This window comes from Hippocampus zosterae, chromosome 3, assembly GCF_025434085.1.
Source record: "Hippocampus zosterae strain Florida chromosome 3, ASM2543408v3, whole genome shotgun sequence".
NCBI lineage: Eukaryota > Metazoa > Chordata > Actinopteri > Syngnathiformes > Syngnathidae > Hippocampus > Hippocampus zosterae.
The window spans coordinates 26,824,952-26,967,352 of record NC_067453.1 but is presented as its reverse complement, the minus strand read 5'-3'; the positions used below and the strand labels follow the sequence as shown (position 1 = coordinate 26,967,352).

The 142,401-nt window shown below is 44.9% G+C and overlaps 5 protein-coding genes and 4 long non-coding RNA genes across 24 annotated transcripts; 7 read left to right on the top strand and 2 right to left on the bottom strand.

The window, feature by feature from the left end:
- Window positions 1-2,415: 2,415 nt before the first annotated feature.
- Window positions 2,416-7,645, bottom strand: LOC127598389 (uncharacterized). The gene is made up of 2 exons (XR_007961906.1): window positions 7,386-7,645; window positions 2,416-2,775 (listed from the first exon to the last, which is right to left on the bottom strand). It is a non-coding gene; the product is annotated as an uncharacterized LOC127598389 (long non-coding RNA).
- A 23,069-nt stretch (window positions 7,646-30,714) lies between these two features.
- Window positions 30,715-38,474, top strand: hmg20a (high mobility group 20A). 7 transcript variants are annotated; one of them, XM_052062187.1, is made up of 9 exons: window positions 30,715-30,820; window positions 32,744-32,820; window positions 32,934-33,143; window positions 33,841-33,973; window positions 34,977-35,014; window positions 35,510-35,585; window positions 36,429-36,644; window positions 37,499-37,631; window positions 38,121-38,474. In XM_052062187.1, exons 2-9 carry the CDS (start codon window positions 32,755-32,757, stop codon window positions 38,122-38,124), a joined length of 876 nt encoding a protein of 291 aa, XP_051918147.1. In that variant the 5' UTR covers window positions 30,715-30,820; window positions 32,744-32,754; the 3' UTR covers window positions 38,125-38,474. The 7 variants fall into 7 exon arrangements, with proteins under 7 accessions (XP_051918147.1, XP_051918146.1, XP_051918143.1 ...); XM_052062186.1 differs by having other exon boundaries at window positions 32,900-33,143; window positions 35,513-35,585; XM_052062183.1 differs by having other exon boundaries at window positions 32,900-33,143.
- A 5,517-nt stretch (window positions 38,475-43,991) lies between these two features.
- Window positions 43,992-45,799, bottom strand: LOC127598385 (uncharacterized). 4 transcript variants are annotated; one of them, XR_007961897.1, is made up of 5 exons: window positions 45,525-45,799; window positions 44,899-45,085; window positions 44,578-44,799; window positions 44,325-44,497; window positions 43,992-44,192 (listed from the first exon to the last, which is right to left on the bottom strand). It is a non-coding gene; the product is annotated as an uncharacterized LOC127598385 (long non-coding RNA). The 4 variants fall into 4 exon arrangements; XR_007961894.1 differs by having other exon boundaries at window positions 44,325-44,799; XR_007961896.1 differs by having other exon boundaries at window positions 43,992-44,084; window positions 44,325-44,799.
- Window positions 45,085-45,716, top strand: LOC127598392 (uncharacterized). Its single transcript, XR_007961910.1, has 2 exons — window positions 45,085-45,436; window positions 45,471-45,716. It is a non-coding gene; the product is annotated as an uncharacterized LOC127598392 (long non-coding RNA).
- A 453-nt stretch (window positions 45,800-46,252) lies between the features above and the next one.
- Window positions 46,253-100,834, top strand: peak1 (pseudopodium-enriched atypical kinase 1). Of its 3 annotated transcripts, XM_052061976.1 has the most exons (7): window positions 46,254-46,518; window positions 63,279-63,352; window positions 75,563-75,639; window positions 84,173-87,612; window positions 90,620-90,858; window positions 95,639-96,420; window positions 97,430-100,834. In XM_052061976.1, exons 4-7 carry the CDS (start codon window positions 84,302-84,304, stop codon window positions 98,789-98,791), a joined length of 5,694 nt encoding a protein of 1,897 aa, XP_051917936.1. In that variant the 5' UTR covers window positions 46,254-46,518; window positions 63,279-63,352; window positions 75,563-75,639; window positions 84,173-84,301; the 3' UTR covers window positions 98,792-100,834. The 3 variants fall into 3 exon arrangements, with proteins under 3 accessions (XP_051917937.1, XP_051917936.1, XP_051917938.1); XM_052061977.1 differs by lacking the exon at window positions 75,563-75,639 and having other exon boundaries at window positions 46,253-46,518; XM_052061978.1 differs by lacking the exons at window positions 46,254-46,518; window positions 63,279-63,352; window positions 75,563-75,639 and adding an exon at window positions 83,712-84,061.
- Window positions 100,835-102,365: 1,531 nt separating this feature from the next.
- syt12 (synaptotagmin XII) lies at window positions 102,366-121,100 on the top strand. Of its 5 annotated transcripts, none has more exons than XM_052062055.1 (9): window positions 102,366-103,522; window positions 103,642-103,887; window positions 109,063-109,123; window positions 110,329-110,522; window positions 111,560-111,958; window positions 116,333-116,548; window positions 118,093-118,213; window positions 118,399-118,532; window positions 118,640-121,100. In XM_052062055.1, the coding sequence occupies exons 3-9, from the start codon at window positions 109,078-109,080 to the stop codon at window positions 118,811-118,813; spliced, it is 1,284 nt and encodes a 427-aa protein (XP_051918015.1). In that variant the 5' UTR covers window positions 102,366-103,522; window positions 103,642-103,887; window positions 109,063-109,077; the 3' UTR covers window positions 118,814-121,100. The 5 variants fall into 5 exon arrangements, with proteins under 5 accessions (XP_051918015.1, XP_051918014.1, XP_051918013.1 ...); XM_052062054.1 differs by having other exon boundaries at window positions 102,366-103,548; XM_052062053.1 differs by having other exon boundaries at window positions 102,366-103,887.
- An 815-nt stretch (window positions 121,101-121,915) lies between these two features.
- cat (catalase) lies at window positions 121,916-129,652 on the top strand. Its single transcript, XM_052062107.1, has 13 exons — window positions 121,916-122,090; window positions 123,384-123,555; window positions 124,022-124,132; window positions 125,099-125,229; window positions 125,445-125,549; window positions 126,060-126,185; window positions 126,383-126,574; window positions 126,749-126,901; window positions 127,216-127,354; window positions 127,439-127,569; window positions 127,731-127,838; window positions 128,079-128,162; window positions 128,322-129,652. The coding sequence occupies exons 1-13, from the start codon at window positions 122,025-122,027 to the stop codon at window positions 128,382-128,384; spliced, it is 1,581 nt and encodes a 526-aa protein (XP_051918067.1). The 5' UTR covers window positions 121,916-122,024; the 3' UTR covers window positions 128,385-129,652.
- A 2,767-nt stretch (window positions 129,653-132,419) lies between these two features.
- Window positions 132,420-133,526, top strand: LOC127598378 (interferon-induced transmembrane protein 2-like). Its single transcript, XM_052062220.1, has 2 exons — window positions 132,420-132,696; window positions 133,296-133,526. Exons 1-2 carry the CDS (start codon window positions 132,487-132,489, stop codon window positions 133,452-133,454), a joined length of 369 nt encoding a protein of 122 aa, XP_051918180.1. The 5' UTR covers window positions 132,420-132,486; the 3' UTR covers window positions 133,455-133,526.
- A 6,274-nt stretch (window positions 133,527-139,800) lies between these two features.
- LOC127598386 (uncharacterized) lies at window positions 139,801-140,454 on the top strand. The gene is made up of 2 exons (XR_007961898.1): window positions 139,801-139,978; window positions 140,388-140,454. It is a non-coding gene; the product is annotated as an uncharacterized LOC127598386 (long non-coding RNA).
- The last annotated feature ends 1,947 nt before the right edge of the window (window positions 140,455-142,401 follow it).

Below are 142,401 nucleotides of genomic sequence, written 5' to 3'. Positions count from 1 at the left end.
AACAGCATTGTTGCCTTGCTTGTTGGTAAGATCCCACGGCGATGTGTGGTGATGTGTTGTTCGCAATCGACAGAAAGGTTGTGCCAGTGGCCGAAGGATAGCAGGGCACTTAAATGGACATATTTTATTCGCACGAAGCGAATGAATTTCACGCCATCATCGACGAGTGTTCTCTGCCATCTCCACTTCAAAGATGACTGCTTTCTCAACCGGTCTGCTTATGATCTTAGATTGCGGAATGTCCTGCCATACTTATTATGTCTTATCATGTATTGGTTTTTGATGATACTAATGCAGCGTGTTATACCGGCGACAAATTCCTTGTGTCTTCTACATACTTGGCCAACAAAGACGATTCTGATTCTATACCCATCAATCAATAATTCTGTTGTTTATGAAAACGTTTGATTCAAAATATACAAGTATATGGATGGAATACTGAACAAATTTTAAAAAAGTCATTCCAAAAATGTCTCTTGTACAAGTCAAAAAATGATTTGCTAAAAAGAATGCTCAAGTACCGAGTAGGCTAACTGCTTGAACATGAAGTCTGATTATTTTTTTAAACAATGTCATCAGATAGACAAAAACATAAAATTATGTACACATGCCTGCATCTTAAAATCATAAAAATAATACCAGCCTATATCTTACCAATCTTGATGGCTTGTCTGCATTCCATGTCAGGTCGTCTGGGCACATCTCGTTTGCTTCCTGATTAGCTTCTGGCTCGTACATGTAAGGTCCAACATGTAAAATTCCAACCTCCTCTTCTTCATCCAACTCTTCAAAAACTTGGATATCCTCACTTGCGCTCGATCGATCGCTTGTATCGCTGTTTGAATCGTCGTTTGAAATGCTTTGCATGTGGCCGTATGGAGACTTGCCATCATCGTCCTCCGTGTGACGTATCACTTCCGGGTTCCGCCCCTTTGAGGCTGGAACTTCGGAAAATCGATAATTTTGTCAAATATACAACATATAAATGATTTTTTCATGCTTTATTTGGTGGACAATGTTTAAGTCCTTTCGTTGTGACCCTATTTGGCATTTCATTAAATTATTTCACACTTGGCCTTTAAAATTATACCATACTCTGCTATAAATAATAAAATAATTGGAAAAGCATGCAAAGCCAGTTTCCCTGATAAACCTGGCACTTGCTGGGCATTTCTGTCATGGGGAGACTCGCCAAAAAGCCTCTCCAAGCAATGCCAAAAAAGACACCGGAAGAGCGCCATTTGAAGTTTAAGAGGCCGGGTCGGGTTATTTTGGTGGACGTCTACATTTAGTTGTATCTGCTGATTTATTTTGAAAATTCAGCCCACTAAATTGTTTCTAACTGGTAAATATGGGGCTGCTTCAGTCCAATTTACAATATGCTTGTAAGACCATTAACCATGTTGAAATAAGTTAAACCAGGTGTCACCAACATTTTTGAGGGTGAGAGCAACTTCATGTGTACCGATTGTGTGAAGGGCTACCAAATTGATACACTTCTGAAATAACATATTTGTCCAAAATACCTTCAATAATATGAGGATGTGTTATTTTTAATACTTGATGATTTAAATTGTCAGACTTTGATCGTGTTTCGAAATGTCTCACAGTACTGCCAATGTTTGCATTTTTAAATCATAATTTCTACTAGCAAATCACAATGTCCAGGCACTGGCGGGCTACTCAAGTGGTCTTCACGGGCTACCTGGTGCCCGCGGGCACCATGTTGGTGACCACTGAGTTAAACTATCGCCTATGCACTTAATAACGTTTTTATGTTGAGTCGAAACATTGACATGACATTTTAACAACAACAACAAAAAATGGAAAATTGTTTCACAAATGAGGACGAGCACTACCAAAAACGACCGGATGAAAATGATCTTGAAGATACAGTCCACATTGGACTGCGTTTCATTGCTTTCCAATTTAAAAAAATAATTCATCATTCCAATCCAAAAGGGTTGTGAGTTCTTTTTTTTTTTTAATCACAAAAAACTGATAGAATTACGCATTAACAGAATTTGGGGAGGAACGTTTTGTGTGTGTGTGTGGGGGGGGGGGGGGGGGGGTGAGCTGTTTCTCTGTTCCAGACCATCAAAATCATGTACCGGTAATTGCCACTAAATGTGATTGATTGACACACTCCAGCAGCACTTTTCTTTTTTACCTGATTTGCACGAGAACTCTCCAGAAAGCAGCAACAATACAAAAAGTGCACATAAAAAAAAATTATCCACATGCACCCTTGACTCTCATCTCAACTTTGGTTTTTACATATTTAATATTGTTTTTCACTCTGAGGAGCATGTTTATTCCCTACAGCATCTTGCACTGCTCTTGCGTAACCTTACAACCTTTTTTTTTTTTTGTTCTTCAAAGTAGTAGTTATTCGATCAATATAGCAACTAAACATTCAATTGTAGTTGATTTATTTGATTGAGGGAGACGCGTTTGAGTGTGGTAATCAGGAAAAAGGGCAACATACCTTGTACAGCGGGCTGTCCAAGCATTGATAACAATCAAGGGAGCATATTGGTTTCCGCAAATCGCTCGCTTCTTTTCAGTGTAACTGGTTTACCTTCGGGCAAAGTCAACACCAGATACGACATCTCTTTGGAGACGTACAGTATCGTATACACGTACATAATGCAATTGCTTGTTTGGCCTTGGCGAAGGTGTCTGGTCTCTTGTTGGGAATGCTGTACGAACACATGTTCTTGTATTTTATGCTCAGGTACAAGGTAGTCAGGTTGTCATCTGCGCAATAGTTGGCTGTGAGTAAAGAAGGAACAGAAGAAAGTCAATGCATTGAGGCAAACGGTACGCCGCCAACGTTTGACACAACAGCATCGGGACAATCGACAAAGGTTATTTGTCATTCGATGAGGAGGCTTTCATGAGGAGTTCATTAACTTTGATCTTTTCACTGTGGTTGGCGATATATATATTTATACCGGTTATATTTAAAAATTATATATATATATATATATATACATTCATTCATTCATCTTCCGAGCCGCTTGTTCCTCACTAGGGTCGCGGGGGGTGCTGGAGCCTATCCCAGCCGTCTTCGGGCAGTAGGCGGGGGACACCCTGAATCGGTTGCCAGCCAATCGCAGGGCACACAGAAACGAACAACCATTCGCACTCACACTCACACCTAGGGACAATTTAGAGTGTTCAATCAGCCTGCCACCCATGTTTTTGGAATGTGGGAGGAAACCGGAGCACCCGGAGAAAACCCACGCAGGCCCGGGGAGAACATGCAAACTCCACACAGGGAGGCCGGAGCTGGAATCGAACCCGCTACCTCTGCACTGTGAAGCCGACGTGCTAACCACTGGACTACCGGGCCGCCCTATATATATATAGTATATATATATATATATATATATATATATATATATATATATATATATATATATATATATATATATATATAATTTTTAAATATACCCGGTATATAAAAAAAATTAAGGGAACACTTTACATTGTGCTGTTTGAGTATTCCCTTTATTTTTTGGAGCAGCACATATCGCTATCCACGGCGCTAGTGAACCAATGAAATGGAACCTCGTTTGCTGCTTCATTGATCAAAACTGGCGTGAGATCCCAAACGAGCAGGCTGGCCAGGCTTTCGCATGCCTCCGCACACGCTTTGCGATGTGATGCAAAGGTAAACAGAGTCGATCCTCCCGTTGATTTTTTTTTTTTGAGGACAGAAACTGCACGTGAACAAGGCAAGAACAGGAGGGGGACTTTTTAAAGCGACCCGAGCCAAAATTGTCAAACGCAAAGTTATGACAGCCAGTAGAGTTGGGCAGATTGATATTGAAATAGGAGTAAGATACTGGCGTCCATTCCCACAGCAAAGCTGAAAATACTATTTTGTCGAAAAACAGTAATTTTTAATTTTGGATTACTGTATTTTAACAGCAGCGGTGTCTTCCATTAGCATTATTTTTGTTTTACTGTTTGCTGATTGGGACCTGAATATAACACAGTAGTTCCTGCTTCATGTGTTTCATCCATCCATTCATTATCGAAACCGCTTTATCCTCACGATGGTCGTGGGCGGGCTGAAGCTGTCTTTAGGCAGTAGGCGGGATGCACTATGAACCGGTTGCCAGTCAATCGCACACATAGGCACACATAGACGAACAACCACAATCACCCCTCGGGGCAATTTAGAGTGTTCAATCAGCCTGCCGTGCATGTTTTTGGAATGTGGGAGGAAACCGGAATGCCGGGAGAAAACCCACGCAGGCCCAGGGAGAACATGCAAACTCCACACAGGGTGGCCGGGGCCCGGAATCAAACCCGTGACCTCTGCACCCGATGCTGGCGTATTGATACTGTTCCGCATGGGGCTCGTGGTTTGATGTTTAGCTGGTTTGATCCCCTCGAAAGGGTGTGCTTACAAACACCTTTGCATGTTTTGTGTGAGTGTGTGTGTGTGTGTGTGTGTGTGTCTGCTCCCCCAGGAGGGAAGATATCGAGGAGACACGGCTAATAAATATCCACAGCACACTCTAGCTCTGCTGTGTGAATTGTTCTAGAACAGGCGTGTCCAAAGTCCGGCCCGCGGGCCAAATCCGGCCCGCGGTCGAATTTCATCCGGCCCTCGGCCCCCGTCATAAAATCAGTGCCGTCTGGCCCGCAGGTTGGGCGCAATGGAACACGTGTTGCATTGACTGAGGTCTCGTAGACTGGTGAGTGATGTTTCATAGAGTACTGCTTCCCTCTACTGGCTAAGTGAGTAATAGCATTCACTAAATGAGTAATAGCATTTAGACACTAGAGGGCATCACTCACGAGTTAACAAGACATCACTCCGTGTTTATATTGACTGATATGTCATATTTCAAATCATCCTTGCAGTTGTGGATATGTGTATTGCTTGTTCATTTCCCTGTTGTTCGAGTCAAAGGTTTTGTGACTATTGAAAAGTCATTTTATGTTTCAAATCAATCAATTTGCACTCAGGAGACTTCCGTTTAAGAAAAAGTCAAGTGAATAAGCAGTTGCATGTGATATACCTGTTTCAAATGAACCAAAAGAAATTCTTAAGATTGTTGAAATTAAAATAAAAATGGAAATGTGAAACAGACTGGCTTACTAAAATTTGCTGAACAATATTGTTGTTCAATGTAAAGAATGTCAGCCAAGGTCGGCCCCCCGACATTTTACCACATAAAATCTGGCCCCCTTGGCAAAAAGTTTGGACACCCCTGTTCTAGAATCTAGATGCAACCTGTACGTTGTGTGCGTGAGTGCGTGTCTGCACGCGTGCATGTGTGCGGTGTGTGCGTGCGTGCGTGCGTGTGAGTGCGTCCGCGCGTGCGTGCGCGTGAGTGTGTCCGCGCGTGCGTGTGTGCGTCCGCGCGCGCGTGTGTGTGTGCGTGTGTGTGCATGTGTGCGTGCGTGTGTTCAGTTTGATCAAGCTCCAAGTTGCCAGCACATTTATCATGATTTAAAACACTGATGGTGACCTGAAAAACGGCCAAAATTAAAGACCATGGCCTGAAAGAAAGTTTTACCAACTTTTACCAATACTAACGACCATGAATTTAAAATAAAAGCATCTATCTATCTATCTATCTATCTATCTATCTATCTATCTATCTATCTATCTATCTATCTATCTATCTATCTATCTATCTATCTATCTAGCTAGCTAGCTGGCTAGCTAGAAATTAACTAGCTAACTATTAAGCTAGCCAGCTTTGTAGCTAGCCAGCTTTCTGTCTGTCTGTCTGCTTCTCTCACCCTCCTTCAGAACTAATCTGAGTCTCGACTAATCTAATTATCTATCTGGAGCTAACTAGTTATCAGACTATTAAGATAGCTAGCTAGCTAGCTAGCTTTCTGTCTGTCTGTCTGTCTCTCTGTCTGTTTGTCTGCCTCTCTCAGCCTCCTTCAGAACTAATCTGAGTCTCTGCTAATCGATGAAGAGTTTGTCACAACACTTTTATCTAAACAATACAAAAAAAAAACATGACACCACAAACAAACCCCGAAGGAAATTCTGTTCCAATTTGACAAGAACAAATGGGTACAGCTGTGCACACATTTGGTCTAAATAACCCGAACGTAACAAATACTGAACATCTTGACAAGGTTGAACCCCGAGAGCGCATTCAGTAATATGCCATTAAAATATTTTGTCAATTTCACTGCGGTTTTAAAAAGTCCAGCGTGGCTGCCGTTTCTTGAAAAAGGGCTGCCTTTTATAAAGACGTCATCTGTGTTAACTACTTGCACCACAACTTGGCATGTGGATGTGTGGGGCAGTTGAAATGTCGAAAGTTCAGATAGCACTGTGTGCAATGTGTTGAAAAGGAAGAATTCATTAACTTCGGTGAAAGAAATGTTTTTCACCATGACACCGAGAACTGCAGAGGCTTGCGTCTGACTCTGACCCCAATGTGCTCGATCGCTAAAAGAGGCTCATTCCACAAGGCGGACCGGATGTCAGATTTATCCCAAGCGCAGCCGCATTTTGAACCCAATCATGCAGAATTGATGGAAGTGAAGCAACGGCAGTGTAAGCGGTACAGCGAAGACACATACCGGTATTTGCATCTTTTTCTTTTGGATCGAGAGTACTTTCAGTTATTTGCAAAAAATAATTCATTCATTCATCTTCGAACCGCTTGATCCTCACTAGGGTCGCGGGGGGTGCTGGAGCCTATCCCAGCTGTCTTCGGGCAGTAGGTGGGGGACACTCCGAATTGGTTGCCAGCCAATAGCAGGGCACACAGAGATGAACAACCATCCACGATCACACTCACACCTAGGGACAATTTAGAGTGTTCAATCAGCCTGTCATGCATGTTTTTGGAATGTGGGTGGAAACCGGAGCACCCGTAGAAAACCCACGCAGGCCCGGGGAGAAAATGCAAACTCCACACAGGGAGGCCGGAGCTGGAATCGAACCCGGTACCTCTGCACTGTGAAGCCGACGTGCTAACCACTGGACTATCGGGCCGCCCGCAAAAAATAATAATAATAATTATTATTATTATATGTTTTTGTGCTCTGGTCTACAGCAAATCTTGTTGGTGGGTTTTATTTTTTTCCATCTGCGTTTGAGATATTCCGTTTTGTCCTAAAGTGGAAGTTGTCCAGATGATTTTTTTTGTTGTTGTTGTTGATGTATTTATTTTGCTTTGGCATTTCTGTTACTGGTCACAGGTCACGGGCCATAATGTTCACTTTTTAAAACTCGATTGTTTCGTCTCGCTGTGAGCGTGAATATTAATATCAAGGAACAAGATGGCGGCTGCTTCGCGGCGGCAGATGGCGCGCTTTGCTTCAGTCCAAGTCTCAGCTGCTGTCTCACAATTCGCAGTTGTCAGATGAGGAGGAAAAGAACACACCTTCTGTCTCTCACTCTCGCCGCATTGTGACTTTCTTTGCGGATTCGTCGCCTTCTTCTTCTTCTTCTTCTCCTCCTCCACGTGGCAGCTGGCAGTCACATGGCGAAAGACCCCAGCGTCCTTTTTTGTCGGTTTTCCAGCCGTCCTTTTCCAAAGCTAAGAAGCCTAACCCAGCCGACTCGGGAAGAGCCGTCGGTCAATCGCTGGGCGGATGAGTTTAAGAGGCTCGAGTATGCATCCAAAAAGAAGCGCGTCTTGAGCGTGATGTCATTAAAGCGGCATTGGCAATCTATCATTGGCTGATGGTTGCTATAGAAACGCATTCCCTCAGTCGCTGTGGCTGCTGACAGCATCTTACATTTAGTCGCCGCCGTGCACAATATCGCAAGATATTGATATTGATATGTTATTTTCACGGGCGGCCCGGTAGTCCCGTGGTTAGCACGTTGGCTTCACAGTGCAGAGGTACCGGGTTCGATTCCAGCTCCGGCCTCCCTGTGTGGAGTTTGCATGTTCTCCCCGGACCTGCGTGGGTTTTCTCCGGGTGCTCCGGTTTCCTCCCACATTCCAAAAATATGCGTGGCAGGCTGATTGGACGCTCTAAATTGTCCCTAGGTGTGAGTGTGAGCGTAGAGGGTTGTTCGTCTCTGTGTGCCCTGCGATTGGTTGGCAACCGATTCAGGGTGTCCTCTGCCTCCTGTTCGAAGACAGCTGGGATAGGCTCCAGCACCCCCCGTGACCCTAGTGAGGATCAAGCGGTTAGGAAGATGAATGAATGTTATTTTCACAATTAATTTGGTGCATCTTGAAATCGCTAAACTATCAATACATCGTCCGGACTTTTTTGTGCCTTTTTTCACATTTACTCTACTTTTGTCACTGAAACTCAAAGGGACGCAACAACTCCTGTGGACAGGATTATTTTACTCAATAAAAAGCAACGATATCGATTGGTCGATCTTTCAAACGAGATACGCTTGCAAAATAACCCGAGCGCGGCGACCGCCGACTTCATCTGCGGTCCCGTCGACGCCATGGGAACGGCTAATCAAGTTTTGGCGAGAGATTGTCTCGGAACGGCGGCTGGCTGCCTGGTAATTGGGAATGAGCGAGTGCCTGTCGCATGCGGGATCTCGCTCAGGTGAGGCAGCGGAGACAGAAGATGAGAGAGGCATGCTAGACAGCTTTGTGTGTGCGAGTGCATGCGCGTGCATCAGTCCAGTCAACTTGTCAAGGGCGGGGGCTGCTCCCCGGGAGACGTTTCCACCCCCAGAGAGCTATCCTGTATCGATGGCGATCGGTGTCTGCGTGTCTCCAGAGACATCTGCTCCTGGCACCTCTTGTCAAGCAAAGCACACCCGCACATCATCACACCCACACGCTGCACACTGATTGAATTCTGAAGATTTCGTCAAACTGCACCTGCTATTATAATTGTTTTTTTAATTGCTTGAACACAAAGCCTGAGGTCAGCCCACCGACATCACGTAAAAAAAAAAAAAACTGTGATTTTTGCCACATACACACAGTGTAGTGTATAAACTGCATCCATGAGTGCAAATAATAATTATTTTGTCTTTAATGGCTCTCCTTTTTTTTTGTTTTATTAAATTGTTTGTGGGCGGCCCGGTAGTCCAGTGGTTAGCACGTCGGCTTCACAGTGCAGAGGTACCGGGTTCGATTCCAGCTCCGGCCTCCCTGTGTGGAGTTTGCATGTTCTCCCCGGGCCTGCGTGGGTTTTCTCCGGGTGCTCCGGTTTCCTCCCACATTCCAAAAACATGCGTGGCAGGCTGATTGGACGCTCTAAATTGTCCCTAGGTGAGAGTGTGAATGGTTGTTCGTCTATGTGTGCCCTGCGATTGGCTGGCAACCGATTCAGGGTGTCCCCCGCCTACTGCCCGAAGACAGCTGGGATAGGCTCCAGCACCCCCCGCTACCCTAGTGAGGATCAAGCGGTACGGAAGATGAATGAATAAATTGTTTGTTTGTTTGTTTTACTGCTGATGACACAGCGGCAAACTTGGTTGTGGTGGAGGCTGGGGGGTGGGCGTGGGGGGTCCAGGAAAAGATGAGCGCCAACATCCGGACACTCTCGCCGCTTCCTTTTCTGGCACAGCAGCTGACCGGTCTTTAGTGCGGAACAAAAAGATCTTGATCTGATGGGACTGAGGGTCCTTTGACATTTCGCATCCTCTTATCCCGCTCCACTTTGTGTGTGTGTGCATGTGGGTGAATGACAAACAGTGTCTCAAAATACTGGACTGATGTGTCACCGAGTCGGGTAACCATGGCAACAGCATCCTAATCAAACCAGGTTTCATCGGCCTCCCTTCTTTTTGGTCCTGAATTTGAAACTCTGACATTATTTTTGGGGCAGATTACTTCCTAAATGTAGGATTAGTAGTTGGTGTGCGTTTGTGGTCTTTTTCTTTCTTTTTAATTTTTTTTTAATAGTTCTCTTACATTGTTACTGACCGAGTTGTATTGTGTCGCACAGAGATGGGCATTACCTCCAAAGGACGGAACGGTCCATCCGTCTGTCCCAGATGGATGGCCATTTTTGGGACGGAGCACCAAAGATTGATTTTTTTTTTTTTTTTTTAATTTAAAGGACAGACTAAGCAAGAACAGAAGCGGGTTTTTATAGCAACACTGCCACTTGGCGGACAGTCAGAACATAAAGTACCTACAGACACTCATTTCACGATCAATCCAGCCAGTTAAGAAAGCCGGCTGCGTTGTACGGTCCCTAAAATCCCAAATACGTGGGTGATCATTCTAATATTTTCAGAGATTGATGTGAACACAAAGTTAAGATGTCGACATGAAATTCCGGTGATCATCGATGGCAGATTTGGCACATTGGGCGACGTTTAGATTCCTATGTTACGAGTTTAGACTGTTGCATCGCCGTACGGCAAGTGAGAAAGGACGTGTTGGATTCGTGTCGGCAACTCAAAAGGTGTGCGCTCGGCGGGTGGGCAGTGGCGGGGGCTCCACCGAATGACAGAAGCATCTCTTTACCTCTCCATCCCACTCGACTCTCACTCCAGTCCTCCTCCAGAGGTCACTTCTGCCGGCCGGCGTCATCGAACGGGCCTTCCGTTTTTTAATCGACTCGCTGCGACACACAGTCGAGACGGAGGGAGCGGTCCACTTTCGGGCCGGTCGATACGCACCCGCGCGGAGCCTTTCCAATACCGACTGGCCTCGGCAGATTCAACAATGAGCGGCCGGCAGGTGGGTCGAGTAAACAAATGGCTTTGCTGGGGGGTAAAAATGATCCTCTCCATATTTTCTGCTCAGCCCCGTGGAGATTCATGACTTCATTATAAATAGAAAAAAAAATAGGCCACACTTTGCTTGAGGTCATCCAGAGGTGATTTGACAAGATTTACATTGTTGAGTTCACGACGGGGCAGCACCCAGTTGTTGGCACATCCACCTTGGCAGTTGTCGGATTCAAATCTTTGCCGCTGAGTGAGGCAAGGGCGATCATCGTTTCGGATTTTTTTCACATCACGGTTAGATTGCATTTCCTTTTGCCTTTTTGTTTTTTTAAACCACACTTAGATTGAACTCGTTTTTACGACCGGTTTGTTGGTTCTTATTAGTTTTTAATTTTTTGAGAATGCCTCATTTCAATTTAGTTTTTATTAGTTTTAGTGTTAGTTTTAGTTTTTTTTAAAATATGGAGTATGGAGTATCGAGTGCAAGACAGAAGTACTTTTTTTTTATGTCACCAAGTATTGTGTCATACAGAAAAGCTAATTCTAATTCTCATACATGTAAAATAAAATCAGAGAGGATGGACATTTCCGTGACAATTACAGCTGCTTTTAATCCATCCATCCATTTTCTGATCTGCTTTATCCCAGCCCTCTTCGGGCAGTCGGCAGGGGACACCCTGAACTGGTTGCCAGCCAATCGCAGGGCACACAGAGACGGTTGCTTTTAATTATTTTTATAAATATAAGACGTCATTTCAGTTCAGTTCGAAAAGCAGTTTTGTTTTCATTTGATTTCCTTGACAAAAATGTTGATTCACGCAGACAAGAAAATCCAAAGTCGGGAATCCAACGTCCGCATTGAGTTCTAATTTCATTTTTTAAAGTCTCATCCAAAGATTGCAAACACATCTTCCTTTTTTTATTTTTCTTTTTTGGTATCTTGTTCCCCCTGAGCTGACAGCTGCTCCCTTTTGACATATTTGAATGACGTTAACCTGCGCAAAGACACCCAGGAGACAGGACATGTCAGGTCAAGACCTGAAATGCATCCAGAACATTGGCGTGAGGATGCAGCCACAGGTTAATGGGATTTGAAAATGTACTCTCTTAGCAGCGTGTGTTCGTTTTTTTCAGTTTTTTTTTCCACAAGGGTAAACACAGGAGTGAGTCATGCACATTTGTGATGCAGATTTCATTTGGAGGCTTTCTAGCGGAAAGCCGCAATAACCTCAACATGCCGCACGTGATAAATAATGCACACACCCACTTGGGCACACACACACACACACACACGAGGTACTCATACGTTGAATGTGTTGCAAGCAAACATCAGTCTTCCTGAGATGAAGACAAAAAAAAGGGATGATGATGATGAGGACGATGATGTATCAATAAGAAGCATCGACTGTGAGATTGTTATTTGGAAAAACTCTTGGGCTACAACAATCCTGAAGATGCCTGTTAGATTGAAAAATCATGTTGATGCTGTCCTACATCAGTCCAGTAGGTGATGATATCATACATTTTTCAAGCCAACTGCCACATACCAAAGAGTTTGTATACCCACTACTGGACTTGGTGGGTCACTGCCGTACATTCGACCGTATTTGCGAGTACGTTTTAACATGCTCACCGAAAATCCCCCAACAAATTGGCACTTGCATATTCAGTAACGATAGTTAGCTTAACAAGCTTCTCTTTTTTTTCCACCCCAGTGCCATCTGTTGCACTTGGTGGGCCACGGACCACCACTTGGCTCCAAATGCAAAATACCTCATCACAGGCAACGTGCATATTAACTTATTAAAACAAACACACCCACTGATTAGCTTCCCTTACAAACTGCGCAGAGTGTTGACTGGGAAATGACATATTTTCTGTGAAGACATCACGTCGAAAAGCAAATTGTCCTCCTAAAAGGCACTTTGCGTCAAAGAAGCAGTCAAGCCCGCAGCAATTTTGACTGGGAGGTGAAAGATGAGCAAGTGTGACGTTTCCCCCCCAGCCCCCCTCACTGAACCCACAGCAGGTGCGTTGGCACAAATGGATTTCCGGATGAAATGGCGTTTATGAAAAAAAAAAATAGCAGGCTATTATGGAGGTAAGCAAGCCTTTGGCCTCGGCTGCGGGGTTCCGGTCTGTGTTTGACGGCACAAATAATGCATTACTGATGGAAAAACATCAGGTGGTCATCCAGAGTCTCTTTCTAAGTTGACAACATTCAGAGAGGAAAGCCATTTGCTGGTGTTGCCTTTTTTTGGGGGGTCAGGGGGGTCGGTTTTTTTTAATACAGTACCATACTGTTTTAACGACTGAAATTTACATCAACGCATAGTTTAATAAAATTAAATTACTACAGTTTAAATCACTACTCTTATTGCTAAATGACTGATTGAACTGTCAACATAAATCCTGTTGATACATATTTAACAGTGTTTTACAATTGTTGTGTAAGAGACGGTAAGGTGCTGTTGTAAATTCACTGTACATGTACAGAAAGGCGTTACGGTGTTCAGTTAAAAGTTGAAAGCTAAATGTTCCGCCCTCGCCACGTTCCCATTGCGGCTAGACAGACGGATAACTCCTTCCCACGGCCGTTGATGTGTCTTAATAATAATAATAATACATCACATTTGTAAGCGCCTTTCACAACACTCAAGGACACTGTACAGCCAAGACCAATAGTAAAACACAGATAAAATAATAAATAAAGAAAGAAAGATTTAAGGCGGGTAGGCAAGTCTGAATAGGTGGGTTTTGAGCTGGGTTTTGAATAAGGAAAGAGAGTCAATATTACGAATGTTGGGAGGAAGTGAGTTCCAGAGTTTGGGGGCAGAGCGACTGAAGGCTCTGCACCCCATTGAACTGAGACGGGCAGAGGGTAGAAAAAGGTGGAGGGAGGATGAGGACCTGAGTGAGCGAGAGGGAATGGAGATTTGAAGAAGATCTGACAGATAGGGGGGCGCAAGGTTATGGATGGCTTTGAATGTATAGAGAAGTATTTTGAAGTTGATTCTAAGTTTGACAGGAAGCCAGTGGAGCTGTCGGAGGATGGGGGTGATATGATGGAAGGAGGGGGTTCTCGTGATGATCCGGGCTGCTGAATTCTGAACAAGTTGAAGTTTATGGAGGAATTTTTGATGGACACCGAAGAGGAGTGAGTTGCAGTAGTCAATACGGGAGGTGACGAGACTGTGAACAAGGATAGCGGTGGTGTGCGGAGTGAGTGAGGGACGGAGGCGGTTTATATTGCGAAGGTGGAAATGAGCGGACCGGGTAATGTTATTGATGTGGGAGTGAAAGGATAGTGAACTGTCAAGGATGACACCCAGACTCTTCACCTGGGGGGAAGGAGATATAGTGGCATTATCAATTGTGAGGGAGAAACTGTCGGCTTTGTTTAGAGTGGATTTGGTACCGACGAGTAGGAGTTCAGTTTTATTGCTGTTTAGCTTGAGAAAATTGTGGGTGAACCAAGATTTGATTTCTGAGAGACAGTGAGAGAGGGATGAGGGTGGGAGAGAAGCGTCGGGTTTGCTGGAGAGATAGAGCTGGGTGTCATCCGCAAAGCAGTGAAAGTGTAAGCCAAATTTGCGGAAAATGTTTCCGAGTGGAAGGAGGTAGACAATGAAGAGGAGCGGACCGAGGACAGAACCCTGGGGAACACCAGAAGAAACGGGGAGGGATTGTGAAGTAAAAGAATCAACTTGAATGAACTGAGAGCGGCCAGTGAGATATGAGTGGAACCAATGTAGAGGGGTGTTGGTGATGCCTATGGTAGAGAGTCGATTGAGGAGGATGGGGTGAGAGATTGTGTCGAAGGCTGCACTCAGGTCAAGGAGGATGAGGATGGAGATAAGGCCAGAGTCTGCTGCCATGAGAAGATCGTTTGTGATTTTTATGAGGGCTGTTTCAGTACTGTGACGGGGACGGAAGCCGGACTGGAATTGTTCATAAAGACTATTGTCGGTAAGGTGGGAGTGGATCTGAGAGGCGACAGTTTTCTCCAGAATTTTCGAGATGAAGGGAAGATGGGAAATGGGGCGTAGGTTATTGAAGTCATTGGGATCTGAACCAGTTTTTTTCAGGATTGGTGTGACAGCTGCAGTTTTGAAGAGCACAGGAACAATTCCAGTCGACAGAGAGGAATGGATAATGGCTGAGATGAAGGGAAGCAGAGAGGGTAGGCAGGATTTGACCAGAACTGTAGGGAGGGGATCGAGCTGACAGGAGGAAGTCTTGGATTTAATGATGAGGTCTGAAATTAATGAGAGATGGGGGAGTTCAAAAGAAGAGAACAGTTTGCAAGGGGTGAGAGGTTCAGATGAGGGGAAAGGTACAGAGGAGCCCAGATGTTGGTGGATTCTGTTGATTTTTTCATTGAAAAAGAGGAGAAGTGCATTGCAGGTGTCACGAGAATAAAAGTGAGGTGGTAGGGAGTCAGGAGGTTGAGTGATTCTGTTCCAAAGGGAAAAGAGAGTCTTAGTATTTCCAGCATTGGAGCAGATGAGTCCGGAGTAGTAATGTGATTTTGCTTGAGAGATGGAGTCCTTGTAGAGGGATAGCTGAGCTGCATAGATGTCCTTGTGAGCAGTGAGGCCGGTTTTCCTATAAAGTCTCTCAAGCTGCCGGGTTTGGGATTTCAAGGAACGTAGATGAGGGGTGAACCAAGGGGCAGACCGAGTAAAAAGGACAGAGCGGGACTTGACAGGGGCGAGAGTATTGAGGATGCTGGTGAGACCAGAGTTGTATTGGAAAACCAAATCATCAGGAGTGGAGTCAATGTCCGGAGTCAGGGTGGTCAGCCATGCAGTGAGAGAGTCAATGTTAATGTCTTTAATATTACGGTAAACAATGGTCCGGGGTGATTTGGCAGTTGAGAGCTGGAGTGTAATGTTGAATGAGATAAGGAAGTGGTCCGTTATTGGAAGTTCGTCAGCAGTACAGTTGGAGGGGGAAATACCAGAGCAGCAGATCAGATCCAGGGTGTGACCTTTGATGTGTGTGGGAAAATCTACAAATTGATCAAAACCAAGACTGTTAATTGAAGAAGTGAAGTCAATGGTGAGAGGAAGAGCAGTGTTGTCCATATGTATATTAAAATCTCCCAGGATTATTACATTTGGTGACAGAGAGGAGAGATGGGTGAGGACAGTAGACACTTCATTTAAAAAGTCGCGGTGGGGTTTGGGGGAGCGGTACACTGTGGCAATAATCGTGGGGATAGGTCCGGATATTTGACAGGCAAGGCATTCAAAGGAGGAAAGTGGCGGGAGAGAAACCGAAAGTACTTTCCACTTCTCGCGGTATACTATCGCGAGACCTCCTCCGCGACCAGAATCGCGGGGCTTGGAAATGTAAACAAATCCCGGGGGAGTGGAATCGTTCAACTGTGAGAAGTCCCCGGGAGTTTGCCAGGTTTCATTCAAGCAGAGAATGTCAAGCTTACGGTCCGTGAGGATATCTTGAATGAGATTACCCTTCCCAGTAAGCGAACGGATGTTAAGTAGCCCGAAGTTGACGGCGGCAGTCTCGCTGCTGCGGGGGCCGTTAGCCGACCTAGCCAAGCCGGCTAACGCACGATGGTCGATGGATCGGCCGGCGTTTCTGGATGGCCGACGGGAGGAAGACCAGAAGGAGACGATGGTGTTGGATCGGTTGAGGCAGAAGCCCCGACGAGACCCACGATGAATATATTTCCGGGAAGGAAAGCGAACGATGTCCGGGAGCCGGTGTAGAGCAGGAGGAGGGCCCAGCCATTGGAAGCGGAGCCGAAGGAGCTCGGCCAACGAGTACTGGAGCAGACCCTTGACAGGTCGATGGAGGAGCGACAGGTTGACAGGTAGGACGCTGAGACGCCGGGACGAAACAGTCGAAGATAGTTGAGAGTGCGAGACAGGCCTGAATGGGGGCTGGGTGGAATGACTGTGAGATGATGATCGTGATTCCATGCGAAACAGTAAAACAATCGAGCGTAAAAACACCGTAAAACACAAAAGTTTGTGGGAGAGCAGCGGCAGCCAAAAACGCGCCAGCGTTCACTCTACCCGGAAGTCCCAGAATGCAACTCAGGATGAAACTACTATTTATTTCTTGCTATTTATTCAATGTTGAGGCGATTTAAGAAAGTGTAAAACCGTAACAAACACACATAAAAACACTTACACGCTGGAAGATAAAACGTGGCAAGACAATGCGCCCCACTGGTCTGATGCGTGACGAACGCGTGGCTATGCTAGTGTATCTAACGTTAACGACCAAATGCGCTAATCGCTGTTCGTAAATGCTAACCGTAAACAATTGGAACGAAGTTGCAGTCCAACACAAAGTTACATGAAACAGGAAGTGTCTGACGCAACAACGTCCGGTGTGCCCTTCACAATAAAAATTAACCTTTCAAGATAAAGCAGCTCTGTAGCTATAGAAATAGAAAACAATTGTTAAATGGATCTTCAGGAGCCAGAATACAAATTATAGCTCAATGTAAGTTGAAGCAATGATTCTAACTGACAAAAAAATCTCTGAAAATTCGTCCGCATGGACAAGTTATCCCCCAAATTTACTTACGCGAGTGTAACAGAGTAAATGTGGCGTGTTACTCGACTACCCAACAAAGTGTTCGTGCTGCGACTCGGGTTTTGTGACGTTACTTGCTGATTCCGAGAGCCACGTGCCGTGATATTGGGACACGGTATTCTCATGCCGCTTGAGAGGATTTATGACGATAACAAATAAACATCAACATTTTGCATTTGTGTGTGTGTCTTTTTGTGTAAGCGTGCGTGCTGCGTCTTTAGTGAGATTAATTAACTCGGCTTCAGTCATTAGCCTCCTTTTTGAAGCTCCATATATCATCGCATCCCCCCGCAGACTCGTCTTATGGAGCGACTCAACTAAGAGAATTTCTAATGAGATGATCAAATTGTGTGTGTTTGCTGCTCACTCGTCTGTGCGTGCGCATGTGGCTGTGCGTGTGTGTGTGTGTGCGTGTGTGAGATGGAGAAAAATATTTTCATCAAAGAAAAGATTAACGCTGGTTTAATGATGTCGTTTAAATGGACAAAGTACACACGCCGTAGGACACTTCATTAGGTACACCTGCGAGATTCAATATGAGAACTCTATGGCGAATTCTGCTTTTTACAAACACGAAGGTGCCGCAAAGTCAAATGGAAAATGTCATTGCATGTCTGCTTAGCTTTGTGGCTTTGACAGGCAAGCCGAGCCGTCACGCCCACAAGGGCCGAGTGCAGTAAGAATTAAGCTTAGTAAGCGGCAATAATATTAGGTGTCGAAAATGTGACGGTGTTACATTGTCTGTTTACATGTGTTGCTGCACTTTTATGTTCATATATTTCTTGACGGCTTGTAACGCGGCAACATTGATGCTATTCGCTATCCATTTTTTGAGGAGATGGGGGAGCATTTTGCGTTGTGTTATGTGGTTGTTTTAAATTCACAACGTCTTTGTTCAGTTCAACAGTAAACTTGAATCAGGAGTAGCAATAAACCGCTTGGAGCCTCTCCTTTTTTTCTTAAACGATTGTTTTGCAGCAGCAAAATTGCTGCTTGCTGTGAGTCGAATGGAGTTGACTGCCTCCATTCGACAGCTGTGTATCCATTTTTTGCTTGAAAGGCAAAGACAATCATGGGCCAACTCTTTTTTGTATCTCGAAAAACTCACAAATCAGGTCACTCTTTTCTCAAGGCGCCTAACAAGATTTGCTTGGTTGTTAAGTTTGGGTGGGCACTCCAGAGACATGACTATATGTATAAAAACATTTAAAAAGTGCAGAAGCAGTCCCTTTCAAAAAATGCTTAGGATGCTTGTCTGATGGTGTCAGTTGGACCCTCAACCTACGGCCAACACAATAATCAGGCTACACAATATGAATAACTCATCCCCCTACTGAATTGGGCATTTTATCCCTCTATTCAAATGAGACATTATCTCTTCAAATAAATTTCTTGTGATGTCAAGAATATGACTAAGCCTTTGATAGAGTTACAAGAACATTGCATTTTAAATTTGGCACAGGGTGAGTTGAAGGGAAAAAATGCTGCAATCAAACTTGAATGTCAGGTCCAAGGGTAACCTGGAAAAATCCCATCCAAACATCCAGCTAGGAGCGGCACGTGAATGCCAGACACACAGGGAGGCCCGTTGGTTTCCCTGGCAACCGCAGGAGATGGTCTCCCGAGGTAAGGAATGTTTAATTGAGTAATAATGACTAAGCCGTTCTGAGCTCTGAGACCTTCAGCTAATATCAGGTGTGACATTCACATGTACTTGCCTTTTTTTTCTCCACCACTCTTTGATGGCATTGCGTTTTTAATAGCTTTATTGTCTTGCAAAGCCAATTACGTGGATCATCTCCAGACCATGCGATAGTTGAAACCCTCCAAAAAAGAGCGACCACATAAAATAAGTTTCGCCCCATATTTGAAGAGAATGAGCAGCTACTTTGATTGGTTGTGATTGATGTAGGTTGTGTTCACACCCACAACGGCGTAAATGGCCCTAAAAAAAAGATTATGCAAGTTGGTCAAAAGAAGTATGTTGAAGTAATAAACAGTCAGAGAGCCAAGGTTTGTATGGGGGTGGGGGGGGGGGGTGCAGCCAAATTTAGCTTGGGTTGTTACAGAGAATTTTAACATACACAATGATGACATAAAAGTGATATTAAACTGTTTGTGAGACATTTGTGAGTTGGTGAGGTATTTACCGGTTAACCTATTCATACAGAATAGGCAATTATTAACTTCTGGGGGGGGGGGGTTGTTTTTTCTCATCATCACACCAATCATGGCAGAACTGAATAATAATACAATTTAAGTGAGTAAATAAAAAGTATACTGAAGCCTCACAGGATGTCTGAAGTCTTGCTTACCGCTTTTGTTCAACATTTGAGACATGCTTTACGAGAAAACATTTCCGTTGCAGGTTTCACTGTGTTCTTTTGTTTACCGGGCTTTACTGTGTGCATATAGGAAGAAAAACAAGGTCGGCATCAAATATTAATAAATCCCCTCATCATGTTTCGTGTGGAATAGCTGCATGGCTAGCGAGAACGGCATGTAACAGTCTATCAAACATACATAAGTAGCTATGCCTTGGGGCTGACATGATAGCGGTGTCGGATGGAGGTTTGGCCAGGTTCCCTGGATGCAGCGTGCCTCTCATCTACATATGAATCAGAGCGTCGGGCGCGCAACGTGCTTTTGCCAGCGGCCATGCCCACAGATGAGGTGTAACATTACCACACCGGGCAGTCGGAGTGGTTGCAAAATGAGCGCTAAGATAAACTTGGGGTCCCACAGTTGCCTTTAAGTGGTGTGAGGTACACCTGGATCAGACTGGACACAAATGGAAGCATACTATTTTTTTTTCCAGAACGATTACCATGTAACATATCCTAATGACCCCCCTTGAGTTATGCATTTTATTATTCATTCATCTTCCGAGCCGCTTGATCCTCACTAGGGTCGCGGGGGGGTGCTGGAGCCTATCCCAGCTGTCTTCGGGCAGTAGGCGGGGGACACCCTGAATCGGTTGCCAGCCAATTGCAGGGCACACAGAAACGAACAACCATTCGCACTCACACTCACACCTTTATTATTATTATTTTTAAATGATTATTATTATTCCTTAGTCACTTATCAACCCAGTAGGGCTGCGAGGCTTGAAAACTCCGGCTGAAACAAACATGGTGAAGCGGCATTTACAGTAGTTGTTATGCTGCAAAAAAAAAAAATAATAAGTTGCTTTTTTCACACTCCTTTGATTACAAATCAATTTTACAAGGCGGTCTTTGGGTAATTTCGATGGAAACGTACGTTGTAGTCATTTTGGTATGGAAATGTGCCATATGAATAAAGTTGTTTTGCCATACCTTAATTTAGTTGTACACAGACGTAACCTATAAATCCCATAAATCGCTAATCATATGCAGTTTGTGATTTCCACCCCTACTTTGCACTTGACAGTGTTTCAATTTCTGGCACTGAACCGTCATTTTCGTGCAAGTCAGTTGTATTTATCGTAATGTCTTTGGTGCAAGGTCATACTCCAGCATTAGCTTCCACTCATCATCTTCTTCCCTAGCGTGTGGAGATGATGCATAGGCGGAAAAAGACACACATCAGGTATTAACGAGAACCGTTAAAGACGACTTACATGGACACATGAGCATGTTTGGGCAGATTTAAGTGTCGCTTCTCAGCTGGGATCTCTTTCTTTTTCTGTTTGTTGAGTTTAGGCGGTGCGAGAGAGCGAACAAATTCTTGTGCCACATTTACCGTCGCCTCTGTGCTTCACCTGGATGACCTCTGGGGCCACTTATAGCGCAGGCTAATGCTCCGGCTGACATATCCATTTGTATGGACGAGAGGACTTTTATTTTTCCGTTTGCTGACACTGACGATCACACCCCTATTATCATCACAATGGTCGTGTATGCAAGCTTATGTAAATGCTTCTGTCAGGCTGGCCGCATGTGAGCTTTGTATTTGTCAAGAACGGCAATGAGAAGAGAATGGGGTCCGCTTGCTTATCGCCGCTCCAGCCTCGGAAGCCCCTCAAGGACAGCACAGCCCCGACCCACCACCCCCAAAGCTGGAAAATAGTATTTAATTCATCCATTCAGGCTGAAAAGTAATTTGCTTTTCAGAAGATAATAATGCTCATTCTTAATTCACAGCGCCAGGGACTTAATAATGTTTAGCATTGTGTTGGTACAGTGATGTTGCATCATCTTGAATCGGCGACGGTATATATATATATATATATATATATATATATATATATATATATATATATATATATATATTTTATATAAAATGGGGGCAAAAAAAAGAGACCAACCTGGCCGTATATATATATATATATATATATATATATATATATATATATATATATATATATCCATCCATCCATCCATCCATCCGTCGCCGATTCAAGATGATGCAACATCACTGTACCATCAAAATGCTAAACATTATTAAGTCTAATATATTAATATAAGTCTAAGTCTAATATATATATATATATATATATATATATATATATATATACACACACACACACACACACACACACACACACACACCCTGAATCGGTTGCCAGCCAATCGCAGGGCACACGCAGGCCCGGGAAGAACATGCAAACAACACACAGGTTATATATACTATAATAATAATAATAATAATACATTTTATTTGTGGGCGCCTTTCTAGAAACTCAAGGACACCTTACAACAAGCAGTTAAAATCACGAGTACAATGTTAAAAACTACATCAAATAAGATAAGAAAAAATACAACCAAAATAAATAAATAAAAGAATGGCTTTATACTGTACATATAAATATATATGCACACAAAACGTCAGAAGTGCAAACTTGCGTTGGGCTTTGTCTATAGCAGAGGAAACGGCATGTTATGTAGCTGTCCCAGACGGACATAAAATGGGGGCAAAAAAAAAGAGACCAACCTGGCCGCATATCAGGCTATGCATATATTGCGGCTGCTTTCGGAGACTCCCCCTGGAGGAATGGTCCTTAATTAGGCCCCCACTTCGCATTGGTCCGTGCCAGCGCCTGAAGAAAAGGCGGGGAAGAAAAGTCTCCTGCGGGGGTTGGCGAAGGCGCTGGCAAAGATGTTATCTGCCGGAGCGCCGTGGGAATCCATTTGTGTTGGCTGACGCATGGCTCATTGTGTCTGTGGAAAGAGAGCACTTTGTGATCAGACCCTAATTAAATGAAAGTACGCTGAAGGACTGGATAGCTAGATTTGATAGAAATAGGTGTTTCGGCCGCTCTCAAACCCGTTAGCTTGTTGAATAACCTTCGACATACTGATGATAGGACCACACTCCTCGCATGACAGCACCTCCTCTAGCAACTGTTTACTGTCTGTTGAATGTAAATATAACCCACTCGCGGGCAGGCTACGAGAAAACGACCGCCTGGCTTTCTAATTGGATGACCCGCAGTGCTCACATTTTTTTTTTACCCCCAAGAACAGCACTCGGTGTCTTCGTTTCAAATGTGCCATTTCTGCAAGCCTTATTAGAGCACAAACACACACAATGAGAGTCTGTAGAAGCCACGGGGGGCACAATCATAAGCAGAGGATGGCTCGGACTACAGTCAACTTAAATTGCTAATTTTATCACTTGCAATTTGCCTGGCATAAAATTATTAAAGACTTGACTCGACTGTGACTCGGCATTCACGAGACTCGACTTTGACATCATCTCCTTTCCTTAACAAGTCATTTTGTTTACATTTGTAAATCATTTTTAAAAATCTGGTGTGAATACGTTCATTTGTATGTGCTTTAAGGAATATCGTTTTGATGAAATCGGGGAAAAAGAAAGAGGCTGATATTCAAGGTTTGAAACTAAAAAAGAGACACAACATCTACACCGTTTATTTCCACTTATCAGGTGGCGGTTAAGCTAGCTGTGTGAACTGTGAAGCTAAGCTAGCTGTTTTAACTCATCCATTTAGCTCACCAGTCGCTGGTCAAATATTCACTAAACTTGATGTAGGTTACGGGTGTAATTCAGAAGACAATGAAACAACAGATTAGACACCAGGGGAGTGTCATCTTGAAATGTTACCACTTTAAAAAAGTAATCGGTTTTTCAACCCTAACACAGCATATATACACACAGGCCCCACTTTGAGTACTTTTCCGGTCGGGAGCGTGTCCTCCATATTTGATGTAGCCATGCCCCCGTAAACTGTTGCATGTCAGCTTCACTGAACTTCATAAAGTGACGACCTGACCAATAAACACAAGCACCTTGCTTACAGCAGCAGCAGCAGCACGCACGGCAGTATTTACAAGGTCTTCTAACTAACGTGGCTGCTGCTTCTGCACCAATAAACAGGAGCTGCCTCGTGATCGCGGGCGTACAATTGTTTACGTTTACTTTGAGCAAGGCGCGCGGAAATTTTGGTGATGAACTACATGCTGCTTTACTAAGTCTGTTGTAAAGCCATTATGATCTTCTTCCATGTTCAACTACAATTCCTGACAGATTGGAGATTTGAATGAATGCACACAAAGGGTATCTTTGGGTGTCTGTCTCTAGGGTCCTCATGGAACCACCTTAATCCGAGTGTAGGAGTCGAGCTGATACCTTTCATTCTGTCAAATGGTGGCAGAAGCCTCTCTTTATAAAAGACACCCTGCAACGTGACATTATTGAAAAGGTCACCTGCTTTCCTTTCATTGGCTGTCACTGTTTCCCGTGGTGATAACTGAAGGCCCCTGTCCTAGTTTGGAGATGGGCTAATTTGCCATCAATGTATCATTTTGTCATCAGACCTCAACATTCCTTGGCCCTGAGTGGCAGGGGTGGCCTCCATTGTCAGCCGCTGACCTCTCCTGCCCCAATGAGGCACTACAAGTCTGTACCTGCAGATGCTCTGCCATGAAAAAAAAAAAGGAGTCTCAATGTAACAGTCGATTGAGCCGTAATAGTTTGTCTTTTCCACAGTGAGAACCATCCCGTCAACCTTTCTTCAGCTAAAGTGTGCGCCCTGATGGACAAGCCGCACTGCAACATGCTACATCATGCAATCATGTGGAAATTCTCGATGGGTCAATTGGCTCGTGCGTCACTCTGAAACCTTCTCATCCTCAATGCCGCAGCCCTCTTTCTCTTCGCATCAGCTCTGGAAGAGTACAAGGTTCTTTTAATAAGAAAGTATGAATAATACAGTGTGCAGATGGCGCACCTCATGCTCCCGTGTTTTGTGTCACCACCTCCCTAAAATTGCTCTGGTTTCCGAAAATAGACGCAGCATCCAATTGGGATTTGGCGGCTGTCAGTGAAATGGTGGATGCTGCAGCAGGGGGGAAAAAAAATCTGTATTGGACATTTACAGATGGACAAAAGCATCAAGACTTAATCAATCAACAGTGGGTTGGACTAGGCCCATTAGTTGCCAATGAAGCTCAATTTTGCTTCTTAGCGAGACATTTTGAAGAATTAACCATTAACCCGGTGGTGACAGTTCTAGCATGGAGCTATAAAGCCATAATAGAATGCCTGGAGGACTTTGGGTGTGAAGATCATCAAACACCGTTCTGATGAATTACAGCATTGAAGGCGCTGCAAACTCTTCCCAAAAGTGTTGCCGGAATAGGATAGTTCATAGATTCGTACACTTCCAAAATGTTTCATGGATTTGTAGTTTACCTTCTTTATAAACCACTCGGGCTCTTAGTATTTTAAAGTAATTCCCTGACGTTTCAATAAACTCTACACTGGACTCAAAACAGTTGAAGAAAAGTCCATCAACAAGAGATGGAATCTAATATTTGGCAAATAGTTAACTATCAAATGAATCAACAACAACTTAACATTCAGTAGTTTGGCGATGGCACAACTTCCCATTCCATGGTGCACCCCTAGGTTTGCTACTTGGTCCCCTTTCGTTCATCGCCTTCACCTGGCATTCCAAATAAAACTTCTAGAAGCGACTGCCGTGATTGCCGCTCATTTCCAGAACCTACCTGCCTTGATGCTGTACCAATTATTTCAATACCTGTGTCCAATTAGTGCTCGAAATGTGGTTGATGCACATACAATGCAGGCGAGAGAATTACTTTGGTCTCTGTGATGAAATAACAACTTTTGCCATCCTTTAATTGAGTGCTACTAATAAGAACAGGAAGCCGAGATAAAGACCTCTCCCTTATGGGGCAGCCACAGCCGTAATGAGGCCTGGCTTCTGATGGATTAACCACACTTATTTTTGCAAAGGCTGTCTCATTTTCCAGTCACCCTCTGCCGTGCTTACTCCTCCATGTCGGCAAAACAAAGGCCAGTTATTTTTATTTATTTATAGCCTTTCATTGCTCCACATTTACTTGAGTCTGCGGGTCATTAATCGTTACCATTTGACACAATTTCCTCGAGGCTAGCCAAGAACGTGTACGTGCACTTTTGTGTCAAAGCTTGACGAAGCTTGAAGGTTTTCATCCACCACAGATGATCATCAGGCAGTAGAGGACAAAGTCAGCTTAAATTTTTTTTTTCCCCCGATGCTCACTCTCGTAACAAAGTGGAATGATGATTAGTGTCACTCATTTCTCAATGTTTGAACTGAACCTACTTCTTAGACCCGAACACAGACAAGACCTTTGGGGATATGAATTATAATGTCATGGTTAAACTTAAGTAGTCTGAAGATGAAGCTGGTTTCTCTGATTTGAAGGCCAAAGCAGCATCAAGGAGGGGTTACCACTGAAACGATCATGGGAAATATATTGCTCACTGTGACCCGAAACACTTTGATATAAATTCTTACTCATCTTAAAAGAGTTATATTCTAAATGAATGCCTTACAGATTATTTGGACTCAAACCATGCACCTCCCCACTGTGTGGCGAACGTGCTAACCAGTCGCCCACCGTGCTGCCCTCCTCGCTTAGACTAAAGACTAAACAGATTCGTCTTCTCTGATCACCATAGAAAAAAAAACACCAAGGACGGGGCCAGTTTTGTCCTCGGGCTACTTTTGAAACAGTGCCCATTTTGTATATTTATGCACAAACAAACAGGATGACCTCCATGTGTGTGTTTATGGGCTATTGAAGTCCACGTTGTGTGCTTTCGAATCCTTTGTGGACCTTGCCCAAATATCAAATCTGTAAGAGGAGATAAAACGACATGTAGCTGGTCAGAGAAGGGGTTATGGATAGTAGTTCTTCAGAGACGGATACTCACAACTTTATTTACAACCATTTGGAGGAATAGTGACACAGTTTGGCATGTACTAAGAGATAGGCTTTCTGATCTCAGGATGCAAAGAAGTCATATTTCATCATATCAAGTCATATTTATTTCTATAGCCCATCATCATAAATAGTCTCAAAGGATTTCTCATGCCCACGGTTGACAAATATTAACGACAAAGGAGGGCAAGGAAAATATAAAAAAAAAAAAAAATGGGGGAAAAATGAGAAACCTTGAGAAGGAGCCACAGATGGGGGAATCCCCCTTCCAGGATGAGCGGGCTGCAATGGAGGTCGAGTGGGCGACATTTGACCACACTACTGTACTATACAATGTGAGTTAAAATGTCATAAAAAATCAATTTAACAGAGGTTAATTCATAAAATTGAACTTATTTGTTTTCCAAACTCATTATTATAGTCATTTGACCGCTTCTTCATGACAGCATTGTGTCAGCTACGACTCTCTGCAACAATTTACATTAATACATGTACCAAAAATGTGATTTAATTATTACATTTGTACTGTTAATTGACTGCGATTGGCTGGCAACCGGTTCAGGGTGTCCCCCGCCTACTGCCCGAAGACGGCTGGGATTAGGCTCCAACACCCCCCGCAACCCTAGTGAGGATTAAGCGGTTCGTAAAATGGATGGATGGATACTGTTGATAGAATGAAAAGTTTATTTTGAGGGGTGAGGGGGGGAGTAGTAGATGCAATGTCATGTTTCAGACACAATATGACAATCATGACTGCCAGTGACTGTCACAACAAACACTGAGCAGATTGTTTGTATGTTTGTATGTACATTACACATTTGCAAATCCAAGAAGGGTTGTTTTTTTTTCTCCACGGCTGTCCGTGTGAGATTGTGCTCGTATAATTAAGCTGATATATAATTGTCAAGTGTGTCAGAGTGGATGTGTTTACCTTACTGTGAAATTCACAAATGAGCTACTTGCATGTTTTTTGGACGGATTTGTGTGCTTTGTATGCCACACTATGGATTAACACCAGAGTGGCACATGGCGTCACGTTTATTTATTTTTTTTAGGGCCAAACACTGAACAGAAAGAATTATGTCAACAGTTATGGTTGCAAGATTGTTTGAGTGAAAACAGAAGATAGAACCAAGTTATTGATGCGAATCATTGTTCAGGGCTAAACACTTTCAGTCCTCACATTGCGTGCAATTTTATTGCAGCACTTTGCACTCGTTCCATGATACAACGGTGAGTGTATATTCAAAAGGAAGCGTTCATTATCATTGTGCAATGTGCGCGCACCAGTGCACACGTGAATTGTATTCCTCTGTACGCCGCTCGTGTATTCTCGTCATGCAATGTTAAGCAAATGCAATATAAGGCAAGTAAAAGAGGATGCCTTCTCTCACAAAGTCAATCTGGCACGCATGTGAGAATATGAAGAATTCATCAGGGCCGACCCATGATTCGGTGCGATTTTCTAACTTATTGATTTCCTTTTGTCCATTATCTGCCAGGCGGCGCGGGCAGAATGATAAAAGCCACGCGACGGCGTATGAATTTAGATAAGACGTTTAAGGCTCAGTGCAGCACAGTCGTACATCAAGTTATTATCCATTGTCAGCTCCCTTCACCTCTTTATCCCCTCACAAAGGGCAGGCGCAATCGAAGGTGTACCTTCAAATCTGCCTTGTCCCCTGTTAAAGGTCTTAACAGGACCATTCCAAGACACTCCTCGTATAAGGACACCCCCCCCCCCACCCAAAAAAAACCCTCAAGCACAACATAGAGACATCATTGGAAGGAGGTATGTATGACTGTTGTGTGTTATGTGAATTCTGATTCTAAAGGGCTCAATAGTTTGTCCCCCCCCGCATCCCAAAAAAAGGTTAGTAGAATTGTGTGATGTTAAAGAGAGACTAAAAACTTTTTTTTTGTTGAATAAAAATGCCTCAGAGAGGCACAGGGATACTACCAAAAAACATGAACAAGAGGCTATCGGGGTTCAATATTATGGCTCTGAAATGATTAGCCTTCCGTGCTACGCAATGCTACACAAAATAATATGCAGTACTACATTCTTACGTTATACTACACTACATTAAACTACACTACGCTTTACTGAACTGTCCTTCACTGTTCTGTGCTATGCTTTACTATACTACTTTACACTGTGCTACGCCATGTTGTGCGATGCTAGGTTACTGACGACGCAGTGCTACACAAGGCTATGAGATGCTCCACTAAACTTTATGCTATGCTACATAACGCTACGCTTTGTTATTGTATCCTACGCTAAAGCAAATCTGCGGCGGGGTTGTCACTTTCTGGACTTGGATTACTATTACAGTATCTGATCTTTGGATTGAGATGTGTTGCAGCAGAGAGAAACAAGCCGTTACAGCCACAAAATGGACGACCCTCAAAACACATCAAATCCCCTATTCGTTTGATTCTACACACTTTTTTTTCTCACACTTTGTATATTAAATCGGATCCCTTTTTATTTGATATCACTGTTATGTTGTTTTTGCTTCTTTGTTTTTATTTGCCTTTGTAAGTCGCCTATAAATAAAATGTATCATTATTACGTCTCACTTGTGTCGCGCTATGCTGCACGATTCCACTTTATGCTCTGCTTTTCTGTGCTATGATATGCCGAGATTAACTGCGTTAAATGACGCTCGTGAAAACTGGGCTGCAGGAAATATTCCACTTGAAGTGAGCCAGGCGCCCAAGTGTTACAATCCAAATATAAACATATATAAAATAAGCCCATCGCCTGGTGTATACAGCTCTACACAATCCTTTCTGTGACACTGGCTGCCTTCTCAATTGTACTAAGCCTTCACAGGCAATGAGTGTACAGAGTGACACTGCCATCTAGCGGCCAGTATTGATATTTCTGCAATTACCAAATCCCTTTGTCGGCGTTGAGTTAATTGTGGCGCTCATATTGACCTGAGCAGCCAGTCACACTGTCAGTTCCGCTTCTGTTATCGTCGCACTTTTCATTGTGGGACCGGAGGGCCTTGAAGAAGCTGCATGAATGCGAATGTCTCAGGGTGCCGCGTCCAACTGTTTACCCAATTCTTATTTACATACCTTGAACCTCGATGATTCATGAGGCTGTCGCAACCGACGACTTGCTCCATAATTTGTTTGCATGGCAACAAGGTGATGCAACCCCACCCCACCGCCTCCCCATCACCCTTAGATATACACTATGCTGATTTCTTTGCTATGGTGCAAGGTTGCACAGATGTGTTTTGTTATGCACATGTATTCTGGACGTCTCCTTGCAGCACTGAACTCCGCATTACACTGAACCGAGTGAGCAGCTATTCACAGATGCTCATAAGCAAAGGCAGTCAATGCATTAATGTTGACACCCTCGTTTCCAAACATCTCACAATGGTATTCCTATGCATGAGCAGCCGTATCCGGGCGCGTGCAGAAAAAAATGTGGTTACTGAACGCCGAAGCTGCAAGGGTTTCCATGTGAAAACGATGGCGGTGCAAAGAATCAGAAGCCTAAATGATCATCTTAAATAAAATCACCAACCAACAGTAATCTAGTTGATTACTGTTCGTTGCCGTTTTTCAGACATTTGTTTTTTTGGTTGCTGTTATGTTATTTAACTGTAATACCATTGTGCAATGTGTATTGATACATTTTAGTATTTTGAAATATGTGTGCCATTTTAGGCAGACTATTGTACTATTGATGGTCATGATGATGTTGAAAAAATATCGAGTGAGGAAAAATAGAACTATACTCATTCATTCATTCATTCATTCATCTTCCTAACCGCTTGATCCTCACTAGGGCCGCGGGGGGTGCTGGAGCCTATCCCAGCTGTCTCCGGGCAGTAGGCGGGGGACACCCTGAATCGGTTACCGATTCAGGGATTCAGAACTATACTCAATTTCTACATTTTATTTTATTGATTGGTGTTTTTTATTGCAATAGAATTTGAAGTTATGCAAACATTTAGCATATTTAGATTTGTTTTCATATTTTTAATGACTTTCACTGCCACCAGATCCAGGCCAACTTTGTGATCATCACAATGTTCTATATATCACATATATATCACAATCTATCTATCTATCTATCTATCTATCTATCTATCTATCTATCTATCTATCTATCTATCTATCTATCTATCTATCTATCTATCTATCTATCTATCTATCTATCTATCTATCTATCTATCTATCTATCTATCTATCTATCTATCTATCTATCTATCTATCTATCTATCTATCTATCTATCTATCTATCTATCTATCTATCTATCTATCTATCTATCCTGCATTGAACAAGTGTAATACATAAAATGGCCGTTAGATGGTAGCAACATCTTGGCTGCAGTACTCAGTTGGTTCAAACTTCAACGAAGAAGAGGTGCCAGCAGAGCGTGTCGCGAAATTCCCATCTAGAGCAAATATTCTACTTTTGGTAAATATTTGGTTTTGAGTTATACTGTAATTCTCAACCCTAATAGGAACAAATGTATAGTGTATTTTAATCATCGCAGTGAAATATTAATAATATGGCCAGATGTAAACTAATAACGTGGGTCGGGTTTACATCGGGGAGACGCTTACCGACCTACATGCGTGCTTCGATGACAGTCACTCTTGTATTGTTTTGGTAGCGGGAGAAAGGCGTCACATTTGCTCACTTTCGGCTTCCGTTCACGCTTTGTAAGGTTAGTTTTATGATTTTTGCCTGTGTGTTGGATATTGTTCCACGAGACGCAGCGTTGGGTGCACGATAGCAAAAACGTAATGTTCCACGGTCGGCACCTTGCTAAAACAACGCTAACGGCACCGCTAGCTTGTTGGCTCGCAGCTCGATGCTAACCGAACGGTGCTTGTTGTCTTATTCATGTAATTAAACAAGTACCGTTAAAGTTTTGCGTCTGTCAAAACCATCGCGTACATTTTTGGGGGACGGGCGCGACGCTGTTACGTGTTCGTCTTTCGTCAAAGATGACCAAGGTTAATAGCAGCTGTCACGTCATCAACCAACTAATTGAATGTTTAAGTTTGTCACTGGTTAAAGACTTTGAGCGTTGCATGCTGTGAAAATAAACACACAGTGACGTACGTTTCATCTCCACTCATGAAACCTTATATTTGAGAAATTGATCTCTTTTCTCGTGCTCTTCCGAGCTCCATTGACTATTACTTGAGTAGGCAGTTGACGTGAATTCCTAAACCGATAAAATAATAATGTTCAGGTTTACCGTTTACTGTCAACCCGTACTAATATTGACATAGTGACGTCAAATGAAACAATGATTAAATCCACCGCATAACTACCTATAGACTTTGGGTGGTGCATCACGGGCTCCAACCAGAAGAGGGCAGTGCGGAATAAAATACAGCAAACCCCATCCCAGGTGTGTCAGGAAAGTTTTAGTACTGGGTCATAAGTAGTTCAAACCCAAACTACTAGTTTCTCCTTTCTGAGTGGTCCACACCATCAACCAGAACTTCTGAAACGGGATCCTGCAGTGTTTGTTTTGTTCAGCGCGCAAGAAATAACGAGATTCCGGCAGGACAACGAAGGACAACACACCTGCTCACAATGACATGAGCATCTAATATTTCATGCCAAGAAGAACATTGGTGTGCAGAGAAATGCCCCAACTCACCCAATTTGGCTCTGATGATGACCCCGAACCCCCCACCCCCCCCTGCCCGTTTACCCAGCTCAACTGGGTCTTTATGGGGATCCCCAAAACATTCAGAAAATACTAGGATGCAAGGAGCCACTCTGACATTCTTTATCAAACATATATAATAAATACAGAAAGCCTGAATAATTCATTCACAACTCTGAGAAAAGTGAGGGTAGGAAATTGCAAAAAAATGTCGGGTCAAGAACCCTTATTGGACTTCCCCCACCCAAAAGTAATATTTGGAGTAGATTTTCTCATTGCTCATCTTGACTTTATCTCCCACAGTGTTTAATGGCTCGAGGCAAGAATGCCGTCCAGGATGTTGACACTCACTTCCTGTGCGGTGACGTGGCCGGGTTCAAAGTTTCAAAGGATGTCGCATTGTTGAGTTCTGCAGAGTTTAGTCCGTGCCCACGCATATTTGTACTTTCCAATCCAGCAGTTGATTAATATTTTGTTTTCTGTCAACAAAGAAAATGAGGCCGGCTTGAAGGAGTTTGCTTGTAATCGCCCTTTTATCAGGATGGAAAATAAATGTCAAAGTTTGGCTTATCTGGCTCCCCCAGATGGCTCGGGCTTTACTGTGACAAACGTTTCCAGATGGTACACTCAGCTCCTATTGTCAGATGGGGGTTGGGGGGTGCATCATAACTGGTCACTCTTGTAGAAATTCTATTCTTCCTCGTCTGCAGGATTCAAAGTCATGGATGAACAGCAGTCGTCTCCCACGGCCAATACGGAAAATGCCAGCCAGAGAAACGGAGATGAGGTACGAGTTGAACCAGAACAATAGAAAGCATGCATGCGATTTTTATTTTATTTTTATTTTTTTTGTCTTGAAATGCAAGCAAAGAATTACAGAATTGTGGCTTATCATCTCAGAAGACACGACGTGCCAACTGGACCAAGGGCAGGAAGAGGAAGAAGCCCATGAAGGACAGGAATGCGCCCAAAGCGCCTCTGACGGGCTACGTTCGCTTCATGAACGACAGGCGCGAGCAGCTGAGGGCCGAGCGTCCGGACGTGCCCTTCCCGGAGATCACCAGGATGCTGGGCAACGAGTGGAGCAAGCTGCCGCCTGAGGAAAAACAGGTAGGAAGCCAACACCAAAAAAAAAAGAGAACGCCGACATCGGGATTGAGACCTCAAGAGTCGAGCGAGTCCAGCCGGAACCTCTGTTCCAGCCGAGTTGCAGCAGAAGGCGGGGCACACCCCTGACTGGTCGCCAGCCACAGGGCACATAGAGACAACCCTTCCCACGTAAGGATGGGAGCAGATAAAAAATGTTACCATTTCGATTATTATTATTATAGATGCTGCTTATGCATTCTATTCCTTATGGATTTTCATTGGTTGAGGGAATCAAATACTACATCGGCTTTGTTTCATTTAATTCTTCGTATCTTCTACTTTGGACTAAAGATACAGCATATTCAGTATGCACTCATAATCTGTCATACATATAAGATAAGATAAGATATCCTTTATTCGTCCCACACTGGGGAAATTTACAGCCTCCAGCAGCAAGAATGTATGTAGAAAGAAGAAAGGAGGAAGAGAAAAAAAAACAACAAACATCTTTCAATTAAATACAATATGAACACAAATGGATAAATCGCAGTACTATTTACAATTTTCCTTCACATTATATATTTCATATACCGTTTATTTAAAAAAAAATCACTGGAAAATATTGGACTTTCCGGCTAATATGTGGGAATATTTGCGGTGCTCCTTTTGAATTTGCCTCCAGCCAAAACTAATAATTTAAAAAATTTGACGTACGCAGCGATATCTGGACGAAGCGGACCGCGACAAGGAGCGCTACATGCGGGAGCTGGAGAAATACCAGAAGACGGAGGCGTACAAGCATTTCACCAGGAAGGTCCAAGAGAAGCAGAAGGGCAAGCGACAGAGAGGCGGTGAGTGAGGGCTCGACTTCATTTGCCGCCGGCTCCTGATTTGAACAGCGGGGGAAGTCACAAGTCAAGTACTAAATAAATGCTGGTACTAAATCACAGAAGATGCTTAAATGGCCTTGTGACTAGCTTGTCCGCCCAGTCTATTTTTGAAATGGATTTATTTGACTTTTCTTACGCACACAAATTGCACCCAAAACTTTGAAAGCTCTGGCCAGGGGAAAGACTTCCTAACACTTTTTTAGCATACTACGCATGTAGACAGGAAAACCATCGTTTGTTTTTTCTTCTTTTTTTTTTTTCTTACCGCTTGCTTTTTTTCTTCAGAGTTCAGTGAGTCCGACTTTTTTAAAAATACAATGTTACGTGAACAAAAATCGAAGATTCTGTTTTTCTGCGTTCATCACAAAATTCACGACCCGAGGCAATGCAACCTGCAAATTTATTCTGAACGATGTCAATACACGACATGTAATTCTCTTTGTTTGAGGTTTAGTTTGACGGTAAACTTCAAAAGGGAGTGGCAATAACGAGCTTGAATTGAATTTATTTATTTAAGAATTGCTGTTCAATGAGTTGTAGCACTTGTGTACCAAATATTTGCCAAACAAAAATTCTCTCTCTAAAATTTCGATTTTGGGTCACTCTTACCTCACGGCGCCACTGCACATGAAAAATAATTGAAAGTGATTTCATTTGTCACATTATTAACAAAATGTCAAAATCAGGCAAGTTCTGGCGTACATTTGAACTTTTGTTTCACTGCTAAGGGAAAAAAAAAGAATACTTTAAAAAATTGACGTGATGAGTCACCCCCACACCCCCCAAAAATATGACTGTCAAATCAAAGTTTGGGCTGTCAGAGCAGTGGATGGAGTGTTCTGGATGACATTTGCTCCCCTGGGTCAAGAGTGAAAGCTGGCTCCCAGTGACGGAAACATGACTCATCTGTTGTCCTCTTTCTTCATTGCTGTATTTTTTTTTTCTTCTTTTCCTTCCTCACCAGATGTCGGGAACCCGGCGGCCAATGAGTCTCTGCACGAGGTCAGTGCCTCTTTCCTGGCCCGTCAAGGCATCAATATTGCATGGAGTTGATCGGAATGACACTTTGGGGTTCGGCTCTTGCGGGCTACTACTCGGTAGCCGGGATACGTTGTAGTTAGAATAACATTTCAAGTTATAAAAATGTAATTTGTCTTGTGTCAACGATTGGTGCGTGCTCCCTCCAGAGTGATAAGTAAAGGACGGATTTGAAGTTGAAACCGAACAGAATTTTAAAGTCGCTTCAACTTGTTTTGTTTTTCTCCAGTACGTTGCATTTGCATTTGAATGACAGTTCAGTTGTATTTAACTTTTTAAGTGCGCGTCGCGTTAAATCTCTGTTTGCAAACATAAATAAAAAATTTTGGGACCGTTTTTATTGTGCTCAATGCACTTTGATGGACATTTTTCAGTCCAGAAATAAACGACCTTCCCTTCAAATGCTTTGACCGTATCCCATCAACTGTTTTCACAATTTGTGTTTCTGTTGATCACCAGAAGGAATCCGAGGGCAAGGACCGAACAGTGTTTGACATCCCCATTTTCACAGAGGAGTTCCTCAACCACAGCAAAGGTGAGCAATATACTTATTTGGGCTCAGCTACTTCGCCGGTATCTTTTTGAAGCAGCTCGTTTATAGACTTGCGCAGTATACTTTATGGCATGCCTTTTGTATGTGGGAAAGACGAGCTCTAGTCACCGCACTTCAGACGTTTATTAAGGAACACTCCGAGAACAGTTAAAGAATAAAATGAACACAATCAAACAGTAGCTTTTGTCGGAGAAAGCTTACAGCCAGACACAAACTCAAGCCCCGCCTCCTAAAGACACACAGAACCATAGATTTGCACTATTTTTTTGGGATGTGAACCAAATCTTTGTTTGCTTCAAGGTTTTTGTTGTCAGACCTAAGCTGTAAAAAGTATCTTGTAGGAACTTTGTGTTGCTCTTCGGTTTCAATTGGTGACGGTGTCTTTTGCCTGTTTTGTGGGCCTCGACTGCGCCTCATACACAGTCAAAGTATGCTCTTCTTCTCTCCTGAGGCCGTGTGTGTAAATTTGTCAGTTTGCGTTGAATAATTGAACTACTGAGGACAACTGTTGATGTGTCATGGGCTCAAGATTGATCGATGCCTGCTGTTAGTGCAGCAGTATATTTGTTGAATTCATGGAAAGTGGAGTGTACTGCCTGCATTCCAGTCACCAGCCACTAGGTGGACCATATCTATTAAAATTTTCCCCCTTTACGTTTTTTAACAGATCCTAGTAATTAGTCGAAACGAATTTTCAAAGGGATAAAACTATTTCTAAACTCTCGTCCCAGGAGACTTCCCTGAACCACAAATAGAAGCCAGCGGAAGGAGTCTGCTGCCCTGTCTGTCACACTCTTCGTCTCATACATTCACGTTTTTCTGTAGCTCGTGAGGCCGAGATGCGACAGCTGCGCAAGACCAACATGGAGTACGAGGAGCGCAACGCCGCGCTCCAGAAGCACGTGGAGAGCATGCGCGGCGCCGTGGAGCGTCTGGAGGGAGACGTGATGCAAGAGAGGGGGCGCAACGGTCTGCTCCACCAGCACCTGGACACCCTGCGACAGGCGCTCGCCGCCAGCTTTTCCTCTGTGCCTCTGCCAGGTAACAACCGTGCTGACACTTTGCCTTTTTCGACGGGTGATCACGCTTGGTGTCTTTTGACTTTTGGGGGGGGCGGATACAGCCCCACTGGTCTAAACACGGCATTCTGATTAATAATGCATTAGGGAGATATGAGATCAGCACTCAAATACACCCGCTTTTGTCCATCTCTGAAGGCGGCCATTTTGATGGCTAAAAGCGGGTGCATTTTGCTGCTGAACTCATATTCCACAAATGCAATAAGAATCAGAATGCCGTGATCAAACGAGTGCAGAGGCGTGGAACATACATACAAAAAGAACATTTTTTGTCTTCTTGCACAGCGACACATAACAATGGATCACATGTAACATCATGTGTCATCAACACATGTATCAGTCAAGCGCAACTTGGCACAGAGTTCATCAGGGGAGTGTTTTACAGCCGATAGTTGTTTTTTTTTCTCTCTAAAGGTTAAACCCCTCCTCGTCCTCCACCAGTTTCCTACACTGCTCCCACAGCAGTTGGCACCGTTTCCCATGGGCGTGGAGGCGAAAGATTGATTGGGCTATCCGCTGAACAAAATGGTGTTCTATTGAAGGCAGCATTAGGTGTTTACTTGCACATTTCCCTTTTTAAATATATTTTTCATGTTGTTGAGCAAACCCCTCTGTGCCAAAGATGACGTCAGTAAACAAGTTGAGGCAACGCTTGACGTTGCTCAGAACAAGAGCTTCTGCATCCTGCGGCCTTGGTGTTTCTACACGCGTTTATTTTTTAATCTCCTTCGTCTCCTTCGCTGGCCTGGTTTAAATCGATAACATCTGTGTAAAAGTCTCCCGCCACATAAATTGTGACCGTCATCACCTCTACAGGCAGCGGAGAGATGCCCACACTGGACTCCATCGACTCGTACATGAAGAAGCTGCACAGCATCATCATGAGCAACCCGCAGGAACACGACAGCCTCATTAACACCGTGAGAGACCTGGTCAACCGTTTGGACAGGTAGGACTTCATGTTTGTGACAACCCTGGCCAAGTTAAGTCACTTCTGCAGAAGACGCAGAAATAACAACGATAAATGGATGAAAACCCTGACGGTAAAGTTAATATTGTAAATAGGAAAGGTCTCCCTGTATTTGTTAATAACCGGGCTACATCCTGTTTCACAATGGATCTCATTTTGTCTGTGGTGCACATCCTCTTGTGTTCCATTCATGATGTAGTGAATCAAATGCAACAAAGTTTTATCTGGATCTGCACCACAACTGAATTGCAAAGGAAGCGAAAAGTAGCAAAATACCTCCCCAAAAAAACTTTTTTTTTCACTTTTATTAATTAAAATTACAAACTAAACACCAAACATTGTTTATGTAAGGCCAAAATATAGTGAACAAATCCCTGTTCATATGACTTTTTTTGGGGGGCGGGGGGGGCTTCAGGTGTTATATGTGAACATTTTAAAAAATGCCAATGGGCTTGTGTTTCATCCCAGATAATTGCTGCATGTTCAAGTGGGAAGTTGGAGAGAACCACATTGATCGGCACATTTATCTCTCCGCCAAAGTGATGAAGATGATGTAGCTCCTCATATTTATTTCTCCTTTTTATTTTATTTTTTTAATGTGTCACTTTATGGATCTGGCCTCAGTTCTGTCAGTGAAACACTTCAATGTTGTGAACCGGTAATGTGTTGCCAGAAGAGAAAGTGTGCATGTTTGTATTCTGACAAAAAAATAAATATTACTTTGTGCTTCATATTTTGTAATGCTCTGTTGTGCCATTTATTTTCTGTGCGTCTGTGTTTGTACAAAAAAACGGTTGTGTTTTCAATAAACATTTTTAAAAAGCGGAAATGTACTCTTTTTTTTAATTTTTAGTTCAATATGGTCCTAAATTTATGCATGACTCAACAAAGAACTACCAGCAAAACCACTTGGAAAAAAAGGAAGAACTTCACTTGTAGTGTATTACTGTGTTTGTTTTTGACTGAACATTATGTGGCTTCCTGTTTTCATTCAACGCTGCCCCCCCCCCCCCCAATCCACACTGCCAGCTGAAACTTCCCGTCTGCGAAGGCCACACGTGTCACAACTCTTGTACACGACGACGACTCGAACACATGCCCTGGCCAGCCCGTCGGCTGCCGTTTGTCCGTTACAACAACTAAAGTGGCTTCTTGTAAAACAAAGCACGGCTAATACAACTTAACGTATGTCCGTTAAATGCTAAATCAATACGATTGTCGACGCCTCTCTTTGTAAAATTTATCGACCGAGATATCACCGTCATTTTTATTAGTTATTTTTTGCTCTTCTGATAGCAACCCTGCCGCACATGCGCAGTAAGCCGGCACCCAAACAAGTCGAATCAGGAACTTTAACGAGCTTTGCTGGAGCCCGAACTCGAACCGCAGCATGTCAAAAAAATAACGTTAATTAAAAAAAAGAAAAACGTTTTAAATAATATTTAGTGACGCAATAGCACACGTTGGATTCCACAGCAGTGAATTTAAGCGAATCACTCGGTGACAAACGTTCATTTTGTGGCATGTGCCCGGGAGGCGCGTCTCTTTCACGTTTTAAGACAAAATGCCACGGCAGTTTGCATTGCATTCTTTTCATCGCCTTTCCCATTATGTACTTTCTGGCTATACAAGCCTTTCACCTCCACGCCAACTCTCATAAGTGGCAGAATGCTCGAGTGACGACGTCTCATCTATCCCAGTCGCCCGTTTCTGTCCGCCCACAAATGAACGGCATCCTTCCTCCCGCTGCATCCTTGGCAGCCTTCCTTGACGTTTGGGGTGGAGGCCCGCCATGACAGCACTAGGTCGCCCCTTCAGCCAGAGAATTTTACACTCGCGCTGCAAGAACGAGAGATACCGCCGCTCGTTCCTACTGACAGCTGTCAGGCTGCTGAAAATAATAATATTCATTCATTCATTCATCTTCCTAACCGCTTGATCCTCACTAGGGTCGCGGGGGTTGCTGGAGCCTATCCCAGCTGTCTTCGGGCAGTAGGCGGGGGACACCCTGAATCGGTTGCCAACCAATCGCAGGGCACACAGAGACGAACAACCATTCGCACTCACACCTAGGGACAATTTAGAGTGTTCAATCAGCCTGCCATGCATATTTTTGGAATGTGGGAGGAAACCGGAGCACCCGGAGAAAACCCACGCAGGCCCGGGGAGAACATGCAAACTCCACACGGGGAGGCCGGAGCTGGAATCGAACCCGGTACCTCTGCACTGTGAAATAATAATTATTAAATGATGTGAAAACAGTTGTAAATAGCACTGCGACTTATCCATATTCGTATTTACTGTATATTGCACATAATTGAACGCTGTTTGTTTTTTTCTTCTTTCTACCCACAATCTTGCTGCGGTAGACTGTATATTTCCCCAGTGTGGGACAAATAAAGGATATCTTAATCTTAACTGAGTTGCCTGGTGTATGAAATGTGCATTTGAAATAAAACTACCTTGCCTTGCCTTATAGCAAAATGTTTTATGATTTGAATACATCTTTCCATGAAATTAAATTTTACAATTGTCTATAATTTCCAGAAACAACATTTAACAGAAATGTATATAAGTCATCTTGCTAGCTAAAATGACAATTCAATGTCAACGTTTGGAATGACTTAAAACACAACCATATCTTTTTTACTCATTGCAGTGACATTTTATTTTTCGTACATACAAATTTTTCCTCTTATTGGTTTCTACATCCCTACTTGACAGCCGATCAAACTGGAACAAAGATGGGTCTGGCGTCAAGTCTTTGAGCTAGTTCCAGTTTTGCCTACATCATTAGGCCCGCTGTCTATTTCCGCCGAGAGGTACTCGAGAGTTTATCATTACACAGCTGACTTCCTGCCAAAACTGACTCATGCTGCCAGACATCTCACATCTTTTGGAGTGGCCCGCACCTGCATTGTGTATTTGTATTTGGCTGCGACTGCACATTCTGTTGATTAGAAGGACATTTCACATGCATGCCCTGCTTTGTTTTCAGCCTTCTTGGCTGTGCTGTCACTAGCATTCCTCTGAGGCGCTGTTCAGAGCAACCCGAAAAGAGTTTTTAGCCTGCTAAAAATATTTGGTCCATGTTGGACTTCGCCATTTATGACATAGCTTTGCCTTATCAAAATCTGTGTGGCCTAATTCTGACAAACACCGCTTAAGGCTAATGAGCGGGATCGGAGTCACAGTGTTGATTAACCATTGAACAGATATTTGTGTTAAAATGATTTGCGGTCCAAATTTTTTGGATTACAAGCTTGCTCACAGAACAAATAAAATCCCATGTCATGGCACCACTGTATACTGTATGTATAAATTAATAATAATAATAATTTAAAAATACAGATTTTCTTTCTACAAATTTAGAACCAAAAAAAATTCGCAGATGTGTCCATTAAAATCAGTAATTAATTTTTTTCTCAAAATCTCCATCTTAAAATTTGTGTTTTTATCTAAATCTGACAATTAATGTAGATGACATTTTTTAATAATCTTCTGTGATATAATAATCTATAAATCTATAAATATAAATAATCTCAGTTTTATGTTAATTTACATTTACCCAACGGCTGCGCATAATTTGCACATTGTGTGAAAAGGAGTACTAGGGCCGAAAATATAATTAAGAAAATCCTAGTTAAAAGAAAAATGTTATTAAATGACAACAAAATCAGAATATTCGCAGAAGTTTCTAGAAAAATCATCCACACATGGAGTTGACAGATTCATCAACCTGTTGTTATTTTAACATTTGTCTAACTTTTATTGTGCTCAGTGAAAGAGTAAAATGTGAGTCGGGGTCATTAAATATTGTTTGACCCATCCGGCCTGAGAAAGTCATCGACCGGTGGAGTGCGAGAGGAGAAGAGCAGAGAGGAGGAGGAAACAATGTTTGGAATTTGCTTACAAAAAAAAAAGAAAACTTGAGTCATTCCCACATGTCACGCTCTGGCTGGAGGTTCCGCCCCCTTTTGCTCTTCCAAGTGTGCTGCCTTCACATTCACCATGTTTTTTTCAACATCCACCAAAGAAGTACGTTTCTCTAAAATGTTTTATTATTCACTCCAAAACACAACAAAAGGATAACGACTGGGAATGAACGAGATGGACATTCACCACTATTTTCCTGTCTCTTCCCCCCACAGCATGAAAGGGGATTTCCCCACCAGTGATAATCGTCTCTTTAAGGCACAAGGTCTGAATTTCAATGAATGAGCAAGCTGCATTCTCCTTTGGATAATGCCTTTGCCTAATAAGGAAATATAGAAATGTGAGTTAACATATAATTGGGTGTCTCTCAAATGCCTGCTCACCCACAAACTGTGAAATTAAATGGTCGAGTAAATATTTAGTTACTTGCTTATTTCTGAAAATGTGGCTTTTTTGTTTGGTGACTATGTGAATGACTAATCTTAAAGGCCAAGTGTGAAGTAATTTTATGAAATGCCAAATAGGGTCACAACGAAATTACTTAAACATTGTCCACCAAATAAAGCATGAAAAAAATCATTTGTATGTTGTATATTTGACAAAATTATCGATTTTCCGAAGTTCCAGCCTGAAAGGGGCGGAACCCGGAAGTAAACGTCACATGGAGGACGATGATGGCAAGTCTCCATAAGGCCACATGCAAAGCAATTCAAACGACGATTCAAACAGCGATACAAGCGATCGATCGAGCGCAAGTGAGGATATCCAAGTTTTTGAAGAGTTGGATGAAGAAGAGGAGGTTGGAATTTTACATGTTGGACCTTACATGTACGAGCCAGACGCTAATCAGGATGCAAACAATGTGCCCAGACGACCTGACATGGAATGCAGACAAGCCATCAAGATTGGTAAGATATAGGCTGGTATTATTTTTATGATTTGAAGATGCAGGCATGTGTACATAATTTTATATTTTTGTCTATCTGATGACATTGTTTAAAAAAATAATCAGACTTCATGTTCAAGCAATTAGCCTACTCGGTACTTGAGCATTCTTTTTAGCAAATCATTTTTTGACTTGTACATGAGAGATTTTTGGAATTACTTTATAAAATTTGTACAGCATTCCATCCATATCTATATATATATTGCGCGTCGTCCCGCACGCGGTCTGTCCTTCCGTCTGTCCCTTTTCAAAACGTACCTACTTCACCGCGCCGCTGCGCGCCGCCACTGCGCGCCGCCACTGCGCGCCGCTCAGGCAGTGGCTCACTACGATCGCGCGGGCATCTTGGCGAAAAAATGTTGTCTACCCACAAGCATTGCAATGAAATTGTTAGTTATTTAGTAGAGCTAAACATCTCTTTATTTTCGCGATAAGCAATGAAGATAAACAAAAAGTTGAACCAAGCAACAACACTTTTGTGGGCCGAAGGCCCACCTTACCAGCCTTCCGCAGGAACTAGCTGATGAGCCGCCCGGAGGGCGGCGAACCACCACCTTACCAGCCTTCCGCAGGAACTAGCTGATGAGCCGCCCGGAGGGCGGCGAACCACCACCTTACCAGCCTTCCGCAGGAACTAGCTGATGAGCCGCCCGGAGGGCGGCGAACCAGCTAGTACTTGTATATTTTGATTCAAATGTTTTCATAAAAAACAGAATTATTGATTGATGGGTATAGAATCAGAATCGTCTTTGTTGGCCAAGTATGTAGAAGACACAAGAAATTTGTCTCCGGTATAACACGCTGCATTAGTATCATCATAAACAAGTACATGACAAATAACTATGGCAGGACATTCCGTAATGTAAGTGAACCGTAGTGCGGTGCTCCCACACAGTGACAACTGTGAGCAATACACTTGTTCAATAAAATTTATGCTCATGGTGTCATCGCTCAGTATTTTACCTTTGTAATTTTTTTTTAATTTCAGGTGTACTTGTGGTAAATGCCAGCAATTGCCTACAGCATTCGAATATGTTTGCTGCCATGAAATTCAAGGAGGAGTGACTGTACGTCGACAAGGACAGGAACACTTCAATCAGGTGCTGGACTGCATCACCGACCATCCTGGACTCAATGCTGTGTGCCGAGACCCATATGGATTACAGGTGGCATGGATGACCTACAAGCAGCAGTACAAAGGCAAGACATTTGATGGGCCACAGGATGCGATGATGCTGGAAGTTTCTTGGTCAGGACAACCGTGTTGTGCTCCCAGGATGCGCCGTGTCTTGTATCAGGGCACATTTTCCACCATCAGGACAAAAGTCAGGGTTTCGTGTTTCACAGAAAAATGTTCCAGAACTGTGATTTGGACTGGTTTTAGAGTGGTTAATGTGGACATGTTGTCTACCTCAACAAAATACTGGAATAAAAATAAACAAATGAGGACAACTGAATACAGGGAATGTAATTTTTTTTATTTCCTGAGGAATCTAGTCTGGTGCTCGGCAATAACGGTTGACTTGTCCGGTCTGGTCTGTTCAGTGCTGCTGTCAGAAATTGCGGGTCGACACACACATCTCCAGTTCTGTACTTATTTTGTCACTTTCTGTGGTCTGCCAACATTTTTATTATAATGCATAGCAGCATGAATTATTCTGGAATAGAACAAAAAATGCCTTATCCTATTTTTTTAAAAATGTCAAATTTTGATGAAATAACTTTATATCTCAAAGTTCTACATTTCACTATAGTCTACATTTCATGCATATCAGTTTTCTTTAACACACCTGCTTTTCATTCCTTTGTACGAGAAGTGGTACATCTTTGGGGCAAAGTGATTCACCACACTGTGAAAAGCTTCCACGCCGCTGTTCTGTCCGAGGTGAGACATCTTCATGACATCGTTGACAAACATGGTCTTTGGTCAGGAGTTCCACCACTGCGACATTGACTTCAGTACCTTTAAATGAATTTACAAGGTACGACAATATTTCTATTTTTTTAGGGTTGACTAGCAGGCAACATCTAACCAAAAAAAACTTGGTAATAGCCACGCTTTTTCTCTAGTAATTGGAGGATGTAAACAACTATCGTACACGTTGTGCTGGTGGTCCACACATGCCAGCCACTTCTGCTTCTTTTCCTCCGGTGTCTGGGAGGAAAGTGCACACCCTTACTAATGGCACTTCAAACTTCGTACCCAATCCTTCAGGATCGACATGCTCTTCTTTTTGGCCAAGGAGTCCAGTTTCTTGCACATACCTGTATATTTAATATGATGTGAAAACTCGTGAAGTAACGTGCGTGATATAGGACATAATCCCAAAATTAGCGTATCTATAAACATTGAAACACAATAACCTTTAGCAATGTGCCAACAATCATAATAAAGGATGGCTTGGGTCCAATTCTCCCTGATCCATTTCCCCACCTGGCGCTGGCGATGCCTGTCAGTGATGACAACTTTTGCATTGAAGCCTTCCAACTCCGAACGGCATCTTTTCAGGTCCTCCAGTTCCATTCCATAGCTTCCCTCAGTCTCGTTACTCTAAAGGATAAGTTTAATACTCGTCATGAGACGACAATAATTGGCATGTAATTATGCCACATATAATCTACAAAGCAGTTCAATGCCTATGGGCTAGTCGCACAGTTTGCCAAGAGGACGTGTCATGTTCATTCGTCAACAAAACAGCGCTGCCAACCTATTGAAATGTACTTCCAGAACAATTTGTCTGACTGACATTATTACTCATCGCTGATATGAATAGCATGGATCGGGGTTTGCCTCAAGCCGAAAACTAACGTCACTATCGCTAGCTTCTCCTGTTCAACGTTGCTAGTTTCTCGAGTTAGCTTTCGGCTAACGTCGCTACCTTCTACTGTTCATTCCACAAGAGTTGGCAGCTATGCTACTTTTCATTCCATAAGAGTTGGCAGCTATGCTTTGACAAAATCATAATCCTATATCCAAAAATCACACTTACTTTTTTGCAAGTCCTTGATCATAAGCAGACCGGTTGAGAAAGCAGTCATCTTTGAAGTGGAGATGGCAGAGAACACTCGTCGATGATGGCGTGAAATTCATTCGCTTCGTGCGAATAAAAGATGTCCATTTAAGTGCCCTGCTATCCTTCGGCCACTGGCACAACCTTTCTGTCGATTGCGAACAACACATCGCCACACACCGCCGTGGGATCTTACCAACAAGCAATGTAACAATGCTGTTCAATGGAAGGACTTTCCTCGAATCTCTCCGTGTGACGTCATTTCCGAAGATTGCGAAGAAAAGCATTTTCGTTGTCAAGGGCGTTGCTACGGATTAAACAAAGAATCTGGAAGGGTTGCGTTAAAAAAATAATGGAAATATGCTTATAATTGTTCAGCCATTGATATTACTCAAAAACATGGTTGGCCAACTTTACTTCACACTTGGCCTTTAAATGTCACATTATAGTTACACTATATTGTTAAAAAGTTAATCACGCGAGATTGTAGATGTCAGCCATGTTGATTTTGGAAGTGGTCGAAGTAGTTTCTCAGTGTTGTTTTTTTTTTTTGTGTGTGTGCATTATCGCTTTTAGTAACTCATCTTTTATACTTTTGAAACGCTTATATAAAAATGTTCTCATTTGAAAAAAATGCTTGGGATCCGGGTGTGCAAGCGCCACAGCTTGAAATAGTGTTTCGTGATTGCGCGTTCACGCGGCTCTCGATGCCCTGCCCCGGATCCGGGTGCGCGCGCTCCCGCCTCAGCCTGGTGGAGAGTGGGGAAAACATGCAGCGGCAGTTGTCTGAGCCACGCAGAAGAGCGAGCAAGTGAGCAAGAAGGAGAGAAGCCAGGGATCCGTGGACGAAAAAGCCCACTCGCGTTGGTGGCACCGGTCGATCTCTTCGCAGTCGGAAATTCGGTGACAAAAGCCGCTGTTCCAAGCGGCTTTATTTTGCGTGACGAGAGCAGTTCAACGTCGAGGAGGAGAGGTAAGAGAAAGTTCGCTTTCAAAAATAATTAAAAAAAAGAAAAAAAGCTACAAGTCGCCTCGCCCGCCTCTTCTCCGGCTTCCAACTTCCAGTTTCAGGAGGGGGCCGTGCGATCAAATGTCCACATTCCTGGCTTGGATAAGTTTGTAAGTGGTTGTTGTGGAGAGAGGGTGCAGGCGACGTGACGTTTCCACTCCACTGTCACGCCGCGTTGAGAGAGTGCCAATATTCACAGCGCCTTCGGGACTACGTCGTATTTGGGCTTTTATCGTTGATGAGGGTGGACCTTATAAGTTGTACAAATGCTTAACATGAGCGCAAGTTGAGTGCTAAACCTTGGAACACGCCAATAGTGGCCAAGCAGAGGTCCTGGGGACACTAAGGGCTCTTTGAAAGGGCACCCAGAGGGGGTCCTTGGCTGTCAACATAACCTTTGTTGTAGTATTTTTTTCCAACAATGCCAGCCATCTGAACCAGTTCGGAGTTCGAAGAAGGAATTAGCAGGAGCATTTAGTTTGTACTTCATGGTAGCCGGACATGTTAGAACAACAAAAAAATCTGATAAAATGAGTTATGACAGATACGGTACACGTGTAGATGTCTGTCCACATCAATATTAAATATGGAAAAATATCAATCGGATTTGTGCGTTATTACAGGTTTGTGCCATTTGCCGGTTGTTTTCACTTTTATGAACATATGAACCATTTACAGCAGCTGTATACGTTGGTGTCATTATTTATTTCACACAATTTTAGATTAGACAAACTCTTATATCTATATCTATATCTATATATATCTATCTATATATATATCTATCTATATATATATAATTATTGGGAAGGTTATTACATGGACTTGTCATTCAAAACAAAGTCAATCTTAATTTTTTACAAGCAATAATTTGTTGAGACATGCAACTTTTGCAAGTGGGCGGGACGGCACTATTTTACACGCAACCTAAAGCCTCGGTTTATGTAAAAAAACAACTGCAAAATAAAGATAAATGTGTTGAATATGACACACAATCTGCTTACTACTTTTTACACAAATCAAATATGACCAATATGAACATCCAGATCACTAAATTAATTATCACATTTTTTTGGGCTCTGTTTAGTTGTAGTTTTGTATGTTTATTTTTAGTTCATTTTACTGTGTTCTGTACAAAATATGTATCCTATGAACAAATGGAAGAACGTTAATTAAAAATTGCATGGAATTTTAAAGAAGACTGCAATATTGGGATATGTAGGGGACCAAAAAGAGTCGTGTCATTTTTATTACAATTTTTTTACAACTTAATTGAAAAACAAAAGGTAGAGAAAGTAAATTTAAACATGCGTGGACACCTTCTTGCTAACTGGGACGATGGTCTACCCGCATCGAGAGTCTCTGATTGAATTTCTTTTTTTCTTTTTTGGCTTTCTAGCAAAAGTCTGAAGGTTTTCTGCTGACTGTTGCTGACACTGGCTGGTATTTGGTGCTTTTCGTAATTGCCTCCACCTTGACTCAGGCCCCAGAACATTGATGCTTCAATATGGATGTGCTGAACTCGTATTGATGAGTTGTGTTGTTTGCTCCAAGCATACCTTCTGGAGTTCTAGCCAGAAAGTTTGAATCTCCCAAATGCCTGAGGGGGAAAAAAGTGTTTTATGGTCTGATGAAAACAAGATTCAACTTTTGGGTCATAATTACAAAAGGGTTATTTGGCCCATCATTCTAAAAAAGCAAGCACCAGACTTACAGTGAAGGATGGTGGTCTCAGCATCGTGCGTCGGGGTTGTTTTTCTTCAGCGAGAACTAGGATCTTTGTCAAGGCGAAACAAATTACAAAGTAAGAAGAGTTCCGAATAGCAGTTGGTGCTAGCACAAAACTATCAAGCAAACAAAAAAAAGTATCACGAAAGGCACACAAAATCTTGGGGTATGAACAGGGGTGTGTAGACTTTTGCTTTAGGTATTTAAAGAGATGATATACCGAGATTGTTGGAACATGGGCGGCCCGGTGGGCGAGTGATTAGTGCGTCGACCTCACAGTGCAGAGGTCACGGGTTTGATCCCGGGCCCCGGCCACCCTGTGTGGAGTTTGCATGTTCTCCCTGGGCCTGTGTGGGTTTTCTCCGGGTACTCCGGTTTCCTCCCACATTCCTAAAACATGCACGGCAGGCTGATTGAACACTCGAAATTGTTACTAGATGTGAGTGTGAGCGTGGATGGTTGTTCGTCTGTGTGTGCCTTGCGATTGGCTGGCAACCGGTCCCCTCCCCCCCCACTGCTGCTCCAAGACAGCTGGGATAGCCCCCCATCGCGACCCCTGTGAGGATTATGCGGATCAGAAATGTAAATTACAGAAATTCTGTAAATTTTGCGTTCGCAAAATATGGGAAGAAATTTCATTTGTGCTGTATGTTATACATACAGTACATTTGATAATAAAGTTTATCCAATCCAAATCCAATTGTTTCTGTTTCCGCAAGATTCAATATTTGAATGAGATCTGGTTGGACTTAAAACCTTCATGTGCGACAAACAGATCAGATTCAATTTGGCAGAACTACCATGTCAAATTTGAAATAAATTTACCTCAGCATGGCGGTTCCTGGCCCAGAACATTCCATCGAATCGGACCTCGACAGCTTCTGACGCTGCCGACGCACGGCCAGTTTCATTTCAACCAAACAAGGACTGATCATGAGCAAATCAACAGGCACAAGAAAACTGGAACATTTCCCAAGCAAGTTTGGATCGCCTCCAGATGTAACGTACTTTCATATTTGAAAAAAACAAAAAACGATGCGTTTGTGTAGACAGGAGCTCAGCGCACAATATGTTTGGGGAAGTGAAACATTTGTCATCGTCGCGTAACCTTAGTACATTTCTAAATTTCTGTTGAATGGAAACAGGCGGCGACCTCATGATATACGACATGTTTTTGCATTCACACGAGGCCGCAGTTGTTCGTTTTTTTTGGGGGGGGGGGTAGCTTCCACTCCAAGCTGACAATGTCAACAAAGACACAGGCGTCTGGCGTTGTTTCCTCGCCTCACCTACGGAAAAGAGGACCACGAGGCGGACGTGTCGTTGACGTTTCAAACCCTCGCCCGCAAATGAAGGTGAACGCTTGTTGGATCGCTTTGCTGGATTGTCGCAACGTGGACGGGCCCGACATTCCTCGCGGCGAGCCGTTGCCAGATTGTGCTCTGCGGCGATCTTTGAGTTTTATGTGATTCGTGGCATCTTTTGAGTGACAGCTGCGCTTTTGCAGGCCTGCGCTTTGTGTCCAAGTGGTTTTGGCGGTTTTTTTGGGGGGCGGAGGGGCTGGGGCATGATAACGGGCTTGGCTCAGCTCTGCTACATGTTTGCTGCTCCGCACCTTCTTGTTTGCCCGCCGTCGACCCTCAGCCGCACAATCGACGCATTCTGTTGCAATCGTTAGATAAGGAGACATCAAACAAGACATTTATGACCTTCTCAGTTACCGTACGGGCTGATTGTGCCCTAAATGAGAGCTGCAGATGACTGCTTGATGGACACCAGACAGTGTCGACATCATTCAATCGAAATAAACTGTTATTGTCCCACGTTGTATTAATTCGAGCTGCTACCTGCCGTGGCCACCAGGGGCAGTATGAGGAAAAACAGATGCCCATACAGAGCACGGACGTCTGTACAACGTGGACGTCTCGGCTCGTTTCAGCTCCTCTCAGAGGATTAGTAATATATGACTCAAAGGAGTGTGATCTTGAACGTCCAGATGTGGTGCTGCACCGTTTGTGTTCACATATCACTTACCTCACCGGCTACGCGTCACTGGCGGTTTCAGACTGGTCACGCAGAGTTGATGCATGGCTCCCAAGCGTCGTGGCAGTTTGAGGTAATGTTCCTCCATGGGAGAAATGCGGTCGATGGAGTAGATCACAGCGGCGCTTCCGTCTCATCAAGCCCGCCGACTGCCGTTGCTGTCTTTTTAATACGAGACGAGGAGACGCCTCGTCATCCGCCCTGTTTTTTGTTTGTTTTTTGGTCACAAGTGTGTATTAGACTTGGAGTCCGACGAGTGCATCATTAAGTATGACAAATTTTTCTTGCTCATGGTTTAACCCGCCCACTTTGTCCCGCGCAAGTTGAAAGAATGCGATTTGGATTGTCGTCTACGTGGTCTTTGATTTCAAGATGCTATGCTCATTAATCTCGTTGGGTTTTTTTTTTCTCTTCTAAATCTTGGCTGGATGATCATCCCGAAACGCCTCGGCGCTGGGATTGACAAACCGAGTTTTTGTTGTTGTTATTTTTAAAGGCAAGGGAGAGGCTCTCGCTGAAGTGGTGAATTCTTCCAGAACTGTAGCACCAGGAGGAGTTAGCATAGGTTAGCTAGCGTCATGTGGTCTTTCGACATTTCATTTCACACGATTAGTTACGCCCGTCCTTGAAAATGTCCCAAAGATTGCTCACGTACACATTTGATGATTATTTGTTTTTTTTTGTTTTGTTTTTGAGACTCATGGCCAATTGCTTTGTCTCTGATCAAAATTACAAAAGGCCAGTTCAATTTCCAGGCCAAAAATGGGCGGCAGAAGGAGAAGTCTCGGTAGTTTAAAGAGGGCGTGGCTTGAATAACTTGTGACGAAAAATAAATGTAAACAAGAAATAAAGCAATCTGAGTCACATATTCATTTTACTTAGTGTTTAACGTGTCACATTTCATTTTGGAGGTTTTCTCCCAAAAGCAAAAGCACAACATTGAGCTTTTGCCCTCAAGATTCTGAACTCAAATTAAAAATTCCTCTTCTCTAAATTCGTCATCGTCATCTTGCCTCGAGAACACTGTAGCCTTGCTTCTCTCTTGAGTCCCCAGCGCATCATTTTCCATCGGCTGTGTTGCTAAGCTGCGCTGTCAGGGCAATTAGCTCCGACGGGGGCCTTCACGATTTGACTTGAATTAAAAAGCGACGGCGCCGCTCCTCTGTCCCTCGTCCAACGTGTCCTTTCATCAAAGCGTGTCATTTAAAAGTGTGTCCTGCTCGTAGAGGGCATTCTGAGTTCAGCCATTCAGCGAAACGAAAGCTGCCGGGCTTCTTTCTCGCGAGGAGCGCGACGGACGGCGTTGGTCGGACACAGCGCGGCCGACGTCATCGTTGCCCTTTGGGATCTATAAAACAAAAGTGGATCCTCTGCCAGAGGTGACGTCAAGAAGGCCTTTTTGGATAACTTGTGTTTCACACCACTCACTTGTCTCGACAAGTGCTCGTAAAAACGTAATGTCACGTTGTGCTAGCGCCTCTTCGAGAGAGGATTGTTGGGACTCGTGCTAGACATTACTTGGGCTCGTATGGCAAACACGACAAAGTCGAAATGGTGAGAAAATGGCAATAAGACGATTGAATCGGCGACTGTATCTGAGTTGTGAATGAGCCAACAGCAGAGCCCCACCTAGCAGGGGACCGTGTCGTCTCCAGTGATGTGGAGCCCGGTTCTATATTTTTGTTGGGGTGAGTTTGTGCCCTCGTGGTTGTTATTGCGCCACCTTGTTGACTACGCAGTCCTTCATTTGGAGGGTTCTTGAAGGATTTTATCCCAAAGACATTTTGCTAACTCCTGAGTTTCATTTTAGCAGTAACCAATCACGTGACTGAGAAGCGCGCCTTGACCTGCGTCACTATAGACTGATGTGACAGGGAATTCGGTAATTTTTCAGATTCCAAAGTAAATAAAACGGAAGCCATTCATTCTTTCTGTGCGGACCGGGGCCAAATAACCCAAGGCCCTGTACCGGTCCGCGACCCGGGGGTTGGGGACCCCTGTTCTAGAGCTCTTTAAAACAACCACCGCCGTAGACAAAGTGGTGTACGTGGAGCAAAAATAATTCATACACCATTCATTCATTCATTCATTCATTCATCTTCCGAGCCGCTTGATCCTCACTAGGGTCGCGGGGGATACTGGAGCCTATCCCAGCTGTCTTCGGGCAGTAGGCGGGGGACACCCTGAATCGGTTGCCAGCCAATCGCAGGGCACACAGAAACGAACAACCATTCGCACTCACACTCACACCTAGGGACAATTTAGAGTGTTCAATCAGCCTGCCACGCATGTTTTTGGAATGTGGGAGGAAACCGGAGCACCCGGAGAAAACCCATGCAGGCCCGTGGAGAACATGCAAACTCCACACAGGGAGGCCGGAGCTGGAATCGAACCCGGTACCTCTGCACTGTGAAGCCCACGTGCTAACCACTGGACTACCGGGCCGCCAATTCATACACCAACAAACCATAAATGCATGAATAACATATAGCTCGAGTGAAGCATGAGAAGCGGCGAAAGACCAAAACAATGCGTGTCAGGAGAGCAAAAACCTTGTATGAGCTTGGTGTCCAGTTTCATTCCGAAAGAGCCTTTCGGCTCCGTGCCGCAGTGCCGCCATGTGAGTGTGGACACATAATGGGAGGAAGCAAAACGCAATCAAATGCAAATAAATTGACTGTGGTTCTGGCGAAATCGAATGGCATACATTCACATCCGTCTGCTGGGTCGATCAAAGCCTGCACTTGTACTTAACTGCTTACTTGCATTTCCACTACACATTGACGGCAGCATAAGTCACGACTCTTGAATGACTCTTGCTCTTGAACTCCAATTCACCTTAGAATTTTCATGACACAAGAAGAAGCTACAACCCGAGCAAAAAATTGGAATGAGATGAGACAAACACGGCACTCTCGAGATCCAAAAGGTCGTCAAACCGCCTAGCTTTGAACAGGGGCGTCAAACTCCTTTTTGTCGCGGGCCGCTTTGGAGTTACGTCTTTCCTCAGAGGAGCGAATAAATGTTGAATCATCACATAGTATTATTAATTGCACACAACAAATTGATGGATTGCTCGTTTTGAAATCAGTCAACCGCTTGTTTGTTCACTCGTTGGGAGTGTAAACGGAGAAAAATAATTGCAAAATGTCAACGTTATTTATGACACGTGACAATTTGACATACAGATTTTAGAAAGGATCGTGGAAGTTGCCACACATGATCTGCTTTCGCGGGCCACATAAAATGACAAGGCGGGCCAGATCTGGCCCCCGGGCCGTGAGTTTTAAACCCCTAACGTAGAATATGACTTCAAAGTCAAGGTTCATTTCGTTTTTTTGCCTTTTGCATATATTCCACTCTGCATGTACGTATACATTTAAAAACTCTTGAGCGTTGTCGTCTTTACAAAACGGGCCAAGCCGCGGCATTGTGCTTGCTTTTGTTGAAAAGGAGTCTGAAGGAGCCATGCGCTTCTTCATTTGCATTTTGATGGAATACAGAAGCGGAAGATTCGAGATGCGATAGATGTCGTCGGCGACCGAGGCGCTTCTCTGGAAATCTGCAAAGGGGTTCTTGCCGTCGCCGAAATGCATGAAAGTCTTCTTGCCGTGTTTCCTGATTTTAAACTAGGTCATGAAGACTCGCCCATTTGGCGTCGAAAAATATGAAATCAGGAAAGCTCTGTGGCGCATTATTGCTCAATCCAGTTAAGACCCTTTGTTTTTTCTGTTTTCTGTTTTTGTGACGGTCTTTAATCTTCTAATTGTGTCACAAACCGCTCACCCCGCCAATCAACGCGTGACACGCCGAAGCGAACGAAATATAGATGGCTTCTGTCAAACGGAGCAATTCTTTTCCTCGCCAATTTTAGGGCTCGACTGGCAAAACGCAATCACAGTTCAACTCGACATTAGTTATACTGTTGGCCAATGGCGGTACTATGAATATGAATAATTTATTCAGACTCAAAGACTCCGGAATCATTTGGATGAGGATAATGCGGTTGTTCAACCCCCCCCCCCCCCCAAATGGTATAATTGTGAGATTATTTAGTATTTGGTAATCATTAATGGTTCGTGTAAGCCAAAATCACCTTGATGGTGCAATGAAACTACAGGAGTACAGCTAGCTTGATGGCTAACTTAGCCACCCGGTTTTGAGCCGCACACGCCCGTCCAGCTTGATTCAGTAAATATGTATTTTCCGTTGCACTTATTTGTTTTTTTCTGTCATTAAAGTAAACCAACAGCGATGGACTCCCAATTTACAGTCGCGGGTCTTGGATGTCTTTGTTCAGTGTAAAGTGAAGGGGGCGTGGCCTGCAAGCGGACATATTTCTTTGGAAGGAACAATCTTGCGGCAAATAGATAAGACGGAGGTGACATGACATAAAAGTGGCCCGACGTGAAAGTTTTTCAGGGTGAGAGTCGCCGTGTGGCCTATGAGGCAGAATTTGAGATCCGCCCAGAGTTACAAACGTCACAGAACTTGGCCATTGGTCGTTCAGCTGCACTCATTTCACCGTAGATGGAGAGTATCATGATCAAAGAAGTCCTCGAGGGAAAAAAAAAAAAGTGGCAGAGACAACGAGTCATTCGACATTCGAAGGTTGTGAAAACATGACGGCGCATTCTCGGCGAAATAACATCGCAAAGCATTTGCTTACCTCACAGCTTGTAAATAAACAACCGCCATCTTGACCTCAGTGACAATGCAAGCGCCAAGCAGTCTCTCACCGCTGTCACTCCGATTGATTTTGTGCAGACTTGTTGATGGATGAATGGCACGATCGGGATCACATGAAGATCCAAACGACAAGAAAATAAACAGAACTTGGCACACGCTGCGGCCCGCGCCAAAGCTATAACAGGCCGAAGGGACGATTGTCCATTGTGGATGAGACGATGAGTATGACGTGCCTGTCTGAGAATGGTGTTAAATGTAATGTTGGACTTTGCACATGAAGAAATGTTGGACTTTCTTTAGAATTGTGCTTTGCAGATTTGGTCAGTTGGCTGCCGCGGCTCGAGTGCGTGCTACCGTTATGGTTGTTGTTGTTGTTGTTACAGTGGTGGTGGCAGGTTGGGTGTCCTGCCCAGAGATTGGCATCCAGCCACTGGGCGTTGAGAGGTGGAGGAGCTGGGGGGTGGAGGGCTGCGCAGCACGGGGGAGCCGGAGGACTGACTGACAGGAACAGGGGCAACACGACAACAAACTGACATGCGCTAGCCTGGCAGGCAAGTCATCAACATAACACAACCACATCGGTCTCATCACGAAAGCTGACTGAGATGCAGACAATTTCCCAATTCATAGATTTATGTTTACATTTTTTTTGTATTTTTGAGGGAACCTTTCATCTTCCGTACCGCTTGATCCTCACTAGGGTCGCGGGGGGTGCTGGAGCCCATCCCAGCCGTCTCCGGGCAGTAGGCGGGGGACACCCTGAATCGGTTGCCAGCCAATCGCAGGGCACACATAGACGAACAACCATCCACGCTCAAACTCACACCTAGGGACAATTTAGAGTGTTCAATCAGCCTGCCATGCATATTTTTGGAATGTGGGAGGAAACCGGAGCACCCGGAGAAAACCCACGCAGGCCCGGGAGAACATGCAAACTCCACACAGGGAGGCCGTAGCTGGAATCGAACCCAGTACCTCTGCACTGTGAAGCCGACGTGCTAACCACTGGACTACCGGGCCGCCCTTGAGGGAACCTATCATTTGATTATTTTTTTTTTGTAACTCACCATTCCTGATGACATCTTGACGCCAAGCAACGATGTTGAACTTAGGAGGGGAGCTTCAATTCGTCAAGCCATAGCCTTGTCTAATTGAAAAAAAATGCTTTGCCATTATTTATTTTGAAGCATCCATCGGCAATTACAAAAATAATTTGTTCTCTGCATAACCGTCAAACATTGAAAGTGCAAACAGACTCTTTTACTTGGCAGTATTGTTGGTAGGAGATTTGTTTTGAGCCCTTTGGGCTAATTACGAGAGCAGATGAAAATGGAGAACGTAACACGCACACGTGCACACTCTGATATTTACTTTGGCATGCATATTTCCCCCCTTCCCCTCTGGCGGCTGTTCCACGGGTACACCTCCACCGACACGTGACCACCACTCACTGGCATAGATCATAAGAAATGGTTTTTATTTTCGGGCAAGCGTAAGACTTAAGGGTCTCGTTAGCTCGGCAACAAATATGCAAGTGAGCTGAAACCCGTTGCTCAACAAAATGTTCATCGCACCTCTTCTTGCAGCTTTCCATTGTTGGGTTACAATTCAGGCAAACCCTGCAGCTGGTTTGTGCCACTCCGCGACGCGACGAGCTTTCATTCAAGTCTGGCTGGAGTGGGGTGAAAATGGAGAGCGTACAACTTTGCACGGCAGAATAGCAGGCAATCAGGGGAGAGACAATTGCACGGCTAAACGGGGCTGCAATCTAAAAATGAAATTACGTGACGTAGGGCTAGCCTATATGGCTAAAAGTACAGTGGAAGGCTGCGTATAATTGATGTCACATTTAAGGGCATTGGGCGGAAGAACCCCCCCCCCCCCCCTTCCCCCGACCCCTCCACCCCAAATTCTTTAAAAAGCACCCAGAAACATTCTTGTCCAGCAACATCTATATATATATATATATATATATATATATATATTGAGCGTCGTCCCGCACGCGGTCTGTCCTTCCGTCTGTCCCTTTTCAAAACGTACCTACTTCACCGCGCCGCTGCGGCCCGCCACTGCGCCGCCCAGGCAGTGGCTCACTACGATCGCGCGGGCATCTTAGCGATGAATGAAATTGTTAGTTATTTAGGAGAGCTAAACATCTCTTTATTTTCGCGATAAGCAATGAAGATGAACAAAAAGTTGAACCAAGCAACAACACTTTTGTGGGCCAAAGGCCCACCTTACCAGCCTTCCGCAGGAACTAGCTGATGAGCCGCCCGGAGCTAGTTCTATATTATATTTGTTCATGTTTCAAAGAAAATCGCATTGCCAGAAGAACTCTCAGTTCGATCTTTTCCGAAAATCATTCAGCCCTACCGTGGTCTACCCGATGGTTATAATATAGCGCGTGCCCTTTCCAAAACGCTTATAGGCTTTCCCCAGGGTGCCTGCGCTTGATCCTCAGAGATTTCTGGAAGCCGCGTTATTGAGTTACATTGCTCCACGTTCTATCCGGAGGCCCGTCTTCATGATCCGAACTCGTGTCTTACCAACATGGGTTTTCTCGCAATGTGTTAGCGTGTAATTTGGGCCCACCGGAATCCCGCCGAGCTCACCCACGAGCGTACCGCCCTCACCGCCACAATTAGGAGACGTCCGCCCCATTTGCCGATTGGGTTGATCGGCGAGCCGACATGGAGTCCGGCCTAAATTTGCGTGGGAATGCCGAGAGATGTTGCAAGGAAATAAAATGAACCGAGAGCGATAAAGCTTCCATTGTGTCAACGGGTCTGTCCTGTTGCACCTGACGCATGGAAACCAAAGTGTACCGCGATAACCGATTCTTTACTTAACTCTTCGGTTCCTAAAAAAGTCGAACGAATTTGCGTTAGATATTTTGGGATGTTTTACAATAGAACAGACTTTGAGCTAAACTCGACCAAACGGAATGATGTGGCTGGTTTATCTCAACGGCACAAACACAGAACATAGTTCCAATGCCGACTCTGGAATTTTCTGCCTTCACAGACTTCTGTTCTGCAATTTTTCGGGATCCCCGCGTGAAAAGGGCTATCTCACGGCATTGAATGTAAAGAACGATTGGCGAGGTATTTAGTAACTTGTTTCCAGGGGACGCCGAGATGTTTACCCTACGCCGTTGCAGAAGCATCTTTAAATATAGCATCTGACGCCACGTAACTGTGATCCCGGTGAAGCAGCTCTCAGGACAGCCCGGATGCTTTTTCCGCCCTGGCTCGGGGACACAAAATAATGACATCACGTTAAACGGACACCGCTTTACTCTACTCCAGTTGTTATATTTATTCTTCGACAAGTCTTCCGTCTACTTTTTGAGGGCTTGGCGGGCCTCGTTTCCCTCAAGGTGCTTTTTTTTTGTTTGTTTGTTTTGTCGTGACACTCTTGTTTACAAATGAGGACCGAATGGCTGGCGAGGCTACAAGCGGCTGAAATGAGTTTTCTCTGCAGGGTGTCCGGGCTCTCCCTTAGAGATAAGGTGAGAAGCTCAGTCATCCGGGAGGGGCTCAGAGTCGAGCCGCTTCTCCTCCACATCGAGAGGAGCCAGATGAGGTGGCTTGGGCATCTGATTCGGATGCCTCCTGAGCGCCTCCTCGGTGAGGTGTTCCGGTCATGTCCCACCGGGAGGAGACCCAGAGGAAGACCCAGGACACGCTGGAGAGACTATGTCACCCAGCTGGCCTGGGAACGACTCGGGATCCCCCGGGGAGAGCTGGAGGAAGTGGCTAGGGAGAGGGATGTCTGGGCTTCCCTGCTAAAGCTGTTGCCCCCGCGACCCGGCCCCGGATAAGCGGTAGATGATGGATGGAAGGATGGATGGATGGATGGATGGATGGATGGATGGCTGGCGAGGCTTCCTCGGGTCCGCTCTCAATGGGAAAATTAGTAATATGCAATCGAGCGTGGTTGACTCTTAAGTTCTCCGTACTGATTTCAGCAGTCATATTTCCTTCAATGCTGCTGCATACTTCAGTGTTCCAGATGCTGTGTGTGAGTTGTGGTCAAGGCATCAATCAACAGATCGGTCATGTGTCGGTCATCGTAACGCAATACACACATTTGCCAGACAGGAGCTGTTCTTGAAAAAAGGTTAAAAGTTAAATGATCATCATTTTTAGTCTTTACTGGAGTCTTTGTTTTTTTTACATTATGCATAGCTCTCATTTATTGTGCAATAATGATGTATTTGTTAGATATTTTGATGCATTTTTCTGTTTGAGAAAAACATTTATGTCTGAATTTTGGGGGGCTTGGAACGGATTAGGGCATTTACATGGAAAACACGTCTCTACTTACAAATTTTGTTATAAAAATATGCCGTTTGGCGGCCCGGTAGTCCAGTGGTTAGCACGTCGGCTTCACAGTGCAGAGGTACCGGGTTCGATTCCAACTCCGGCCTCCCTGTGTGGAGTTTGCATGTTCCCCCGGGCCTGCGTGGGTTTTCTCCGGGTGCTCCGGTTTCCTCCCACATTCCAAAAACATGCGTGGCAGGCTGATTGAACACTCTAAATTGTCCCTAGGTGTGAGTGTGAGTGCGAATGGTTGTTCGTTTCTGTGTGCCCTGCGATTGGCTGGCAACCGATTCAGGGTGTCCCCCGCCTACTGCCCGATGGCAGCTGGGATAGGCTCTAGCACCCCTCGCGACCCTAGTGAGGATCAAGCGGCTCGGAAGATGAATGAATGAATGAATGAATGCCGTTTTATTGCGACCGACGATAAGGGTTCCCAACCGTCTAAATCTAACCACCTGAGAAAAATTGTGTTTTTGAATACATTGTCTTATCTTTTGCGAGTAACACACTTGATTTGAACGTTGGGTGTGGGGGTTTTTTTCATCACGCTTTAGCTGCACTGTTTCTTTTTTGATGTACAGGAGCAAACTTTGCAGTTTGTTGTTTTAAGGAACCTGTGTTGTTGTCCCGCCCTACAGTCACGCTCCGTGGACCGTTGCAGTCTGATACTCCTCCTGTGGCCTCTCGGCCCATTTAGTCTGCCGTGCGCACAGCAAATCCGGGCAATTTGTTAAGAGCAGGAAATGTATCAAGGTAATTTCCTGTCCAAACTTACAAAGCATGCTAATTTCCGACAACGGTGTTGCCAAGGCAGTTCAGTTTGCTGCTGAACTGTTTGCTGATGTTTTATTTCATCACCCTTCTTTTTTTTTTTAACTAGACTTGTAGTTTTGACAATTTGTCACCATCTAAACATTCCTCATGTTATGCTTCCTTATATTTTTTTTAGCCCATGGTACACAAGCCCAAATCCACTAAAGTTGGCTTTGTGTGTAAAAAAAAAAAAATGCAATGTCATCATTTGCAAATCATTTTCTTTGAACAACACTCAAGAAGTGTTTAGGCACCGAGGACACTAATTGTTGAAGCTTTGGAATTCTTTCCTCATCTTGTTTATGTGCAGCTTGAGTTGCTCATTCGTCCAGGTTCTCCACTGTCGTCTTGCGCTTAGTAATGCGGCATACATATTTTTTTGATTTCCAAGATGGCGCCCGAGTAGGCAGCCTTCGGTAAGTGCTCTTCAAGAGCCTTGCTTTTTTTGTTCTTTTTTTGTTGTTTTTGTCTTTTGTTTTGTCACATGTTGTTTGTTGTTTCGTCGTGTGGACCTGACATCGACTGTTTTCAGCGTTTTTTGGCCACTACATTCGTCAAAGGAGAAGTATCTGTGCTATGTGGTTGCGCCTTCTTGGCAGCACGCCTGTGCCAGCACAGATTTTGATTGGGAGGAATGTTGGCGCCATTGACTGTCGGTGCTGGACAGATCTGGGGCGCTTGTGTCTTGCGCCTGTAATGGGCAGCATTTTTCACAACCTCGTTTTGTTCAGTGGAGATGTCAGCGCTGTTGGACAGTCGGCGTTGGTGCGGTGGGATGAATGGCTGCTGAAGTTGAGGATGAGGAGATGAGGAGCGTTGGCGCAGAGCGCCGATGCGTATTTGGAATGGCGAGTCGCCGCTTGGAATTGAAACGGATTTCCATGGGACAGGAGAAGTGAACCAATCTCTTTTTTCGTCCATGGATGCTACAGCTTCTTGTTGACTTTGAAACTTAGCTTGTAGCCGACGTGTGCACATTTTGAGCATGACGTCTCTGATCCACTGGTTAAAGGACACTTTGATTCTCTCCTCTTTCATCTCAAACCGCTTCAAACAACAAAGCGTGTGACGGAAAAGTGGTTAGGACTGCACGACTGTCCGTGTTTTATGTTATGTGTTGTGTTTACTATTTTACTTTGTTAACTGTTTTGTTAAGCGCTTTGTTACAGCTGCCGCTGTTGTGAAAGCGCTATATAAATCAGCATGTATTGTATTGTATACGTCTTCAATCGGGGACAGGTCTGGACTGCTGGCAAGATAGTCTTGCACTCACACTCTTAATACAAAGCCACGGCAGTTTGGCTTGGCATTGTCTTGCTGAAATAAGTAGTTAGGTCCCTGAAAAAAAAAAAGACGTCTTGGATGCTGCTTCAAAGCCTGTACAGACCCTTCAGCATTAATGGTGCCGTCACAGATTTGCAATTTACCCCAGCCGTAGGAACATACCACTGGTGATGGTTCTTAAACTTTACACTGATAACAATCCGGATGGTCTTTTTTTTTCCTTTTTTACTCTGAGGACATGTCGCCCATGATTTCCCAAATCAATTTTTCATTTGGACTTGTTAGACCACAGCACACTTCTTCACTTTGTGTCATTTCATCTTTTCCGAAAAAGCAGCACACTGTTTTCTGGTTGCTCTTGATATGTGACTTTCGCTTTGCAAGAAAGATGTTGCGACAGACAAACTGTTTTCACAGTGAATGACTTTCTAACGTGTTCCTGAACCCACGTAGCAATATCTTTTACACTATTTTGAATGCAGTGTTAGTCAGAAGGTGGGAAATAGGGTCTTCAGATTATATTTGTGTGTATGCCATTTAGTAACACTTGGCCTCACAAAAAAACGGGCAGATGTGCACCGCTGAGACCCGCTTACACCTCCGTGTCTTCTGCCAACCGCCAATGTTGTTGTTGGAATTATGCTAAAGCAACTGACATGCTGTACCTTCTGGGGGAAAAAAAAAAGTATTCAGTGTAAACACACTCTCCACCTCTTCTCGCTGGGCTCTTAACAGTTCAGAGCCAAAAGCTGCGCACAACAGCAACAATTCCTTATATAGCGTGATTCCTTGCTTGAGCTCACAAAGAGAGCAAAACCAGATTGCCTGAAGGGATGAGGTTAAGGCAGGGGGTGGGGGGGGTGTAGTCTGATTTATTGACTTACCTACTTAAACTCGTGGATAAAAATGGCGATTGAGCGAATCACATTTTACTTTGATTGACTATTGTTGACGGAAGGAGGTTTTGTTTTTAAGGGGGGGGCGGGGGTTGTGAGGGGTAAGGTATCGAGAAAGGAAGAATTAAATTCTCGTCCACCACCAAATTTTTTTGCCCATCTGCCCATATTACCGTGATTGTTACATTCCTTTTCCGATCCGCTTATCCTCACAAGAGTTGCGGGGGATGCTGGAGCCTATTCCAGCTGTCTTCGGATTGTGTTGATAGAGTGAAAATTGATTCCGTATCAATGAATAACTGAACACAACAGTGATGTCAAGTTTAGCCTCGTCCAGGCAACGGCATGCCTCCTCTCGGCAACTTTATTCTGCTCAAGACAACACCGGCGTGCCAAATGGTGTTTGGCTTCGTCAACCGGAATCCGACCATTTACTTCCAACGGCGAACATATTCCCTCGCGAAGTTTTTTTTTTTTTCAGCGAGTAGGCTTTGAAGAGCGCCTCACAACAGTTTGTCTGTGAACTTGTGTGGTCAATCACGATGAGGAGCCGTCACGGCAGAGTTGCATCGCTTTGGCTATGAGCTCAGCACAGCTTTTGAGGTGAAAATACAGATTAGCAGGGTGACATAGGTACTGTTTATGCATGGTATCAACAGTATGTATTGTGGTTGTGTGTTTTGCGATTGTGAGAAAAGATGAGGCAGTTCGTGGAAGAAAAAAAAAAATGAAGGCACTGACGAAGGCTTTCCTTTTTTCTGGTAAAAGAAGACGTCGCCTCCCACTTTTGGTTTGGTGCTTTTATTGTCAAAGAACACAACATTCTGGTCGGACTTGAAAGCACCGTCAAAATGCTCTAAAACTGCTGCCAATGTGGGACACTCTGCTTTGAAAGATACAGTTTGACTTTAATTTGTTTATTGTCTTTTTTTTTTTTCCTTTTTTGCAGCCTGCGCTTCTTCCACCTGACATTTCGGAAAGCCCAAAACCCCAAACATCGCAAGAAGTTACATTGCCTGACAGGTGAGTGACGTAAACCTCTTACAAGCACTGTTAGAATGTTCCAATCTTCAAAGTGGGAAAAATCCAGTGCGGTGTGTTTATTAATTTAGCAATGTCAGTCATAAAGTCATTTTTTTTCCGATGGATATTTTGTCGCCCTGTCAGGAGGAAATATTTTAATCTTTTGAGACATGGCGAAAGTATTTGAAACTTGGAACTAACAACAAGGACATCAACGCCAAAGCTCAGCTGCTATTTTTGGACGCCATTTTTCTCCTGCTTCTGTTTTTTTTTTTTTTTTTTTTACTCTTGACAGCTTTGGTGGCTCTGACTGGGTTGAATGCCGACTTGGCTCTAATAGTCACGTCATTTTATGTTTGTGTCGCTCCCGCTGCCATTTTATCTTCTTCTGGCTGAGTCCTTTGTTGACTCCACGTTTTCATTGTTTCACAATTGTCTTAGCTGCCCAAGTGTGGAGTGAAAAAATGTTGGAACATTCTTGCAAATATTTCGTTTTACTTTTTAACTTTCGAATGTATCTTTTTTTTTTTTTTTAATCCTACTCGTGCATGCCGGTGGCATTATGGGGGGGTAAAATCTGAAATTTCTAACAGTTAGCCTACCCCGGGGGTCGGCAACGTGCGGCTGCGGGAGGGAAAAGATTTGTTTTAGTATGGTTTCTGTAGGACAAACATTTTTACAGCATTTAAAAACTAAAATATTTGTGTCATTTTTATCCTCTTACTGTAACCGTAATACAACAAAAAATAAATCCCCCCCCCCCCCCCATCTTTTTCCATTTTCAATTTAAAAATAAAAGCTCCAGGGAGCCACTACGGCGGCGCTAAAGAGCCGCAGGTCGCCGACCCCCGGCCTACCTGTACGTCAAAACATATTTACTTGCAAATACTTTAAATTTGTATTAAAAATACTTGTATTATTTGTATTAAATTTGGTATTAAACATATTTGTATTAAATTAAACATGTAATACAAACATAATAAAAATATGTACATAATACATAATAATACATAATATAAACATTTGTATTGTATTAAACATATTTGTATTAAAAATAAAATAAATTTAAATACTTTCGAACGTATTTAAATATGCTCAAATGTACTTGGAACCAAAAAAGAAAAAAAAACCCCTCCGCATTGGCAGTTCCTTGCTTCCGTTCTTTGCCACCATTTTGTGTCTCCATAGTTTCAAACCCTAATTACCGCCACCGAAAATTCCCACATTTGCCCCACACGCCGCCGGTTGACGAGGAAGCATTTGGAAATGTCTCACGGCTTTGTTTTTGACATGGTTGTCTCCCGAAAGCTGATTTCACCGATAGCACCTCTATTAGCTGCAAAGTGCTCAGCTGTTGCCTTAAATGGGACCACAACTTGTCCATTCTTTTGAATTACCCCCAAGGAACGTCATGAGTGAGTTTCGAGGATCGTCTGTGAAAAGAATTCAGCATCGGGATCGACATCATCACGCCTGTCAAAGAATAAATCCGCCATGTGTTTCCCTCCCTGACTCAAATCTCCAGCAGATGTGGCCAGATCAAATTGGAGCATCCACGAAAACAGACGCACTTTGGGGGCTTGAGATTCTGTCAATTTGCTTTCCACGTGATGCATCGTTTTTTTTTTGTTTTGTTTTTTTCGGAGCGCGCGTCCAGTGATGAAGACCGGGCGTCTCCTACAATGCACTCTAATGCAAAAGATAAGAAAAGCTAAGACACCCTGATGCCTTTCGGTGGCTGCGGCTTTGCTGAGCGCTCTGCCTTGCCAAAGTCAGGCCGTATTGACCGGCGCCGTGGATCCATTAAGATTACACTCTGTTGACTCATCGTAGCTCTTTAAGTTACTCTCCGTATTGATTGATGCATTTCCCTTGCTTGCGATTGTCCTTGATAAAAGCATTAGGATGTCTCTGCAGGCGTTTTATTTTTATTTTTTTGCCTCCAGTGTTCACCGAGTGGCAGTGCTGTCTATCGCCATTCAAACGCTCTTCACGTTCCACTGTGAATCAATTAAGCCAGAGAAAGAGTGTTACTTTGGAGAACTAGCAGGAACGTAGTTAAAAAAAAGTCTGCCCTTGAAGCCCCCAGAGGGAGACAAGCTCAAAGGAGATCAATTACTGAGTGGATGTCTGGAACAGGTGTTCTCATCCCATTCCCCCTCTTAAAGCAGGACTCTCTCACCCCCGCAACAAGATGGCCGCGAGAAGGGGCGACCGCAATGATGTTCGGTGCGCTATATCCATTGATACCTCGGCGTTTTGCTCATTGTTTGTACAGCGGTACCTTTACTTACGAAATGGTACCTCTACTTTCGAAATACATTCTGGAAGTAATTTCTTAACTCGAAAATGTTTTAAGTGGAGATGCGTTTTCCATGTAAACGGCCTAATCCATTCCAAGACCCGCAAAATTCAGACATAAATATTTTATAAAAAATAATGTAAATGTGTAACAAACACAGCATGCCGCAGAGAGACGCATCTATCGCCACACATAGGGTAGAGCTCCCTCTTAGCCAATGGGATGCCAGGATGATGCTGGGTAATGGCCAATGGCAGAGCAGCTGTAAGTATGTTGCGTTCAGGAAACTCTGTTTTTCCCTTTCGTATCTTGAAATTTCTTTCGGAACGAGAGGCAATATTTTCCTGTTGAGTCAATTTCTAACTTGAAATTTTCGTATGAAGAGACATTCGTAAGTAGAGGTACCACTAGACATCTATGGGATCGGTGGATTGGGGGGAGACAATGGGGGGTTTTTATCAATCTTCAGCTGTCCGGACCGGTTTCTATACAAAATGGCGGCAATGTGACATTACATGCGAGGTCAGCGGTCTGTCTGTCCTCCTGGCTGCAGAGATAGAAATGGGCTTTCCCTGAATGCCAGTAGCCAAGTTTCCATTTATCGGTGTCAGAAGGTGGAAACTTCATGAGAGTCATTTTGGCAAATGGCTTTCAGGCTGTATTTGACCCATGAAGTCCTTTTTGAACAAAGCTATGTTTGTTGTTGCTTTGATTTCCGGTCTGTTTTTTGTAAAAATTTTGTTCTCCAATGGTTTTGCCGTTTGGCTAAACCACAATTCGACGCAGCATCAAAGCAGCTGTCCGCGAGTGGATGATGGGACAGATATCCCTATTTAAAATTCATCTCTCCTTTTATTATTTATAATTTTGTCTGTGGTTATATCGTTCTTGTTTTGGTTGTAGAGTGTCCTTGAGTGTTTTGAAAGGCGCTTATAAATGAAATGTATTATTATTATTATTATTATTATTATCCCAGCTTGCTTGTGTGACTTGAATAATGGCCGACGTGAATACATTTCCCGGCAGTGTAAAAAGTGTTGTGATGAGCAATTCTTAAGCAGTACAGGTCATCTCCGCTCAAAATCTCTGAAAAACGTGATTTTGATGAATACCGCAGGACTTAAATGTCAGTCAATTTGCATCTCAAATTTGACGCCGCTCATATGGAGCGGCAAAACGGAAAAATGCGGCCATTGAAATTAATTTTTTTCAAGCCATTAGCGTCAAGCTAGCTCAGGTAATGGGGACTATTTTCTCACTATCTGCTCAATCGTTCCATGTGAGCAACTGACTTTCATTGATTGCCAGGATTTAATCGGCCTGTAATGCTGTTCCAGAGGGCCCCAATTGTTTTGAATTCATATCCAATTACTTCACGCAGTTGTCATGTTATCGGTTTTTCAGATTTATTGCCCACTGGTGTTGACAGGTGCCACGGCCTCCTCTTGTTTTTTGACTATCGAGTCAACCTTGGACTGCGTCGAGGCGTTTGAACCGGTTGAAGCTTCAGCTGTTCGCTCTTTGGTCTCCGCTGTCAAGACGAGCTGAAAAAAATCGGAGTTGCGACTTTGAAGTTGACTTTGAAGTGACTCAACGCCATGTCAATTGATCGACTTCGGAATCTTTTGTGGCGCTTTTATGGCATGTAAAGTTGGCTCGGGACCAAAACGATCGACGAGCTATATTGTCTTGGTCTTGTGTGGCTGCCGTTGCGAGACAAGAGACTTGTTGTGACTCCACTTGTGCTGGACCTCGTTCATCCCACCCCTTCTTCCATGTTTTTTCAGCTGTGTTTACATGCCAGCTCTGTGGAACTGGAAGGGTGGGGTGAATACCTTCCTCCCATCCAGACATTTGTCCTTTTTTTTGGTTCCATCATTTCACTTTTTTCAATATCTATGTCACATATTGTTCATGTGGAAAACTTGTCCTATTCTACCTAGCTTGGAATTTAGCTTGAGTATCAAGTATTCATTCATTCATCTTCCGTACCGCTTGATCCTCACTAGGGTCGCGGGGGGTGCTGGAGCCTATCCCAGCTGTCTTCGGGCAGTAGGCGGGGGACACCCTGAATCGGTTGCCAGCCAATCGCAGGGCACACAGAGACGAACAACCATCCACGCTCACACTCACACCTAGGGACAATTTAGAGTGTTCAATCAGCCTGCCACGCATGTTTTTGGAATGTGGGAGGAAACCGGAGCACCCGGAGAAAACCCACGCAGGCCCGGGGAGAACATGCAAACTCCACACAGGGAGGCCGGAGCTGGAATCGAACCCGGTACCTCTGCACTGTGAAGCCGACGTGCTAACCACTGGACTACCGGGCCGCCCTTGAGTATCAAGTAAAAAAAATAAATAAATCACAAAGCACACATCGACTCATCCGCTGCCAGTTATTTTAGAGCAGATTCACTCATCTTGAGACCTCCAGAAATGTGATTTCTGTCGCAATCTAAGCACGAACACCAACAAGATTATTCTTTCACCAGGGGGAAAAAAACTTGCTTTTTTTTTCTTTTTTATTAAGCAGCAGTAGAGCATGTGTTGCATTCACCCAAAACACCGGTTACCGACCAAAAAGCTGAGAAATCATGCTTTTTGTGTGTGTGTGTGTGTGTGTGTGTGTGTGTGTGTGTGTGTGTGTGTGTGTGTGTGTCTGTGTACCCGAGTGGGTGTGTGCATTATTTATCACGTGCGGCATGTGAACCTCGACATATGCTATTTTTTTTCTAACCATGATACCTCAAACTATAAAATGAACAAAATGGAGGAAGGGACTTTGATGGCAAAATAACTTATTTAAAGGTGTAGAACTGAGAAATGTCGATTCTTAAAAAAAAAAAAAGCAGTTCGGCATTGACTCCATGAACCAGATATCTTCTTCTATATACATATTGCGCGTCGTCCCGCACGCGGTCTGTCCTTCCGTCTGTCCCTTTTCAAAACGTAACTACTTCACCGCGCCGCCACTGCGCCGCTCAGGCAGTGGCTCACTACGATCGCGCGGGCATCTTAGCGAAAAAATGTTGTCTACCCACAAGCATTGCAATGAAATTGTTAGTTATTTAGTAGAGCTAAACATCTCTTTATTTTCGCGATAAGCAATGAAGATGAACAAAAAGTCGAACCAAGCAACAACACTTTTGTGGGCCGAAGGCCCACTTTACCAGCCTTCCGCAGGAACTAGCTGATGAGCCGCCCGGAGGGCGGCGAACCAGCTAGTATGTATATATTTCGTGACACACACTTTCTACTACCTACTGCAGAACAACTGCTTTGTCCACACTATTCCCGATAAAGTGCCTTACATTGGTGTTGTGCCATTTTGTAGGCGTGTCTGAATGTCCAGTGAGAAAAAATGTAGTGCACTCAATATTTCCTCCTATATAGTGAATAGGGAGGCGGGGGCGGGGGGGGGCGTGTTAAGGATGGACATTCACAACACTGCTTTTGCGTGTTTGAGTGCAAATTGCCGAAAGGAAATAAATGTTCTGGTGGTCAACGGAGATTATGTTCCAAAGTGAAAATGCTCGTCAGATTATTTTGGCTGTCGCTAAAATCGGAGGACGCGTTCGTAACGCTGTCGTGTGCATGAATCCTTCACGGCAAAGCGGGTGGGGGCTGTTCGGTTAGCAGGATGGAGTTGCATATGATCCGCGCGCATTATTGATGAAGATGAAATTGGAGCTGCTGCGAGCCTCGCTAATCCCTCATCTGTGTTGCGCAGCGCACAACCCGGCCGGGATTGTTGATCCGTAAGAGTCGACTCATCGGCTCTAGAGTCTCGCTCGCTATTGATCCCTTTCGCTCTTAGTTTTAGCCTAATTTAAATTTGCAATCCGTATGAGAGTAATGTAACTAGCCCCATGCATGGACAGGAGCATGTTTTGGTTTTTTTTTCTTTTTCCAAATGTGGTGATGGTTCATCACAAATTCCAAATTACGGTCAACAAATGATGCTCCCCATCGCTGGCTCCGTTTTTACATCGGACATGATTGAATTAAGCAAAATGCATAAACACGTGGCTGAAGCTGCTGCTGACAGTAGCTCCTGCCCCGCTTCAGCAAAGTCAACCGGGGGATCAGAAGAATTTTAATGAGCTTAACGAGTTAACAAACTCTCTATAAATAACCGCAGCATTAGCATTTGGTTTTGATCCAAGGCGACTGTAGCATAGCGACGTTGCTGCCAAGCTTACCGTGCAGATCCGGCGGAAATGACCCTTTGATCAGAACGACGCGAACGGCAAACTAGCAGACCGACAAATAACATGTTCGCATCGGTTGTTTAAATCTGCCCGTGCACAGAGTACACAGACCAACCCGCCCATATTTGAAGTCATCACAGGACACTGCCGCTGTCCTGTGACAAACATGTCACACTTGGTTCGCACCAGACTACGCTGAAGCTATTTTCGGCCGAGACATGAGCGATGCGATGATGCGAGCTGTAGTGCAGGCATTGACTGGCATAATGACTTCATTTATATGCATCGGAAGTGACGACGATGGGCTGTTAATGAGGGTCAAAGCATTCGGATGCGGACGCTTAATGAGTATGCAGAAGAGGACAATGCGGCTTTGACGTATTCCCCGTCACTCTCATTGCCTGTCTTCTCTCGAACAACCGATCACAATTTTCTGTTGAATACATCGATGCGGGATGAAAGTTGGAGGTTTTCCATCCATCCATCCATCCATCATCTACCGCTTATCCGGGGCCGGGTCGCGGGGGCAACAGCTTTAGCAGGGAAGCCCAGACTTCCCTCTCCCTAGCTACTTCTTCCAGCTCTCCCCGGGGGATCCCGAGTCGTTCCCAGGCCAGCTGGGTGACATAGTCTCTCCAGCGTGTCCTGGGTCTTCCTCGGGGTCTCCTCCCGGTGGGACATGACCGGAACACCTCACCGGGGAGGCGCTCAGGAGGCATCCGAATCAGATGCCCAAGCCACCTCATCTGGCTCCTCTCGATGTGGAGGAGAAGCGGCTCGACTCTGAGCCCCTCCCGGATGACTGAGCTTTTCACCTTATCTCTAAGGGAGAGCCCGGACACCCTGCGGAGAAAACTCATTTCAGCCGCTTGTATCCGGGAGGTTTTTAAACTATTTATTTATACGGTTACCGGACAGGCAGACGCAAAATCAGACCAATTCATGCAAAGTCATGTTTCTGGATATGGACCTGGCCTGATTTACACCGTCCAACGGATCAACAGGTCTTGGCCCTTGTCAATTTTTTTTTTTGTGCCCTTTTGTGAGCTACGATAGCTCAGACAACCATCATCCTGTGCCCCCCCCCCCACCCCCCTTTTGACCGTGTCACAGTGAATTTATTTATGTTCCCGGTGTGCTTTTGATAGGATTTTACAGCTGCCACCATTCTGACAATCGGTGTAATTATAATTTGCTTTATATGCTTATAGTCGTAACAGGTAAGACCGAAAACAATCGATGGTTGCAATTAGCTTCAGCGGCCACCATTGTGCTATTTAAAGGCACACTTGTTTTCCCAAACACGCTGCGCCGCACCACATGCTACGGCTTCCGCTATCGAATATCCGCCAGCGCGCACGCCTGTCGAATGACCGGATTTGCTTTTAAATTGCACGGCCTTATGCGGCGCGTCACGGTTGTTAATATTTAATAGGACAAAATGGCAATCTGAAATATTCAGTTGAATTCGACACTGTGCTCTCGTGAAGTAAAAATCATTACAGATGCCCTTTGTCCCTCCCACCAAAATATGCCTTGTCAATAATGAACACTAATGACATCCGATCCGGCGCCAAATGCGCCTTAATCAAATACCTTTTGGATCGTGGGTATCCAAACTTTTTCCAGGCATGCAGAAAAACGGAATGATGAAAAGGGCCAAATTCTTCCAACTTTTGCAAACGCACTAAAGTCAGCCAAGAAAGCCATTCTAGATTGTTTGTATTGTCTCGTTCATTTCATCAGCTTTCTGTTAAAGGCAAATAGTTCAGGATTTTTTTTCCCCAAGTTTTTCGGGTGGCCAACAGCCCTCTGGCTCACAGAATAGATCCAGCTCTGCACTGAACAGCTGCCAAATCCCATCTCCGCATTCAGAAGCAACAAAAAGCACAATCTGTGGCTGGGTGACTATTTTTCAGGGATTTGAGGATCATTCATGTGATGTCTGCATAAATCAGTTGGAGGGCACAAAGTGGAAAAAAATATTTTTGCTTCTAAAATGGACTCGTCTTTATTCACTGCAGTGTTGTGATAAAAGGTGTCAAGTCAAGTCAACAGTATTTATAGAGCACTTTCAAAAAGCCATTGCTGCATACAAAGTGCTGTACGTGGAGCAGTATAACATGCACAATAAACAGTAAGACAAATCTGTAATAAAGGCGGTAAAAAGCACCAAACAGTAAAAGCAAGAACAAATCTAAGTCATGCTGAGTCGAATGGCAAAGAATACAAGTGAGTTTTGAGGCGGGTTTTGAAGATGGGCAGCGAGGAGGCTTGCCGAATGTTCAGTGGGAGGTCATTCCAGAGAGAGGGACCAGCAACAGAAAAGGCTCCATCCCCTCTGAGCCTCAGTTTAGTTCTTGGTACTTCTAACAAAGACTGGTCCACAGACCTGAGGCGCCGGGCGGGTGTGTAGGGGCGGATGAGCTCAGAGAGGTAAGGTGGCGCGAGATTATTCAGAGATTTGAAAACAAAGAGGAGGATCTTGAAAATAACTCTAAAATGAATGGGGAGCCAGTGAAGGGATGCCAGAGTAGGAGTTATGTGCTCCCTCTTACGAGTACCATCATTACGTTACGAGTGTTCATCATAAAAGATTTATTTGTATGTTCAAATGGAGAGAAAAGTTGTACAGTATATAACTTTGCGGTCAATTGCCAGGTTTATTTATGTATTTATTTTTGTCAGTTTATGGGCCGCTGAAAATGGATAGTGGTCCGCACATGGCCCCCGGGCCGATGTTTGGACGGCACCGCTTTAGCTTGAGGATCAATCAATCTAGCCCCAAAATTGGCCTTATAAATTTTCATTTCTGAGCACGAAATGAACAAAAGTGCAACGCATAAATGCGGCGGAGTAGTGAAGTCCCAACATGGTTTCACGTCATCCCACTGAGCGCATGGCACATTTGATGTGCGGGTGCCGGCGGCGCTGCAGTTCGCAGACGCTTTAGCACGCGTTTTGATTTTGAAGAAACCGAACATGCAATCCATCGGATTTATTAACTGTCATAAAGCATTCGCTCACCGATCGTGACATTACTCTCGGGTTTCGGATCTATTCTTGTATGTGGGGGGTGGGGCAGGAGGCGGGGCATAAATTGAAAGTGCCTTTCTGGAGTAAAGTTGTGTGGGCCACTGTGACATAATTTCAGCGTTCCAACATTTGCCTTTCATATCGTAACATCGGTTTTCCTGCTACGGTGAATCTCGCGTACGCTGTTGTGACGGCAACGCAGCTGCCCATGTTTGGTTGATGATGAAATCGGCCTGGCAGCAAGAGAAACGACCACCACGTGTTAAACATCATACCCCGGTCCCGGCATTGTGGAATGCTGACAGGCGTCTCCTGCCACTGTTACGGCCCCAGAGTCGGGGGGGGGAGAAGCTGGCCTTTCCCGACAGTTTTAAGAGGTTATCTTGACCTTCCCAGTCGTACATTTTCTTGTGCTCCTGTTTTCTTCTCACATGGTTCGAATTGGCCTTACTTTAATCTTAATGTGACCTTCTCTCCCCTTCAATCCGGTTTACTTTCTGGTTCTTATCAGGAAGACCGTGGATGGGCTCTTCACATAAGCGACCTTTGGAGCAGTCTGTCGTCGAGAAGAAGGAGCTGAGCCCAAAGGCGACGCTCTCGATTTACCGGTCGATCTACGATCCTCCCCTCACTTATGGCCACGAGCTGTGGGTTGTGACCAAAAGAACGAGATCCCAGACTCTAGTGGCCGAAATTAGTTTCCTGCGCATGGTGCCCGGGCTCTCCCTTAGGGTGAAAAGCTCGGTCCTCCGGTCGAAAGGAGCCGGACGAGGTGGCTCGGGTGTTTGATTAGGATGCTTACTGGACGTCTACCTGCTGAGGTTTTCCGGGCATGCCCCACTGGGAGGAGGCCCCGGGGATGACCCAGGACACGCTGGAGAGACTTATATCTCCTGGTTGGCCTTGGGATCCCTCCCCCGTGGAGGAGCTGGAAGAGGTGGCTGGGGAGAGGGAAGTTTGGGCTTCCTTGCTGAAGCTGTTGCCCTCGCAAGAGATAATGTTGCCCTCCACATGAACCATGAATATCAAATGGAATTTTAAAAAGTATTGAATTAACATTAGGTGACCCGGTGGGACGTGATTAGCACGTCGACCTCCCAGTGCAGAGGTCGTGGGTTTGATTCCGACCTTCCCGTGTGCATGTTCTCCCAGTGCCTGCGTGGGTTATTTCCGGGTTCTCCGGTTTCCTCCCGCATTCCAAAAACATGCATAGCAGGCTGATTGAACAAATTGAACAAATCAAATTGTCCCTATCACAGTCCCTGCCCTGTGATTGGCTGGCAACCGGTTCAGGGTGTCCCCCTGCCTACTGCCCGAAGACAGCTGGGATAGGCTCCAGCACCCCCCACAACCTCTGTGAGGGTAAACGGATCGGAAAATGGATTGATCAATTAACCTTGTCTAGTTTTGCAGTTGTTTACAGCAGCTTTCTAATAGTCTATTTTTCTGACATAAATATAGCAAGTTATGAACTTTGAGGAAACGGACAGGACTATTATTATTCTAAAAGATTCAAACTGTACTGCACTGCAAACAATAGAGAAATGACAAACATTTACATTTGGAAGCTACGTGTTTATGAAGGAGTCCATAAACAGTACCGTTTATTTTTAGGTTTTGAGTTGTTTATGACGGTATTGAAAATATCAGCAGTGTGGCCAAAAATCTATTCTTGTCCAATTTGTGTACGTCTCAGAATCTGTCGTTTGCGTGGCTGCCTGCACACGCGCGTTTCCGGTTGTCTTGCCGTTTGCCGAGGCAGACTTTCAGTTTGCAGACGCGCTTGAAAAGCCTTTAGACCCGTGTTAGGAGATTTGTTTGAAATAAGCCAGAAAGTGACTAACCCGGTCCTCTTTTGTCTGTATCGACAAGAGGGTGACAGCTGCACAGCCATGATGGCTGCTGAATGTCTCATTAGGCAGCATGATGACACCGAGAGGCCTCTCTGGGAATTTCTCTACAAGCTCGGCTTTGTCTGACTCTTGTTTCCCTCTCGCCAGATGCACTCCGATATTTTGACTGGCGCAGAGTTGATTGCGCATCTGGGTTTGAACTTGGACTGCCGAGCCTGTCCATTGTAAAGCACTTTCCCTCCGCAGCTCGTTTAAGAATGCGGCAAGCACGATTTGGATTGGATTAAACAAGCGCGCCGGAAATGAGGACGGGAAATAGAAATTAGCACCGCGAGGGTTTACGAGCTAATACGACGCGACGGTTTGTCACTGTCTGTTTCGGGCCGTATATAAACCCTCCTAGCCTCCCTGTCTTTTTTTTCCATGACGTGTGCGCACTTGCAGTGCACAATGAGGCGCTCTAGAGTGGCTTCACCCCAGTGGATTAGGCAAAGGGAAGATGTGTTTTGGGGCTGTCGGCATAGCTAGCTGCACGTTGCAGTTGTGCCAGGTAAACTCAAGTGTTATATAGTGGTGGAGGGGTGGCTCGTACTGTTTTAGTTACTCCCCCCCCCCCCCCCCCAAAAATGGGCGAAAAACAGTCGCGCTGTTTTGACAAGTTAGCAAGCCCTATTTTCATCCCGGTCTTTGCACATATTTTTTTTGGCCGTTATATTCAGACATGTCCCGTATCATGTATTTAGGAACAAATCTCCAAATTCATTTGGTGGTCTTTAATTTCTTTTCTTGATCTTTCTACCACACGCAGGTTCCAGCAGTGGGCGCTGTCTGCTTCACCAACTGGGACTCGATGGCTGCCATTGTTGCCTCTCAGTACACTACAATGTGAGTTTGACATAACCGTTGCCGGCGTGTACGGGACTTAGTTTTCATTCAGACCCTGATTATTTTCCGTTTTTTAATGTCTTATTGGTTGTATAAAAAAAAAAGAGCTACTGAAGGTTATTTCTCTTCGAAGGGACCATGTCATTTTAGGTTCTGTTTACATTTATAGATACGGTTTCAACTTGTGAGCAGAAAGTATTCTGTGGCTGCAAAATGATTCTTTTCTGCTTTTCCGACAAGACCCATCGGGCTCGATTTCACACTCTGGCATCAACTCAAATGGTTTGAGCCAGCCAGGCGGGGAGACATTCATGATGTAAAAAGTCTTACCCGCAGCTTTTTGACACACTGGATGCCGCTTGACTGGAAGTGACGTAGGTTGCCATCATCGCTGTCTTTTCAACTTTCACCTTCATTGCTGTCCTTTTGCTTTGTATTACGCTTGGCAGGTAGAGACGGAAGTGTTTGGTCATTTTTTTGGGTCCGGGGGCTGACGGCTTATTGGCTTGGACATAGCAAATAAGTAAGAGCCATGTGTCTATCCTTGATAAGAGATAAGGGTTGCTTTATGTACTATATATTAGCGTATTTTCACGTCCGTACGGAGCACCGTATTAAAAGACCCAGTGTCAGTTATGGCTGCCATTTCTGTATTGAATACATACATGCACGTTCTCCAGAGTCATCAGCCCCCCCGGCTACAAACATATCGCTGCATCAGTATGAAGATGAAGTGGCGAGAGTGAGACATGCAGGCTTGCTGTCTGTGTGTTGACATGTTTCGTTTGAAACGTGTCAACCTCAACGTCAAACGACATTGAGAAAGCCGCTCAAGATAATGATTGGGGGGTGGCGGTGGGAGTGGTGGTGGTGGGAGTGGGGTGGCGGGGGGGGGGGGGTATACTGTTATTTTTAGCCCTGCGGTGGTACAGTGTGACTTCCGCTTGAAGTGTGACTGTGTAAATGCGTGCGTTTTATCTCGATGACAGTTTTCTGGTCAGGCCGCATTAGTGATGAGGGCGCTGCTCGGAGTGCCAATAAAGTTGTGAAGATTACAAATAAAATGAACCTTGAATGCCATCTTTTCGATGTTGGCAAAGTACACGGTTAAGTCAATGTCTTGCCACATTGACTGTATTCTATCAGCATTTCAGAACAGAGGCCTCATGTGCTCTTGACGTGGTCATCAAAATAAGGTGTGTGATGTTTAAGCTGACAATAGTGTTTGACGCCTCCGACACCAAAACTCTATGAAGGTTTCCCTAAATTTCGCGACTTGCCAATTGAGAAAGGCCCGCATGCCTCAGATAGGGAAAAGGTTTTGCCCGTACCATGCGGAAGGTTTCGATGCGCGACAATCTGAAGGCGTTGGATCAGCGTGACGGCTGTAAAGATTGTCAAACTGGTGCCAAACTGCAGTCAGGGACAGACCCCCCCCCCCCCCCCCCCAAAAAAAAAAACTTCTTGCGTTCGTCTTCCAGTCAGTCAGTTGGTTCCGCATAGTGCAAGGGAATGACGTGCATACAAACTCTGCAAAGCTCAAGCTGCCAAATGTTGATGGCCCCAAGTCCAAAATTAAAAAAAAAAAAAAAAGTATATTCAGAGTAGGCGGTCCGGTAGTCCAGTGGTTAGCACATCGGCTTCACAGTGCAGAGGTACCGGGTTCGATTCCAGCTCCGGCCTCCCTGTGTGGAGTTTGCATGTTCTCCCCGGGCCTGCGTGGGTTTTCTCCGGGTGCTCCGGTTTCCTCCCACATTCCAAAAAAACATGCGTGGCAGGCTGATTGAACACTCGAAATTGTCCCTAGGTGTGAGTGTGAGTGCGAATGGTTGTTCGTCTCTGTGTGCCCTGCGATTGGCTGGCAACCGGTTCAGGGTGTCCCCCGCCTACTGCCCGAAGACAGCTGGGATAGGCTCCAACACCCCCCGCGACCCTAGTGAGGATCAAGCGGCTCGGAAGATGAATGAATGAATGAATGAATATTCAGAGTATATTTTTTGGGGACATTTTGAACAGTGTGTACATGCAGAATCAACCTGAATTTAGCTTTAGTTGCTTACATAGTGAGTAAGAAATGGTTGAAACTGTCATTCCTGTGCCCTTCACTACAATTTCACCTTTTCTTACATGCACCGGCAAATTTTTGTGGGAACTAGTGGCGTTTTTTTGTATTTTAAGAAAAGCCTCACAATCAAGACGGTGTCAAAACAATACTTGTGATCTTGGCTAATGTCATTACATGAAAAACCACCACAAAATAATTGTTTTGTTCTCTGATTTTTAATTATGATGATGATTTTTTGGTGCAGACCCTTTTTGGATGTTTGTGGTGTTTTTGTATGTGCGCTACACCCATCAAAAATGTTAGTCATTGTGTGTGCGTATGCCGTCCCACACATCTGCTCAGCCTGCGGGTTGCTTTCCTCGGAGACCTTGTCTCTTATTTTCCCAGGCAAAACCCTTCCAGATCTTACACAATACCAAGCGCTGGAATGTTGTTGCTTTTCTCCTTTTTTATTCTTGTTTTCTCCCATTGTCTGATTTGACTACCAAGTCCGACAGTGTATTTGACCACCGGTGACGCCTTGCGATACGAGTTAAATGTGTTCCGTGACCGTAAGTCGAAACACTCGTATCGCAAATCAGCTTTCGTAATTGAAATGAATGGAAGTGTCATCAATCCGTTCCAGCCGCTTAGAAAAAACAGCACGCGATATTGTATTGTGTATAAAGCTCTTTTAGGAAGAATTGTTGACTAATTCTATCTGACAAACCGCTGCTGAGTTGAGTGACTTGCAAGTCATAGGAAGAAAAAAAGATCTAACTTGTATGTCGAGTCATTCATAGCTTAAGGCAGCACTTTCTATTGGTTACTCTTTTAAATAGATGGCAAGTAGCCTCATTTTGGGAGTGATAACAAATATGTTTTTTTCCTATAGGCTGCTCAAAGTTGAATTTTTAAATGTTTTCCTCCAGCGTGGATTGTAAGTGCAGTGTCCAAATCCCTACCGGTCTTTTAGCCGTCTCACGCTGAAGACTATAAAAAGATGTTTGTTCCTTTCAAGCCTGAAATAAATTTTTCACTGTCGGGAACTCAAACATGAAGCACGTCTATTGTTAGCGGCACACATGGATTTTCTGCTAAAATCCCGCAACATATAAATTACTTGTTGTACTGGCGGTTTGATCACTCTCCCTCTTGTAGTTTGAGAGTATTGTTTCATACAAATCTAGTAAAACTTCACATCACTGCAGCTATGCGGAGGCAAAACTGTAGGCCTCTTTTGGAAAATAATGAACTGCATTATTAAAACCAAAACAAAACATTAAATGACATCCACATCAAGATGCATTTGCTAGCTGCAAGGTGCATGCCAAAGCAAGCGATGCACACTTCATCGGCAACCATAACCATAAGGCAAAACGTTTTTGGAACAAATATAAACAGAAATAAATATATATGCCCTCACATGTTTTTTCATTGGACAGGGCCTCAGCTTTTTTCTGTAGCCTCTTTTAAGTTTGTTATTGGGATATTGAGTGAGTCATACCGTTTTGCAGATGCACTCGTCATGAAATTGAGTGAACAGAAGCATCTCCCGTAGAGACACGGTTTATCTTGTTGATTCAGCGAAATGCTTAAGACGACAGGGCTAAGAAACTCTTGACTTGCGTATGACACTCTATGCCAGGGGTGTCCAAACTTTTTGCCAAGGGGGCCATATTTTATGTGGTAAAATGTCGGGGGGGCCGGCCTTGGCTGACATTCTTTACATTGAACAACAATATTGTTCAACAAATTTTAGTAAGCCAGTCTGTTTCACATTTCCATTTTTATTTTAATTTCAACAATCTTAAGAATTTCTTCTGGTTCATTTGAAACAGGTATATCACATGCAACTGCTTATTCACTTGACTTTTTCCTAAACAGAAGTCTCCTGAGTGCAAATTGATTGATTTGAAACATAAAATGTATCACCATGACTTTTCAATAGTCACAAAACCTTTGACTCGAACAACAGGGAAATGAACAAGCAATACACATATCCACAACTGCAAGGACCATTTGAAATATGACATGTCAGTCAATATAAACACGGAGTGATGTATTGTTAACTCATGAGTGATGCCCTCTAGTGTCTAAATGCTATTACTCATTTAGTGAATGCTATTACTCATTTAGCCACTAGAGGGAAGCAGTACTCTATGAAACATCACTCACCAGTCTACGAGACCTCAGTCAATGCAACACATGTTCCATTGCGCCCAACCTGCGGGCCAGACGGCACTGATTTTATGACAGGGGGCGAGGGCCGGACTTGGACATGACTGCTCTATGCTTAGAAAATTCACAGCAGTCAAAATTGACTCTTGTGTTCGTCATAATCTCAAGCAGCAAGTGTCTTACAACGGAATGAGACCTCAAATTGTGAAAAATCAAGCCGTTGTCTGCGCTCTTGGACATTGTGTCCGCCGATTGTGCTGAAACTGAATTGTCATCAAATGCCACGGATGCCATGGAAAAACGGATGCTACTCCATCTTATGATAACAAATTTGAGCCACGAAAATGTATCCACCTAAACCCTTTGGTGGCCTGAATGGATCCCACTGGGTTATTGCAGGGCTTTTCAATGCGTCGACAATGAGGCGCTCTGAAGATGCCACACCATTGTGAAGCCCCGCTCCACACACTGGCTCTGTCAAGAATTCCCTGTCACGATGCCACCGTTCTCTATGCGATGTACGCGCACTCAGCACCAACAGCGACACACTCTAAAGCACTTTGTCAAACTCTGGGCCTCGAGGGTCCCCTATCCTGCATGTTTTCGATGTTTCCCTCTTCCAACACATTAGATTCAAGTGATTGGGGTCGTTATCAGGCTTCTCAGAGCTGGCTGATGTGGTGTGTTGGAGAAGGCAGACATCTCAAACATTCCGGAGAGGGGCCCCTGCGGACCAGGATTGGACACCCCTGATCTAAAACCTGCAGGATAGTGGCCCTCTAAAACCTGAGTCTGACACCTGTGATTTAAAGCTTTCACCCCAGCGATCTGAAGCAAAGATGAAAATTTGGGGTGTAAACCTAGCTAGCTAGCAAGCCAGCTAGCTAGCTAATTATCCCGTGACAAATTTGCCAACTAATCTGAACCACAGATGCAAATAAAGGCACTCATATGTTATCATAGTGTTGGGAGGGGGCAACTATAGGCACCCTTTTAGCCACAACCAAAATTAAATCTAAAAAACTGAAATGGTGAAATATAGCAATACATCACCAATTCAGAACTGCACATTTCTCTCTCTTTGCACGTTTTAAAAAAAATATTATCACACATGTATTTAAAGTACTGGAAAACTCGTCCTCACATCTGAAGTGTTTTTTTTTTCCTTTACTACAAGTGACATAAAGCCCTCAAGTGATGAGACAATATGAGGAAACGGGAGAGCAGGGGACAAAAAAAGGAAACCTGAGCTAAATAGATTGACGTGTAAAGAAGTGAGACATCAAAGCCGGAAGCGATGTGCGAGTGGCTTTCAAATTTCAAATCAGATTCCAGCTCTCCACCAGCGGAGCGACGTTCTTCCCCTGAGAAGAGTCAGTTTGCTGGAGGAAGAAGCTCATTTTCCACCCACGGCACATTGAACTTGAGGAGAAGGACTGCACGCTCTCTAAGCCCAGTCACATAATAGGAGGGCAGTAACGGAGGCTGAAAGCTGGAACACGGGCAGTTGCTAAGCAGGATTTCCAATACTTGTGGCGAGACAACCGCGGTATTAGGATGGATCTGAGCAGAACAGATAAGAAATAGGGACATAACCATACAAGCCTGGTTGACGGACAATGTGCACCCAGGGCGCCCCCATCCCAACCCCCCCCCCCCCCAAAAAAATAATATCACACAACAAAGCCAGCTCAATGATGTTCTTCTCAGCCAGGAACTGTCAGATGCTCACGGCATTGTTAGCAGGCATGTTGTCATGGTGAAGCATCCACGAATTATCCTGCTACAACTCTCCCATCTCACGGAGGTTTAAAAATCTAGCCCATGAGGGGAAACATTTCATTCTATTCTGTTTTTTTGTTTTTTACCGTCAACACATAATCTTTTCACAAGACGTCACTGTTATATTTCTCCTTGCTGTATTAAAACTCAGTGGTTTTTAGGCCACGAAAGCTTTGTGTATCAAAACAATGTGATGCGGCAAAATAGATTTATGAATAACGTATTCGCCGTTTTGGAAACAATGTACTGAATATGCAAACATGTTTCTTCAAATATTGTCTTTCCCTCAAATAAACATTGTGCGCACTGTCCAAACTATTATTCCCATCAGGAAAACTAACGGCTAGCTTTTTTTTTTTTTGCCTCCATTCATAGACACAATTGTTCCTACGTGGGCGTAACTCGTGAGCCCATTTGAAATCCTTGCTAAACCCAAATAGGAGTGCCTACCAAAGCACATAAATAAAAAATAAGTGCAGTCTGATTGCAAGTTGAATGCAAACAGTATTCAGAAGTGACTTTATCGTTCAAAAGTTTTGATTTTAACAAAGTAGACTGTTAAAATTGGTACTCAGGGATTTATGATGGTCACTTTAAGACTCTGGACCTTTATTTCTTTGAGTCTAAATCCAAACAAATTAGACCAATTCTCGGAACGTGAATTGGAGCAAGCACTTCAGGAGTCTTTTCGAATTAACAAATAAATAAATATGTCTGTTTACAGCTCAAGATGATTGGCTTTGAATTACCGTCTGACAAACGGGGATCAAAGCAGGAGCAAAAAGTGAGCGAGAGCCCAAAGAAAACAATTTGTCTCAATACTAAAATGTGAAAACAAGTGTGTGGGACAGGACAATGGGCCAGAAGGGGAGTGGGGCAGCAAAAGTTTTGGCACCCGGAGGGAGAAGACTAGCGTCAAGAGCAATCTTTGAAAGCGAAAGAAAGGAGTTGTTTCGATTAATGAGAAGTTGTGAAGACGACGAGGAGAGTTGAGTAAGCACATGTGCTTAGCCAATTTTCGTGGTTCTTCCAAGTGATTTGTAACGGGAGAATTTTCGATGCCAAATTTACTCTGTGCCTCCGAATGACACCACCAAGAGGTAGTGTAAATAAATTAAAACAATAAAGGACCTAAAATTGAACCTTGAGGCCCACCGCAAGACAAAATGAATCACCAATTAAATTCCACATTTCAACTTAAACCGTTATTTAATCGATTCTGATGCCCTTTACCTGGATTTCGCTATTGCTCTCTCTCAGCAAGGTTTTGTTATAATTGGCATGAAACCAAACCTACCGGGCGTTAGATGAACAATACAATTCTGATTACTCACTGCTTTATATTAATGACATGCTCTGAAAAATCTCATCTGATCATGTGTCTTACAGCATCGTAATCATCACATTCACATTTTGTTCATTATTTGATAAGTCAGGAAAAAAAGAACTCACAATCACAATGGCTCTCAACTGACAGAAAGACCGCATCAGCCTGACCTAGTTAAGGCTGTCAGACCCGACGACGCAGCGAATGTTAATATGCTCATATGCTTCTGTGGTTTTTTTTTTTTCAATTGCATTCTCAATTGCTATTTTATGCTCAGGCAACACACACCCTGCGTAATTGAATTTTGTTTTGAAATGACTCACCTCGCCATAATTCATCACAAGTCAATTAGGTTACATAATGGCTTGTTACATCATGACGGTAGCTCAAGAATAGCAGTCGGTTCTTTTGGCAGATGGCCACAAGCCGGGGCACTAAACTGTTACGGCAGCGTGGTAGGATTGTTATGGATGAAAGAGGGCATGATTGTCTCAGTAATGGTTCTCTCTCCTCCTACCTCCTACCGACAGGGAGCATTTCTGCTAAATGGCCCTTTGCAAACCCCCCCCCCCCCCCCCCCCCCGTCCCCCCAGGCAAATACTGAGTGAATACAGTATGTCAGTGGCATTGCTGATGATTGCATGATGTGGGCAAATCTCTAGATTGCATGGTGATTCCATCCTCTCTTGGTCTAAAAAAAAATAGTAATTCACTTTCCACTTTTTTGTTGTTAATTTCATTTTAGTATAGTAATTGCATTTGAAAATGTGATCGAATCTCAATTGTAAAGTAAGCGTCCAAAGCTGATAGTCTCAGCGATTCGTAAGATGCGCACATCAGCTCCTCTGTCAATGGCATCTTGGATAGGATTCACGGGGAGCACAATAACTGCTCAACCTGAATAATAGCACCCACACACTCAATCTCTTTACCTCTGCCCTTTTTTGTTTTGATTTTGATGTACCATACACGCTGCGTTGCATGAAGTCTGATTGTTGTCCCTCAGGAGAAAAATGGAGAAAGCTTGCCATCTATTGGGGATCATTCAGCACTACCTCTTTTCATGGTTTTCTTCATCTCCACACATTGTATGTTGGCCCAGGCAGTTTCAGTTGTTTATTATGCAAGCTGAATTCGTGGCAGCTAATTGAAATTGTTGAAAGTTGACCCGTGCCTTTCTCTTCTATTTTTTGCTGCAGGTTTGCTATCCCCAGTCTTGAGATTTAAACCGGTTCCGTGATTGAACCCCGGTTGGTTCCTGTCGTCAAGGTCCTCATGGAGGGGTTTGCTGTCCACTGACTGAAAGCAAACTCTGCGGATCAGCGGCCATGTCGGCCTGCAGCACCTTCACCGAGCATGTGTGGAAACCGGGCGAGTGCAAGAACTGCTTCAAGCCAAAGAGTCTGCACTGCACTCTGAGTGGCGGGAACAAGCCTCGGTCCGAGCTCAGACTTGCAACATCTCAACAACAGAACCCGCCCCATGCTGGAACCAGAGCCAACTCGAACCTGGCCAACCACTCCCAGAGGGCCGGCGGCGACAGCGGTAATGCCCGCTCAGGACACTTCCGTCCACCCGTGGCAAAGAAACCGACCATCGCTGTTAAGCCCACTATGATGCTGCCATGCTCATCCTTAGGTTCAGGTTCTAACGGCAATATGCAGAGTCCAACAAGTGTGCTGGAACCAGGCAAAGCTTCAGCCTTTATGGTCTGGAATCGCAATGGACTAAACTGTAAGAGGGCCAGCGGTACGAGCAACAACAACGAGGGAGAGGGCGGCGGTGCCGAAATTGAGGGCTATGAGCAACTTAGTCGAAGGACCCCGAGTGGAAATAATAATAACAGTGGACTGACTGATGTCTTAAAAGAGATTGCCGGGTTAGGTCCTGGTCCAAGCCTCACGCCTGTGTCTAAAGACTTGTTTTGGGGACGGATCAGTAGCTCATACCAAAGGTCGTTGGAAAGAGGCCTTCCGGCCGCAAGCTGTTTGGCGGTGGGAAGTTGCCTTGGTGGTGGCACGGGTCAAAAACGGGTGTCTCTAAGTGATAGCACAGAGATAATCAGCACGGAGGGTGGTCGCTTTTGCTACCCCGAATTTTCGAGTGAAGGGGAAGATGATGAGGAGGAGGAGGAAGAGTCCGAAGGAGATGACCAGCACGAAAGCTGGGATGAAAGTGATGAAGAGTTGCTCGCTATGGAGATCCGTATGAGAGGTCAGCCACGATTTGCAAACTTCCGTGCTGCCACCTTGTCTCCAGTGCCCTTTGCTGCCGGCAAAAAGTGGAATACGGTTCCACTTCGCAATCGTTCTTTGCAGCGAATTTGCGCTGTGGATTACGATGATAGTTACGATGAAATTTTGAACGGGTACCCCTCCATGGATTCCACTGGAGTTCTTCCACATTACGGGCCTCATGACTGCCAAGGCAGTGGTTTCCTTACAAATTCAGAGTCTACAATTTCTCCGGGATCATCTTCATCCCTACCAGAAGATTCTCAGACTGCGTCAAGCAGTGAAAGCAGCGTGTCATGCGCTCACCAAAATGGCTCGCGATCCCCCGCGCCTGTCAAATTCCCTCTTGCCTGTACTTCTCCTGTGAACAAAGAGCCAGCTCACAGAGCGCTGAGTCCAATCAAGGTTATAGAAACGCACAAGGCTGTTCTGGCTATCAGATTGGATGATCAGGATCAGTCAGCGTCAATGCCCCAGGCCCTGCCGGGCCAACCGGTGACAATCAGTTTTAGTCCCACGGAGGAGCAGGCCAAGCCATACCGTGTTGTCAATTTGGAAAAATCACTGATTTGTAAGCCTTACACCGTTGTAGATGTATCCGCTTCCATGACGGGCAAAAGTGAACATTTAGCAGATCCCCCACCCAAGTGCAAAAACCCCTCCAGCCCAACATCGTTTTGTAGCACTTCTGTGGGTCAGCCTCTGTCTCCAACGTCGTCCGGCTTACCGACATCACCGACGTCACCGACATCTGTTGTCCGTTTGAATGCCTCGCGGAAGAAATTGGGAAGCATTCGTTACCAAGAAGTATGGACATCAAGCACAAGTCCTCGTCAAAAGATCCCCAAAGTTGACCTGGGGAACGGGAGCACCGCTGGCCAGTCGATACCTTCCCAACACTTGAGCCACAAATCAGCTCCGACATCTCCGGTCGCTGGGCTGTCTTCTTCTCGAACGGTCCCCGTGAAATCTCCAAATTTATCCGAGATCAAGTTTAACAGTTTCAACAATGCGGGCATGCCTCCTTTCCCCATCATTATCCGAGACGAGCCGGCATATGCCCGCAGCTCCAAGAATGCCGTCAAGGTGCCGATAGTTATCAATCCCAGCGCTTATGACAACTTAGCTGTGTACAAGAGTTTCTTGGGACTCCACGGCGAATTGACGCAGGCGAAAGGGGTCGGCAGCCGGGTGACCAGCCATACCTACGAAGAGATTGGCTCCTCCGAGAGCGTCCAGTCGACCTCGACGGACAAAACCCTCTCCGGCAGAGGCACGTCGGAGAGAGCGTCTTCGGAGGAAACAAAAGCTCAGTTCGAAGCGACGGCAAAATCTCCCAGTCTACAACCGATAACCACGACAGACCCCAGCGCTGTGACGAGCTCTGCATTGGCCTCTCCAATCGGGGCTCTTTCACCCACTGCATCAACAAATTCCACCCCCTTTCGAGGAGAAAACCCGCCCAAAAGTAGCCCTGCTGCCATTGCGGTAACGCGTCAATTCAGTCGGGATAATCTTATCGAACAGTCTTCTTCTTCGGGGACAGGATTAAACCATCAAGTCGACGCCAGCGCTGTGCTCTCGCAGATTGTGGCCTCCATCCAGCCGCCCCAGTCTCCTCCGGAGTCCCCCCCTGCCCATGACAAAAGCTTCAGCGCCGAGGAACTTTATGCCCTTCCACCTGATGCCATGAAGGAGACCCTGGCACGACCAAAGTCACTGTTTTCCTCAAACGACCCCAGCGTTCCCAAGCCCATAAAAGACACCCTATCCAAAGTTTTGTCGAAATCCCAGAGCGCCTCCGCTGCCGTGCCCCTCTCCGCTAGCCGCTCAGAGCCTAATGCCCCTTTCCCCCCTCCCAGGTCTACGTCTTCCCCTTATCACGCTTCCAACATTCTCCAGAGGCATTTTAGCAATTGGACAAAGAGCTCCGCTTCCAGTTCTCCTTTACGCTCCAGTGAAGGTGAAACGCGTCCGAACGGAGAAGGGAAGCGCAGTCAGCCGGAGACCTCCAAACCCAAACGGTGGATCTCGTTTAAGAGTTTTTTCCGTCGACGGAAAGATGAGGACGAGCAGCGAGAGAAGGCGGAGAAAGAAAAGGAAAAGGGCAAGCTTGTCGGCCTGGACGGAACTGTCATTCATATGCTCCCGCCGCCGCCGGTTCAGCAGCGGCTTTGGTTCTCGGAGGCAAAACCTGAGGATCCCTCCCAGAAACCGACCATTGTTTTTACCTACAAAATGGAAAGTAGTAGCGACGCAAGCGCTGAAGGAGAGCTACGAGTAGAAGAATGTAAGGAGACTGCATTACTGACACCCTGCGACAGTGAGGAGTCCAGACCTTTGAGCCCAGGGCGACAACATCCAGCGTCGGAGTTCACTGAAGTTGTCCCTGTCAACGACATAAGGTATTTCTCTGACAACTGGAACGTTTCTTTCTACTCCCAACACCCAAATATTTTGTGATGCAAAATTAGCTTTTAGCAGATTATACGGTTTACTCTTGGACCAACGTGTCACATTGGACCACAAAGTAGAGGTAACGGTCAACTACTTTGCTCCCAAATGCCAGGATAGATTCAAATCTGTCGGGATATTCTATCGTGAAGTCGTATAAAAACACTGCTCGAATCCAACGCGTACTGTAGTACTGAACAATTTTGTCATATTCCGCTTATTCATGGACACTTTGAAACAGAAATTCATGCCCTCGTCACATCTCGGTTGGATTACTGTAATGCACTTGACTTTGGAGTCCGCCAATCCTCCATTAGCTGTCTCCAGTTGGTCCACAATGCTGCTGCTCACCTCTTGACTAGTACTCGTAAGAGGACCAGACATTATTAGAGGTCCTGAGAACTAAGCGGAGTGGACTGAGCCTTTTCCGTTGCTGGTCCCTCTCTTTGGAATGAACGTTCCGCAAAGCCCCTCGCTGCCCATCTTTAAAACTCGTCTCAAACCCCATTTGTATTCTTCGGCTTCAGCATGACTCAGATTTGAATTTAGTTTGACTGTTTTTGTGCTTTCTATTGTCTTTGTTATTAATTTAATGGGGATTTTTTTTTGTTTATTGTTGTATATATATTTGCCCCATGTACAGCACTTTGTATACAACGGTGGTTGTTTTAAAGTGCTCCAGAAATGAGTTGAGAGTTGATTCATTCACTTGACTCCAAATGCCCGACTGAGTCACTCGGTCATCTCCTCGGAATGCTCTCTCAATTCTGCGTCACCGAGATATTCCAGAACTTTTTGGTTATCTCTAATATCAACTCCTGAGTGCATGTTTGTTTCAACAGCGTGGGATAAAATGTGACCAAGCGCAAGCAGACTGTGCTTTGTGGAATGTGAAATGCAATTCCTCTGTGATTTTGTCAGCCATCTTAAACGATCAGATGTTATTTTATGTCCATAATCGTTGCCTTACTCAGACTTGCCAGTATCGCTGTCAATAGGTCACGCATTCCGGCCATTTTACGGCGGCTTCGGAAAAGCCTCAGCTGTCAGTGTGTAAACAAAAGAACAGCATCGGTGGTAACAGTCACTCAGGTTACTTTACAGGCCACTTGTTCTAGCCGCATGAAGGGTTAACGCCGCTGTCATTTTGTTGCTTTTTTTTTTTTTACTCTTCCCCTGACTGAGGCCGTTTTATGAGCTCATGGTAGGCGTGTGTTCTTCGGCGCCCGCAAGCACCTTAGACAGGTAGGAAGGGTTATTGAGGTGCAGGGAGAGGACGACAAGGCAACGGCGAGCAGGAAAATGTCTCCACAGTAGACCAGCAGTGGCTCTCCACAGAGTGTGAATTGATCTCGACGCTATCGTCAAGATTCACAAATGGGAAGCTGTGTAAGCCAGTACAGCGGGTGAGAAACCGAAAGAAACCGTGCCTCTGTTTATTCAATGTCTCGTATTCCTGAATTGTTGCACAGGAACGTCTTTGAACGATTTTCAACACAAGTTTAATCGTTTTTTGGGGGTTTTTTTCAACGGCCTCGCTTAGCGGGCCAAATAAAGTGAACAGCGAAGTGAAACGTTTTCGTGCCGTCTCAACAAGTCAGGTCCTGATCCTGAAACGTGTAGCAGCCGTAAAGGTATTTCTTGTGTCAAGGTCCCTCCAGCTGTATATTTGATCTTCCCGCGACAGTCAGTTTCGGGCCACATAGTCTTACTGTACGGAGGGGGGGTTTGTGGTGTCCCCCCCCCCCCCTGTTTAATTTGAGGATTTTACAGCAAATTGTATGAAACGTGTGAATGGGTTTACTATAAGCAGGCTTATTGTAGTTTGCGTTTCACACAGAACCTGCAATTGTTTCCAAAAGTCTTTGTCGCTTTTCTATTGACTTTTGCGACAGGTCACGCCTCTTAATACAAATGTGTTTTTCTGATGTCTTCCTTTTGAGTTATTTACGAGGTAGCTTTCGCAGTACCTTCTTGTTCTTTAGCGTCGTAAAGAATTGCAGTGTGGTGACTTCAGGTCTCCACGGACATACCGGACCATTTGATTCGAGGGCAAAAACAATGAGACGTTCATGTTTGTTTGCGTCGGCGTGTGCAGACAGGGACTTTTTAAATTAGTCATGAAGACCGACTAATCAAAACTTTTCCCCAAAGAAAATGAGTCATCTGATTTGGGATCATTCTAACCTGTCAAAGTGTATTGACAGTGACTACCTCGTTGCTCTTACAACTTGGCTCTGACCGCACTCTTTTTTTGAGGGGAGTATGGGGGTTCTTTTCCGTCAAAATTGAGTTAATCATTCATTCATATGATCAAGAATAGCGCGTTGAACTGATAAGGATTTTCCAAAGTGCACAATTGTGACCACTGGAGTCTTGAGAACACATTTCGGTCACTAGCACAAAAGCAAGGAAAGTTGTATGACAGCGGCTTTTTGAAATCGACATCGCTTTTGATGGAAAGCCACTAAATAACCTCATCGCAAAGAAACAGCCGACGGGAAAAAAAAAGTTTCCACCAGATGCTTGTCATTCCCTTTACGATGGCATCGCAATCATGGGTCATTGCCATCGCAAAGATGTGGTTTTCATAATCGCAACCATGACGTGATACAACACCACGTCGCCGTCGACATCATAAACAAATAATCATCTCAAAACGCCATTGGCATCGCAAAAGCAGCTCAACACCTCATCGCAAAGAAACACTTCACAATAAAGGTTCTATTAATTCACCTTTACACTCACATCATTCCCTCCCATAAACGCCTTTATGTCCTTCTTGCTGTTGAATAAACACGCTCAATTAATATGAGAAGGAAGTATAGTTGCGAGATAGCATTAGTTGCTAACCCGATGGAACCACGCTGGTAATGGAGCTCCAAAATCGAGAGCAGATCTAATCCCACCGTCACATCCTTCGCTAATCGTGTCATATTTTTTCTCTTTCTTCCGCAGCCAGTTACCAGTCAGTGCCAACAATGTGGCGGCTCGTGAGCTGCCGACCGTCACCCCGCTCCCCGCCAGAGTCAATCTGAGCTTGGTGTTTGGGGAGGGCGTGGAGACCCGCGCCAACCAGGCCACGGCGGCCAGCGAGCGTAGCGCCAGCCTCGGGGAGCCAGAGGATGATGGGAACCAGTCTCATCGCTCGCACTCGCCCGCCTCCAGCCAGTGCAGTGCCACCTACAGTAACCTCGGTAAAAAAAAAATATATATATATATATATATATATATATATTTTTTTTTTTTTTAAAGAACACTTGCAGGATTACTCACACTTTTATCTATTTCGGTGCCTCACCCTGGGTTGTTTTAATTGCAGTTTGTCTGTTAGGTTAGCTGCTAACCCAACAGACAAACAATCATGCTAACTGTTAGCGTGATTGCCGAAAAAGGTTAGATTTCTACTTTATCCTACCCTTATAAAAATAGATAACTAAATAAAATGGTTTTACAGAGCAAGAAACTCACAGTTCCATCCCCCGAAAAAAATCAAGTCATCGGATAGATTAGCATGTGTTGCTTTTGTGTCCATCAGCGATGCTAGGCTAAATTTAGCTTTTCTTACATTTTCCAATTCCAAATCTTAACATGATATCTAGTTTACAAACACCCTACAGGTTCTAAATAAATTAGCTTCCAGCTGAATGGGGGTGTCTTTGGACACGGGGGACCGGGGCCAGGGCTTCAATCCCGGGTCACGAACGTCAACATCCCAGTGGGTATGCTAGACCCAACTTTCCAGGTATTTGCGGTCCTAAATGTAGGTAAAAATTGTCCGGTCGCGTCCGGTGTCCAAACGATGCCAAACATGTTACATCAGCAGAGACTGTGAAAAACTCGTGTGTCATTTAGATATAGAACGAACGTTAATGGACTGTAGACTGTAAATGCCTGTGTGGATAGTTGACATGGTGGAGGCGAAGTCTTGGGCCCAAAATTTTCCCTGTATTAGAACCACTTCTATTTTGAGTCCACTCAGTGGACCGTCATCGCACTTAATCTGCATCACATGATTTTGTCACAGTTCATTTCACTGTTCAGTATCAATCTTTGAATCAGGAAACCTCCATGCCGTACCAAAAAATGTAATCACAAACTCAGCACGTGCGGTTTGCGACTTGGACCACCTTTTTAATACATTTCGTAACAGAGAGAGACCCTTAGCGGGTTTCCTATTTACTATGTTAAGTGATAAGATAAGATAAGATATCCTTTATTCGTCCCACACTGGGGAAATTGTGTGAAAGTGGTGGAAAATGTTTGGCGGCACTCCCAGCAATTTTTATGTCCTATTCTAAAGCTCTTTGGCGCCATGCTGTGGACATTTTCTGTCCTCTTCAATAAGTAACCCCAACACAGAAAAAATCCACGTTCCTTAATTTATTTATTTTGCGTCCGAAGCTTGTGGCACAATTTAGACATCACCATAGAAACAGAAATATCGAAATTACACTCAACCAAATGTCCCCTTCAATTGTGACATTATTGTCATGATAGCAAAAGGAAAAAGGTTGTTTTGTTTTGTTTTTTTCTACCATCTGCATCTTTTTTTGTTTTTAAGTCTTGGAGTCTTTTTTTTTAATATTCTGATTTCTGTAGACCAGAGATGTCATTTTTTTTGTCACTGGCCACATTGTAGATGCGATTTACCTTGACGGGGTGTTATGACGTCAAGAATAATTGTTTCTTCAAGTATTGAAGTGGCTGTAATGAGGGGTTTGTTAACAAGAAAATGCTGGCAACAGCTCTCATATACATATGATCATTTCAAATTTTGGTACATTTGGTAATTTTGGGTGGCATCATGGAAGTTGATACGCTTCATTGGCTTTCGCGGGCCGCATAAATTATGTGGCGGGTGAGATTTGGCCCCCGGGCCTTGAGTTTGACACCTTCATGAAAGTAGATTTGCCCTCTTTATCTCGACTCCCAACATTTGCTTTTACTTTGGGAAACAGCAACAGAAACCAAATTTTTTGCCCATTTTCTGACCTGCTATGGACCTCACGAGTAAGTGAATCTTGATTTTTTTGGTTTTCGTGCACTGGTGAGTTGAAATGATGTCTTTTTTTTATTGGTTTTAATGATTAACTGACAAATAATCGTCTGATTCTTAAAATAATTGTGAGTTGCAGCCTGAGATATCATTCAGCCATAAGTGGATTTTATTTCATTGGGGTGAACAATTTGAAGAGTCATGATGGTCCAAAATAGTTTTGGTTGTCATGACTACATGGAAATATTTCCCCCGCCCTCAATGCCATTTTTCTAATAAGTCTATGCAGTATGTTGACATCGGTGGAGTTGTGCAGTTTGGTACCCAAAGGGAAAAATGGGACCTGAGCGAAATCGCCTCAGATGATAATTAGCATCTCCTTTGCCATTTACATTTTGGGGGGCGGGGCGTAAAAGATTAGTTCTCCTGTTGACCGTGTTAGATTCTATTTCGCCCATCTGCATGTTGATACTGCATGTCCCTCTCTCACTTGTTAACAACGGAGCGCAGCAGTGGGAGGCTCAGTGCTCGCCGCCGCCTCGTACCGGGAGAAATCTCCCGTCTTAGTGAGAGCTGGCCTCAGAGCGCATCTCTGGGATGGAAGCACCGAAAAATGTTTCGGGGTGCCTTCAATTCCCTTGAAACTTTTTGGCAGCGGAGGACCTGAGGTAGGCGTATTTACCACTCTCGTTGCTTTATTTATTTATTTTGGGGGGCGGCTTGTTATGTTTTGGCTTCATCCAATATTAAGCCTCGCACTCTTTCCGTATCGCCTTTCTCTGTGTCAGTGTGATGCTGAACCACAGCAACAAGTTACATCAAGACTTCACTCTCATTTATGTTTTATCGGGAGATTTTCGAAGGCAACCTCAGAAAAATGACGGCTGAATAGATTTCGCTCATTTGTGCTCAACCAAAATTCCATTTTCCTTGCAAAGGCAGATATTTTGGTCGCCGCATGATCTCCTCATTTGTCTTTGCCGTATCATTAAATTTCTTTCAAGCACAAACAATCTGGCAGTCCGTGATTAAACAAAGTGCAGCAGCTTCGGGCATCGAGCTATTTCAACCAAGATTGTTTGTTGTTTGTTAAAATGTTATTTTTTTAAAATTTTATATTAATATAATATAATAATTTTATTATTTTTTCACACCAGTGTCAATTTCTAACACCTTCATGTATTACAGTTAAAAAAAACAACAACAAAAAAAAACAGCGGTGCTCTAATTGGAAGACGTGGTTGGATTACTGCAGTATTTTCGATCCGGGGAGGATTACCAAGACCCATTTACTTGATCCTGACTGCTCTATCTTAAGGCTTCAGTTGCCTTGCTAAGATGTTGGCCTACACGTGAGGAGTTGCTCATTCCCTTTTTCGAAGAGTAAATGGCAACTATCACTTAGCAGAGGGAGATGATGATGGCAATATTATCCGCAGCAGCCACTCATCATGCTCTTAAATGAGAGCTGCAGGCGTGGCGTTTTGACGCCGGTCCTTACTTGATCTGGCAAAAGGTTTTTTTATTTTGTTTTTTTTTTGAAGAAATATTAATTCACCCTTTTACACCTTACCAGACGCATGTTGTTGGGCATCTGCCTGTCTGGTGCTCAAATCACCCCCCCCCCCCCCAATTCACTTTCACCACCCCTCCCACAGAAATAAGGTCACTGTACTTGAAGCCGCTCCGTGACGCCTCTTTAATCCTCACTGCAGAGCAAGAGTGCAGCTTGAGTCGAGCGGGGGGGCGGGGGGGGGTGGTAGTAAGACTTGGTGTCCGGCTCCCTCACATGCCGCCGCACGCTACCTCCTGTCAGGCGAAAACGCTTCTCAAGACTGACAAATTATTTGTCCTTCCTTTGTCATATTAGCTAGGGTGGATTCTGCTCATTGTTTTCATTGTATATCACGTTTACTGAAAAGTATGTGACATGGATTCTTTCCCCCCCCCCCCACACCAAATCTAGACACACAAAAAAACAGCCTTGCTTCGTGGCATTTGAAAACACCTTCCTTGCATGGTTATTTTAGTGAATGAAAACTAATGCAAAAACATAAACCAGAATTGAGAGAAAAAAAACATTTTTGTTTACATGACAAATGACAAATGTTTTGTCTTTGGCAATTTTAAAGTAGCCAACCTCCTTTTTTGTTTCATAAATGAAAATAGGAAGAAAAATAATGCACAGGACAACGGGTATCAATTCTTCTAAAACAAAAATTCAAACCACAAAACCAATTTCGGAGTTGGCTTTTTGGTGTATCGACCTCAAAATCTTCGAAGCAGCATTATGCAGTCTGTTATACAGTACTTGTATTTGATTTGTGGATGCTTGTTTTTAAAATGATTATTTTTTTAAATCTCTTGAAATTTTTACGACACAATACAGTATTTTTTTAAGAAATCCCCTAAAGGGGAAAAAACTAACATTAAAACTAATAATGACACAAAAATGGAAGTATTTAAAAAAAAATGAATCAAAACACCATTTTAAAAAAAATTAAATAAACGGCCCGGTAGTCCAGTGGTTAGCACGTCGGCTTCACAGTGCAGAGGTACCGGGTTCGATTCCAGCTCCGGCCTCCCGGTGTGGAGTTTGCATGTTCTCCCCGGGCCTGCGTGGGTTTTCTCCGGGTGCTCCGGTTTCCTCCCACATTCCAAAAACATGCGTGGCAGGCTGATTGAACACTCTAAATTGTCCCTAGGTGTGAGTGTGTGTGCGAATGGTTGTTCGTTTCTGTGTGCCCTGCGATTGGCTGGCAACCGATTCAGGGTGTCCCCCGCCTACTGCCCGAAGACAGCTGGGATAGGCTCCAGCACCCCCCGCGACCCTAGTGAGGATCAAGCGACTCGGAAGATGAATGAATGAATGAATGAAATAAACACAAACTAGAATGCAAATTCCGGCTCTCTTTCGAACCTCGCTTGGTGGGAAATCAAGTTGCAACTCTTGATTGTCTGTTCGTCTTCCCCCGCAGGTCAATCTCGAGCCAACATGATCCCACTGAAACAGCCGCGCAACATCAAGGCGTCCAACGATACCCTGGCCTCCATCGATCTCGAAGGACTCACCGAGCAACGGGCACCCAAGTCCTCTCCGCCGCCCTTGCCCAAAAAGGCGGTCCACCGCTCCATCACGGAGCCCAGCCTGGCCGCCAAGGAGCCCCTCCAGGGTGCCTTTCGACCGAGGGCGGAGGCCAAACCTGGCGGCACCAACCTGAGTGTCGCCAACCCCCTTTATGACCTGGACACCACCTGGGAGACGGCGAGTCAGAGCTCCTCCATCAGTGCCCACGATCAAGAAAGCGGCGACTCCCTGGAGCGCCCGTCGGCCGCCGTCGGCAAAGCCTGCCCGGCGAACAGCTTGTCCTCACTCATGTCACAAGCCAGCAGCGCAGCCGGCGGCTCCAGAGAGAGGAAAGTCTACCCGAGCACCGAATCGCTCACTGGCAAGAATCGCAAGACGGGACAAGGCCCCGCCGCCCCTTCCAAGCATGCGAGGCCCGCGCTTTACCGGGGCCTGGACAGCTGGGACGAGGTGGTGGGCAGGATCCGGGGCCTCCACACGGACACACTGCGGAAGCTGACGTCCAAGTGCGAGGACCGTTTCATGGCTGGCCAAAAAGATCACTTGAGATTCGAAACTGAGAGCTGGTCCGACTTCCGACTGACCACCGGGAAACCTTGCTGCGAGGCCGGAGATGCCGTCTACTACACCGCTTCTTATGCCAAGGACCCGCTGGTCAACTATGCCATTAAGGTCGGATATATTCTCAGCTCTATTCGGCTTCATCGGATCTTCAAAAGAACTCGAATATGTATCCCGAGCGAGTGAAGGGATGCCAGAGTAGGAGTGATGTGCTCCCTCTCACGAGTACCAGTCGAGGCGAGCAGCAGCAGGGAAAAAAATCACGGCAAAAAACCCTCCAACATGTTAACACATACAGAGAGAGGGAAAAAGAGGAAAAAATTGAATATGCGAATTCGCACGTGCCTGGTGACTGGAGAATGAAGTTGTAATATCACCATTCACCATTAGGTGGCAGACATGGCTTGTTTGCACCTACCCCGGCCGGGTCCAATATTGTCCCATACTACAACCTGAGGCTTCTAATTTACGGATTAGGAATGATAAGCGGGACAAACAGAATGTGAACTTGGAAGCTAAGCTAAAGCAAATGAATCCACTTAACCATCAGAATTGTCGTGACTCAAACTTGACTTTGTGCAGTTTTTGTGGCAGCATTTTTCGCCCTTAGTCAGCCAAGTCTCACTCGAGCTTCCACATGACCCAGAACCGTGTCATCGGTATGGAAAATATTAGGATGGATGGCTCCAGTTTGTACAAGAGAAGCAGTCGTGTCACCGTTTGCATTTATTTATTTTTTCACATTCAACATGAACAACGTAGCTGCATTCTCGTCGCTTTGTGGCATTTGCGACATACAAAAACAGATCGGGATGATTTCATTATTCACAGCGGATATGAAAGTCTCACTGCTCCACAGCCTTTCAAAGCTTTGCTTTTCTTATTAACAGCAGACTCGAGAGTCTCACATCGCCTCATTAGACTTTCCCCAACCGGCTCCTTCTATCCACCCTCTTTTGAGCTCACCGGCTCGGGGTAGTTTTGTATCCACAGCAAACGTGTGAGGCATTCGAGATAAACGTGAAAGTGTTTTTCAGGCGCTGCGCCCATGACATACTTGCTACACGGTAAAGCTGATTGACTTTGGAGCGAATGTGAACAATCGTGTTTGTTTCCGCAGATCTGCCGAAGCAAAGTGAAGGAGACCCAGCAGCAGTTCTTCCACAGCCTGGCGGTGAGGCAGAGCCTGGCCGTGCACTTCAACATCCAGCAGGACTGCGGCCACTTCCTGGCCGACGTCCCCAGCAGCATGCTCCCCTGGGAGGAGGAGCCAGAGGAAGAAGAGGAGGAGGAGCGAGAGGAAGGCGACAAGAAGGACGGCGGCGACGGGTTGAAAGAAAGCCAAGCGAAATCGGAGGCCAAGTCGACGGGGTCCAAACGTCCAAACGGGGAGTCGGACGATGCGTCGGCAGGCGCGGACGCGAGCACCGCCGGCCGCTTGAGGAGCCGAGTGGTGGTGATCACGCGGGAGGTTCCTTTCCAGACAGTGGCCGACTTCGTCCGCCAAGGCGTGTCTCGGCACGACCAAAACCCGGAGCTGTACGAGCGCCAGGTGTGCCTCCTGCTGCTCCAGCTGTGCTCGGGCCTGGAGCACATGAAACCTTACCACGTGACGCACTGCGACCTGCGTCTGGAGAACCTGCTGCTGGTTCACTGCCGGCCCAGCAACGCCAGAACCGCGGACCCCGTCGAGCCCAACGACAACAGCGCCGGCAAACCAGCCGCCGCCGCCAACTCCACCTGCCCCGCCCGCCTCATCATCAGCAACTTCTCCCAAGCCAAGCAGAAGAGCGCCCTCATGACCGCCGACCCCGGGGCGATGCGGGACCACTCGCGGCTGGCGCCGGAAATTATCACCGCCACGCAATTCCGCAAGTGCGACGAGTTCCAGACGGGGATTCTCATCTACGAGATGCTGCACCGGCCCAATCCCTTTGAGGAGACGCCGGACCTGAAGGAGCAAGAGTACACCTGGGCCGACCTGCCGCCCCTGCCCGTCCGATCGCTGTACTCGCACGGCCTGCAGCAGCTGGCCCGGTTGCTGCTCACCGTCAACCCGTCGGAAAGGATCCGCATGTCGGAGGCTCGGGCCTGCCTGCAGTGCCTGCTCTGGGGACCCCGCGAGGACTTGTTCCAGGCTCTGGGCTGCGGCAGCACCTCGGGCTCCATGTCGTCGGCCACCTCCGGCCAACGCCAGGCGACCCTTCAGAATTGGCTGGACCTGAAGCGCACGCTGATGATGATCAAGTTCGCCGAGCGCTCCATGGACTCGGCTTGCGGCGTGAGCTTGGAGGACTGGCTCTGCTGCCAGTATTTGGCCTTTGCGACCACGGAGAGCCTGAGCCGGGTGGTGCACATCCTGCGGCAGCCGCAGCCGCAGCCCCCGTCTCAGAACCAGAACCTGAACCAGTCTGTCCCCGCCGGGCACAACCATAGTCATTTAGCGCACACCTTCCACCGAACTCAGTCGCAGCTGCTCTGAGCTCCACTGCGGCGCGGTTGCCAAGGCAACTACTCGGCCCCCTCCTGTGGTCCCCGCGCTGATGCTAATGCTTGGTGTGTACCGTTAGCATCATTAGCACCTAACGTGTCGGTGGGTAAAAATTGGACGGATTGGACATCGGCAGCAGGACGCCGTGATTGGAAAACGAGCACACGAGCTTCCCTGACTTTGTCACGATGCGGGTCAAAGTCAGGGAAGAAGATTTTTGGACCATTGGCAACAAAAAGCGGCAGGGTTTAGATAGAGCTAGGTCTAAAAGGATTCAGAGAGTGGCAAGAGCCTTTCGGCGCCACCGCAGTGGAAGGGCCGATTTTGAGTTGGAATTTGAGAGGTATCACAAAAGTAGAACTTGACCCATTTGGGATCGATGAGTTCAATTTGGACTCAATATCTCGTTGAGTGGACGCATCTTGAATCGCAGCTTTCCCCGGCTGGACGTGGCATTGATTTCATGGTCAATCTTGCAACATGCAGTTCATTTGAATAAAACTTTTTTTTTTTAATTGTTCGGATTAGTTTAAAATATTGGACCATAGGATAATCCAATTGCAAGCCAAACAGTCTTTTGTGAAAAGAGACAACAAAGCCAATTTGACATGAAGGCAAAATTGAAGTTGAAAGATTTCAAATGGAAATAATCCAGCTTTTATTTTTGTGGACGCCAAAACCTGCCACAAATTGGCCATCAAAATGTACTGACAGGAGACATTACGAGACTTTAAGTTTACGATCTTGTCCAAAACGAGCCAGTGATTTATTTGTGACTTGTGAAGCTTTTTTTTTTGGTTGCTTTTTTTAAGTCAGTGCCAGACGCTGTAATATATATTTGACATATTTGTGCAAGTGATTTACGGGCTTCAAAGTTGTTGAAGTTATTTTTAAAAAAAAAGGGGGGGGGGATATAAGCCGGCCTAGTTTGTTTTGCCTCTTCGCCTCAAAACGTGCAATGTTTTCATTTTTCCTGAATTTTTACTGATTCTTGCGATAGTTTTGTGGCACATAATACGAGAATTCTCACTGTGGACGAACCAAAGGGAACTTTCCTGGACTGGACTGCAAACATTTTTTTTTTAAATTTTCACCAGGTTGTTTTGGGAGAGCTTTGGTGTCATTGGCGCCAGTTCGTTGCTCGGAGGTTCAAACGAATTGAGCTGCTTGATTATGGACGTCGAATGTAAAACTTTTCCCGAACTGACATTTGGATCTTTCGACCGATGAAACCACTTGGAGACACGCTCCCATTCCACAACCGCCTGCTCCGTTGTTGACGTTGGCATTTTTTTTGCGGGGCGGTGGGGACCTGCGGAACACATCACCTTAAATCTGGTCTGCCAGGCAATTCTAAAACCTACGAAGAACTGTTAAAAAAAAATATCTCCAAAACACCACTCAGAATGTGTCATCAATGTTCGGATTTTTCAGGACCCTCAGAGGAAATTCCCACCCGTGACTTGGTGTAATGTGGCCGTTGAATGCACACGGGTTAATTTCTGGTCCGCATGCCTTTTATTGAACCCTACTTAATTTTTATGTGTTTTTTTTTTTTTTTTGCACATTTAAAAAAAAGCTCACTTCACATCCTAACTGACATGGACAAAACACTTTGCATTGTCTATTATTTTTCTTTGTTTGGGGGAGGGGGTGGCAAGTTCCATGAGGAGAAATGTTACATTGGCTGAACAGAAGTTGGGGGTTCGGGGGGGGGGGGGGGGGGTGAGAGAAAGCAAGTGTGGATTTGTACACTAAAGAATGTCTGGAGAGCACTGGTGGCTGTCCTTGTTTGTAGAGATTTAAGCGTAAATATCTATTTTAACCCACAATCCGCTTTTTTTTTTTTTTTTTTTTTTTTTTTTTTTGAGCACCGCACCAAAATAACATTTTAACCTTTGGTGAAACTTGACTTTCCCCAGGCTGTGACTGGGGAAGGATGAGGCAAGGAGATCGCTGTTGAAGAGGAAAGCACATTAGGATACAGTCAATTTACAAAGTGAACACGCCTCTGTTAAATTTTTTTTTTTTTTTTTTAACAAATGTGACCTCTATCATGGTTGATTAGAAGGTGCGTCCATCCTTCATTCTCTGTTTGCTTGTCTTTTGTGAAAACAAATGTGCAATGAGATTTTCTTTTTTTTTAACCTCGATGGAGGGGGGGGGGGGGGTGAGCCCGCTGCACATGTGCCCGCGAGTGCACGGCAAATGATTACTTGTCTGTCTTGTGTTCCGAGTCCAATTGGTTGTTTTTCCTCAGACACTGCGTTTTCTTTCAAAACACGTTAGCTTTTTAAAATGGGGCCAGAGAGATGACTTTTTTTTCACAGATCATTTTATTCCCAGTTCAAACTGACAGTTGGAACACTTTTTTTAAGAGATTGTTTTATTTTATAATTTTTTTAATCGTTATTATTAACAAAACATTTCAGCCCGTTTATAAGGAATGAGGCGGCCCGGTAGTCCAGTGGTTAGCACGTGGGCTTCACAGTGCAGAGGTACCGGGTTCGATTCCAGCTCCGGCCTCCCTGTGTGGAGTTTGCATGTTCTCCCCGGGCCTGCGTGGGTTTTCTCCGGGTGCTCCGGTTTCCTCCCACATTCCAAAAACATGCGTGGCAGGCTGATTGAACACTCTAAATTGTCCCTAGGTGTGAGTGTGAGTGGTTGTTCGTTTCTGTGTGCCCTGCGATTGGCTGGCAACCGATTCAGGGTGTCCCCCGCCTACTGCCCGGAGACATCTGGGATAGGCTCCAGCGCCCCCCGCGACCCTAGTGAGGATCAAGCGGTTAGGAAGATGAATGAATGAATATAAGGAATGATGTGTGTGGCCAAGTTTCTGTGAGGGCCCGCTCTGCTCCTAGTTTTAAAAAAAAAAAAAAAAGAAAAGCTGGAGCCCTGCTCTCCTGCCAAGTGCTTCTGGTTCGTATCACCTTGAAAGGAAAGTTCCCTCCGTCCCTTGTCTACGCCAAACTGCAAAACTCTTTAACCGAGGTGTGTTCACTGCGCAGAGCTAGTCTGTTCACTGTCACGTAGTTGTCCCACTTCTCGGCGCCGACCCACTCGGACACACCAGGTGGGCGAGCGGCATGAAGCGCATGGGTTTAAACCACGGGTGGGGAACCTCGGCCCAGATGGCCCTAACCACGACCCGCCAGAGCATTTCCTAACGCTCTTCACACAAACTCCAAAATATTATCATCATAACCCGCAAAACTATTGCAATCAGTGCACGCTATTTTTGGCTCCCATTTAAAAAAAAAAAAAAAGTTCCCCACTCCTGATTTAAAACAAACACCCGTCATCCCTCATGTTTAGTTTTATATACTGTACTATTTATACAATACAGTACAATGAATGATCACCACTGGACAGCAACGCATCCGTTGTGCTATCTTTCTAACAACATGTACAGAATGCCTCCTGGACATTTATTGTTAACCAACAGTCACCGGAAAATCAATAAATGTTTGGAATTTTTAAAAATATACATATGTATGCTTTGTTGTTGCCTTTTTACTTGTGCTTGCTTATTAATGTTTTGACTTTGTGGACTTTCCAACGATTTTTTTTGTTCAATACCTGGATAAAAGCAAGGAAAGATTTTTTTTTTTTTTTTTTGCCCCATAAAATTTTTGATATTTCAATAATAAGTAGCCGGTAGAACAGCTATACCACCAGATGGTGCTGAAGGATATTAATAAATTGATATTATCTCAACATTACAGTTTGAGAAAGAAAGGGCCCAAAAACACTTGACGGTTTTTTTAACCATTTTTAATTTTCTGTGAAAAAATACTCAAACAGCAATATTTATATTTTGAATGTGGAAGTAATATCTGTAGTTTATCAAACCATCTGGGGACAAGAGCACCCAATCAACCTATCATGCATGTTTTTGGAATGTGAGAAGAAACCGGAGTACCCGGAGAAAACCCACACAGGCACGGGCAGAACATGCAAACTCCACACAGGAAGGCCACAGCCGGGATCGAACCCATGACCTCTGCACTGTGAGGTCAACGTGCTAACCACTCGACCACCGGGTTGTTTTTAATTTCATTAATTTGGAAAATAATACTCCAGAAGAATTTAAATAGTTGACTGTTTATTTTACTCCCCCAAAAAAATGTCCCTCCTTTTTCTGTCGGGAACATACCGAATGCTTATCTGTATTTTTTTCAGGTTTTTAAAAATAAATCAATGAAAATCCTAGATGGGAGGGGGGCAAATTCGTGAAAGGGCCACTCAAAAATGCGGCAGTTGCCCTTCCTTTGTCAATTTACTCCCACCGTGGGTCAGATTGCTACAAAGTTTGAAAATGAAATTAACGGCATTGGTATATTTTCCCCGAGAGTTTTTTTTTTAATGCTGAAAGTGAAGATTTTTAGAACACTGATTGGAAGTGATCCCAGTCTCCAATTAACGACAGACGACTGTTTTTCACAGTCGAAAAGTGCAGCCGGCAATTCATATGGTGTCTATTAGACGAGAGGCAGCGGTGTCATAATGCCTTAAACCAACCGTTCGATGATCAATACAGAAAAGTGGACTAAATATATACCGAGTACTGTACACACCGGTCACGCGAACATCCCTCAGGAATAAATAATAAAAACGGTTGCGGCACTGCTGTAATTATTCCTCATCGGCCAAATGTTCCTTGAATTCTTTGCGTGTGCATCTTCTTCCTCCCTGACTGGTGCTTACGATGAAGAGGCGGAGGTGAGAAGTTGTTCTGCAGGGACAGTGTGTGCGTGCGCGTGCGTGTGCGTGTGTGTGTGTGTGTGTGTGTGTGTGTGCAGTGCACAACGAAATGCCTCTAGCAGCATCTTTCTTTGCAGACTCCAGCGAGCTGCGGCACAAGCAGGCTACTCCCCTTCATCGCTCTTTGTCTTCCTCCGAGCAAGCTCCTCTGAAGTCGATCTCGTCTTCCTTCGCCGCTGCCGCCGCCTCTTCTTCTTCTTCTTCCTCCTCCGACAGCATCCGCCGGCACTGGATGGAGAGCGGCGCCTGAAGAGAAACGAGAGCGGTGGTGGAGTTGCTTCGTCCATCCTCCTCCTCCTGCTGCAGCAAACAAGAAAGTCCCGGTAAGAAAGCATCCTCGCATGATTTGCTTGGTGGGCTGGGGGGGGGGGGGTGTTGCTGCACACATGCTGGGCCCACATATTGGACTCCAGCAGGTTGGTTGCACATAGAATAATTGATGCCGCGAAATGCCCCAAAAATACATTGATAGCTCTGCATCTGCATGGCGTCGCAAAGTCTGGAAATTGATGAGAAAACCTCCGCGCTGACAAGTTTGGTGAATGTTTTGAAGATACGCAGTGAATCACTTCAGTCGTAGAACACAAAACATTCCAGGGAGACTTTTGTCAGGTTTTTCCTTTTTTTTTTTGCCAGAGGAAATGTCGCCAGCAGAAAACATTTCTTAACTCATTCTCTGCCATCCGCTTGAGAGCGTTGCGAAACCCACCGAATATTGTGTTCGTTGACTACGACGGGAAAAAAAGTTTCTTTCTGCTTTTTTTTCTTCTTCAGTAATCAGCAGCAGGACATTGATTGGTTTCACCCCCAAAAAGCAGAGAAAAAGTGTCAAGAAATGTCAAGCTCAACAGTGCTTTTGTGAAAATTACAACATTGTGTGTGTGTGTGTGTGTTCTTGTACTTACGACATTGTGAGGACCGGCATGAGTTTTTAACCAACAGAGTGAGGACATTTTGGCCGGTCCTCACTTTGACACCTCAAAATCAACTCCAAAGTGCTTATTTGTGTGCGTGTGCGTGTGCGTGTGTGTGCGTGTAGCAGAGACTGCCGCCTCTTCACTTAGCTGAAGCTCACATTCCTTCCACCCTCACCGACATTGGCCGACTCTGTCAAGGGATTCCCCGACAGACTCACACGCCGCCATGCATGCTAAACTGGCCGAAGGTTGTTTTTGTTTTGTTTTTTCTCCATTATTTGTGGCGTCTGATCTCAGGGTAGTCTTTGCCAGGGTTTTGTGTAATGTATTCCAGATAATAATCGCAGCACGGTGCGTCGGGGCCCGCAAAATGGATTGCCTCCCGTCACAATGGGAGCTTGTGGTCAGAAATTAACTGTGGGCGGCATGTGTCACGTTTTACAAGGTCATTGACTGAAGGTTATCTTCAATAGCGTCTATATGTTTAAAAAGTCTGTGTTTTTTTTTCTTTTGTGTGGGGTGCGTACCAATTATTTGTCTGTAATTAGCATCCCTATCACCTTGTGGGAGAGCTTTCTAGTGGATACTTTTGATGTCAGTACACTTGTACCCAATCTGTGATGCCTCAGGATCACAACCCAAAAATGACCTTGTGCAATGAGTCACATGCAAACGCATGTAACTACTGTACACGTAGCCAAGCTTGTTGTGGTGAATGTCCATCGAGCCCCCTAGCGCTATGATGGAAAAAAAAAATGCTACCCACAAAACTGTAATTTTTCAACATAGTTCCTCAGGGAAGTGTTTTAGGTACAGTCATTTTCTATAAAGTTTAACCCTCCTCGTCATGATAGTCAGTAAAATTACTCAAAGGGTCTCATAAAAGCTTCCCTCTTTCTCCGACGTGCTTCAAAAATCTTGTTGAAGGTTATCCACGGAAAGCCAAGAAGACATTTTCAACCGCGGCAGTGCACCAGCAGACATATGACTCCGTTTTATGGCTTTACCTGAGTGCTGTAGCAAGACTGTTAATTAGATTATGAATCGTCTAAGCCAAACTGGAGAAGGATTTGATTGATCAGCTGTTTGCAGCAGTACACACAAGCACCCCCCACCCACACACACACACAGTGTTTCATTTTTCACTCACAATCACATTGCTGCGCCGTGAAATTGAAATTTCGCAAATTCCCAGAGTGCTATTATGTCCACGCCATTTAAGCTGATAGTGGGAGAAGAGCCCCCCCACCCCCCAGCCCCCCCACACACACACATACACACAGGCCTTTGGCATCCATCCATCCATTTTCCGAACCGCTTGATCCTCACTAGGGTCGCGGGGGGTGCTGGAGCCTATCCCAGCCGTCTTCGGGCAGTAGGCGGGGGACACCCTGAATCAGTTGCCAGCCAATCGCAGGGCACACAGAGACGAACAACCATTCGCGCTCACACCCACACCTAGGGACAATTTAGAGCGTCCAATCAGCCTGCCGTGCATGTTTTTGGAATGTGGGAGGAAACCGGAGCACCCGGAGAAAACCCACGCAGGCCCGGGGAGAACATGCAAACTCCACACAGGGAGGCCGAAGCTGGAATCGAACCCGCTACCTCTGCACTGTGAAGCCGACGTGCTAACCACTGGACTACCGGGCCGCCTGCCTTTGGCAAGGCAACCAAAATATTAGGAACAGCTCTCAGCAAGATGCAGTGCTGTAAACTACAGCACGAGCACAATAACAAACATGTTTGGCAGATGAATTCATTCATGATCGTTACTCTCTGTTGGCTTTTTTCCTGCTTGACGGGTGGCGGAAGACAATTGTGTACAGTATCATCTTAGGAAGATCATAAAACTGTATTATTATTATTATCTTCCAAAAATAATAGCTTTTCAAATAAGGCTGCTAGTAAAAGCATTAGCGTGTGACGCTTTGTCAAAGCGGGTGCGCAATAGAACTTCCAGAAAGAGTAGACGTTTTTTATTTGAGGATTGTGGTCGGAAAGGGAATGCATCGACACTACTGTAAATGTACAACTGACTGACTTCCAGACTGCGCAATGCTCCGTGTACGCTCTGTGCGTTGTGGGCAGGCATCGCTAGTCGAACAAGCAAATACGATTTGCTCGTATCATTCATCCATCCATCATCTACCGCTTATCCGGGGCCGGGTCGCGGGGGCAACAGCTTTAGCAGGGAAGCCCAGACTTCCCTCTCCCTAGCCACTTCCTCCATCTCTCCCCGGGGGATCCCGAGTCGTTCCCAGGCAAGCTGGGTGACATAGTCTCTCCAGCGTGTCCTGGGTCTTCCTCGGGGTATCCTCCCGGTGGGACATGACCGGAACACCTCACCGGGGAGGCGCTCAGGAGGCATCCGAATCAGATGCCCAAGCCACCTCATCTGTCTCATTACAAAGCGTAATTCGAAACGGTCGCACATTTTCATTCCTCTGTTTCTTTAGCTTCTCGTGATGCAAATAATTCTCAAACCTGCTAGAAAAAGGGGCTTTAGAAGAAAAAAAAAAGAACTCTGCAATGTCTAGTTTGTGTGCGAACAAAATTCAAAGAGACGGCGAGCCGCACACACAACGGGCCTGTCTGCTTGTGTTCTATTTCAGCTCGACGGCGTCGCTGCCGGAGCGCCCACGCTGCCTCGTTTGTTTTCGCAAAATCTCCATGAATCATCCCTGCTTCCTCATCGCGCGCACTCGCACTGATCTATCACGACCACAGCCAGCCTAAGACATCGCAAAGCCCGGGTCCAAACGACACATCAGCAGCCGTCAGTGGACTCTGCATTGCGTCAACCAACCACTTTAATTTGGCTGCGTGGCTTCAGTTGACTCCCCGCATCCCCACCCGTGGTGTCATTAGTGTAATGTTCCGGTTTCCCCCGAGCAGCTGCCTGCTGGAAGGAGATCCCAGCAGCAATGAGTCTCTCTGCAATGGATGCGCGCTATTGACGCGGTGTTGGGTTGCGTTGCATTGGTCTTTTTTAAAACCAGCCCGAGAGTGGGCTCATCTCCTTCTGATCAATGCTGAAATTCGCCGGTGTTTTGTCGGACGGCTGTCTTTCGGGACGCCAAGTGCACACGGCGGCGGCGACGTCGCTTTCAGAAGCGAGCCGTGCGAATGCTGAGAGACGAGCGTTGACGCTAATGTGACGTGCTCGTCCAAAAACGCAAGCTCGTGTCCGAATGCTGAGTAACGAGCATTCGCATCAACGTCGCTATGTGTCCCAAATATTCTTACCGGCCTGCTGAGAGACAAGCATTTACCCTCATACTCATATGCATTGAAATGTTTTGCTAGCATTGTCTGAAATGCTGAAAAACAAGCATTCGCACTTTGCATGTCAAAAAAATAGTTGTGGTCTGAATGCTGAGAGACAAGCATTCACATGCTTGCTATGTGTATAAAAATTAGACACTGCTAATGCCTGACACGCCTTTCTCGTATTATTTGAATGCTGAGATGAGCATTCACACTGACGGGACTTTGTGTCAGAAGATATTATTGTCCGAATGCTGAGAGATAAGCTTTGCGATTAAAAATATTATACGGACACCCTCCCCTGACTGAATACTACGACACAAGCATTAACACTCTTTATTTTGTTGCCTAACAAAAACTGTCTGTTATCTGAATGCTGAGAGACAATCAATCTCACTAAAACTTTTTTGTTATTTAATTAAAACAATAGGGCGGCCCGGCAGTCCAGTGGTTAGCACGTCGGCTTCACAGTGCAGAGGTACCGGGTTCGATTCCAGCTCCGGCCTCCCTGTGTGGGGTTTGCATGTTCTCCCCGGGCCTGCTTGGGTTTTCTCCGGGTGCTCCGGTTTCCTCCCACATTCCAAAAACATGCGTGGCAGGCTGATTGAACACTCTAAAATTGTCCCTCGGTGTGAGTGTGAGTGCGAATGGTTGTTCGTTTCTGTGTGCCCTGCGATTGGCTGGCAACCGATTCAGGGTGTCCCCCGCCTACTGCCCGAAGACAGCTGGGATAGGCTCCAGCACCCCCGCGACCCTAGTGAGGATCAAGCGGCTCGGAAGATGAATGAATGAATGAATGAATTAAAACAATATATTTTCATCGGATATGGGAAAAACAAGCACTCGGGTAAATTCCATCATTTATTTAAAGATTTTTTTTTTTTGGAATGCTGAGACGTGAGCATGTTGATTTAATTGGAGCATTATCTGAATGCTGAGAGATGAATAATCTACCCGATGCATTCTTCTTGTCTGAAGGCTTTGAGACAAGTAGCCTACGCATGCAATTGCCGTTGTGTGTAAACGACGCTCTCCGCATTTTTATTCTGTGAATGCTGAGAGATGAGTGAAAGTGAAGATAATTATTTCTCGAAGACAAAAAAAAAAAAAAAATTCTAGATAACGACCTCATTTATTCGTTGGAATGACGTTAGCGGTCAGCAAGCGTCTCGCGTCTACTGCAGCTGGAGATATTTTCTCCATCATCCCTGCATTTTCTGGCGCGTTTCTTTCCCGTTGAGGGGTTGGCGGGGGCGCCGAAGCCTCTCGCAGCCGCCGAGACCGAGACGTTTCTTCTTTTGTACTTTCCAGGCCGGCTGCTGCGCCATGTCTGCTCCTCCGACTGGGGATGTCTCGGGCTACCATCTGAGTGGTCAGTGGGCAACGGCAACTCAAATATTGCAACTACAGTCAAAGTTAAAATTGCGCCTTGTCAATGGGCAAAATGGTTTCATTGCCCAGAACTGCATGGGTCCTTTTTTGGTTTGTTTGTTGTTTTAATGTGTTGCCCTTTTCTGTCTTGCCGTTTTGTTTATTTCTTCCCTTCTTTATGCCATTTTGTCGTTCTTTCATTTTCCCCTTTTTTCCTCTCATTTTTTCAATCTTTTTGTTGCAGTTTCCTTTTCTGTCATTGTTTCTTTCCGCTTCACTTTTTTTCTTGCGCTCCCCCCTCCGTCTCTTTTAAAATTTTCCTTGTTTCTCTTATTTTGTTCTTTGTTTCTTACTTTCTTTCTTTAGTTTAGTTGACTTACTTTCTTTCAGTTTCCTTCTCAGTTTTTTTTTCTTTTTTCTTGCTTGCTTTCCCCTTCTCTATTGATTTATGAGAGAAGTAAGGATAAATTATTCAAATCAATAATAATAATAATATCTAGGGGGGAAACGGTGCACACTTTGTAAAAATTGTTCAGTAAAACAAGCCACATTTCTACCCTTTATTCCTGTATCATAAATTTCAATGTTACACCATTTGTATACTATATACCAGAGGTGGGCAAACTACGGCCCGCGGGCCAAATCCGGCCTGTTGGTCTTTTTAATCCGGCCCGCCGAAGGTTGGTACACAATTAAGGTTCGATGTCAACGACTGCATTCATTTCATTTGGACTTGTAATGACAGGCATTTCAACGCCAGGTGGCACAGTTACTTGTAGTTGCAGAGCATACGGAGGAAGGTGGCGACGATACGGAAGCCCGCAGTAGCGCCAAGTCAAGCAAATCCTGTTCGATACGACGGAATAATGTACTCTTAAAGTCTGAAAAATGTGCCAAAAAATGCAAAATACTGCTTTTTAAATAAAGAAATCCAATTAATATGATGTCGAATTTAGTTCACCCTTTTGATTCGGCCCTCCATAATATTTTCTGGTTCTCATGTGGCCCTATGCAAAAAAGAATTGCCCACCCCTGCTATATACAATATTTCATATCTCAGGAAATGTAATAATTTGTCTTTCAAATGCTGATTGTTACAATTTGGAGATACCTGTTGCAACGCCACAACGCGGATGAAAAATGTAATATTGAAAACAATTTTTTTATTATTTTCCGTCTCCCGTTCGCTTGGCGCCGCCCTCGCAGTGGTGCGTAACCCGCCGGGCTGGGAGGTGGGCGTCTACCTGGTGGGCTTTGTGGTCCTGCTGGCCGCCGCGGGACTGAACATCTGGAAGCTGTGGAGGTCCGGCACCTTCCCTGCACCGTCACCCTTTCCCAACTTTGACTACAGATATCTGCAGGAAAAATATGGAACCTCCTTCTCTGAAGTACGACAAAAGGTAGGCCAACCGCTCACCTTGGAATATGATCATTTGGGTCCCAAACAACATATTTACACAACAAATTGCCACGTTCGTATTTGGCTAGACTTTGTATACAGGAGAAAGTCCTAAAAAAAAAAAAAAAAAATGCCGACTCATGTCGTGCTATCATAGCTTAATTGTTGTTCAAATGTAGTAAGATTTGACCAAGATAATTTTAGGCGGCATGGTGGTGTATCAATATTCTGGTTGTCAATCTTGGTTTCTTCCTTCCTTGTATTCTTAAACTACCAAAATTTTTTGGGGGACTATTAAGTCGCTCCAGACTAGGTGCGCCAGTCTGTTAGCATGTATAAGTCGCACTGTTAGCATGTATAAATCGCACTGGACTAAACGTCGCATTTTCGGAAGAAATTTAAATCTGCGACCAAGAACAGTAGAGCTCCGATTCTAATCTGCGTTTCCTAATCATGTTGACGACAGCGAATGAGTTCCGGGTGGAGCTGAAACTTCCATTTCAGAAAAGTTTTCCTTTTTAGCTTAAAATGCCTTACCTTAAGTAGAGTGCAACACCGCATTGTGGCCAAAGGAAGAATCCGAGTCAGTTCCTGTGCTCTTTGATACTGAAAATAGTCAATATTTGTGGCAAGATGCCGCACGGGAAAGGAGCGAACAAGCATGCGTCGCAGTTGCCATGACGACTTCTTCATTTTCTTTTTTTCATTGCTTCCTCGACTTTCTTTTGGCCGTTGACAAATAACTTTTGGTGCATTAGCACCGCCTTCACCTCAAGCAAAGCTACTTTAGACCTATAAGAAAAACTTATAGAAGCAGAAGATTCTAATCCAACCGGAACCCGTCAGCGGCTGTCTGATGTGGGAACAGGGATCTGGGGTGTGAATCTGAGCCCAAATTTGAATAAATCAAAGTTGCACCTGGATATAAGTCTAAGGAAAAAAAAGTGCGTTCGGAATGGGGCGGAAAGCAAGAAAGAAATTGCCTGGAAAGGGTACGTTAAGGATTGAGTCTGATTTCAAAGTGTGTTTCCCGTGAAGCGGGTGGCAGCCAATAACCACCGGCGGACGTCGACGGCGTCCAGCCGCAAGCCCAGCCTGGGCCTGGGCGACACCCCGGACGCCCTCAGGGAGCTGGGACAGCTGGAGCTGATGGGCCGGGACCTGGACCTGAGCGGCGCGGCCCAACTCAACCGCTCCGTCTCCACCGACTCGCTGAGCTCCATCTCGTCCGTGGCCAACAACTTTGGCCACGACTTCACGGTGGGCCAGCTGGAGGTGACGCTGGAGTTTGAGCCCGCCCGGCATGCCGGCCAGGGGACGCTGCACATTACCGCTCATCAGGGCAAGGACCTGCTGGAGAAAGAGGAAGGAGACTTTCCGGGATGCTTTATCAGGATCTCCTTGGGGCCGGAAGAGCTCAACGTGGGAGTCACCAGGGTAAGATGATGACGATCACTATCTCCACTGTCTCTTAAATCCAATCGCTCTCAAGTGTGGAATTATTTTAAAGAGTCGCTTGAGTGTAACATCTGCACTACCCTCAGGCGCCACCGGGTGCTAGTTTGGGATTATTTACGAAGGTAAAGGGACGAAAGATGTTTTGTTCGCCGCAGGCCGCCACGTCCTGCAAGAGCGTTTGCGTAAACAAAAAGCCCAATCAAGAACCCAAGCAGAGTTGAAATTGCATCAGCCCAAGCGTGATTCTGTGCAATTGCAATTCCGTTGCCAAAACATCCACTCATTTGCTGCTGCCTAAGCAAGAATCTCATTCATTTTAAAAAAAGGATCACAAGGCGCCGTGGTGGAAGTGGCAGGATGTCCCGACCCCGTTTCTTCTCAACGTCTTCTTTTAATCATCCGAGAGTCGAACGCTGTCCATTTTAAATGGCATCAACCCAAAAAGTAGCTCAGGTCGAGAGTTAAACTGATTTTCTGTCGAGCGCTCCAGCGGCCGCATCTCCGCAAAGACAGAAAATGCCGACATCGGCTAACGTCTCAGCTCCGCCCTCATTTGATTTTTGATTCGAATCATCATGCGTCTGCTGCGTCTCCTTTTTGGCGGCCACACTTGCGTGTCATTTTTGCCCCCCCTCCCCCTCCTCCACCCGGTGCACCGCCTCTTTTGTTTCTCATCCCCTACGCTCATTTTTACACTCATCTTCCTCACAGCTCATCAGTTATCTGTCACTTCCTTCCTGCGCGCTCATTTTGACTCGCAAACCTTCCTACGCACGCACATGGCTGCATTCTGCTTTGCACGTTGGATCAGCCTTTTGTGCACAGTTCGGGATAAATAAATAGGAGGCAAAGACCAAGGCCGAACCCCGTGCAGGCTCATTTGTCCAACGTTGTGTTCTGAATTCCCGGTGCCTCCATGCTCCCACTCATCCATAAAATCAATACGAGCCCTCAGGTGGTCTTGCATTCGATGAGCTCTTCTTTGTCCGTGTTTGGACGAAAACATTGGCTTTTTGCTCTGGGGTGAGATCGGATGCTAAAATTACATCCTCATACAACCCCCCCCCCCCCCCCCCCCACACACACACACAAGAGTATTACTTGTTGCCTGGTAACCTGCATTGCTGATTTTTATTTCTCATCACACGGTTGCATCCAAGGGCAGAAAATCAGTTGCAAGACAAATGACCACAGTCGTCATGTTCTGTTTATTGTTAAGATCAGATAAAATCTCAAGTACTGTCGTGATTTTGAGTAGTCCTGAACATAACACGGCCAGAGTGGCTGAGATCAAATCGTATTTCTTTCCACACATGGACAACTATTCAGTACATGTCGAATCAAGATACTGTACATGAGTTTTATTCAATTGAGGGAGTCAGGACCTCACCTGCCTCATGAAGGGTAAAAACATTAATATAATCATGGTTGAATAAAATTAGGTTCTATATCTTTTCTCTATTCTTTGCTTCGCAATACAATCATGCTTATATGCGTCAAAAATGATGAATTGGGTGTTTTTTCCCATTCAAATAACATCGGACCAGACACAAAACGCAGTAGCGATCAGCCTCACCTCAGATTGTGCAATCTCTCACTAAAATCCAAGATAGGAAAAGGGGGCTTTAGGCAAGTGCTCGTTCTGTCTCATTATATATCTTATAAAATAAAAAAGTGAAACATTTATACATTCAGATACAATGATTGTGATGGAAATCAATCAAAAAAAGTCCATCACCCGTTTTCCCATTTTCTTTTTCTTTGTTGAGATTGATGTCAATAACATATATTATTGTCCAAACAAACTGAAATAACCACTACTTTGTCTGTATCGTACAAAACTTGAATATCAAATCCTTGAAGTGAAAAAAGTAGTTTCAGAATAGAATGCTATATTACCGTTGACCTGTAGGGGGCAGTAGCACGCCCAGATGAGTCTACACTGGCGGAAAAGGATAAAAAGAAGAAGAAAGCAAGCTTCAGGCAGCATGGCTCCAAAGCTAAACATGGAAGAAGATGTTATATACACGCTTAAAAACTTCTGCAACCTGGACTACCAAACCCAACTGGATTTAATCGACCAAGGAAGGCCGATGCCGGAGATTCGAGACGTGCTTTCGAAATCGTCTCGCTCATTTCGAACAGAGTGGTACGCGCGGAAGGATTGGCTGTGCGGCTGCCCCGCGCGAAGTCGCCTCTTCTGCTTCCCTTGCTTGCTCTTCTCCACCCGTGACAGCGTGTGGACACAAAATGGATACGGTGACATGAAAAACCTACAGAGAAGCCTCGGCAAACACGAAAGATCCACTTCTCACATCCATAGCCAGATCGCCTTGAAAACATTCGGCTCATCGATGATCGATTCGGCTGCGGACGAGCAGCACAGACTTGCCGTGAGCATCCACAACGCCAAGGTAAAAGAAAACCGAGAGATTTTGAAGCACCTCATCGACGCGACCTGTTTCCTCGCCAAACAGGGGCTGCCATTCGGCGGAAACTTTGTGGAACTCGTACGCGCTTTCGCCGAGAACGATGACAATTTAGCGAGGCATTTGGAAACGCCGACCGCCTTCTCCGGCACGTCGGACGCGATCCAGAAGGATTTAATCGAAGCAGTCGCCGACGTCATTCGAAGCGACATTAAAAAGGAGATTGAAGCGGCTCCGTTTGTTGCCTTGGAAGTCGGCGAGACGACAGATGACACGGACGAGGCGCAAATATTTATGGTGTTGCGCTACGTGGCGACCAGTGAGATCGGATGTGAAGTCAAGAGGGCGTTTTTGGGCTTGAAAGACAGACGAGCTCCCGCTGTTGACGAGGACGTCTTGGGAGTGTTGGAGAAGTACGGCTGCGTTCAGAAGCTCGTCGCGCAGACCTGCGAAGGAACTGATGGGATGTCATCGGACTTGAAAAGGTTGCAGGACCAACTGAAAGACAAAGCACCCGAAGCCATGCAGTGTTACGCGCGCAAGCCCAATCTGGTCTTGTGGCATTCGGCAAAAGGCATGCCTGCCTGTAGGCGCTTCTTAAAAACCGCGGACGGACTGGGGAGATTTTTTACTAAATCCGCAAAGCGCAGCAGCTTGCTGGATGATGTGGTCCGGCGACGGTTACCCGGGGCAGCGCCCACGCGATGGAGCTCAAATGCCACACTCTTGAAGGCAATCGGCAAGTATCAAGTTGATCTGTGCGCCACATTGCGCATTATAAGTGAAAATCACCACAGCTGGGACTGTGACACTCTCTTGTTGGCCACCGGATACGATCGGTGGCTGTCCAAAGCCTCCACGTGTTTCTTGCTCCTGGTTTACGAGGACGTTGCCACTGAGACGGATGCGCTTTTTCAAGGGCTTCAAAACAAAACGATGGACGTTGAATATTGTCGCGAACGAATCCGCGACACACTGGGAAGCGTGGAACGCAGGAGACCGAAGTTTGACACTTTCTACGAGAGATTTGAGCAGAGATGCGCCACGCTTGGCCTGGGAGACCCCGAACCAAAAAACGGTCATCAATCTCTCAGAGATGAAAGGAAATTGATGTATGATCAGATTCTAGACAATGCCAGCGTCCAAATGAGAACTCTATTGGATCATTTTGGCGAGCTTGAATTCCTTGAATTGGTTGACTGCTCAAAATTTAGTGATGTGTCACAGATGTGTTTTTATGAAAGCAAAGTGCGGAGCCTGTCAAAATATGAGCGGTTCTTTGACTTTGTGAGACTCAAGGCCGATCTGGTCGGACTGTGTTCTTCACAAACGGTTAGGAATGAATGTCAAACTCCTGAGGAGCTTCTCAGCTTTTTGGCTAAACAGGATTTGATCCAGACTGTGCCGGAGGCGACAAAGCTACTCCAGCTTGTCCTCACTTTGCCAACTACAACAACGTCCGACGAACGGTCAGTCTCGAGGTCGAAACGACTCGAAACATTTACACGGAATCGCCCGGATCAAGGAAAACTTGGTTCACTGGCGACCATCGCTATGGAGACGGAGAGACTTACCGAGCTGAAACAATCGGAGGACTTTTACAACCGAGTTACAGAGATGTTTATTCAGAGAGGGAAGCGCCCGGACTTCATCTACAAGTGATGGTAAGACGATGAAATGTGTTTTAATGGATTGAACTCAAATTCCTGACTCAAGTTGGGATTTTTCTATTTTTATTTATTTTTGTCACATCACAAGCACAATAAAGACACAACGGTAGCAATGAGATTTTCGCCAGTCACGCTCCACTTATGCAAAGAAAAAAAAAAGACATTTTAAATACTGAAGAAATAAATGTGGAGTCGGCCATGATCATGCATACAATGACCATCGTTTGTTTTTGTCACGTCCTATCTTCCGACAGGTGCAGACGAACGCGTTCACCGTCATCTTCGACGAGAGGTTCTCGGTGGCGATTGACGTGTGCGCCCTGGAGGAGCGCAGCCTCCGTTTCGCCGCCTTCGGAATCGATAGCGAAGAAAGGAACATCAGCGCTGGCGTGGCTGAACTCAAGCTGTCGGACCTGGACCTCACCATCAGACCCTTCAATGCCTGGCTCTACCTCCAGGATGTCAACAAAGTCAGTCGAGACTGTCATATCATCTCTAGTTGATAGCAGTAGTACTGTTGTAGTTGCAGTACTCTTTTCCGCACTATAAGGCGCACCTAAAAGCATTCCATTTTCTCAAAAGTAGACGATGGCCCCGAACTGAGCTCCTGTATGGCGAGGAATGGTATGGATTAAAAAAAAAAAAAGAAACTTACAACCCCTCTGAAAAGCCTGCACAGCCATCTGGGTGACACCATGTCCCATTCTGCAGTTGCACCATAATAAAGGAAAGGAGGATGTTTGGGGCTTGGGGGCAAAATATTTATTTTTAAATGACTTTTAACATTATAAAATTCTACTAATTTTATACATTTCCATGCTCAACAGTCACTACAGTAAATAACCTGAAAATGTCAAATTTAGAAAATAGGCACAGACCGATGATCCTAGGAGCTAAGTTGTCTGGGGCTTTATGCCCCTGGCAGGGTCACCCATGGCAAACAGGTTCTAGGTGAGGGGCCAGACAAAGCATGGCTCATAGACCCTTATGATGACTACAATATATGGACCAAGGTTTCCCTTGCCCGGACGCGGGTCACCGGGGCCCCGCTCTGGAGCCAGGCCTGGAGGTGGGGCTCGTTGGCAAGCGCCTGGTGGCCGGGCCTACACCCATGGGGCCCGGCCGGGCACAGCCCGAAGAGGCAACGTGGGTCCCCCTTCCCATGGGCTCACCACCCATGAGAGGGGCCAAAGGGGTCGGGTGCTATGTGAGCTGGGCGGCAGCCAAAGACGGGGACCCTGGCGGTCCGATCCTCGGCTGCAGAAGCTAGCTCTTGGGACATGGAATGTCACCTCTCTGGCAAGGTGTCCGGGCTCTCCCTTAGAGATAAGGTGAGGAGCTCGGTCATCCGGGAGGGGCTCAGAGTCGAGCCGCTTCTCCTCCACATCGAGAGGAGCCAGATGAGGTGGCTTGGGCATCTGATTCGGATGCCTCCTGAGCGCCTCCCTGGTGAGGTGTTCCGGGCATGTCCCACCGGGAGGAGACCCCGAGGAAGACCCAGGACACGCTGGAGAGACTACGTCACCCAGCTGGCCTGGGAACGCCTCGGGATCCCCCGGGGAGAGCTGGAAGAAGTAGCTAGGGAGAGGGAAGTCTGGGCTTCCCTGCTAAAGCTGTTGCCCCCGCGACCCGGCCCCGGATAAGCGGTAGATGATGGATGGATGGATGGAGGCACAGGCCTCACCCTCCAAAAATAAAAACCTGGGCACTGGGCCGGAAACTAGCACAAGCGCAATGGAAAAGGGCCACGACGGGGTCAGTCACAGATTAGCAATACTATTTAAGTAAAGGCAGACTTTCTCTTTTTATATAGTAGAATGTTACGTTATTTTTTTTTTAAATCTTCGCTAGGACAAAAAAACCCCTTCATAATAAAAGACATTGACATAATTAAAGACATGCATTATGATTTCATTAAATATTGACCAAAACATTCAATTACGATTGGTGTGTCTTTGTTTGGGGCTTTGCAGGAAATGCCGTGAATAGTAACGCGTGACTGGACTTGTTTCAGGTTGTTGACGCTGTGGGGGAGATTCTGCTGTCGCTCAGCTACTTGCCCACGGCAGAGCGCCTCACTGTGGTGGTAGCCAAGTGCAAGAACCTGCTGTGGACTGACGGCAAGAACACTGCAGGTCATACGCACTTTGAATTTCGGGCGGGGGGAGTGTGTGGGGGGTGTTTCTATATAAACAAGTTGATGTCATTCAATCAATACATCACCGCAGGTACACGTGTGTCAGAGATTTGGTGCTTGTCTCGACATTCGCGCGTTTAATTGCCAGAGCATGAACGCGCATGTTTGTTTTTTTGTCTGCAGACCCGTTTGTCAAAGTCTACCTCCTGCAAGACGGACGAAAGATAAGCAAGAAGAAGACCTCCACCAAGCGGGATGACACCAACCCCATTTTTAACGAGGCCATGATCTTCTCCGTGCCGTCCCTCGTCTTGCAGGTCCGACGCTTTTGTTTACTGATATCAAGTGCCGAGTCATGCTTATGTAACGCTGATTTGTAAGCCTCTCTGCCAACCCCCCACCCCCTCCCTTCGCCTCCCTCCAGGAACTCTCTTTGCGAGTCACCGTGGCCGAGTCGTCCGACGACGGGCGGGGCGAGAACCTGGGCCACGTGATCATCGGCCCCGAGACGGGCGGCATGGGGATCACCCACTGGAACCAGATGCTGGCCACGCTGAGGAAGCCCGTGTCCATGTGGCACCCACTGCGCAGGATCTGACTTGAAGGGGAAACTCTGACTTCCCAATGCGAGAGCTAACTCAAGAATACCACATTTCGGAGACCGAAGTATGCCAGTGGCGGGCCATGCGATTGCCCTTCAGCATGGGGGCCTTGTCAGACTTCATCCACCTCTAAATACCACCACTATCATGTCAACCGCAAAAAAAAATCATACCTCACGACATTTCGCTTTTCTGCAAAAGTCTGCCTTGAAAACTGATTTTCACGTACGGCGAACACCCGCAAAAAATCTGCCATGCTTCTAGCATATACACAAGTGTTGAAACCTTGTCACTTAAAAGGCTTGCAGTCAGTCGTTCAATTATACGTACCGAACAGAATCAGAATCATCTTTATTGGCCAAGTATGTAGAAATTTGTCTCAGTATAACACGCTACATTAGTATCATCGTAAACAACAAAATCATTGAACCATTTTAGAGTGACCAGTAGCTGTATTTGTGGTACAGTGACTGTTTAGGGAGTTAATGGCTAGAGGGAAGAAGCTGTTTAAGTGTCTACTGGATTTGGTGCGCATGGATCTGTAGCGTCTGCCTGAGGGGAGTAGCTGGAAAAGGTGGTGGGCAGGGTGCGGGGGATCCAGGAGGATTTTCCGTGCCCTTGTCTGGATTCTTGCAGTGTGCAAGTCCTCAAGAGTGGGTAGGGTGGTGCCAATGATTTTTTTCCGCCGTCCTAACTGTCTGTTGAAGTCGGATTTTATTCTTTTTTTTTGTGGGGGCCCCAAACCAAACCGTGATGGAAGAACACCGGATTGATTCGATGACTGCCGTGTAGAACTGTCGTAGCACCTCCTGTGGCAGGCCATGCTTCCTCAGCAGCCTCAGGAAGTACATCCGCTGCCGGGCCCTTTTCAGGATGGAGATGGTGTTGACTTCCCACTTCATGTCCTGGGAGACTGTGATTCCCAGGAACTTGAAGGTCTCGACGGTTGACACAGGGCAGTTGGATAGTGTGAGGGGCAACTGTGGAGAAGAATGCTTCCTGAAGTCCATGATCATCTCTACAGTCTTGAGCGTGTCCAGCCCGAGGTTGTGTCGGCTGCACCAGAGCTCCAGTTGCTCCACTTGTTGGCGGTACGCAGACTCGTCGCCGTCTTCGATGAGACCGATGACCGTGGTGTCATCTGCGAACTTTATGAGTTCGACAGTTGGATCTGTTGAGGTGCAATCGTTTGTGTAGAGGGAGAAGAGCAGTGGAGAGAGGACACATCCCTGTGGGGCTCCAGTGCTTGGTGGTGCGTGTTGATGACGTTGTTGCTCCCAGTCTCACCTGTTGTGTCCGTCCCGTCGGGAAGCTGAGGATCCACTGGCAGATCGTAGGGGACACACCGAGGTGGAGAAGTTTGGGGGTGAGGAGTTCCGGGATGATGGTGTTGAACGCAGGGCTGAAATCCACAAACAGAATCCTTACGTAGGTCCCTGTGCTCGAGGATGTCGTGCAGACCTATGTTGACTGCGTCTTCCACAGACCTGTTTCCCCGGTCGGCAAACTGGAGAGGGTCCGATTAGCTCCGAAAAACCTTGTGCATTTTCTTGTGCTGGTGAAAAAAGACTGAGCGTAGACTCCCCAATGCGCAGCAACTTTTCCCTCGTGCAAGTAAGCCGCTCAGGTTCGCCAAAAACTAAAGAAAAACGGGTATCATACTAGGGAGTGTGTGACCTAGGCTGCCATACCTGTGGGTGCCTGATGACAATACAGATTACTGCTTCTCACCACCTATTTCATTTTTGGATGCTGACATGAGTGGTTTCATTTGTATAATACCTTGCCCCCACGCCACCCCAATAAGATTGTTCCTCCACTGGCTGTGGCTTCGGATTGCAAGGAAATGACTCTTGGAGTCTACCTGACTTGACGGCTTGGTGCAGTGTTTGGTATGCTTTTGAAGAAACACAATCCAGGTACTCTTTATCTCTCCAGGTCATCTACCGTAATTGTAATTTGTAGCAGATGTTGCAGGGTGGCAGAATCCGAATGAGCAGGACATTATAATCGGTGTAATAAAGTCATGTCGCAGTTTTGCTTATTTGTTTTTCTGAACCGTCATTCTTGCAATAGTAGTCGCGTTGACATTAGAGTGTAAATATTGTTTCTTGCAAATTTCAACTTGGTCCCCGTCAACTGTGGTTTCCACAATTTACACTTCAAGTCGAAATTTCTGGAAGAAAAATGCCTCAAAAGTTTAAATAAACGTGTGAGAGTCGGGGCCGGCGTGTGTTTTGTTTTTTGAAAATGTGTATAAATAAATACAATGATTAATGCATACCCAAAGGCTTCGCTGGTTCGCTGGATACTGTCGCGCAAGCTACTCTACTGTTTTGTTGTTTTTTTTAATTGCTTTAGTTTCATTTTTTCTGTCAATTTTAAATACTTATTATGAAAATATATCTTCTATATATATATTGCGCGTCGTCCCGCACGTGGTCTGTCCTTCCGTCTGTCCCTTTTCAAAACGTACCTACTTCACCACGCCGCCACTGCACCGCTCAGGCAGTGGCTCACTACGATCGCGCGGGCATCTTAATAAAAAATGTTGTCTACCCACAAGCACTGCAATGAAATTGTTAGTTATTTAGTAGAGCTAAACATCTCTTTATTTTCGCGATAAGCAATGAAGATGAACAAAAAGTTGAACCAAGCAACAACACTTTTGTGGGCCGAAGGCCCACCTTACCAGGCTTCCGCAGGAACTAGCTGATGAGCCGCCCGGAGGGCGGCGAACCAGCTAGTATATATATATATATATATATATATATATATATATATATATATATATATATATACACACACACATACAGTATACTGTATATAAAATTATAACATTAGTAATAAGATGGAATCAAAATATACCCTTGCATAACGGATAGGTTAAGTATTTAACTGGCTAAGTTTATTCATTTTCAGCCCGGGACCACAGTTCAACCGAGGCCAATCATTAAAGTCGCAAAAGTTGATGTTGCGTAACGTCAATAAACCAAATTTGGAGAGCTGCTTTTTTTCCTTGGTGCCCAAAAAGTAGGTCAAACTTGCACAGCGGCCAATCAGAAGAGAGGAAGCCAGCGGGGGCGGGGCCAGATCGAACAAAGTCCGGAAACAATATAGAAATATATAGTGTTGCCAGCCTACGAGGAGACTTTCAAGTGAAGCACCGTTTCAGTGGTTGAAAAAGCTCAGCGATCACCTGTCGACATGGCTGACAGCAGAGACAAAGCAACGGATCAAATGAAGACATGGAAGCAAAATAGAAGCTCTCAGGTTCGGACGGGTGTTGGGTGGGTGAGAGGTCGTTTGGTGCAGATGAGCTGAACGTTGTTCGGTCGTCGCTGGTTCGCAGACGTTCTCCCGCGTCGTAATTGCACGTCAACGACAATTCACTATTAACTATTAGCGTATAATTAATTTGCACGTATCGGAGCCAGCCGTTTGCTGTTATTCGGGGCTGCAAAAACAACAATTGCTAGCATGCTAACGGGAGAAAAGTAACGAAGTCGAATTCTGAGTAGGCCATCGTGCCGACCATTGGAATTCAGCATAACCGGACTTCAACCTTGACCGTTATATAAACAGAACGAACGCTTAATTGTTATTTGAGCACGTCTACTCTACCCGAGGTGACAAAAGTACTTCTAATCTGAAGTGGAAGTTCATGACTTGTGTTTATTTTAAAACAACAATAACATCAAAATGTTGAGTACACATTCAAATCCTGAACTTGAGTAAAATTTAAAAAGTACTGATTAGTAATTACAAACAATCGCATTTTTTTAAATAAGATGAGATAAGATATCCTTTATTCGTCCCACATTGGGGAAATTTAAAGCCTCCAGCAGCAAGAATGTATGTAGAAAGAAGAAAGGAGAAAGAGAAAAAAAAATTATTAACCTGTCAAATACTCGTTTTTATAATTTAGCACCGTGGGGGGAAAAAAATACCAGCCCACAAAAAATGTGTTCTTATTTCAGAAATTTGCTAAATTGTTCATGTTCAGAAGAAGAAAAATTGTTATGGAGGAGAGCGAGCTATTGTTGGTTCAGCTTTTAGCCGAGGCTACTATAGTGATCAAAAACAAATGAAACAACTGAAATTTTAGACATTTTTATTTACAAAATAAAATCCAAAATGCTTGAATGAAAACAAGTTAACATACATCTCACGTTTATAAAACTAAAATTACTGTATAGTGAAACTGTTCTTAGTTGTCATCTTTGTCAGTTAATGTCATGCATGCGCTGCCGTGGTTCATTTTAAACCGATTTATTTTGGTATCACTGTACATCTGAAGCTACAGAAGAAAGGGCAGTCGTTTTAAAAATTATAGTTAACTTTATTGCACAATATGACCGAGGTTTTTTATCTTATACTCCACATTTGAAAAAAAAAAGCTACAACTAAAACGGATGAAAATTAATCTAGACTAAAGCATTTTTGAAAACATAAAAACTAACAATTTAGCTCTAAAAACGAATCCAAATGAACTTCACATGGTTTAGTTCATTTCGCCAAACATCAGTATAAAACCGACTCTTCGTATCAATGCCGTTGCATCAGAGGCCAGATCAGCTGACCACCAGCGGCGGCCATCCCATCGGAGACAAGCTGAACCAGCTGACGGCCGGACCGAGGGGCCCCCTCCTGGTCCAGGATGTCGTACTCACCGACGAGTTGGCCCACTTTGACCGGGAACGCATCCCCGAGCGGGTGGTGCACGCCAAAGGGGCAGGTGAGGGTTTTTTATTTTTTTTGTCCCCCCTGCCCCACAGTGCAACCGAGTGCTGTGCAAGTAATTCATTTTAGCAATTTAATTCGAGTTTAGGATGATTTTTGTTTAGTTTTTTTGCCTTCCGTAGTTCAAAGAACATGCTAACTTTCATGCACATCTTCCATTGACATCGTGCATCGTGTCTTCTCTTCAATAGTTGTTTTTGTTTCTCTTATTCAGACAATGAGGGATTTTTTTTTGTTGTCGTTTTTTTTTTTACCTCTACTCGTTTTGATGTCTTTCTGCCATCTTCTCTTTGCACTTGCGTGACGATGAAACGCTTAAGTAAGTTACTCCGCTTTGACTGAAAGCAAATGTTACTCCTCTGTAATGTGCGGATTAAACCGTAGAAGTGTGCTGATGATCATTTTCACTTTGGATGTTAACTATTTGAGCGTGAATAAAAGGAGGCTTTCTCTGTTCACAGGAGCGTTTGGCTACTTCGAGGTGACGCACGACATCCGCCGCTACTGTAAGGCCAAAGTGTTTGAGCATGTCGGCAAAGTGACGCCCATCGCTGTCCGCTTCTCCACTGTGGGTAAGCGTCCGTGCGTCTTTGAAAACCATTGTTGACTACTCGGCGCTCGGCAAGCGCTCATATTTTTGCTTGTTTCTGTTGGTCTGAAATAAGACGGCAAAAAAACATTTAATTTTGAGAAACTTGGTAGTGGGCTAAACATCTCTGGACAAGGAAGGACCTTTTTAATATTGTCTACTTTTTTCTAAGTTCACATGTGTCTAAATCAAGGTCCCTGACATCATTTAGTTATTGTCTGCCTCACAGTTCTGAGACTGGTCAACTCTCAGATGCCAACAATGTACAATATGTGCTTAAACTGCAGCTCTGCTTACCTCTGAGCTTTGCTGTGATCGTGCTTCAGCTGTTACTTTCTGCTTGCATTAGACCCAAGTGGGACAGTGATCCTCCACGTCCCGGTTGCAGGAAGCAGAGCTGTGGCATAAAGTAAAATACTTGCTGTGTAATGTGCATTACTGCCACCAACAGGATTGGAGTTGAAGTCATTATTTTTTTTGCCGAGAGGTTTTCTGATGGGGGCGGCCCGGTAGTCCAGTGGTTAGCACGTGGGCTTCACAGTGCAGAGGTACCGGGTTCGATTCCAGCTCCGGCCTCCCTGTGTGGAGTTTGCATGTTCTCCCCGGGCCTGCGTGGGTTTTCTCCGGGTGCTCCGGTTTCCTCCCACATTCCAAAAACATGCGTGGCAGGCTGATTGGACGCTCTAAATTGTCCCTAGTTGTGAGTGTGAGCGTGGATGGTTGTTCGTCTATGTGTGCCCTGCGATTGGCTGGCAACCGATTCAGGGTGTCCCCCGCCTACTGCCCGAAGACAGCTGGGATAGGCTCCAGCACCCCCCCGTGACCCTAGTGAGGATCAAGCGGCTCGGAAGATGTTGATGTTGTTGATGTTTTCTGATGGTTTGGTCTCGGCGCAGGTCCGCTCGCGATTGTGGCGTTTTACTAAATGTTAAATTCTGTTGTTTCCCAGCGGGAGAATCCGGATCAGCGGACACTGTGCGCGACCCTCGAGGCTTTGCCGTCAAGTTTTACACAGATGAGGGCAACTGGGACCTGACGGGCAACAACACCCCCATTTTCTTCATCAAGGACGCCCTGCTGGTAAGTTGAGCAAGACAACAAAACGATGCCATCGTGTAATTCTTGTTCATACGAAGGTTTCGGAGTGTGCCGTGGAAGCATTTTGGACATAAATATATTCCATGTACCCACACATTAGTAAGATAAAAGCAGGGATAACCGTTTTTTTCTTTTTGGGGGGGGGTGTTCAGCAACAGGTGTTGACTGCTGCTGTTTTTTTTCCCTCCCTCTTGCAGTTCCCGTCCTTCATCCACACGCAGAAGCGCAATCCTCAGACGCACATGAAGGACCCAGACATGCTGTGGGATTTCTTTAGCCTGAGGCCCGAGAGTCTGCACCAGGTCAGCCATGTGCAGCGTGAGTTGCAAAAATGGTTTGAGTGAGCCGACGTTTATTTCCGAAAATGCGAAGAAAAAAAAAAATAATAATAAAGCCAAGAAAATATGATCTTAGACTGAAACATTGTGGGCGGCACGGTGGTCGACTGGTTAGCACGCCGGCCTCCCTGCGCAGAGGTCGTGGGTTCGATTCCGGCTCCGGCCTTCCTGTGTGAAGTCTGTTCTCCTCGTACCGGCGTGGATTTTCTGCGGGTATTCCGGTTTGCTCCTGCTTTCCAAAAACATTTAGAGTCTAAATCTGAGTGTGACTGTGAGCACGGATGGTTGCTTGTCTATTTGTGCCGTAAGATTGGCTGCACCCGGTTCAGGGTGTCCCCCGCCTACGGGCGAGGAGGGCTGGGATGGGTTTCGGGACACCTGCGCGACCCTTGTAAGGTCACGCGGGTTAGAAAGTTTAGCTTTAATTCATAATTGGAACAAAAATACATATGTTTTTATTTTTAAAATGCGCAGGTGTCCTTCCTGTTCAGTGATCGAGGTCTGCCGGATGGCTTCCGCCACATGAACGGCTACGGCTCGCACACCTTCAAGCTGATCAATGGCGACGGGGAGCCGGTGTACTGCAAGTTCCACTACAAGGTCACTTGAAGCCTTCATGTCAGCCTCAAAGCAGAGGCTGTTGTGCATTTTGGATTTCACGGTTTAAAACTGCGCTTCGTTCCTCTGGCGGCTGGGCCGACCTACATTTTTGTATACAAGCTATCGAAAAGTCAATCTCCCCTTCATATGTCCCCTTGAAGCATCAAGCACCGCAACGGTCATGTGATGTATTTTAGACGGACCAGGGGATCAAGAACATGCCAGTGGGGGAGGCCGAGAGCCTGGCCGCCTCCAACCCGGACTACGCCATCGGAGACCTGTTCAACGCCATCGCCAACGGCAACTTCCCATCATGGACTTTTTACATTCAGGTCATGACCTTTGAGCAGGCCGAGAAGTTCCGGTTCAACCCCTTCGACCTCACCAAGGTACCAAAGTGCTTAAAACGTGGCGCAGTTTAGTTTCACCGTGAGTCTCGTGTTTGGATAAAAGTAGAGCACATACCCCCATGAAAGCTGAAATAATGGGCCGCTGGTCACTGGCCTAGGCAAAGTGTCACCTTTCAAAACTCCCAATTTCAAATGACTCTGTCTGACCTGCAGGTTTGGCCGCATAAAGAATACCCGCTGATCCCTGTGGGCAAAATGGTCCTAAACAGAAACCCCGTCAACTACTTCACCGAAGTGGAGCAGATGGCATTCGACCCCAGCAACATGCCGCCGGGCATCGAGCCCAGTCCTGACAAGATGCTGCAGGTACGAGTAACACACACACGCACACACACAAGTGCTATTTGTGATCCCTTGGTCGCAAAAATGTGTCTCCAAAATGTCACAATGGCCAATTGTAATCAAACATGCGTTGAGTCTGACCCCGTGGAATTAATATGTTTAAACAATGAGCACATCTTAAAGCTGCACATGAACAAGGTGGTGTTCTGATGTCATTTTGCCACATCCAATATGGCGGCCAAGCGGACATACAATTCAGCCCTCAAAAGCGCCAGGTGTGAGTGTGTCGTGTGTGTCGAATGTCTCTGCGTGTCACGGCGGCCTCTGTCTACCCTCAGGGTCGTCTCTTCTCCTACCCGGACACTCATCGGCACCGACTGGGCGCCAACTACCTACACATCCCCGTCAACTGCCCCTACAGGGCCCGCGTGGCCAACTACCAGCGTGACGGCCCGATGTGCATGACCGACAACCAAGGTCAGGCTGATGGATCAGCAGAGATATCTTTTATGAAATAATTGCGGGTTATCTCTCACGACACATATTCTGCCTGTCCTCCAGGTGGCGCTCCAAACTACTATCCCAACAGCTTCAGTGCACCAGAGACTCAACCTCAATTTGTGGAGTCATCGTTCAAGGTGTCCACCGATGTGGCGCGTTACAACAGCGACGACGACGATAACGTCACCCAGGTAAGCGCCGTGTCAGAGGCGACGAAAGTACCCGCGCGAAAAAAAAAAAGTACTTTGATCAAAAGTTGCGTGAAACTGATCCACCCGCAAAAGAGGCTCCATTCACATTTGAGCCGCATCCAACTAACGAGGGGGGTGGGGGGGGGGGTGCCCTGTTGCAGGTTCGCGCCTTCTACACGCAGGTGCTGAACGAAGAGCAGCGACAGAGGCTTTGTCAGAATTTGGCGAGCTCCCTGAAGGGGGCGCAGCTCTTCATCCAGAAGCGCATGGTGAGGACATCGACAAATTGTTTTGCTGAAGGGCCACACATTAGATTTGAATTGGACAAATTGTACATGTAAAATTGGTTGCTTTTTAAATGTTATAACTGCACGTTTGTGTGTCTGAAAACTCTGCACTCTGTGCAAAAATGCCAGGTTTTTGTGATTTAAAAAAAAAGTTTTTTTTGTGAGGGGGCGAGGGGTAAACTTTGTGGCGCCCTTTCTGAAATTGTGTGTGCTGCTGGTCAGGTGGAGGTCCTGAGAACCGTCCATCCAAACTATGCAGACAATGTTCAGAGCCATCTCAACAAGTACAATGCGGAAGCCCAGAAGGTAAAAAGAAAAAACTAAACAAAAACCAACACTCCAGCTTCTCATGATCCCACCAACATCTTAAAATGCTCTTTATTTATTGGTAAATAACAATGGTTATATCTGATATGAAATGACCTATGACTTGACACATCACTTTTCTCGCTCTCTGTCTTTCAGAACGCTATTCATGTGTACAGCCGTCCCGGAGCGTCAGCCGTCGCCGCTTCGTCCAAGATGTGAAAAAAAAAATGTCCACTGGGGAGCTCATTCCCATCCAGATGTCACAGTAGTACCTTGAACAAACGATAAAACAAAAAAAAAAGGAATGTGGTAACGAGGCTTCAACGATGAAAACTCAAAACAATGAATGTGATCTGCCGTGTTCTTTTTGTGCCTCCGTCGGCATCAAGGAACAAGAATGGTCGTTGCTGATTGTTAGGTGTGTATCCATACCTGCCATCGGTAGCAAATCCATCATACAGGAAGCAAACCTATCCCTGATCTATAAATTGCTATCAAGAAATCATTCTTATAGTAAAAGTAGTACACCCCCCCCCCCCCCCATAACTGACTGAACTGCTGGCTAGGATACAAATGCATCTACAGTGGGACCTCTACTTATGAAATTAATATGTTCTGGAATAAATATCATAACTAGAAAATGTTGTAAATAGAGACGTGATTTCAGGACATAGAGGTTTTCTAAAGCATAAAAATGGATCCACATATTTAACAAAGACGTGTTACAATTAGAGTATTGCAGAATAAATGAAAGTTGTCCATAATGTAAAAAAAACAAAACGGAGTAAAGAATAAAAATGATGGTCATTTAACTTTTAACTACGTAATTATCGTTTATTTGCCCTCTTTAGTTCACGTTCTCTCTCAGAAGTGGTTTTTGACTGGCGCTTTGTCAAGAACTGATCCAAGGATGTTTGCTTTTTCGATTTTTAACAATCCTTCAATAGAGGACGTTGCATAGACACCTATCGAGCTATTTATATATCTACACACAGGTCCCTCTTAACCAATGGGATGCCAGGAAGATGCCAGGTAATAGCCAATGGCAGAGCAGCTTTAAAAGTATGTTGCCTTCAGGAAACTTACTGCTGCGAGCAGCAGCCCATACTGTATTTTTACCTTTCGCATGTTGAAATTTCTTTCATAACAAGGGGCAATATTTTCCTGTTGGGGCGTTTCGTGACTTGAAAATTTCATACAAAGAGATGTTCGTAAGGAGAGGTGCCACTGTATTCATCTTTCTGCTCGCTTTCTGGTGCTGGAAAACATTTAATGTGGGAATCTGTTCAGGAGCACAGTGCCTTGGTTGTGTGTGCGCGCCCGCCCCCCCGTCCATCCGTCCATTTTCATAACTTGCAATCACATCTTCAAGTGTTACACCGGTTAAAATCTTTTATCATTTTATGTATATTTGTAAAGCCGCCTAATTAAAAGTCCTTGACTGGTATGTAACAGTGCTTTGATTAATAAAATGCATATCAGCAACATCTTATTTGTCGGTCACTTTTTTTAAATGTAGTTTTGCTGGATTTTGAAAAAAAAAGATTAAAAAAAACACGAACACAAAGGCTGCAAAAGAAGTACAATTTGTAATTCCAGTTCTTATGCGAAATTTCAAAGGTCATGAGGCCTCAGCTCAACTCGTGTTACCTTTTTTTTGACATGTGTATCATTAACTCCTTCCATACGTCGTAATCTTGAGGCATGGATTTTTATTCTGGTGGACTATCCTGCGTTCACTAGAAAGTCCACTAAAATTACCGACACGGTGGGGCCCTGAGCTACAATCATTTTGTCACCACGCTTGTAACTCAAAACAAATTAAAGTCAAATCCTCTTGCCTCATTAAAATTAAGGGTAGTGCCATGAATCTATTTCAGCCTCCCCTCTGCCCCTTGCCCTCTATCATATTCTACATTAAAGAACGCATTGTAATAACAAAATTGGAATGTAAATCATGGGAATGTTTGCATCATGATCGTTGGGATTTATTCCAGTTGTGGTGTGCACAGCTCGGCCACCAGGCGGCAGTGCATTCACGCAGATAAAAATGACGAAGAACTACTGTGACTCTAATCAGTAATACAGTCTTGTATTATTGTCTTTTTTCAGAAGATGAAGAACGTTAAGTGTCCTCTAACTATCGACACCCCTGGTTAAGATTTGTTCAAAGACTTAAAATTAATTTCATCGCAGAAGCATACTCTCATACTCCTGAAATTGTAGAAACGGTTCACCAGATACAGAGTCAAGATTCTGCCATTATGTGCCATGTGCAGACTTTCTCAGAAATACAACACTGGCAAGGCGAGTGATTCTTAAACAATCGTTCAGCTCATGAATGTCAAGCGGTTAAAATGGAAAACAGAAAGGACCGCTTCGAGTGAATACCTCGTTTATTGCATGGGATATCGTTCGATACAGATTGCAGAGCCACTCGCAATAGACTGTACAAATAAGTAACTGTTTTAAATGTCGCTTTACTCTTCCCATATACACTTTACGCGTGCAGAAACAAAAGTTTTAAAATATAAGCGTTCTTATCGCGAAAGAAGCTATACAGCAGAGTGGCGCAGCGGAAGCGTGCTGGGCCCATAACCCAGAGGTCGATGGATCGAAACCATCCTCTGCTATCTTTTCTTTTTTTCTTTTAATCATTCCTTTTTTGATTATGTTCCGTAAACGGTAATTATTGAATTCCATACTAAAACACAATTCAATTCGACTATTATTATTCGCTGCTGTTGTCAAATGTACACTTAAACGTACAACAGTAAATTTAAAAAAGCAACCTTCCGTTCTTTTCTTTTTTTAATCTTTAAAAAAGGATAAAACATTTTTATCCTTTGTCGGATAAATTCCGGACCTGATAACTATTGCCTTCCACATCAAAACACGATTCAATTAAACTATTTTGTATTCGCTGTCGAATCTACACTTTAGTAACCGTAAATAAAAACACCACCACAAAAAGAACACAACTGATTTGATGTTCACGAAGTCTTTTGAGCGGTTCTTTAAAGTGAGCGATGGCCAACTAGTATTTCGAGAGCCGTTCATTTATCAATCGCCTGCGCCCCTTGCTTCACTTTCTGGAAAGTGTCCGTTTAGCATGTTAGCTTGCCTTACTTGTGTGCAACGCAGGAAGTCACGGAGTGAAGAGGGACGGAGAGAAGGCAATCGCACTGTTGGAGGAAAACGTGAGTAGCTACGCGAGTAGTAGAATTGAGTGGAACTTCCGACGCTTAGCAAGCTCATGGTGAAGAAGCTGTGCATTGTTACAACTTCAGTGCCTTCAAAGAGATTTTTCTGTACAACGGGACAAATCTTCTCTGAAATGAGAAACAAGCCTGGAAAAATGAGTCTTTGCTGATGTCTGATGTGCTTGCCTTTGCTGATGCTCAGTTGCCCGATGAGAAGCCTCAGTGGCAGAAGAAAAACCAAACTGTAGTGATCTTTCATGAATTCAGTCCACGTGTCATTAAAACTTGTATTTTAGACAAAGACAATATTTAATGTTAAAATGTGACATAAACTCTTAACTATCACTAATCACAGTGGTTATGAGTAAAACATCGATGTTTGTAAAACATTGTTTATGGGCCGCTCCAAGCTGTTGTTCCATTGAAAAGTGACGTGTAAAAACAATTAATTAACACTAAATGATAACATACGGCAACATGTTAATCAAAATGAGCATTGATGTGATGTTACAGTCAATTATAAACCTTCAACCATCACACAAGGAGCAGTCCAAGGTGTTGTATCCTTATCTTGGATGATAAATATTCATGAGGACATGGGTAGCAACAAGCGCATCTGCATTTACATTAGAAGCTCGATCTCTAGAATGCTAACCGACCGCGATGTTTGTATTCCGATCCCGTTTTATATGACCATAGATTTTGGGTTAGAAAAAGAGTAAACCAGGGGTCTTATTTGGGTTTTTAAAAACTTTTCAAAGGTTGAATACCTCCACTGCCAAAAATGTGCGTTTTGAAAGGGCGATTGCATGTCAACGTAATCACTGAGGTGTTGTGTCATCCTGGCTACTCCACTAAAAATTTTCAGGCGATCCCCGTTTGTGTGTGTGTGTGTGTGTTTTACGCAAAATTGTTACTTCAAACATGTCCGTGACGGTTCATTCACAATATTTCCTCTTGAGAAATTAGTTTCAAAAAGAGAACCAGTGTCACAATGCATCGTGTCCACCGTGTTCCTTCACCACATCTTGACTTTCCCGTCGACCTCCGAGAACGCCAGCACAAAAAGCAAATCAAGGATATGTGCTTTTGACTTTGATGTTTGACACGCACGCGCCATGAACCCAGCTGCAAGCCCAAACGATGCGGTCCCCATGAAGGCCACGACCTCCGACGAGGATGCCAGCGGGCCCACCGTGGTCGAGGTGAATACCGTGGACGAGAACACTCCGCGGCCACCCGACTACATCATCTTCTCCCTCTTCTCGTTTGTCTACTTCGGGAATCCTTTCTGCTTGGGACTGGCAGCGCTCATCTGCTCTATCAAGGTGAGGTCATCGTTTGTTTTATTTGATTTAATTTTTCTTGCTGGAGTCCGATGGAATATTTGCGTTGAGAGACTTTTGCTCCGTTGGTGTGTAAAGCACAAATGTGCAATATCACTTTTTTAAAATGTGAATGTGGATTTGAGATTTAGTTTTTTTTTGTGTGTTTATTTTTTTTTTTAACTGTAAATGTGTTTTAACCACTGGCAAAATGTTAAATGCATTCCTACTTACTGTAATAATTGTAATCCAGGACAATGGTTGGTAAATATTTTACACCATAATACCATCTCCAAAAAGTACTTCACTTGCCAAGTACTGCCACAAATATTGTAGCATAAGTAGTTGAAGCAGTGGTTTTATTCGTATCGAAGTCATTTTTGATATTATTGTCAGTTACTGTAACGTGCAGTACAAACCGTAATGTGCTCTGCATAGTCAAGTATTACAAGATGTATTAAATGTTTTTTTTTGAAGTATCACATTTTTAATAAATTCAAAATAATGACAAAAATGCACTTGTATAAAAAAAATATGAATGCCTTACCCCTTATTTAATGCAGTTCTCTCTTTTGTGTGTGTGTGTGTGTGTGTGATTTCAGGCCAGAGACCGGAAGGTGGTGGGAGACCTGGAGGCAGCCCAAAAGCACGCCTATATGGCCAAAAGACTAAATTTCTTAGCCGTCTCTTTCTTTGGCCTTTTCGTCTTCCTTTTGGTGGTCGTGTATGCATTCTTGGTTGCAAATGCAAAACGCCGCTAAAATGCAAAACTCCTAAATTTCAAGGTGGTCATGTTCTTTGATGGGAATTACATTAAAAAAATTTCTACACATCTTTATTTATAAGCGTCAGTCAAATTTTGAGATCCAATACAAGAACTGTACCAAAATATATGACCATGACGTTTCCCGCCCAGAATCTTTTGGATTTGCACATTCGGGTTTCTTTTCTTGCTTTGTTGTTGCAGTCTCACGTCACATCAATCCGATTTAAAAAAAAAAATGTTTCCAATGTGCATAGATGAACACAGACTTACCCATTTATCCATTTGACTTTGTATTTGTACATATTTTTATTTTGTTCATCAACCTCGAGCTAAAATCACTTGGACCGAGGCTGATGGGGGGGGGGGGGGGAGCCCCCACTGCCATACAGTAGAGGTGGTCCTCGGTTTACCACACAGTCTGGACAGAGCCAGATCTATTTCTGTGGAGTGGACACGGTGGCACGACGACTGACAAAGCAGTGATCCACAGGGTGGCAGGAAATGCCCCTAATAGCCACCCCGCAGCTCCACCCCTGGAGAGGGGCAACATAACTGAAACGTGTATGCATGTCCCGGTAAGTCAGAACCGACAACAACAACAAAATGTCAGTCATAACTGCAGTAAATATTTCAGATTTATAAATGATGTTTTACTCTTCCCCCACACACACATATTTGGGAAAAATGGCTGCTAATGTTTTTAAGCACACCTTTGTTGAATGTGTTCCGTAAATGTTAAATACAGTCAAACCTTGTTTTCGACATACGCCGTTCATGTTTCCCCTGCAATAATGTTCACATTTCCCAGTCCCGATTTCACGTCATTAATTTTAGATTTTGCTTATGTTGCTTACAACGAACACAATAGTGAAAAGGCCTTTGTTTCACCGAACCGTGGGAAGCTGACTGATGCCGCGACCTTGCTTATGACCAAAATGTACAGATGATGATTCCCCCTTGTTGCGGGGGCGGGTGCGCATGGTCTGAAAACATGTCTGGTAAACGGAAGCTAAACTTGCAGTCGGTGAAGGCTGACACTGTCTCCCAAACGCAGCTAAACCGAGACTACAAATTGGTAAAGTCGACGATTTTGAAAACCATCTGTAATGGCAACAAAATCATGGCAGAGTTTGAGTCTAGATGATCGGAAATGCTTTGAGGTGAGGCACTTTCTGAGTTGGAAAAGGCACTTTTCATTTGCTGACTGAATGTTTTCAGAGATGAAGCAAGTGTAGCCACCCTAGGTGCAGCTACTAGTGGCACCCTTCTATTAAGTTGTCAGTCAATTTATAAATCTATTTGAGTTAGGGTACACTACTTAAGGTCACAGTGAGATTGGCCAGCAGCAGACTCTAGTTAGAGTCGAGGAGAAACCTCCAACAGGAAGAAGACACACTGACTGAGGTTTTTATAAAAAAAAAAACATATTGCGTGAATATTTACAATAGGAGTAGATGGGAAACTGCAACAGACTGCATAAAGAATAACAAGGAAAAAACATACAGTGAGCTAAATTGTTATCAGTTGTTGTTTTGGTATCAGATCTGACCCATAAAAAATGACTGAGATCTCAGATTTAACAAAAAAAAAAAGGGAAATCCTTTCAACTGTCCTACCACCCTCCAGGGGACGGGTGGCTTTGAAGTCCAAGATGTCCTTCACCAGCGTCCCACGTGGCATCCAATCTCCAGACTAGTAGTCCAACCTTTTGATGGTCTATGAGTCCAAAAAAAACAGCCTGCACAAAATGCGCAAGGCATTCACTAAACGTGGCAATAATCGGCTATGGAAAATAACCATTTTCAAAAATTGGCTCGAACGAAGGCCACAGCGCTATTCGCCGTGAGCACGTTAGCTTAGCTCAATGCTAATACACTTTCTATGGAGCACACGTGTCGGTACAATGATTTATCCCTTTTTCTTTCTTTTATAACGGCACAGTTATATCTCATATCAACAGAACATCAATCTCCATTTTCACCAACTTCATTCCTGACTGTTTTTTATGTTATAATCGAATGCTAGAAATGCTAATTGGACATATTCAACAGAAAAACACTCACCAGGAACGTTATCTCTTCTAAACCCTTCTTTTCACTTGGAAACAAAAAAAAAGATTGCCACATGATTTCACTTTACTATATTGTACAGGTAGAGGATCAAGGACAAGTTTTCTTTTATCGTTCTTCGTTTCGACCCGCCTGGGAAAGTGCGAGAAAGTTCTGTCTCTCTCGCTAACGGGTCCTCGCTCCAAGCGCTGCGGTGCGTTCATTGTCCCTCGGAAACAGCAGTATCACAAACGAATATCACCCTACAGAAACTAACAATAAAATAACAGTCTTATCAAGGCAGGGTTACACTCTCCCCCTCTAAACCGCATGAGTCCCTTCATGCCCCGTTTCCCATCCTGGACATTATGAAGGCGATGCTGCAGCCTTCGAGAACGCAAACACATAAAGCTTGTATAAAAGAATTAATGGCTAAGCTCAGTGGCTCTCCCAACTCATCATAGGTAAACTTTTTAGGTCGACGTCTTTCTCTACCAGAGCGTCGCAAGCCTACCGTCTCTACGTCAACATCATCAAGTTCGATAGCCTCAGCAATAGGTCTAGAATCTGATGGAATAGAACCCCTGTCAGTCAGGGTGTTTGTCATGTGAGGTCTTTGGATATCAACTTCAACCTGGTCTGGACACCTAGCGTCTGTGGATGATACCTCACCACTACCCAAACCAGGAATCTCATGTTGTGAGGCCTTGTCAGATTTTTCAAAGTCAAGTGTCGATCTGTCTGGCACTGCAATATCAGAAGGTGACGCTAGGGGTTGAATATGTGTAGGAGCTTGAGATTTTGGGGGAAACTTTTCAGTTTTGACATAGGGGCCCTTCGTGATTATCTGTGGCTTCCACGAGCCAATATAAGTGTCCTCTTCATCACTCATCTCTTCTATGTCACTGTACACTGCTTCACTATCACCGTCGGTGGTTTTCATCTTGCTTCTTTTGCTCCTTGTCCCAATCTTTCTCAAATTACCTCCTTGGGGATCTAATTCACTTTGGTCCACAACAGGTAAGAACCCCCATTGGAGAAGTAAATCCCTGTGTAAAGTGCGGTGAGGGTCATCTCCGGTTTCTGGTTTAACAACATAAACAGGACTGTCTTTGATGCGTCTTACAACTGTGTGAATGGTTCGTTCTCAACGGTCAGAAAGTTTGCGTTTTCCTCTAATGTTAACATTCCTTACCAGGACTCTCTCACCGACATAGAGCTCAGCAGCCCTTATTTTTTTGTCAAACCGTGTTTTATTCTTCTCACCCATCTTCTTCGAGTGTTCGGAAGCAAGAGCGTACCTCTCCTGGAGGTTGTCACGAAGAGTTCTGACATAATCTGCATGTGATTTGGGGCCACTTTGACCAGGGTAAGTACCAAGGACAAGATCAATGGGCAATCGAGGCTGCCTGCCAAACATTAGTTCATATGGGGAATAACCTGCTGTGTCATTTTTTGTACAATTGTAGGCATGTGTCAAGGGCTTCACAAAGTCTCGCCAATGGGATTTGTCCTTTTCCTCTAATGTGCCCAACATGTCGAGCAGGGTCCGATTATAGCGTTCTACTGGGTTTGCCCGGGGATGATATGGAGTGGTACGAATCTTTTTTACCCCGACAAACTCACAAAGCTCCTTGACTAACTTGGATTCGAAGTCTCTGCCTTGATCACTGAGCAGGCGACAAGGGAAGCCATATGGAATGATCAAATTATCCCAAAGAGCTTTAGCTACCGTCTTAGCTCTCTGGTCTCTCGTAGGCACTGCTATGGCAAATTTCGTAAAATGATCCGTCAATACTAACACGTTTCTTGAGTCTCGACTGTCTGGCTCAATGGACAAGTAATCCATACACACTAATTCAAGGGGATAAGTTGCATGGATGTTCTCCAGTGGAGCAGCCCTCTAGGGAATCCCTTTCCTCATGACACATCTGGGACATCTTTCGCATTTGTCTTCAATGGACATTGCCATTTTTGGCCAGTAAAACCTAGCTCGTGCAAGATGTAGGGCACGGTCAAAGCCAAGGTGACCAATCTCATCATGTACACCTCGCAAGGCTCTTTCACGGTACTGATGAGGTAATACCAACTGGTAGACAGGTGAATCTTTGTCTTTACACTTGCGGTATAACACCCCATTACTGAGCTCCAGTTTGTTCCATTGGTTTAGCATGGCTTTAACATCAGTAGATTCACGATTCATTTCTTTGGGTCCAAGTTTCACACCTCCTTCTAACAAGGTAATGACGCGAGCAATAGAAGGGTCAGCTCCTTGTTCTGTGCGCCAATCGGCATCTGTCATTGAGGGCAAGATGTCTTCCCCATAGGCTTCAGGAACTGCTGAAGGGTCGATAGCTAGGGACTCCACAACAACAACCGGTGCTGATTTAAATGGAACAGAATGGCGCTGACACAATGCAGGGAAAGTTCCATGGTCTACTTGGTTGGATGCCTCAATGAGGCGTTCTTTCATGTCATTAATTCGAGTTCTCTCCTTGCAAAAAGCCTCATCTTCATGAGGTGGATCTTGTGGCCGCTGGGACAAGCCATCAGCGTCTTTGTTTGCTTGACCTGCGCGGTACTTAATGGTGAAATGATACGTAGACAAGGCAGCCAACCATCTATGTCCAGCTGCATCCAGTTTGGTACTTGTCAAGACGTATGTTAGGGGATTATTATCAGTCAGGACAACAAAAGAGGAACCATACAGGTAATCATTAAACTTGTCGCATACGGCCCACTTGAGGCCCAAGAATTCAAGTTTATGTGTGGGACAATTTTGTTCACTTTTGGAAAGCCCCTGACTAGCATATGCAACTGCTCAAAGCTTCCCCAAAGCTTGCTGTTGATACAGCACAGCTCCCAAACCATCCTGACAAGCGTCAGTGTGTAGTATGTATGGAAGTTGCGGGTCTGCAAAAGCGAGAATAGGTGCTGAGGTAAGTTTCTCAATGATCGAATGAAAAGCTGTCTCACACTCTGGAGTCCAGAGATTAGCAAGTGAGTGATTAGGACGACGGGACAACTGGGATGGCTCTCATTTGTAAATCTTTCGTTTCTTTGGTGGATGATAGTTGACAGTGAGGCGGTTAAGGGGTTTAGTTATCTTGGAGTATCCTTCAACAAAACGGCGACAGTATCCAGCGAAGCCTAGAAAACATTTCAATTCTTTGAAATTAGATGGACGTGGCCAGGTTTTCAAAGCTGAGATTTTGTCAGGATCCGAATGAACTCCACGTGCATCCACAACATGTCCTAAGTATTTCACTGAATCTCGAAAGAATTGGCACTTTTCTGAGGACTACTTGAGTCCATAGTCTCTGAGACGTGACAACACCTTCATTAACCTGTTTTCGTGCTCCTCTAATGTGTCTGAGAACACAATTAGATCATCCAGAAAAACAAGCACTTTGTTGAGGTGGAGGTCACCAACGCACTTCTCCATGAGGCGTTGGAAAGTGCCTGGGGCATTTGTGACGCCTTGTGGCATCCTGTTAAACTCATAGAAGCCAAGGGGGCACACAAAAGCCGTCTTAGGCTTGTCCTCTTCGGCTACTTCTACTTGATAATAGCCAGACTTAAGGTCCAAGACAGAGAACCACTTTGCTCCACTGAGAGCTGCAAAGGTCTCTTCAATATTCAGTAGGGCGTATGCATCTCTAATGGTCCTCATATTTAGCTTGCGATAGTCTATGCATAAGCGAATTGAACCATTCTTTTTCTTAACTAAGACAATGGGTGAAGCGAAAGGGCTTTGAGACTCACGAATTACTCCAGCATCGAGTAACTGTCTGAGATGCTGCTTCACTGCTTCTCTGTCACTTGGGTGGATAGGTCTTGGTCTTTCTTTGAAAGGTGTCTCATCATGTAACCGGATCTGATGTTTTACAGCAGTGGTGTGGCCATACGAAATTTCATCAAGGGCCAAAACTTCAGAAATAGATTGTAGCTTTTTCTGGATGCGCTCTTTCCATTCATGTGGGATGGGAAACTCATCAAGACTGAATGGGGGTCTATTGGTTTTCTGTTCCGGTTGACTTGGGGAAAACTGAGATTGCACAGATTCTAAAGGGGAAACCAGCTGGGCTGCACACGCTTGAGCCACAACACTAGTTGGCCGCAATGTCACACTATGTTCGCTCACATTATGCACTATGACCGGTACTTTGGCACTGGCCCTAAAGGGGATGTCCACTAAAGTCGATTCGATTAGCAGTCCTCCTGGTAATCTGTACTGGTCATGCTGTTCAAGCACAAATCTGGAGATTCCGGTTTATTGATTTAACACCCCAAGCATTGGTTCTTCTCTATGGTTCCTTCCAGAATGTCTGGAAAGTTCTTTGCTTGAGGTGCGAGACAGGATCTCATATACGTGTGAGCTTTGCACGCTTTACGGACATTCAATCGTAAGCGCTTTGCTCGGTGACCGGTTAACGCGTCGTTTGTACTAGCGCTTTGGTCAAAACAAGAGGTAGCAGTCATATAACCTAGGCGTTAACACACCAGGTCGGTGTTATTGCTTTTGAGTACTAGTTAAAGTCAAGCTTAGGTTTCGCGTAGCCTCATTTTTGCAATGACCACCGAGGAGCAAACGGCAGAAGGACACCACGCCATCCCAATGGAAGGAGACGACATCACTCCCAAGAAAGATGGAGGTGTTTTGAAGCTGGTGAAAAGGGAAGGCACTGGCACAGAGCTGCCAATGACTGGGGACAAAGTTTTTGTCCACTATGTGGGCACCCTCCTGGCTGGCTCGCATCTCATTTACGGATCTCATATACGCGTGAGCTTTGCACGCTTTACGGACATTCAATCGTAAGCGCTTTGCTCGGTGACCGGTTAACGCGTCGTTTGTACTAGCGCTTTGGTCAAAACAAGAGGTAGCAGTCATATAAGCTAGGCGTTAACACACCAGGTCGGTGTTATTGCTTTTGAGTACTAGTTAAAGTCAAGCTTAGGTTTCGCGTAGCCTCATTTTTGCAATGACCACCGAGGAGCAAACGGCAGAAGGACACCACGCCATCCCAATGGAAGGAGACGACATCACTCCCAAGAAAGATGGAGGTGTTTTGAAGCTGGTGAAAAGGGAAGGCACTGGCACAGAGCTGCCAATGACTGGAGACAAAGTTTTTGTCCACTATGTGGGCACCCTCCTGGCTGGCTCGCATCTCATTTACGGATCTCATATACGCGTGAGCTTTGCACGCTTTACGGACATTCAATCGTAAGCGCTTTGCTCGGTGACCGGTTAACGCGTCGTTTGTACTAGCGCTTTGGTCAAAACAAGAGGTAGCAGTCATATAAGCTAGGCGTTAACACACCAGGTCGGTGTTATTGCTTTTGAGTACTAGTTAAAGTCAAGCTTAGGTTTCGCGTAGCCTCATTTTTGCAATGACCACCGAGGAGCAAACGGCAGAAGGACACCACGCCATCCCAATGGAAGGAGACGACATCACTCCCAAGAAAGATGGAGGTGTTTTGAAGCTGGTGAAAAGGGAAGGCACTGGCACAGAGCTGCCAATGACTGGGGACAAAGTTTTTGTCCACTATGTGGGCACCCTCCTGGCTGGCTCGCATCTCATTTACGGATCTCATATACGCGTGAGCTTTGCACGCTTTACGGACATTCAATCGTAAGCGCTTTGCTCGGTGACCGGTTAACGCGTCGTTTGTACTAGCGCTTTGGTCAAAACAAGAGGTAGCAGTCATATAAGCTAGGCGTTAACACACCAGGTCGGTGTTATTGCTTTTGAGTACTACAGGGTGGCCCACTTAAAAGTAGCCCGGATTTTTTTTTTAATTAAAATATTTTTTTAATTTTTTTCAAAACATGTATTTAATTACGTGAATGTTACAAGTGACCCAAGTCTTTCCAAAACCTGTTTTTATCACCATTTTCTTGAGGTATGGTACGTACCCGGAGAAGGTAGGAGCACTACTGTTCGTGTATAATCTAAAACAAACAAAAATTGGCTCAGCGCCAACGTGTATAACCGGAGCAGTTTTGGAACACTTCCAGCATCTCTTGTAACCTGTAAGTAATAAAAAGAGGTTTTGGAAAGACTTGGGTCACATGTAACATTCACGTAATTAAATACATGTTTTGAAAAAAATTAAAAAAATATTTTAATTTAAAAAAAAAATCCGGGCTACTTTTAAGTGGGCCACCCTGTAGTTAAAGTCAAGCTTAGGTTTCGCGTAGCCTCATTTTTGCAATGACCACCGAGGAGCAAACGGCAGAAGGACACCACGCCATCCCAATGGAAGGAGACGACATCACTCCCAAGAAAGATGGAGGTGTTTTGAAGCTGGTGAAAAGGGAAGGCACTGGCACAGAGCTGCCAATGACTGGGGACAAAGTTTTTGTCCACTATGTGGGCACCCTCCTGGCTGGCTCGCATCTCATTTACGGATCTCATATACTGTACGCGTGAGCTTTGCACGCTTTACGGACATTCAATCGTAAGCGCTTTGCTCGGTGACCGGTTAACGCGTCGTTTGTACTAGCGCTTTGGTCAAAACAAGAGGTAGCAGTCATATAAGCTAGGCGTTAACACACCAGGTCGGTGTTATTGCTTTTGAGTACTAGTTAAAGTCAAGCTTAGGTTTCGCGTAGCCTCATTTTTGCAATGACCACCGAAGAGCAAACGGCAGAAGGACACCACGCCATCCCAATGGAAGGAGACGACATCACTCCCAAGAAAGATGGAGGTGTTTTGAAGCTGGTGAAAAGGGAAGGCACTGGCACAGAGCTGCCAATGACTGGGGTCAAAGTTTTTGTCCACTATGTGGGCACCCTCCTGGCTGGCTCGCCAAATTGTGTAGCCACCCTAGGTGCAGCTACTAGTGGCACCCTTCTATTAACATTTGGGTACAACAAAGGCTGCTGCACAT

What these genes read in the sequence shown, in the direction of transcription:
- syt12 (XM_052062052.1), top strand. Translation starts at nt 113,911, where the DNA reads ATGAGTCTACACTGGCGGAAAAGGATAAAAAGAAGAAGAAAGCAAGCT.
- peak1 (XM_052061977.1), top strand. Translation starts at nt 84,302, where the DNA reads ATGTCGGCCTGCAGCACCTTCACCGAGCATGTGTGGAAACCGGGCGAG. An exon ending in TGCCACCTACAGTAACCTCG is followed by an intron (nt 90,859 to 95,638) that starts GTAAAAAAAAAA and finishes CTTCCCCCGCAG; the next exon opens with GTCAATCTCGAGCCAACATG. An exon ending in TGGTCAACTATGCCATTAAG is followed by an intron (nt 96,421 to 97,429) that starts GTCGGATATATT and finishes TTGTTTCCGCAG; the next exon opens with ATCTGCCGAAGCAAAGTGAA.
- hmg20a (XM_052062183.1), top strand. Translation starts at nt 32,759, where the DNA reads ATGAACAGCAGTCGTCTCCCACGGCCAATACGGAAAATGCCAGCCAGA. An exon ending in TGCCGCCTGAGGAAAAACAG is followed by an intron (nt 33,144 to 33,840) that starts GTAGGAAGCCAA and finishes TGACGTACGCAG; the next exon opens with CGATATCTGGACGAAGCGGA. An exon ending in GTTCCTCAACCACAGCAAAG is followed by an intron (nt 35,586 to 36,428) that starts GTGAGCAATATA and finishes GTTTTTCTGTAG; the next exon opens with CTCGTGAGGCCGAGATGCGA.
- LOC127598378 (XM_052062220.1), top strand. Translation starts at nt 132,487, where the DNA reads ATGAACCCAGCTGCAAGCCCAAACGATGCGGTCCCCATGAAGGCCACG. An exon ending in CGCTCATCTGCTCTATCAAG is followed by an intron (nt 132,697 to 133,295) that starts GTGAGGTCATCG and finishes GTGTGATTTCAG; the next exon opens with GCCAGAGACCGGAAGGTGGT.
- cat (XM_052062107.1), top strand. Translation starts at nt 122,025, where the DNA reads ATGGCTGACAGCAGAGACAAAGCAACGGATCAAATGAAGACATGGAAG. An exon ending in AGCAAAATAGAAGCTCTCAG is followed by an intron (nt 122,091 to 123,383) that starts GTTCGGACGGGT and finishes CCGTTGCATCAG; the next exon opens with AGGCCAGATCAGCTGACCAC. An exon ending in ACGACGATAACGTCACCCAG is followed by an intron (nt 127,570 to 127,730) that starts GTAAGCGCCGTG and finishes GCCCTGTTGCAG; the next exon opens with GTTCGCGCCTTCTACACGCA.